The following is a 141,546-nucleotide window of genomic DNA, read 5'->3' on the forward strand; positions in this document are numbered from 1 at the left end:
TTGTCACATTCGCGGAATACAACAGGTGTAGGTAGACCTTACCGTGAAACGTTTACTTACAACCGCATAACCAACAATGCAGTGTTAAGAAAAATAAGAGTTAAGAAAACATTTACTAAATAAGTTTTAAAAAGTAACACAATAAAATAACAGTAACGAGGCTATATACAGGGGTACCGGTGTTGTGCCGAAAATCACACCCCTGCCAGAACCTCCTCCCCTCCAGAATCCCCCCCTTCGCGTGAAGAACGCGCACGCACTCAATTCTCCATTGCTCGGATTTGCTTGCTAGTTGGGATTTCTGATCACGTTAGGCTGCGTATCATTTTATTTATTCATGTCGGTTTGATCGCGGGGGTGGCACTAGTAATGTCTGCAGTTGTCGGTTTGACCATATGTTTCAAGTGTATTAGTCTATAAATAAATCTATTTGCCAAAATTCATCATCTCTCCCATGTCTTATTTGACTAGTAGTTGTTCTGAAATGTTTATTGCTTGCCTACATTTTTCTCCCTCATCTATGTTTAATGTAACACACATACATTACTTATTCATTTCGGTTGCTTATCCTGACGTGAAGTTTGTTCTATAGAAAGTATTTGACTCTGATGTGTGCCACAGAAAGTATTTGACTCTAGCCTCTAGCCACCCCCTTCTAATTTCCTTAATTTTGTGGCTAGAGTCAAATACTTTCTGTGGCACACACTACAGGTCACATGAGTTACCAAAATTATTCTGAAGTGTGGCAGGTCTTGCCACACTTGTATTTATAGACTAATACACTTGAAAAAAATAGCCAAACCAAAAACTGCACACATTATTAGTGCCTCCCCGCGATCAAACCGACATGAATAAATCAAATGAAACGCAGCCTAACATGATCAGAAAAATCCAGACTAGCAAGCAAGTCACAGCAATGAAGAATTGAGTGTGTGCGCGTTCACGCGAAGGGGGGGGTCTGGCAGGGGTGATCTTTTCGGCACAACATCAGTACCAAGTCAATGTGCGGGTGTCATTTGAGGTAATATGTACATGTAAGTAGGGGAAAAGTGACTATGCATAGATAATAAACAGCGAGTAGCAGCAGCGTAAAAAAAGAAGGGGGGTTAAATGCAAATAGTCTGGATAGCCATTTAATTAACTCTTCAGTAGTTTTATGGCTTGAGGGTAGAAGCTGTTAAGGAGCGTTTTGGACCTAGACGTGGCACTCTTCTCGACTGTCTGGGTGTGTTTGGGCCATGGTAGTTTGTTGGTGATATGGAACTTGAAGCTCTCGACCTGCACCACTACAGCCCCGTCGATTTGAATGGGGGGGGGGGGGGGGGGGTTCTGCACTCCTTTTCCTGTAGTCCACAATCAGCTCCTTTGTCTTGATCACATTGAGGGAGAGATTGTTGTCGGCTCTGACCTCCCTATAGGCTGTCTCATCGTTGTCGGTGATCAGGCTATTAGGCTATTATTAGCAGCTCGTCGTGTCTGTTTTAATATTGAGGAATATTTCACTTTCTCTGGTCATAGCATGAATTTGTGCATGAGGCAGATGCAATGCGACTCGAGTTTCGCCATCAGGTGGAACACATTGTCCCCTCTCTCTGGTCAATCTCACAACTGAGACTAAACTCGAGAATTGATAACAAAATACATATCTGACTTCAGTGCGTTCAAGACAACTGGGAACTTGTGGGGGGAAACGAGATCCAACTGGGAAAAATCGTTTTGAACGGACATCCAAATCAAAATTCCAAGACGGAAACTCAGCATATTTCCAGAGCTCCGACTTTCCGATCTGAAGATCACTTGCAAATGCTACACCTGATCTATTTTGTTATCAAAGCTCCAATTTTGAAATAACCTACAATATGTTCTGAGAATAACAATATTGGCAGGACGGGCATAGGACAATAGCCACTATGCTGTGATAATGTTTTAGTCCACATTCCTACAGAACTGTCTTTATTTAGTAAAAACAAATTTGCTGTAGATCTCGGCTTGTTTTTTGATTGCGAAAGTGATCTTGACTCAGAAAAGGTAGGTGACCACTGATCTAAACCATCTTTGCCCAGAGAGCCCTCATATAAAATCTAAGCGTCAAATGTTACTACGGCAACGTTATTTGTTCATTCATTCTTTTTGACAAACCCAGAGTGCACTGCAAGCACGCTGCGTTGGACTCTCCTGATTGGCCAAAATTTCAGACATCAGTTGCGTTCCAGGTCGTCCATATTGTAGTAGCGCTGCGCCGGTTATCAGATCACAAAATGCCTGAGAGGGGGTTTTATCTTATCGAGAGCCCCGTTGTTTCGTATCATATTAATGTTCTTCCTGAGAAGTTAGACACTTCTCCTGACATTGTGAGATCGGATCATCTGTACAGCACAACTACAATAAATACGACCTGGAATAGGGCCATTGCATTACAGTCGTTTAAACCCTTTTTTTTTAGGAAATTGATATCACTTTCGTCCTTCAAGTTTGCACAAAATACATCGCATACATGTGGACTGCAAATGTCGTTTTTATGAAATTCGTATATACATTCTATTCTAAATGTTTTCTTTTCGAAGATGAATACAATTACGAATAACTCCCATTTGGTGTAATTGTGTGTACCTTTCACCTTCTGCATTTTTCCAACTAAACAGCTTTGCATCAAACAGACCCTTAGCTCGTTGATATACAGTGGTGGTATGGAATTGAATCCGATGCATTTCTATGAATATGCTAAACTCTCTCACTCTATATATATATATATATAGCGTCAAATATTTATATATATATATATAGAGAGAGAGATTGAGATACATTTTTCAACTAATGCCATGTGATTGGTTGTCACTTCAGTCATTCACTCCCTCTCTACAGTGAACCAGCATGTTCACACCCTCTCTCGACTCAGCCTTCATGCACTGTGTGTGCATCGGAGGAAATCAACGTCAGTCATACCGGTTTGGCAGAGAAGACTAAACGGTCATTGCTGTTAATGAGAGCTGCAGTGTAGATTGTGGACTATTCGATTTACATCTAGAAGCAAACAGGCATAGAAGAAAGTTGCACCAAAGATTTTGCAACGTAAGAACCTCATATTCCGCTAGAGCTTCTGGGAACGTTGATGACCGAGCAATAAGTCAGCTAGCAAGCCACATAGATAGCTTTTAGCTAACAGATAAGACTACTATACTCTAGCTAGTTATAGTGAAGGCCAACGAGGCTGTTCGTTTACGTGAGAGTATTTGAGATTTAGCCATGTTTAGTGTTTGCGAACATTTGCCAGCTGCAACCATTCATCAGTCATACTTGGCTAATGTTAGCCAGATAGCTAGCTACCTAAATATATTTGACTAACGTTACCTTATCTGGGGAGGGGGTGGGAGGGTTTTGTGCTGTCATTTATGCTAGTTGGCTAGCTAGCTACAATTGATGCCTTCTCTCACACAGCTTCCTTGGGCCAACTCGTGTGTGTCTGCTTGTTCCAAGCTGTGTATGGCAATGCGGCGGGTAACGGTGCCATTGGTCGCCGGGCTGGTCATGGTGGTGGTGTTGTCGCTGCTGGCTGAACACTGTTGGGCGGATGGTGGGGGCCTTGCTGAACGAGTTATTTGGGCAGTGAACGCTGGCGGGGAAGCTCACACAGACATGCATGGCATTCATTTCAAGAAGGATCCATTGGAAGGAAAGCTTGGGAAAGGTGAGTATGTAGGCATGGCTGGGTCATCAAAATGGCTCTATTAGATTACTATTCCCTGTTAATAATAGCAAATGTGACTGCTAAATTGAATTGAACGCTATAGGCAGCTAGTCTGTGTGAAATTAGCTACATTTGTAGCCTTTTGGCTGAAAGCAAGTGAAAGATTTGCTTCTGCCAGAGGGTGATCATATGGTTGTAGAGATGTGTATTTCTCGGTAAGAAGATATTTCAAGCTGACTCATGCATTGTTTTGACTTCTGCTATTTAACCGATTTACCCAATGAATAGTCAGTATTAGTAGTGCTGTTTGTTGAGATTCTCCTTCTAAAATGAACCATCTCATGGAAGAATAGTAAACTCAACTGTAATGTTTGTTTATTTTATTTTTATGTAACATTTAACTAGGCAAGTGATAATGACTGATATTCAGAAATGTATTTATTTCAAATCAATTGGAAACTAATAACATGAGCAGTTAAAATAAAACTATATTGAGGTAAAGGATATATTGATGACATTTCTTGTTTGATGTATTATAGCCACTATGCTTAGTTCCTCTGCATGTTCATAGATTTTTTTTTTAAACAAACTTCATTCTGAAGCGACATTTCATATTGTTTCTGACATCCATCCCAGTAAAACTAAAGACCAAATGGGTCTGTCTGCAAATAGAAACCAGACAGTTAAGGAAACATTGACACTTGACACAGGTATATCGCATCTCACTTGCCAGAACAGATAAGTCATGAATATTTTAACAATCCAAGCTATGGTTAGCCAGCAAGTTTGCATTTCACGTTTTTAAAATGACCTTATCAGCCAAAAATATGCATGTGCTATTTTCCTGGTTTTCACCATTTGTGTGCAAGTACAGTAAATAAATGTATGCAGCCATCACTATACTGTTCCAGTACATGGGTAAGCAAATGGGCTTGTATTATGTAAGCTTAGGCAAGGAGTGTGTTGGGTGGATATGTGACAGAATTGCTTATAAATCGACAACATAGTGAACATTCTACTCTGTATTTCCCTCTAGCTTCAGATTATGGAGTGCGTCTGCCCATATTGCGCTCTAGTCCCGAGGACCAGATTCTCTACCAGACAGAACGCTACAATGAGGATACTTTTGGCTATGAGGTGCCGATTCGTGAGGAAGGAGACTATATACTTGTCTTGAAGTATGCAGAGGTCTACTTTGCTCAGTCTCAGCAGAAGGTACCACTCAGCTTTCCAATCAAATCATCAAAATATGTTTTCAGTTTAGATCTCAAAGTTATCACTACTGTAAACAGTAAGTCATAGTAATGTTATTCTAATTTCGCAGCAAATAATGTTGTTCAACTTAGATATTGATAGTCTCCAAAAAAAGACAGTTTCCAAAAGATGTTTTATTGCAAGTTAATTTATTAGTAATATATAAATACCTTTGACATTCTACAGGTATTTGACGTGCGTCTTAATGACCATGTGGTGGTGAAAGATCTGGATATCTTTGAGCGGGTGGGTCACAGTACAGCTCATGACGAGATTGTGCCATTCTCCATACGCCGCGGTAAACTGAGTGTCCAGGGAGAGGTATCCACCTTCAACGGCAAGCTCACTGTGGAGTTTGTCAAGGTGTGTTGACACGACCGAAGTGTGTCACTGCTCAATGTTTTCTCCTCTCCTGACCCATTTAAAAAATATTTTTCAGATGTGTCCTCAAATTAAAGTCGAGCACTAAAGTGATTACCTGCACACAACTCTGAATGTACAGTCGTGGCCAAAAGTTTTGAGAATGACACAAATATTCATAACACTCCAGCCTTGAGTTTTGACAAGGCTGGAGATCACTCTGTCATGCTGATTGAGTTTGAATAACAGACTGGAAGCTTCAAAAGGGGGGTGGTGCTTAGAATCATTGTTCTTCCTCTGTCAATCATGGTTATCTGCAAGGAAACACGTGCCGTCATCATTGCTTTGCACAAAAAGGGCTTCACAGGCAAGGATATTGCTTGCCTGTAAGATTGCACCTATATCAACCATTTATCGGATCATCAAGAACTTCAAGGAGAGCGGTTCAATTGTTGTGAAGAAGGCTTCAGGGCGCCCAAGAAAGTCCAGCAAGCGCCAGGACTGTCTCCTAAAGTTGATTCGGCTGCGGGATTGGGGCAGCACCAGTACAGAGCTTGCTCAGGAATGGCAGCATGCAGGTGTGAGTGCATCTGCATGCACAGTGAGGCGAAGACTTTTGGAGGATGGCCTGGTGTCAAGATGTGCAGCAAAGAAGCCACTTCTCTCCAGGAAAAACATCAAGGACAGACTGATATTCTGCAAAAGGTACAGGGATTGAACTGCTGAGGACTGGGGTAAAGTCACTTTCTCTGATGAATCCCCTTTTCGATTGTTTGGGGCATCCGGAAAAAAAGCTTGTGAGCGCTACCATCAGTCCTGTGTTATGCCAACAGTAAAGCATCCTGAGACCATTCATGTGTGGGGTTGCTTCTCAGTTAAGGGAGTGGGCTCACTCACAATTTTGCCTAAGATCACAGCCATGAATAAAGAATGGTAACAACACATCCTCCGAGAGCAACTTCTCCCAACCATCCAGGAACAGTTTGGTGACGAACACTGCCTTTTCCAGCATGATGGAGCACCTTGCCATAAGGCAAAAGTAATAACTAAGTAGCTCGGGGAACAAAACATCAATATTTTGGGTCCATGGCCAGGAAACTCCTCAGACCTTAATCCCATTGAGAACTTGTGGTCAATCCTCAAGAGGCGGGTGGACAAACAATAACCCACAAATTCTGACAAACTCCAAGCATTGATTATGCAAGAATGGGCTGCCATCAGTCAGGATGTGGCCCAGAAGTTAATTGACAGCATGCCAGGGCAAATTGCAGAGGTCTTGGAAAAAGAAGAGTCAACACTGCAAATATTGACTCTTTGCATCAACTTCATGTAATTGTCAATAAAAGCCTTTGACACTTATGAAATGCTTGTAATTATAGTTCAGTATTCCATAGTAACATCTGACAAAAATATCTAAAGACACTGAAGCAGCAAACTTTGTGGAAATTAATATTTGTGTCATTCTCAACTTTTGGCCATGACTGTATGTTTGTTTAATCCTTTCTCTGTGTCACTAATCTTTTTTTTGTGCAAATAATGGTAGGACAGTGTTTCTCTGTATGTTCAATTGACACATGGCTTTATCTCTGCTGTGAACTGATAACCTGCCCTTTGTTTTCTTAGGGTTATTACGACAACCCCAAGGTCTGTGCTCTGTATGTGATGAAGGGGACATTAGATGGTGAGCCTCATCAGACTATTAACAGGAGAATATTCATTAGTGCCAGTGAAAAATAGCATTTTCTAAGATGTTGTCTAAATAATTCTGAAATTATTTAAAAAAAATTGTTGTATTACAAAATGATTGCTCTCTTTTTTAACTCACATTCCTTTTCAATAACATTATTCATTGGCTGCTCAAACAATTAATTGTATGCACAATCCAGTCTAAAGACATCACACCCTCTCCTCAATGTCTTACCTCTAAGTTCTGCATGAAATTAATTTCACTCAACCCTATCTTTAAACCCATGATCTCTCCCATCTCTATATTTTCTGCATCTCAGATGTACCAAAACTTCAGCCTCACCCTGGACTGGAGAAACGTGAAGAACTTGAGGAGGAGGAGGAAGAGGATTCTGAGGCAGGAGAGGAGGGTGGTAAGAAGAGTACCTCGACAGCTCCCAAGTACAGGGTCCAGTCAGGCCCCAGAACACCAAACCCGTATGCGGCCGACAATAGTAGCCTCATGTTCCCTATCCTGGTGGCATTCGGGGTGTTCATCCCTACACTCTTCTGCCTCTGTCGGCTGTGAGAATGTAAAATAGAGGGGGAAACAGAACATGATGGACAAGAGACTGAAGAGGGAGGGGGGGGGGGGGCAAGGAAGAGACACAAGGAAAGTCAAGGCAAATAGACAGGAGTGAGCACGAGAGCCAATGGTGATAACAGTGGACAAAAAAGAGACAACAAATTTGGAATGCAGGGCAGGTGACAGAATAAAATGCCTTCCTCACTGACTTTAAGGTCACAAAGAGAAAAGGGGATGGAGAAAGTGAGTTTGTGTGTTGTACATCTTATACATTTCCACCATGTTGCACATTACCACATCGCAAAGACATGATCTCGCATGAGACCGGATTGACCACTTTCAAACCAGGTTTGTCTTGTCTTGCAGGAAGAGGCTGGGACTATACTGAGGGGTGCTGAAATGTGATTAGCTGTCCCTCTTTATAGACTAGTATGGCTTTGGATTAGGTGTGGCTTGAAGTGAATGCAGATAGGCTGCTATGCTGATCAACAAAAGTCAGGCCCATTATTTAGTCAGATGATACAGGAGATAATATCCAGAAAATGTATTGATTCTTACAAATTTGGAAATTGAAGATATTTTGTTTTAGAGAATGCGTGTTTGGTGGAGATTGGAGGGGGCAGTGGGAGATGGTTGCCAATTAGGCTTTTGAATGTTTTTGCTTGCTCTTTTTTTACTTTATTTTTGGGCTTGATTATCACCAAACTTGCTAGTGTTGTAAAGCTACAATTTATTTGAGCTTTTGATACAAGCTGTGCCATAATTTGTTGAGAAACAACATACTAATAATTTCAACAAGTCTGTACTGTTACAGCCTCAGCCTATTCCATAGCGGAGAATTGATGTTTCATGTGCTGTTTGAAAAGAAGGCTGATTGTGTTTTCACGTCTAAGGAGGGTTTCACAATTATGTTGCATAATGTGTTTTAAAATGCATGTGTACCTCCATGGGACTATACCATGCTGTGCTGTTTCATATAACAATGCAAGTTTCCTCAAATGTGGTCACAGGTAGGAAGTCCACTTGTTGTGCTGGCATGCATAACTATCTGTACTAGCAGGTACCTTTTGAGACAGCTATACTATAGAGTTATCAGAAATTGCAGGGTAACTTTTTCAGCCACTTGTCTTCCAGTGCTTGAAATTAAGGGCGTCCTGTTGTCCCTGGGACAATAAATGTCTACGGTTCAAAACGGACTTAAAAAAGCAATGAGGCTGATAAAACAGATCAGACCGTTTAGCTTAAAATGTTGATTAAGTATTATTTCTTCATATTATAAGCTCAACAATGTGCACATGGCTGTGCTATGTGGGAAGGTTCCAAAATGCAATTAGCGGTGAAAACAGTTGCCAAAAGTGCACTGCACGCGTGAGTGGTTTCATGTGACGGAGATAAAAAAAAAAATATTTGTTAGAAATGAAGAAAGAGGGGAGATCTAAAGATGCATCAACTAGCATGGGTTACTTATATGACTAGGATTATTCCTTTGGCTGCTCGACAATAAAATTTAAATAATGTGAAAACCAATCGAACATTTGGCATGTTAGGTGTTTATAAAATAATTACTTCAACATTTCTATGGTTGTATTTTGGCTAGGCTACTTTTAACAAGGTAAGCCATGCTTCATAAAATAACATAAAACATCCAGGTTTTAAACAAGTTTATGGTTAAATAGTTAAAATACTGACCACCACTGCTCAGATTCAAGGTGGGTGATGTGTGGTGCGCAACAGGCACTGTCCTTCACTCTCTGGTCTTGTGACCATTTGATCTGAACAAACCGTGCCTCAAGCCTTTAAACGTTAATGTTAATTTTCCTTCATTATATTTCTCAAAAATGACTGGTGTTTGCCTATATTTATGTAATTAACAGTCTCATTAAAGTTTGGCTACATTTTACGGAGCCTCCCTCATGTCAGCATCGGTTTGGACATGAAGCTGCAGCCAATATGCATATCACCTAGACTTTGACATGTAGGCTTTTTTTTATTTATGTACATGGAAAAATAGATTTGAATGTTATTCCATTGTTGGCCCCTCTGATTTAATTCTGATCTGAGTAATTGTTTGATATTGTGCTTTAAAAAAAAAAATTGTCTATTCAGACAACTCCAAATCTATATTATTATTCTCTACCTTTTTTTTTATTTTACAATTTTTTTTGTCCCGGACAAGAGGACAAGCCTTAATGTTCGAGCCCTGGAGTGTTTGAATCCTTTGAGGGTTTACATGGTATTCAATCACATTTATTAAACCCTCTAACTTGTATGTGTTTTCCACTTAACGGTACATTAGCTTGGTTTGCATCTGGTGAAAGGCCACCTCTGAAAGGTTATGTGAAATAGTACAGAGTGATTTAGTTAGTTGCTTTGCCAACACTGAGGGACCTGGTAATTAAACAAATTCTCAAGCGAGTGGGACAGGTCCCGAATCAGGAACATGTCTGAATTGTCACAGAGATGCATGTAGTGTAGTCCTTTGTCATGGTCACTGCCTTTTCCATTCATGACTGTGCATGCCTTCTTTTGATTCACCAAAGTGTTTTGTGTTGTAGAATTTTGTTCTATAAAAGTCCCAGTAATCCTCTGTTCATAGCACTGTGATTGATATAATTTAGTTTAACTCACAATGTTGGTGCTGGAGTAATGATTAAGTACTAGGTCAAGATATAACGTAAACATCAGAAGTTATCCCAATACAGTGTGTCATTAGAATGAATAACCGGAAGGGCTTAAGCATTTTTTTTGTATTTATTTACTATTTATGTAAAGTTCTCATGGAAAAACTGCTGGATTCTTTTAGTATATTGGCATATAAATGTAGGACTTACAAGTGTGTGTGTGTCAGCTATCCATGGCTACACAGCTACCAAGAAGGTTAGAAAGTGAGGAGTTAGAAAGAACTAGTTATGTTACACATCTTTTGCTAAGGCCAACCAAGATTGTTAGTGGTAGCCTAAATTGAAACTGTCTTTGAGTAGAAATCTTAAGAGCAGCCTTCTTAACAATTATTTTATTGCATTCAATTTGGATTATCCCAGAGAAAAGTGTTTCTAAAAGCCAGCTCCCCAAATTAGTTTGAAAAGTGTGCAATCTGTCAAATTAACATGATGTATAAACAGTGGGCTTGCACCAGTCTTAATTATGATCTATATTTACTGTGCACGTGTGATTATCTATAGATGTGTGTACATGTTTCACTATTGGGAATATTTTCCCTCTTTCCCATCTCTCCATGAAATTATATTTTTTTAAGTTTAGGCCAGTTTATTATTATAATTTTTTTGTCTGCTCCCTCTGATTCCTTTCCAAAGCTGTTTTAAAAAACTTGCCTTAAAGTGGACGGCAGCATTTTGTTATTACTAATCTCTAAGGTGTTCCACGGACATCCATATGTCCTTCAATACAGTTAGCCTGGAGGTCACTAGCTGCATGTTTCCATTGTTTTAGTGTGTCTAACTGCCTCTGTATCAGGAACATAGCTCTTTCCATGAGGGACAAATCTTTTACCAAGCCTATTACACTTGCCTCTCCACACTTGTCATTGGTTTTATACTTGCTGAATACTTGACAAATAGATGATCCAGGTGTTTTAAATTCTCTCTCACTCTTGTGGTTTCCCCCTCCATGTTCAATGCTGGTGGGGAAAAAAACAGCAAGGGAGAGGTTACAATACTTGGTCAACTGATAGTTGTTTGGCTTGTTTTGTATAAAAAATACATTTAAAAAAGAAAATCTGTATCTAATAAGAGAGAAGCACCTTTGTTACTTATTTGAAAAAATGAAAAAAAAGTTTATTTAATTCAGTACCAAAGTTATCATCTTTTGTTGGCTAATTGAAATCGCTACACAGTTGCGTGTGTATATACTGTAAGGTACAATATCACACTTATTGTAGTGTGACAGCGGTTATTTTCTCATCTAAATATTGTTATTAATGAGGTGTTTTTAATGGTTCGTTTTAAAGAAGACTGGTATTTCTGCTCGGGATAACTTATAACGGTGGCACTGTAGAAAAGAAAAGGTCTTGACTGACCGTACTGACTGTCAGGAAGAGAGGAGATTAATGAAGCATGGAATTTTTTACATTTATTGTATAGTTTAAGAAAGGGGTTTAATCTGCGATAATTTGCTTAATGACTAAAGGATTTGTAGCTTTTAATTTTTTCTCAGGATCTGTTTTGTTTTACTTTTTACCAGGATGTTTTAGTGGTGTGACTACTTGGTTTATTTTCAAAGCATTTGTCTGTCATTTGTTGTGTGTACATTTTATTTTAATTGAATCCCTGTTGCCTTGAATTTGAATACAGTTGTGCATTATCATTGTCAGCTTTGAGGTTCCTTTTTTTTTGGTGTGCTTTTGATTACTTCATTGGATGTTTTATTTATTTTTTGCACACCAAAGTCCTAGTGTGCAAAAATCCTAACCTTACTTGAGCTCACCTAAGATAAGAACCAAATACTTGCTACACCACTCTCCCATTAGCCCTACTGAGGTGCAGACGGAACAACCATACACTCTTGTGCAGTCCACACACAGTCTTATGAATCACAGAATGAGAGTGTGAATTAATTAGTGTGAATGTGAGAGAAAGCGATCAATGTCCATAAGGAATCCTACTCTACTTATTGATTTCTCCCACCCCATGTGGACTGATGGAGTCCTTTGAGATGCCCCCTCCATACTCCGTTGTGGCTCTACAAATAACATCTAAGTGGGAACTGCTGATAAATGCTGTCTCTTTTTTTAATAAATGTGCTATTTTATCTAACTGGTGTTCTGGCAAATGTTTTCCATATGATTTATCTCATGTTTTACTATCCTTGGGGTTATTGTAGTACCCCTCATGTAACTGAACTGTTCAACATGCTGTATTGAGATACTGTAGTCATAAGTAATGGGGAAACCCTAGAAGTAGAATGAGATTATATTTATATTGGGGAGACATGTAGAGGGAAATGACAGTAATGCAGATGAGAGATGTAAGAAGAGACGTTATATTTTATATAAAGGTAGTGCATGGGCAAATTACATAAGTATGGTCAAATTGCTCAATATACTAATGAAGTTGGACCATACTCAGCTGCGCGTTGAGCAGGACACAACGTTTTTGAACGTTAAGATAGAAATATGATATGTAGAACAAACATGTCTCTGACATGTAGCTCAAGGAATCATGTTGGCTCGATTCGTGGCATTTCTATCTGCAACTGAACGTGACCGCTGGTGTTCTATAACTGGAGTTCAATTTACTCGCTAGGTTTCTAAACAGTCCGCCCTACTGGTAACTATGGTAACCACCTAGCGTTTTAAGCCAATTACAATCGACTATTCTCAGCATATGTTCTCCGTAGAGACGCTTCGCCATCTTGAATTTAGTAAAAGTTGCAGACAGCCATAGACACAGTCTCCTTAACAAACACAAAACAACCAAGATATGAGCGGCTCTAACTCTCGAAACAAGACTGCAGCCACAGTCAAAGGACCGGACACTGATATCGGCCCAACTGCAAATTCAAGGGAGCGAAAGTCCGGTGGAGGTGTACTGAAGAGACTCAAATCGCGACGAAATCAAACCGATAAACAGCGGCCTGTTATTACAGAAGAAGAGCTAAGGGCGCTAGGAAGACACATCACACCGGACGAAGTCCTTGGTCTGCGTGCTGTTACACGGGGTATGTATGCCGGTGTTGATGGGATTTGGATAAGATTCAAGTTCATGTATTTTAGCTAACGTTCCCTTTGTTAGTGAACTAGCAAACTAAATTTGCATCAATGGTTTGAGGTAACCAAACAAAGCATCCGTCAACACACCAGATTCCCTGTCTGTATGTGCTTCTAACTACGAATTTCCTTCCAGATTATCTATGTAAACCTGAGGACAATGTCTACAATATTGACTTCACACGTTTCAAGATTAGAGATCTGGAGACTGGGACAGTGCTCTTTGAGATTGCTAAACCGCACAACTGTGGTAAACTCAAATGTCTTATCAAGCATGAAGTTTCAACTTTTCAACTACACTTTGGCGCAGCATAAATAGCTTGGATAGGCCACATCTTAAAGGTAAACTCAGCAATATGACATCATTATACACATTGGAGTGTATTCCTAATTATAGAAATCAAGTCCAGGTCACTGTCAACTTGAACAGGGCACCAGGCTCAATCTGTAAAACAGCCTAGTTGGAAAAACAACAGCCGAAGGTGCACTCATGTTATTAGGTTTGGGTGCCAAAACTAATGCTCAAATCTGCCACTATATTTTCTCTTTCCAATGAGGACTTGCCTCATTAGAAGGTATAAATGAGAAAGCCCATAGTCTTGGCAGATTTTAGCATTAGTTTAGTAAGCAGGAAGTTGCCCCGCTGTGTATGATGTAGTATCGCTAAGTCTACTTAGAAGGGCCCAGACCAAATTAATCGGTCTATTATTTCAAGTAAGGCCTAACACAAGCTAAGTTATTCCCTCTGTGATAATTGATGTAGTCCTTACACAAATGTTGTAGATACAATTTTAGGTTGAAATCAGAGATGACATGTTGACACTTATTTGGATGTCAATTACATTTTAATTCATGTTCTCTATCAGACCCTGAAGATGAGGAAGAAGAGAATGGAGACACCAGTGCTGGACGCTTTGTGCGGTATCAGTTTACGCCGGCCTTCCTCAGACTGCGGACTGTTGGTGCAACGTAAATCAGTGGATTAAACAGGAAACACCACATGCATTATCATTATTAGAAATCATATAACTCGTAGTTGAAAAACCACATACTGTGGTTATACTTAAATGTTTCATAATATATGTGCTTTCTGCTTTCCAATATGGCAGGCTTACCTCAAGCTCTAGTATGCTGTTAGCACCCTCAAATTCAGTTCAGGTCCATTGCTTATAACTCAGCAGTTACTTATGCAGACGAATCATGATCTCAGTTTCATGCTCAATTTCATTTGCTGGTGGGGCTTTGCAGCTCTGGCAACCAATCCAACTGTGGTTACAGAGAGGATTTGGCAGAGCCCTGACACCACACTTAATGCTTTTCTCCTGAAGTTGTTTTACATGGCTGGCAACAATACAATTGAAATAATCATCCTTATTTTTGACTTTTAGAAATATAGATGGTTAATGAATAAAGCTTCAATTCTAGTAGCTTAAGCCATTTCATGCAGTTATGTTCTGCATGTCCCTACTAGTATCTCAAGTGCCTCTCTTTCTTCCCTGCTTTCAGTGTCGAGTTCACCGTGGGGGACCGGCCTGTTAACAGCTTTCGCATGATAGAGAGGCATTATTTCCAGGATAAAGTTCTCAAGAACTTTGACTTTGACTTCGGATTCTGCATCCCAAACAGCTGCAACACTTGCGAACATATCTATGAGTTTCCCCAGCTCCCTGAGGACCTCAGTAAGTCTACTAGTAGTAGGAGCGCACCAGCAATGCCCCCTCTCACTTTGTCTATCATCTTTGTTTTAGCCTGTGTCCTACAAGCTAAAGTTCAGACTGGCCACAACATAGCTAGCCAAGTCTGTATACTATACACATCCATACAGAGCCAGTCAGGCCACTCAAATTATAAGATAAGTAATGTGGTACTAGATAGTCACATGGATCCCCATCAGGAGTAATTTACTGTAAGCCAGGCTAATGTACATTCTGCTGTTCCTTATGAAGTTATTTCCAAACTGAAATCCCTTGTTTTGTTTTTTTCCCCCTCTCTTTCTTATGAAGTTTGCCTAATGGTGGAGCACCCGTATGAGACCAGGTCAGACAGCTTCTACTTTGTGGACAACAAACTGATCATGCACAATAAGGCAGACTACGCCTACGATGGGGGCGAGTAGGGCCTGAATATTAGCGTCTTGTGTGCAATGCAACGCAGCGGTCACATTGCCCCAGAACACAACCACATTATAGCCCTTTTGGGAACAGGTGTATACTTCCTCCACTTCAGACATTCCAACAAACTTTACCAGCCCCAGGTTTGGGGAAACAGGACCATATCTGCCTTCAAAACAAGTTGATTGTTTATTTGTTACCTCGTACCCCTCTGTTGCTGGGACTCATAGGAGACTTGTCAATCACTCTTTTGTAATGTTGAACATGTTTTTCTTTTTATCTTTTTGAATGTTTTCACGTTTAAATGGTTACTTTTAACTTCTCTGGGATATGTTGGACGCTAACATCCCACTTGGCCAAAAGCCAGTAAAAATGCAGAGCTCCAAATTCAAATAAATTACTATAAAAATCAAACTTTCATGAAATCACACATGAAAGACACCAAATTAAAGCTACACTTGTTGTGAATCCAGCCAACATGTCTGATTTCAAAAAGGATTTATGGCGAAAGCACACCAAACGATTATGTTAGGTCAGTACATAGCCACAGAAAAACACAGCCATTTCCCCAGCCAAAGATAGTCACAAAAAGCAGAAATAGAGATAAAATTATTCACTAACCTTTGATGATCTTCATCAGATGACACTCATAGGACATCATGTTACACAATACATGTATGTTTTGTTTGATAATGTGCATATTTATATCCAAGTATCTCAGTTTACATTGGCGCCATGTTCAGAAATGCCTCCAAAATATCGGGAAAAATTGCAGAGAGCCACATCAAATAACAGAAATACTCATCACAAACTTTGATGAAAGATACATGTTTTACATAGAATTAAAGATACACTTGTTCTTAATGCAACCACTGTGTCAGATTTCAAAAAAACTTTACGGAAAAAGCAAACCGTGCAATAATCTGAGACGGCGCTCAGATAGAAACAACATTTCTCCGCCATGTTGGAGTCAACAGAAATACGAAATTACATAATACATATTCCCTTACCTTTGATGATCTTCATCAGAATGCACTCCCAGGAATCCTAGTTCTACAATAAATTGTTGTTTTGTTCGATAATGTCCATAATTTATGTCCACGTAGCTACTTTTGTTAGCGCGTATAGTACACATATCCAAACGTTCGCCTGGATCTGCGCGAGCGTCGGATGAAAATTTCAAAAAGTTATATTACAGGTCGAATAAACTTGTCAAACTAAGTAGAGAATCAATCTTTAGGACGTTATCATAAATATTCAATAACTTTCCAACCGGAGAATTCCTTTGTGTCTATAGAAGTAATGGAACCCAAGTTGATATCATGTGGATTGCGCGTGACCAGGAACTGGCTCTCTGCCAGACCACTGACTCAAACAACTCCCATCCGGCCCTAAATCACAGTAGAAGCTTCATTCAACGTTCTACAGACTGTTGCCATCTAGTGGAAGGCGTAGGAAGTGCAAACAGATCCATATCCCACTGGGATTTCAATAGGCGATGAGTTGAAAATCGTCCAGCCTCAGAATTCACACTTCCTGTTTGGATATTTTCTCAGGTTTTTGCCTGCCATATGAGTTCTGTTATACTCACAGACATCATTCAAACAGTTTTAGAAACTTCAGAGTGCAATAATATGCATATATTAGCATTTGGGACAGAGTAGGAGGCAGTTCACTCTGGGCATGCTATTCATCCAAAGTGAAAATGCTGCCCCCTATCCTAGAGAAGTTAATAAGTATTATTTTAATCTGTCTTGAGTTAGTTCAGTATTTGTTGCAATATCCTTGTTTTTGTTGGAATACATTTAGGCATATCTTGTGGGTTTGTGTAACTCTTATCAGCCTAATGATCTAATACACTCGTTCAAATTGAATAATATTAGTTTCAATTTCTCAAGTTGTCAATTTTTTCAGGGTTGCCATCTCCCTGGTGAAAGGCCACTCTGTTACCAAACGGCTCTACAGAGGGAATCTGGAACTTTACATGATCCCAAAGTGAATGTTGAATACTAGATATTTTTAGCCCGTAAGATGAACACTGGTTGAAGTTGAGCATGTTTTGTGTTATTTTGTCTATACAACAATAGTTGACAGATGGCAAGCCAATTACAACTGTTTGATACCACCTAATTTGATTGAACAAGTAAATACATTTTCGCTACTCATTGTGCTCTAGTAACAATCATTTTCCTTTGCTGTGTCTTCCCCCCTCAGATAGTGGGCTAAATATTCAGCTGTGAGACTAACAAATGCTCCATGACTTAGAACTCTTGCCTTGATGGAAGCTGTATTATTCATATTGGGTGTCCCATGTCACCTCTAGCTGTATATACAACCAATAATCCTTGTTGACTATGAGACATTTTTGTATTAACTGCCATTGGTAGTAAGTCAGACAGCACCCCTGGCCTTTTTAAGTTGTTAGCGTTTGTGACAGTGCTGTAAATTTACTTGTAGTGTGTTTGTGCCTGCTGGAGTGATACTGAGCCTCCCAACACTAAATTAAACCTCCCCGTGGGCCTTTGTATTCAGACTGTTAAATTCGAGGCTTTGTGTGTGTGAGAGAAATCCTAGTCAAGTCCAGCTGTGCTCCGCTACACATCTCTCCAACAACACTCATCAACAGTAGTCAAAAGCAGGCAGGAAGAGATTTTGTGAATTAAATATTTTTCAGCTATGAAATTATAACTACAGGTCAATGCTCAGTGGAAGGTATGATGTGATGATCACTTTCTAGACTTGTGATGTGTATTTTTTTATTTTTTATTTTACATTTACTGATGGAAATTGTGATGGCATCCACCATTTTAAATTCTGTATTTCTAATAGCTCCCTCAAATTGTTAAGATGTCACCGAAGAGAATAGCTGACGTTTTACATGCATGTAACCAATTGTGCTGTTTTTTTGGGGGGGGGTGTGTTTGTAACTCCAGTAAAAAAAATATTTTGTACATAATGTTGCTGCTACAGTCTCTTATGGCCGAAAATAACTTCAGGACATTAGAACTGGGATTACTCACCATGAACTGGAAGAAGCTTTTTCCTTTAACAAGTCCGACGAGAACGATATATACTGCTCTCCCGGGAACAGGCCCAGATCCCCGTCATTTGCCTGAAGAAAAGACAAGAGGAAGCAGATTGGTCTGCCTTTTGAGAATCCGTAGGCGAGCGAGTAAACTCCCACTGCCATCAATTAATTCTACTTGCTAACATGCAATCACTGGAAAATAAAATTGAAGACTTACAATTATCCTACCAACGGGAAATTAAGAACTGTAATATCTTACGTTTCACCGAGTCGTGGCTGAACGACGAAACGGATAATATCAAGCTGGGGGATTTTCAATACACCGGCAGAACAGAGAAGTTACGTCTGGTAAGACAAGGGGTGGGGTGTGTGTCTTTCTGTCGAAAACAGCTGGTGCGCAATGTCTAATATTAAAGAAGTCTCAAGGTATTGCTCGCCTGAGGTAGAGTACCTTACGATGAGCTGTGGACCACAATATCTAGCAAGAGAGTTCTCATCTATTATTCGTAGCCGTCTATTTAACACCATAGACCGATGCTGGCACTAAGACCGCACTCAATGTGCTGGATACCGCTATAAGCAAACAAGAAAATGCTCACCCAGAAGTGGTGCTCCTAGTGGCTGGGGACTTTAATGCAGGCAAACTTAAATCAGTTTAACCTAATTTTTACCAGCATGTCACATTTGCACCAGAGGGAAAAAATCTCTAGACCACCTTTACTCCACACACAGAGATGCATACCAAGCTCTCCCCCGCCCTCCATTTGGCAAATCTGACCATAATTATATCCTCCTGATTCCTGCTTAAAAGCAAAAACTAGAGGAAGTACCAGTGACTCGCTCAATACGAAAGTGGTCAGATGATGCGGATACTACGCTACAGGACTGTTTTGCAAGCACAGACTGGAATATGTTCTGGGATTCATCCAATGGCATTGAGGAGTTTACCACCTCAGTCATCGGCTTCATCAAGAAGTGCATCGATGACATCGTCCCCACAGTGACCGTACGTACATATCCCAACCAGAAGCCATGGATTACAGGCAACATCCGTATCGAGCTAAAGGCTAGAGCTGCCGGTTTCAAGGAACGGGACACTAATCCGGACGCCTATAAGAAATCCCGCTATGCCCTCAGACAAACCATCAAACAAGCAAAGCCTCAATACAGGACTAAGATCGAATCATACTACACCGGCTCTGACGCTCATCGGATGTGGCAGGGCTTGAAAACTATTACGGACAACAAAGGGAAACCCAGAGGTGAGCTGCCCAGTGACGCGAGCCTACCAGACGAGCTAAATGCCTTTTTATGCTCGCTTCGAGGCATTCAATACTGAAGCATGCACGAGAGCACCAGCTGTTCTGGGTGACTGTGTAAAAATGCTCTCAGTAGCCGATGTGAGCTAGACCTTTAAACAGGTCAACATTCACAAAGCCGCGGGGCAAGATGGATTACCAGGACATGTACTCAAAGCATGCACGGACCAACGGGCAAATATCTTCACTGACATTTTCAATCTCTCCCTGACTGAGTCTGTAATACCTACATGTTTTAAGCAGACCACCGTAGTCCCTGTGCCCAAGGAAGCGAAGGTAGCCTGTCTAAATGATTACCGCCCCGTGGCACTCACGTCGGTAGCCATGAAGTGCTTTGAAAGGCTGGTCATGGCTCACATCAACAGCATCCTCCCCGGATACCCTAGACCTACTCCAATTCTCATACCGCCCCAACAGATCCACAGATGATGCAATCTCTATTGCACTCCACACTGCCCTTTCCGATCTGGACAAAAGGAACACCTATGTGAGAGTGCTGGTCATTGACTACAGTTCGTACTTGTGTGTACTTAGTCCCCTCCTGTACTCCCTGTTCACCCACGACTGCGTGGCCAAGCACAACTCCGACACCAGCATTAAGTTTGCTTATGACACAACAGTGGTAGGCCTGATAACTGACAACGATGAGACAGCCTATAGGGAGGAGGTCAGAGAACTGGCAGTGTGGTGCCAGGACAACAACCTCTCCCTTAATGTGAGCAAGACAAAGGAGTTGACTGTGGACTACAGGAAAAAGCGGGGAGAACAGGCCCCCATTAACATCAATGGGATTGTAGTGGAGCGGGTCGAGAGTTTCAAGTTCCCTGGTGTCCACATCATTAACACACTATCGTGGTCCAAACACACCAAGACAGTCGTGAAGAGGGCATGGCAAAACATTTTCCCTCTCAGGAGAATGAAAAGATTTGGCATGGGTCCCCAGATCCTCAAAGTTCTACAGCTGCACCATTGAGAGCATCCTGACCGGTACATCACCGCCTGGTATGGCAACTGCTCGGCATCTGACCGTAAGGCGCTACAGAGGGTAGTGCATACGGCCTAGTACATCATTGGGGCCAAGCTTCCTGTGCAAAGTCACTTCACCCCCACCTACATGTACAAATTACCTCTAACCTGTACCCCCGCACACTGACTCGGTACTTGTACCACCTGTATATAGCATCGTTATTGTGTTACTTTTATTTTTTACTTAATTTAATTTGGTCAATATTTTCTTAACTCTTCTTGAACTGCATTGTTGGTTAAGAGCTTGTAAGTAAGCACTTCACTGTAAGGTCTACAATTGTTGTATTCGGCACATGTGGCAAAGTTTGATTTGAAATTAACACTAATTATGGCTTTTACAACATGGTCGCTACTGATATAATTTTTCACTCTTATTTAGTTGGACCCACATACTGAATAAATTGAAACCCCATTGATTTTTATTGAACAAATAGTACTTTTGCCTATAGATGAATGTGTTTTATGACAGACATCTCAGTGACTACAAAGTGTGGTGTCTTGAATGTTACATGTTACTCTATGTCAAATACTATTGTCTACATCTTTGGATGTGTACTTGGTGAGGATCTGGTAAGAACTAGAAGCCCACCTAACATTGCCTTTTATATTCTGCAGAACGAGGGAGAAATAAACAAAAGCCATTGAAGAAAAATGTTGGCTTCAATCGTCAAACTCAAACCATTGTAGCCTGCTGGTTTGCCCTTGTCGCCGCTAGCTACCACAGTCACAAAGTCAAAATTATGGCTATACCACGCCAATTTCTACAATTTATCATCTTAAAATAAGATTTAAACCAAACCTTAACCACGCTGCAAACATTATGTCTAACCTTAAATTAAGACCAAAAAGCTAATTTGTGTTTTCATAAATGTTTACGATACATAGCCAATTTGTACTTTGTGGCTGGGGTAACTAGTGACAACCGTTTGCCTTGAAATAATGAATTACCCATAGTGCATTGCTTTGTAGCCACACGTGCTCGATCCAACATGTAAGCGCCTGTTGGGACGATGGCCGAAGACTCAAGCAGTGAAGATGAAGATCTAGAACATTTTAAGGAAGCAGCTTGGAGTCTTGGCACATATGGAACTAATGGTACACACAATGCCAACCCGGCAGGTAAATTCAGCCAAACTTTAGTGCACCTTTGCTTTAGCTAAGACCCAGGGTGTAGTTAGCTAGCTAACGCTAACAGTCATAACAACAGAAGTGGGGTGGGAGATGGCTAGCTAAATGTGTGAAATCTTGAGCCAACGAGCAAATCTATCTTTCTCCCAACGACAGTAACTGCTGTTGTTTTAGATGGGGTAAGCAATGTCAAGCAATCCCGTCGGTAAGTTTTAACTTAACGTGAAATCCTGCTATTCCCTCTATTTTTTACTCATCATTAATAGAGGTTTTGTACCTAGCTTGGCTTTACCAGCTACACCTATACTGTTTTATTGTATACCATGGTCAACAGTGTGGCTGTATCTAAACATGAACATGATGGGGACGAGTTGCAGACGACCCCAGAGTTCCGTGCGCACGTTGCAAAGAAATTAGGGGCTATGCTTGACAGGTATTTATTTTATATTTATTTATAAAAAAAAATATATATATATATATATATATATATATATATATATATACAAAATTTAGGGGTTGATCAGCTTTAATATTGTGGATAGATTTTTGCTTCCATCAATGTAATTGCGTCATTTCGAATCCCCCATATATTTTTGGGGTAAATATACACTGCTCAAAAAAATAAATTGAACACTTAAACAACACAATGTAACTCCAAGTCAATCACACTTCTGTGAAATAAAACTGTCCACTTAGGAAGCAACACTGATTGACAATAAATTTCACATGCTGTTGTGCAAATGGAATAGACAACAAGTGGAAATTATAGGCAATTATCAAGACACCCCCTATAAAGGAGTGGTTCTGCAGGTGGTGACCACAGACCACTTCTCGGTTCCTATGCTTCCTGGCTGATGTTTTGGTCACTTTTGAATGCTGGCGGTGCTTTCACTCTAGTGGTAGCATGAGACAGAGTCTACAACCCACACAAGTGGCTCAGGTAGTGCAGCTCATCCAGGATGGCACATCAATGCGAGCTGTGGCAAGAAGGTTTGCTGTGTCTGTCAGCGTAGTGTCCAGAGCATGGAGGCGCTACCAGGAGACAGGCCAGTACATCAGGAGACGTGGAGGAGGCCGTAGGAGGGCAACAACCCAGCAGCAGGACCGCTACCTCCGCCTTTGTGCAAGGAGGAGCACTGCCAGAGCCCTGCAAAATGACCTCCAGCAAGCCACAAATGTGCATGTGTCTGCTCAAACGGTCAGAAACAGACTCCATGAGGGTGGTATGAGGGCCCGACGTCCACAGGTGGGGGTTGTGCTTTACAGCCCAACACCGTGCAGGACGTTTGGCATTTGCCAGAGAACACCAAGATTGGCAAATTCGCCACTGGCGCCCTGTGCTCTTAACAGATGAAAGCAGGTTCACACGCACATGTGACAGACGTGACAGAGTCTGGAGACGCCGTGGAGAACGTTCTGCTGCCTGCAACATCCTCCTGTATGACCGGTTTGGCGGTGGGTCAGTCATGGTGTGGGGTGGCATTTCTTTGGGGGGCCGCACAGCCCTCCATGTGCTCGTCAGAGGTAGCCTGACTGCCATTAGGTACCGAGATGAGATCCTCAGACCCCTTGTGAGACCATATGCTGGTGCGGTTGGCCCTGGGTTCCTCCTAATGCAAGACAATGCTAGACCTCATGTGGCTGGAGTGTGTCAGCAGTTCCTGCAAGAGGAAGGCATTGATGCAATGGACTGGCCCGCCCGTTCCCCAGACCTGAATCCAATTGAGCACATCTGGGACATCATGTTTCGCTCCATCCACCAACGCCACGTTGTACCACAGGCTGTCCAGGAGTTGGCTGATGCTTTAGTCCAGGTCTGTGAGGAGATCCCTCAAGAGACCATCCGCCACCTCATCAGGAGCATGCCCAGGCGTTGTAGGAAGGTCATACAGGCACTTGGAGGCCACACACACTACTGAGCCTCATTTTGACTTGTTCTAAGGACATTACATCAAAGTTGGATCAGCCTGTAGTGTGGTTTTCCACTTTAATTTTGAGTGTGACTCTAAATCCAGACCTCCATGGATTGATAAATTTGATTTCCATTGACAATTTTTGTGTGATTTTGTTGTCAGCACATTCAACTATGTATAGAAAAAAGTATTTAATAAGAATATTTCATTCATTCAGATCTAGGATGTGTTATTTTAGTGTTCCCTTTATTTTTTTGAGCAGTATATATATATATATATATATATATATATATATATATATATATATATATATATATATATATATACTTTTTAAATTTAGAATATACATTTATTTTCTGCAAACCCTACCACCCCTCCCTCAATTGGAGTAAACTATTAAACAATAACACTTAGGCTTACCTTCAGTTTATACATACTATACACATTTTACAGACACAATCTATTTTACAATAGTTATATTTAGTTTGTTTTTAGTCCTGGCCTTCCTCTATTTCTGATGTCCATCCATTTTGATTTCTATTGTAACTGCTATTTCACAAAAGTTCTGAACCTATATACTTTTTACAGACCCCATATGTTTTACATTTGTTATCTTGTTGTTATTAGTCCCACCCTTCAGCTCCATTCAACCCCTCCTATCTATCCCTTAACACCATCCATTTTGGATTTCTATTTGCCATATATTTTTCAACTGTGCTGTGATGCTTCACAAAAGTACTGAACCTTTCTATTCTCATCGTTTCTACAGATTGTAAATTAAAGAAAAAAAATCTAAAATAATTATTATATTATTGATTGATTGACTATGACCTTTCAAATCACCCAGTATTGCTATCTGCAGCGTTAGTTCTAGGTAAATGTTGCAATTCTTCAGCCATTCCTGGACCTGACAGGTATTTCTTACTTGTCATGGGAAAATGTTAATAAACATCAGTTTTACTATTTTAGCTAGCTACATCAAACTGTTATAGCCTTTGCCTCATGTTACCATCACCTGTCTACTTTTCAGTCGCATACTTTAATCCAACTATGAAATTTGAGGTTCAGTTGTATTTCAGTGATATCTGCAGAAACATCAAGACCCTGCACAGAGTCAACCAAATGTGAAGATGGTGAGGGTTTATCCATAAATTGGTTTGCATTGAAACTGATACAGTAATTACAAAATGTGTGATGTGATGTAGATGCTGCATGTGGTCTTGATCTTATTTCTTGGTTTTGAAGGTTTCCGGCTGTTCACCACATCTGTCCCAGGAGAGTTTACCATTGATCCCCCTCCTCCTCCTGTAAGGCGCAGGCCCATCCCCAGCTCAAGGTGATGCTTGTTCTGTTTAGGCCTGGCCTTTTAACCATTGGGTTGTGTGAGGTGGTTTGATGTCACCTTAATTTCTACGTTGGGAGGAATCCTTATACAGTAGCATTGCATACTGTAATAAATGTTTGTTTCTGCAATGTTATTCTAGTGACAGTGACAGTGAAATGGAGATGAGACTCAGAGAGGCAGCAGTGTCAGTCACAGACCTCCTATCATCAGCTCTCCCCTGCGGGATTACACATTCCCTGCCGGAGTCCCCCAGCTCAGAGAAAATGAAGAAGAAGAAGAAGAAGAAGAACAACAACAACAACAACAAAGGAGAGGAGGCAGAAAGAGAGGACCATAATAGCAGCCCTGTCCCAAAGAAAAATAAGAAAAGGAAAGCTCTCCAGGGGGAGTGTGGAGATGTAGAGCACTGTGGAGAATCCTCACCTAATGCTAAAACCGATGAGGAGCAGAAGAGGCCAGAAGAGGACATTCTACCCCTGAAGAAGAAGAAGAAGAAGAAGAAGAAGAAGAAGAAAGGCGCCAATGAAGTATAAAAGCACTGAGAGACTTGTGTGCTGTGATTTGGGATGTTGGCTGTTTGTTCCGTACTTGTGAGACCTGTTGTACTTGGGAATCTTATCACTGATTATAACGTGGTCAGGTCATACACTCATATCACAGCAATTTTGTACTCTGTAGATTGCATTCCAGAAAATAACAATGTGATCTTTCAGAAATGTGAAATAAGTCTTTCACAAGATATTTGATGACCGTTTTCTCTACCCAAAACACAATTTGTTCTATGCCTTGTTTTGTAAAGGAAGTAGTTTACACTGAATTCGACTTACATGTAAATTTATGAGCAGAATGCTATACAATAATTTTTTATTAACACTTCTCTGTTGATAACGTACACACTCTGGCCCGTTTATTTGGTACAATAACCTGTTCACAAAAATGGATCGCTTGTACAGACAGTGAGTCACTTGTGGTGACTGTGGCTTGGTATATAAGACGGGCATCGAGGCATTCAGTGACTTTGAGCGTTGTATGATCATCTGTGCCAGGTGCACCGGATCCAGTATCTCAGAAACAGCCACCCTCCTGGGCTTTTGACGGACAACAGTGTCTAGGGCACAGGTGTCAAACTCATTCCACGGGGGGCCGAGTGTCTGCGGGTTTTCGCTCCTCCCTTGTACTTGATTGATGAATTAACATCACTAATTAGTCAGGAACTCCCCACACCTGGTTGTCTAGGGCTTTATTGAAAGGAAAAACCAAAAACCTGCAGACACTAGGCCCTCCGTGGAATGAGTTTGACACCCCTGGTCTAGGGTTTACAGAGACTGGTGCAACAAACAAAAACATGCAGTCCTGTGGGAAAAAAACAGCTTGTTGATGAGAGAGGTTGAAGGAAAATGGCAAGAATCGTGCAAGCTAACAGGTGGGCCACAAACAGACATTTAACGGCGCAGAAGGGCATCTCGGAACGCACAACTTGTCGATCCTTGCCACGAATGAGCTATTGCAGCAGACGACCACACTGGGTTCCTTTCCTTATCAGCTAAAAACAAGAAGAAGCGGCTCCAGTGGGGATGCGATCCCCGACAAATGCTGTTGTATTATGCTGATGGCAGAGTCAGGATTTGGTGTAAGCAGCATGAATCCATGGACCCATCATGCCTGGTGTCAACGGTACAGGCTGGTGGCGGTAGTGTACTGGTGTGGGGAATGTTTTCCTGGCACACGTTAGGTCTCTTGATACCAATTGAGCAACCAAATATTCTGACACCTAATAGGATTCATGCCCCGAAAAATTCAGGCTGCCCTGGAGGCAAAGGGGGTCTGAACGGGCACTAGATGGGTGCAGTGCTTAATTTGAGTCAGATCTTGCCAGAACAGGATCCGGCACCTCTCCGTTTTGGACTATTTCGCTACGCAGCCTATTTGGCCGGATCCGGTACCTCTCATGGTCTCACCTCAACAATTATTTATCTGATTTATTGAAATACATTTGCCAAAGTTATAGAATTACTGCTATCTGTTCAGAAAGAAATTAAATAATTCAGAATACTCTGCTACACAATGAAAAGGACTACACTGCGTGCACAATTAATAGTCTGATCTTATCATTATTTCTATGCATATTTTCCAATTCCAAACCACATAAACTTGAATGCTTATTGGATTTAATCATTTTCAGGTGATATGTGTTTGTGTAATGAGGGAGGGTGTGGCGAAAGTGAATAACATCTTATATCAAGGTGTGAATAATTATTAGGCAGCTTCATTACCTCAGGTAAAATGGACCAAAAAAGAGATTTAACTGACACTGAAAAGTCAAAAATTGTAAAATACCTTTCAGGCGGAAGCAACACTTGAAATAGCTAAACTATTGAGGCGTGACCACCGGACAATCAAACGTTTTGTTTGCGAATAGTCAACTGGGGTGAAAAAAAACGCATGGAGAAGAAAAGGCGCAAAAGACTTGATAGGAATTAAACATAAAGCTACCAGGAACCCATTATCCTACAGTGCCACCATATTCCAGAACTGCAACCTACCTGGAGTGTCCAGAAGCACAAGGTGTCAATTGCTCAGAGACATGGCCACGGTCAAGAAGGCTGAAACATGACCACCACTGAATAATATTCACAAGTTGAAGTGTCAAGATTGGGCAAAGAAATACCTGAAGACAGATTTGTCAAAGGTTTTATGGACAGATTAAATGAGAGGGACTTGATGGATGGGAGTCAGGCGCCAGCAAGGTGGAGGAGGGGTACTGGTATAGGCTGCTTTCATTAAGGATGAGGTAGTTAGACCTTTTCGGGTTGAAGATGGTCTGAAACTCCCGAACCTACTAATGGTTTCTGGAAGATACTTTCTTCAAGCAGTGTTACAGGAAGAAGTCCTCAGCATTCAAGAAGGCCATGGTCTTTATGCAGGATAGTGCTCGAACACATGCATCCAAGTACTCAACTGCATGGCTAGTCAGCAAGGGCCTCAAAAATGCCCGAATAATGACCTGACTTAAATCCTATTGAGAACTTGTGGGCCCTTCTCAAATGTGACATTTACAGTGAGGGAAAACAATACACCTCTTTGAACAGCATTTGGGAGGCTGTGGTTGCTGCTTCAGCGAAAGTTGACCGTGAACAGATCAAGAAACTGACAGACTTCATGGATGGAAGGCTCATGGAAGTTATTGAAAAGAAGGGTGGTTATATTGGTCACTGAATATTTTTGAAAGGCCAACATTTTTATTTAATTGTCATTTTGTTTTATTTGTTACACTTACTCTAAAATTTGAGAATTAACAAGTGAGTTGGGAGAAATTATTTTTGTAATTTAGTTGCCTATTAATTCTGCACACTTACATTCCCTGAGAAAGACAAAACTCACTTTCCTTTGTTAAACATTCAGGTTTGAGGTTCAATAACATTTTGGATTGACTGTTTGTTAAACAATAAAATTGATCCTTATTTATCCTAATTGTGCACGCAGTATATAATTTAGCCACAGAGGATCAATAGCTTCTTTAAAAAAATAACCAAGCTGTGGCTTGTGTGTTGCCCAATAACAAGGCAATACAGTCGGGAATGCGTGGCAAATCTTTCATTGAACAGTATGCAGATAAAACAGGCCTTTCGCAATATTTCAAATACAATCGCAGGAAAACACAGGTTGCAAAGCAAATGGCTCCTGCTGAAAATAGAAGACTAATCTATCTGCTGTAGGCTACCAAAATATTTGATCAACTTCCAAATATTGTTTTACAAAGTAAAATAGCCTAGGCCTAGGTTTGTGTGTGTGTGTGTTATTTCATAGTTTTGATGTATTCACTATTATTCAACAATGTAGAAAATAGTAAAAATAAAGAAAAACCCTGGAATGAGTAGGTGTGTCCAAACTTTTGAATGGTACTGTACATCAGGGAGACTCACTGCCAATTACTAGTCTAGTCACTTGAAGAAGCTGCCTTACTATTAGACAGAACATTTGATTTGAACAGTGTACTTAGTACACAGGGTGTCAGTCTTATACTGCTGATCTGAGGTCAGAGATAAACCATTATAAACAGCCTCACCTAAATCAATGCAAAGACCGCTGAGCCATTGATCCCCGTTTTACAATGAACACATACACTCACCGAACAGTTTATTAGGTACACACATCCAGCGCTTAATTTGTAAATCGGCACCTGGGGGGGCTCTGCAACCTAGCTCTTAGGGATCGGAATGCATAAAAAAAAGAATAACACTTTTTGGTTACTACATGAATCCGTATGTGTTATTTCATAGTTTTGATCCATTCACTATTATTCTACAATGTAGAAAATAAAGAAAAACCCATGAATGAGTAGGTGTGTCCACATTTTTGACTTGTACTGCCTGTATCTAGCAGAATGGGAAATATGGCTTCTCTGGAAAATGTTACTGCAGAGGTAGTTTTTCTGCAAATTTTGTGAATTTGTGTTGCATCTTTATTACAGTTCTCTACCTACTGTAAAACTTTTAGTTTCACCTCCTCTACCCCCACCCCTTCACATTACATAGTAGTTACATTCTGTTGCTACTGTGCAGTAGAGACCATATGTTCAGTAATGTAGGAGTTGATGTCTGCCGGCGAAGATGAGAGGAGGTGAGGTGGATGAGTTTCATGGAGGATACAACTCTAAGTTCCCAGAGGAAACTAGAAGAAAGCGATAGTAAGTTATTAGTTTCCAGTTTCTGTACTAACATTCCAATTACAGACCTGCATTTAAAATTCCCTATTTTCACTACCAACTAGAGAATACCATGGGTTATATTTACCCCTAAGTGATGTTAAATGACTTTGAAATATGTGTTACGCTAACTTTTTAAATGTTTTATTTCTTGAATCTCCCCTGTAGTGTCAAACTGCATCTTCACGGAAATATTCCATACCAGAGTGATGTTTCTTACCTGGTACAGGTGAAGGGGATTGCAGGTGTAGGGAGTCATCCTGGATGGGTTCTGTCTCCTCCTCAGGGTCTGTTGTCAGAATCTAACCAATGCAAAAGTAATTATCAGATTCAATCCACATTAATACTATTTCTGATCATTAGCCGGTGAGTCTAGACTTTTCTGTACCTATATCCTATAACAGCCTATATGTAAACGATTATTAATGGCATCACTTTCATATTGGTAAATATTTGGCTTCACAGTACCTGTCTGACTGCGCTTAGACTGGTCAGTGTTCCAAGGCTGCTGCTGTCAGTGACAATCATGGCTTGGGACAGTAGGCTGGACGGAGGGTAGGGAAACATATCGGACTTGCTGTACACTGCAATGGAGAAATTGAGAGCAGGTGCAGAGATACTTTATGAAACCCTTGTTAGTTCTAGCTGTTCTATTATGTCACTTATTACTTGTTTCATACATGTATTTATGTCAACAGGGAAAATGAATGAATAACATGCTCCCACTGTGGCCTTACTGTGACATGGATGCCCTGTCATGGTTGCCATGAAAGGACTGTGGCCCATATGATTCTGAAACTGCTGTGTGAGTTGCTGCTGGAAAGAGATTGGCTGAAGGGTGGTGAACCCGCCTCCCATGTTGTTGATGACAGGTACTGTTTGACCTGTTGACCAACATAGGCCAGGAAAACATGGATTAGGCTCCTTTGTAAATGTCAATTAAAGTTGATATCTGACAGTTTTCTGATCATCACTAGAAAAGGAAACGATACACTACAGTGGATGTATTTTGAAATTATCATTTGATAATATGCACAGACTTAGAGCCATTTGAGAGGTGGGTACAATGTGTAGGATGTGTATTTACAGATGAAGTTGGAAGTTTACATACACCTTAGCCAAATACATTTAAACTCAGTTTTCACAATTCCTGACATTTAATCCTAGTAAAAAATTCCCTGTTTTTGGTCAGTTAGGATCACCACTTTATTTTAAGAATGTGAAATGTCAGAATAATAGAATGATTATTCTGAATGATTTATTTCAGCTTTTATTTCTTTCATCACATCCCCAGTGGGTCAGAAGTTTACATACACTCAATTAGTATTTGGTAGCATTGCCTTTAAATTGTTTAACTTGGGTCAAACGTTTCGGGTAGCCTTCCTCAAGCTTCCCACAATAAGTTGGGTGAAGTTTGGCCCATTCCTCCTGACAGAGCTGGTGTAACTGAGTCAGGTTTGTAGGCCTCCTTGCGCGCACACGCTTTTCAGTTCTGCCCACAAATTTTCTATGGGATTGAGGTCAGGGCTTTGTGATGTCCACTCCAATACCTTGACTTTGTTGTCCTTAAGCCATTTTGCCAAAACTTTGGAAGTATGCTTGGGGTCATGGAAGATTTGGAAGACCCATTTGCGACCAAGCTTTAACTTCCTGACTGATGTCTTGAGATGTTGCTTCAATATATCCACATAATTTTCTTTCCTCATGATGCCATCTATTTTGTGAAGTGCACCAGTTCCTCCTGCATCAAAGCACCCCCACAACATGATGCTGCCACCCCCGTTCTTCACAGTTGGGATGGTATTCTTCGGCTTGCAAGCCTCCCCCTTTGTCCTCTAAACATAACGATGGTCATTATGGCCAAAACAGTCCTATTTTTGTTTCATCAGACCAGAGAACATTTCTCCAAAAAGTACGATCTTTGTCCCCATGTGCAGTTGCAAACCGTAGTCTGTTTTTTTTATGGCGGTTATGGAGCAGTGGCTTCTTCCTTGCTGAGCAGCCTTTCAGGTTATGTCGATATAGGACTAGTTTTACTGTGGATATAGATACTTTTGTACCTGTTTCCTCCAGTTGTTCTGGGATTGATTTGCACTTTTCGCACCAAAGTACGTTCATCTCTAGGACACAGAACGCGTCTTCTTCCTGAGCGGTATGACGGCTGCATGGTCCCATGGTGTTTATGCTTGTGTACTATTGTTTGTACAGATGAACGTGATACCTTCATGCGTTTGGAAATTACTCCCAAGGATGAACCAGATTTGTCCCAAATACAATGCTTTCAGTTTTTGAAATCTTTAGAACCAACTTATTCGTTGCAATCCATTCTGAAACTAACTGCCGCTCTTTGTTAAGTGTTGCAGGGATTTCACTCGCTGTAGTAGCGTACGTGTATAGTGTTGTGTCATCCGCATACATAGGCACACTGGCTTTACTCAAAGCCAGTGGCATGTCAATAGTAAAGATTGAAAAAAGTAAAGGGCCTAGACAACTGCCCTGGGGAATTCCTGATTCTACATGGATTATGTTGAAGAGGCTTCCATTAAAGAAAACCCTCTGTGTTCTGTTAGACAGGTAACTTTTTATCCACAATATAGCAGGGGGTGTAAAGCCATTGCACATATGTTTTTCCAGCAGGAGACTATGATTGATAATGTCATAAGTTACCTATGAGGAGAGAGGACTCTCCCAGACTCATGGTGCTGGGCAAGGAGGCCATGACGAGTCCCTGGGGGGGAGAAGGTGAGGCAGACAGACTGTGGAGTGAGGTCAGGGTGCTTACTGGGGGCAATGGACCACCTCCTGATACCTGAGATGGGAAAGAGGGTGGTTGGCAGATAGTGACAACCACAGCCATAGACTACTGTAAGGATTGAGATGCTTTGTAAACTCAAAGGTTTATGATGGATGGAAGTATTGTACGATCTTACTAGTTTTATGCGATATGGCTTTGTAATTTCACTGGCTTACATGATGATCTATCACTTGTGATGATATGGTTTGCGATCTCATTGGCTTATATTATGATGTAATAAATATGGTTTGCTATCTCATTGGCTTATTATGATGTAATATGAGTTGTGATCGCATTTGCTTATTATGATATATTGTGGTTTGTGATTGGCTTATTATGATATAATATTATTTGTGATCACACTGGTTTGCATGATGTTGTGGTGCAGTTAATAATCTCTGTATTGTGATGCCGTGTATTGTGATTATGTGTATTGTGATGAAGTGTATTGTGGTTGTGTGTATTGTGATTATGTGAACATATTTGCTGATCTCTCTGGTTTGTGAAAATGGGAGGTTGTTTGTGATCTCACTGGTTGGTGACAATGTGTGTCGGTATGAGAAATGGTTAATGATTATACAGTGCATTCGGAAAGTATTCAGACCCCTTAATATTTTTTTCACATTTTGTTACGTATACTTTTTCTAAAATTGATTAAATCTTTTTTTCCCCTCATCAATTTACACAAAATACCCCATATTGACAAAGCAAAAACATGTTTTTAGACATTTTAGCAAATTTGAAGATCACATTTATATAAGTATTCAGACCCTTTACTCAGTACTTTGTTGAAGCACCTTTGGCAGCGATTACAGCCACGATTCTTCTTGGGTGTGACGCTTCAAGCTTGGCATACCTGTATTTGGGGAGTTTCTCCCATTCTTCTCTGCAGATCCTCTCAAGCTCTGTCAGGTTGGATGGGGAGTGTTGCTGCACAGCTATTTTCAGGTCTCACCAGAGATGTTTGATCGGTTTCAAGTCCGGGTTCTGGCTGGGCCACTCAAGGACATTCAGAGACTTATCCCGAAGCCACTCCTGCGTTGTCTTGGCTGTGTGCTTAGGGTCAATGTCCTGTTGGAAGGTCAACCTTCGCCCCAGTCTGCGATCCTGAGTGCTCTGGAGCAGGTTTTCATCAATGATCTCTCTGTACTTTACTCCGTTCATCTTTCCCTCGATTCTGACTAGTCTCCCAGTCCCTACCAATGAAAAACATCCCCACAGCATGATGCTGCCATCACCATGCTTCACCGTAGGGATGGTGCCAGGTTTCCTCCAGACTCCAGACTCCAGACGCTTGGTTGAATCTTGGTTTCAACAGACCAATTTTGTTTCTCATGGTTTGTGAGTCCTTTAGGTACCTTTTGGCAAACTCCAAGCGGGCTTTCATATGCCTTTTACTGAGGAGTGGTTTCTGTCTGGCCACTCTACAATAAAGGCCTGATTGGTTGAGTGCTGCAGAGATGGTTGTACTTCTGGAACATTCTCCCATCTCCACAGAGGAACTCTAGAGCTCTGTCAGAGTGACCATTGGGTTCTTGGTCACCTCCCTGACCAAGGCCCTTCTCCCCCGATTGCTCAGTTTGTCCAGTCGGCCAGAGTCTTGCTGGTTCCAAACTTCTTCCATTTAAGAATGATGGAGGCCAATGTGTTCTTGGGGACCTTCAATGCTGTAGACATTTTTTGGTACCCTTTTTCAGAGCTTTGCCTTGACACAATCCTGTCTCGGAGCTCTACAATTCCTTCGACCTCATGGCTTGGTTTTTGCTCTGACATGCACGGTCAACTGTGGGACCTTATATAGACAGGTGTGTTCCTTTCCAAATCATGTCCAATCAATTGAATTTACCACAGGTGGACTTAAAAACATCTCAAGGATGATCAATGGAAACAGGATGCACCTGAGTTCAATTTCGAGTCTCATAGCAAACTGTCTGAATACTTATGTAAATAAGGTATATCCGTTTTTATTTTTAATACATTTTGTAAAAATTTAAAAATAACTGTTTTTGCTTTCTCATTGTGGGATATTGTGTGTTGATTGAGGATTTTTGGTATTTTATCCATTTTAGAATAAGGCTGTAACGTAACAAAATGTGGAAAAAGGGAAGGGGTCTGAATACTTTCCGAATGCACTGTATAATGGTAGGTGATCTCACTAGTTTGTGATAGTGTGTTTCCAGGAGTGTGTGGCTGGGCTCAAGTTGGATGGTGCTGGCCAGGCGGCCTCCCAAGCCTCGGTCTCCACTGCGACCCCTCGCTGATCCCAGACTGTCACATGGGATTTGCTGGCTGTACTTCATGCCTGGAACAGAGGAAGAGTGTTAGGATGAGTTAGGATCAGGTGTTTCCTGGTATAAGGACATTTTGCACCCTGGCAGTCTTGGTTCTGTTCCTTTGTATCGCGGTACTAATAATAGTACATAACAGAACATCTGAGGACAACATGAATGATTAATTATGCTGTTTGTGGATTAAATTAATTCATATTTTTATTTACTTTGGTCTTAGTGAGTGATACCTGGCACAGGGCTGTGTGAGAGAGTGTGGTTGGTGGTGCTTGCTGATTGGCTGGTGTAAGGCGTATCGAGAGCCAGTTTATGGCGGAATGCCTCCTCCTTGCGGCGGTTAGCAAACCAGTTGTACACTCGTACCTCTGTCACCAGGTTAGAGCCCAGGCCAGCCAGCTGGGATGTAGACACACCCCTCTGGAGACACTCAACCCTGAGGGAGAGCCAGAAAGACCCCAGAGCAAGAAAAACGTGTTTAAAAGGGGCACGCTAAAATGACAATGACAGCTCCTCCATTGCACTGGAACTGGGAAAATTTCTTACCATTTCCATTACTTTTCATCTGACTCCATCTGACCCCTATCTCACCTGTTACACTCCTCGACTAATCCCTCTCTCTCCTCTTTACTTGGGTTCTTCTGTCGTTCATAGGCGTGGAATAGGATTTGCTGGGAGGCGGGTCCCCATTTGAACCTGTTCCTCCGTCCTTTCCTTATGTCCTCTCCCTGCTCTTCTCCGGTCCCAAGGCCATGACTGGCATTGGTAAACTCTGCATGGAAAACATGCATATTTTTGTATTGTTCATCTGCTATCGTCATATTAATATCAGTATTTACATTAGTATCTGTATTATTCAGACAGGATTGTGTTATATTTTTAAACATAGGGATAATTCACAGGAACTTATTATGTTACATATTGGGTAGTAACGGAATACATGTAACAGGGGTTACGTAATGGGCAATTGGGGTGGCAGGTAGCCTAGTGGTTAGAGCATTGGGCCAGTAACCGAAAGATTGTTAGATCGAATCCCTGGTAAAGATCGAATACAAGGTTTTTACCTTATCTGTCGTTCTGCCCCTGAACAAGGCAGTTAACCCAGTGTTCCTAGGCCGTCATTTTAAATAAGAATTTATTCTTAACTGACTTGCCTAGTTAAATAAAGGTTAAAAAAATACATTTAAAAAAATAACATTCCACGGTAACGGAATTACCCTTTCACATTAAAATGTATGCCAAACAAAAAACATTGATTTGAAAGTTTAACAAACCATTCAACTCTATACACAAGGAGTACTTTGAACAATGTACACAGACAATTGAACAAAAACACATTTACTAGAAGAAGTGTGCAGATGCAAAGTTTGTTTGGTAACAGAATTACGGTAAAATCTCCCTCAGTTTTTATGCGTTCACGTTTACCAAAAACGGTTAAATATCTGCTCCGAATTAAGATTCAAAGATGGCTTCAAAAAGAACTGAGTGTCAGCTATGACATGGCACCTTGAGTTTGAAAAACAAATATTTTGGTTATTGAACTACAGTAAGTGAAGTGGTTTTACATCTGGCAATGGAATTATGGTAACGGAATTACTAAATGAAATTGCGTGCCCGGTTGGTAATTCGACCATGATTACTACAAGTTTAGATAGCTGAGTATACAAATTTACCAATCTAAAATGTTGTTGCTGACATGCCAGTGTTCATTTTGTAACCAATAAATGACGAAAAATACTCGTCAACGACCTATTCCTGAAGCCCTGAAGCCCTGGAAAAACCTTTATTTAACTAGGCAAGTCAGTTAAACAAATTCTCTTTTACAATGACGGCCTAAAAAAAATACATAACTATTACAATTACTTATAATTTTATGTTGAACAAAAATATAAACGCAGCTTGGAACAATTTCATAGATTTTACTGAGTTCCAGTTCATATGAGGAAATCAGTCAATTGAAATAAATTCATTAGGCCCTAATCTTTAGATTTCGAATGACTGGGAATACAGGGCCTCAGGATCTCGTCACAGTATTTTTGTGCATTCAAATTGCCATCGATAAAATGCAATTGTGTTCGTTGTCCATAGCTTATAGCTGCCCATACCATAACCCCACCACCACCATGGGGCACTCTGTTCACAACATCAGCAAACTGCTTGCCCACACGACGCTATGCACGTGGTCTGTTGGACGTACTGACAAATTATCTAAAATTACGTTGGATGTGGCTTATGGTAGAGAAATTAACATAAAGTTCTCTGGCAACAGCTCTGGTGGACATTCCTGCAGTCAGCATGCCAATTGCACACTCCCTCAAAACTTGAGACATCTTTTTTCATTGTGTTGTGTGACAAAACATCACATTTTAGAGTGGCCTTTCATTGTCCCCAGCACAAGGTGCACCTGTGTAATGATCATGCTGTTTAATCATATTCTTGATATGCCACACCTGTCAGGTGGATAGATGATATTGGCAAAGGAGAAATGCTCACTAACTGGGATGTAAACAAATTTGTGCACAACATTTTAGAGAAATACATTTTTTTGTGCATATGGAACATTTCTGGGATCTTTTATTTCAGCTCATGAAACATGGGACCAACACTTTACATGTTGCATTTATTTTTGTTCAGTGTAGTTGATGAAAATGGGATGAGACAATAATTCCATGTGAGACTAATTGACATTAAATTTGACATGAAGCGCCTTTTCATCTGTTTTGTCCAATCCTAAGAATGCATGCAGAATATTTCATGCAATTCTTGGCAGAATTGACATCTTTCAGTTGCACGGTCTGATTGAGCTAATCTGCCCAGCTCTCCCGCACAGCTCCCAAGCCGTCACTTCAGTCACTCATCAATCTTTTGAACTGCTGCGAAGCCAGGACACTTGACTTGTAACTAGAAACAAGAGTAAACATCTAGAAACAATGTTTACTCTCTCTCTACCTTCATGTAGGCTACTTTTACATTGATCACATTAGAAGCTCTATTTTCCCGTGTGCACTGCTATTCACTCATCTGTGGTCCTGCAGTCCGCAAATGCAAGTTGCGGATGTTGTTTTTTTGTGCAATTTGTTGAATAAAGTAATATTTCTGGCATTTTTGTAAAGCTCAAATGATCCCCCTTTCAAGGAAAACACTGTTATTTACACCCTTGGCGGTTATGATGGGGAGAAAATCAGAGCTGTAAATTGTTGAACCTATAGCCAAGGCTTTATAGCAGGGATCATCAACTAGATCAGGTATTCCCAAACTGGGGTACGCGCAATACCATCAGGGGTACGCCAAATAAAAATGTGATTCACTTTTTTTTTTTAAGTTTTAAGTCTTTTTCACATTTTCATACAGTCCATTTATATTTTCCAACATGGTTATACATTTGGGTGAGGTTTTTTTCTTGCCTGAGTAGCATCGTTTCACTGCCAAAAATAAAATTAAACCATCTAGTGTTCAGCGAAATAACAACACAATGTCAAATACAGGTAGCCTAGTCAAATAATTAACATCCAATCACATTAACCGTTACTCTCTCGCAGGAATTCTACTAACGGTCCATATGTAGCCAAACGTAGCTGTTGCTCATTCAGTTTGAAAATGGATAAATGGTTAAAAAAAAAAGTACGGCCCGCGTCCATAGAGACACATACCAGCTCTACACAAGAGACACAAGTTGTTCTGTTAGCATCAGTAATTCTACATTTGTTGTTAGCCCAGCTAGCATGGACACTGACAGTTGTGAATCTGATGCAGCCGAAGAGCTACTGCCCCCTTACCCGGAAAAGCACCGAACAACAGACAGGGATGTATGATGAGAACTACATTGACTTAGGGTTCACTTATATTGGGAGTACTCAGCCACAGTGTGTTATATGTGCAAAAGTACTATCTCACAACTCGATGAAACCTTCACTCTTGCGCATTTAGAAACAAAACAGGCCAATTTGGAAAATAAGCCACAGGAGTTTTTTGAGTGAGAATTAAGACTACTTTCGACTAGTAAGACGTGAATAAAAGCAACAGATACCATTAATAAGAAAGGGCTAGAAGCGTCTTATATGGTGAGCTCCCGAGTGGCTAAGACAGGCAAGCCCCATACTATTGTGAGGACTTAATTCTTCCTGCTGCTGTGGATATGGCAGTGACACTGCTGGGGGAAAAGGCCCAAAAAACTATACAGACAATGCCTTCATCAAACAATAATGTTTCAGGATGCATCAGTGACATGGCAGGAGATATTTTGAAACAATTACTGCTTCGCATACAAGCCAGTGAATTCTGTGCGTTACAGCTGGATGAGTCAACAGACGTGGCGGGCCTGGCACAGCTCCTGATATATGTCCGTTACATTTATGGGATTTCAATTAAGGAAGACATCCTCTTCTGGAAACCAGGACAACAGGAGAGGATATTTTTAAAGTACTGGACAGCTTTGTGACATCAAATGGACTTTGGTGTTCAAGATGTGTTGGTATCTGTACTGATGGCGCAAAAGCCATGACAGGGAGACTAAGTGGAGTGGTAATGCGCATGCAAGCAGTTGCTCCAGACGCCACTTGGGTACACTGCAGCATCCACCGAGAGGCTCTCGCCGCCAAGGGAATGCCTGACAGCTTGAAAGACGTTTTGGACACTACAGTGAAAAGGGTTAACTTTGTTAAAGCAAAGTCCCTGAACTCTTGTGTATTTTCTGCACTATGCAATGATATGGGCAGCGACCATTTAACGCTTTTTACAACATACAGAAGTGTGCTGGTTATCAAGGAGCAAAGTATTGACACGTTTTTTGAGAGACGAGCTTAAAGTTTTCTTTAATGACCATGATTTTCACTTGTCTGACCGCTTGCATGATGACAAGTTTCTCACACGACTGGCCTATCTGGGTGATGTTTTGTCTCCCGTGAATGATCTGAATTTAGGATTATAGGGACTTTCCGCAACTGTATTCAATGTGAGGGACAAAATTGAGGCTATGATTAAGAAGTTGGAGCTCTTCTCTGTCTGCATTAACAAGGACAACACACAGGTCTTTCCATCATTTTATGATTCTTTATGTGCAAATTAACTCAAGCTTACGGACAATGTCAAATGTGATATAGCGAAGCACCTGATTGAGTTGGGTGCGCAATTACGCAGGTACTTTCCCAAAATGGATGACACAAACAACTGGATTCGTTATCCCTTTCATGCCCTGCCTCCAGTCCACTTACCTCCAGTCCTCTCATTGGACATCCAGTCCACTCATTGTAAATAAGAATTTGTTCTTAACTGACTTGCCTAGTTAAATAAAGGTTAAATAAATAAATAAGTAAAAAATAGCGGTCGCTTATGTAGCTTATACCTGGAACCAGCCCTGACATCATGGCTCTCTGATCTGTAAGCTACTATACAGAAATGCATAATTATGGATATGAATATCATTCTCTTCATGGTGATGTATCCTGAATAGGTACACATTTGGGTATTATTCTACACACTGGCTATTATTGTAATGAGCTCCGGCCCCAAACAAGACCACATTTGGTTCGTCCGGACCAGACTAAATCTTAAACAATCATAGACGTCTATGTTTCACAAGTTTGGACATCACAGTACAGCACAGTAGAGTACAGTACAGCACGGTAGAGAAAAGTAGATATGTTCAGTACAGTATACTGTACCCTACTCTAGTGTGCTCTACTGTACTGTGCTCGCCAAACTTGAGAAACATAGTCTATGATTTGTTCAGATTTGGTCAGGCAAGGGCGGGCTGACCAAATTTCAACTACTTTTCAACGCCCATGGACGTCCGATGTCGGTCAGTGCTCAGTGGGTGAGGATGCTTATTACAGTAAATGGAAAGAGGGTAGGTGGTAGGTGTCATGGTAGGTGCCAGTAAGAGCCGGGAGAGGTGGCATTAACTGGAGAGAGAGAGTAGAGCGAGAGAGCGGCAGAGTGAGAGGAAGGGGTTGTCCAGACTTTTTTCACAGTCTTGTTTTGACCACGAAATGACAGAAAGAGAGAAAAAGTTATGAGCTGAACATAACAGTATGCCAGTGGAAGGGAGGACAGTGGCAGCTGTCGTCCTACTGTGGTTTGTGACTACTGTGATTTCCCATTGTAGCCTATTCAATTTGTAACGAGTGCACTGGGAGTCGGGAAGCAAGTTCAGGGAGTGCATCATTTAATGAACAAAACAAGAAACATGATCAACCCACAGACAGGAAACTGAAACGGAAACAATAACACCTAGGGAAGGAACCAAAGGGAGTGACATATATAGGGAAGGTAATCAGGAAAGTGATGGAGTCCAGGTGAGTCTGATGAGGCGCAGGTGCATGTAATGATGGTGACAGGTGTGCGCCATAACGACCGGTCGAAACCTGACAAACCGGCTGAGGCTTGAGAGCCTGATGAGCTGGCCTCGGTTGAGGCACGGGAACCTGTTCACCCGCTGAGGCACGGGAACCTGTTCACCCGCTGGGGCACGGGAACCTGTTCACCCGCTGAGGCACGGGAGCCTATCGAGCCCGCTGAGGCACGGGAGCCTATCGAGCCCGCTGAGGCACGGGAGCCTATCGAGCCCGCTGAGGCACGGGAGCCTATCGAGCCCGCTGAGGCACGGGAGCCTATCGAGCCCGCTGAGGCACGGGAGCCTATCGAGCCCGCTGAGGCACGGGAGCCTATCGAGCCCGCTGAGGCACGGGAGCCTATCGAGCCCGCTGAGGCACGGGAGCCTATCGAGCCCGCTGAGGCACGGGAGCCTATCGAGCCCGCTGAGGCACGGGAGCCTATCGAGCCCGCTGAGGCACGGGAGCCTATCGAGCCCGCTGAGGTATGGAAACCCCTCCAGCCAGCTGAGGCAGGGGAGCCCGATAAACCGGCTGAGACCTCCCAGGTAGCTCCGGTTCAGACCGACATCACCTCCCACACAAAAAAATGTAAATAAAAAACACCCCATGATGCTTCCCTTTGGTGAGGCATTATTCTGTAACGAGTGCACTGGGAGTCTGGAAGCAAGTTTAGGGAGTGCATCATTTAATGAAAGAAACATGAACAACACACAGACAGAAAACTGAAACAATAACGCCTGGGGAAGGAGCCAAAGGGAGTGACATGTATAGGGAAGGTAATCAGGGAAGTGATGGAGTCCAGGTGAGTCTGATGACGCGCAGGTGCGCGTAACATGGTAACAGGCGTGCGCCATAACGAGCAGCCTGGTGACCTAGAGGCCGGAGGGGGAGCACACATGACACAATTGCAGTAATTCCGTTAAAGATTTGGTAACAGAATTGAGTTTTAATGACTTAATAATTCATAAACAAACTATATATCAGCAAAAAATACCAACTAATCGGTACCATTACCTACCTTTACTTGCTACTTCTGTGAACTTTCATCATCTAGAAAATATCTTGGAGATATGTAGGTTTTTGGTAATGGAATCACAAGTCAATGTTTCTTAAACTTACAGAAGGCATGTAATTTCGCCAAAACAAAATATAAGTGTTGATATTAGTTGGCAGGGGGCTTTACTTCAACATTATGTTTTGATTGACTAATTTCTAATACTTTTAAATACTTTTTCTGGTAGATGTTGTCTAAGACCCCCTTTACATCTGTTTGACCAGAAATCAAAGCCTTTGCTTATTCTTACATTTTAGGATGGAAAATTGTTGAAAATGTATATAGGTTTCATGTGACACCCAATTTGACATGCTCCAATGAACTTCACATTGGTGTTCATGGCAGTGGTCCATGGGTCAGCTGTTTGTTCACCCGCACACCTGCCTGCAATTGCTAATAACCTAAATGCAACTAACAGACTATATGTGATAAAGTGAAAATCTGAGGCCCGCACCGTAGGCAGTCAGAGACAGCAGAACACTTTTTTGACAGGGGGTGCCTGATTTAGATATGTTTCTGCTTATAATTTCCTTAATTTTGGTAGGATATTTGTTAGTCAACTTGTCTATTATTAGATACAAGCAGTTTTTCTTCTGTCATTAGGCTATATGTTGCCCTAGAAGACTAAATAAAACCTTGCTTTCCAAAATAATGTCATAGATCGATAGAATGAATGCTTCAATCTAGTTGACATCGGTGAAGTTCTCAGTCATCTCCGCTTCTTTCGTTGAGCAAAGACTTATAGGGACCAGGAAGAAAATGGAATAAATAACAACAAAAAAGCCTTTCTATGCAAAATGTCCAAATGACATCAGTTTGATCGGTTGTAAGGAAATAGAGAGCTGTGAAAATGAACCAACATGTTTCTGATAAGATTTCAGTTTGGCTTGAATGCATATTTTATGTGGCTGAGTTGTCAGCATTTATGATGCTGATAAAGATGGCACAACCAACAGATGGTAACTAACTGCACATTCGAATCCCCTGAAGATGCTGAAAGAAAGAAAAATTTAGCCTACATTTGGTGTCATTTTACCGCAGGAAATAATGTATTCTGCAGGAGTTAATATTAAGGCTATATTAGAGGTTATAGACCTACAGTCTGTGTCCAGATTTCAGTTTCCATTTAACCCATCTGAACAGTATAGGCTACCGTTCCCTTGACGTGCCATAGGCCTATTTGAAGTCCCTATTTTGTGACTTTAGAATGCCTCACATAACATCGCCGGCACTGCTATCATCCTCTTTTACCACTTCACCAAATCTTTCCCAAACAGTCTATTTTTCTGGCCCTCCCTTCTCTTTTTCAACTCTCAATTTCACAGCTTTTATCTCATTGAGTCAAACTCAGATTGTTATTTTGCCTCAGTGGATTAACTTTTTCTACCTGTAGTTTAATTAGGCTTATAGGCTTCACACTAACGCCATATAGCCTCAATATAGCCTATAAATTGCACAACAATTATACATTTATGTTCTGAGGTCAAAAAGGTGGGGGAGTATTCAATGAGTATTCAATGTTTTGTATACTCAGTGTAGATTTATGGTAATTAATTGTGAATATTAATGAATGAGGTAGTCATGATTTAACAGACATACCATTCAAAAGTTTGGGGTCAGTTAGAAATGTCCTTGTTTTCCATGAAAACATACATGAAATTAGTTGCAAAATGAATAGGAAATATATTCAAGAAGTTGACAAGGTTGTAAATAATTATTTTTTATTTAAATAATAATTGTGTCATTGAAACTTTGCTTTCGTCAAAGATTCCTCCATTTGCAGCAATTACAGCCTTGCAGACTTTCGGCATTCTAGAGATTTCACCCCATGCTTCCTGAAGCACCTCCCACAAGTTGGATTGGCTTGATGGGCACTTCTTATGTACCATACGGTCAAGCTGCTCCCACAACAGCTCAATAGGGTGGATATCCGGTGACTGTGCTGGCCACTCCATTTTAGACAGAATACCAGTTGACTGCTTCTTCCCTAAATTGTTCTTGCATAGTTTGGAGCTGTGCTTTGGGTCATTGTACTGTTGTAGGAGGAAATTTGCTCCAATTAAGTGCCGTCCACAGGGTATGGCATGGCATTGCAAAATGGAATGATAGCCTTCCTTCTTAAAGATCCCTTTTACCCTGTACAAATCTCCCACTTTATCACCACCAAAGCACCCCCAGACCATCACATTGCCTCCACCATGCTTGACAGATGGCGTCAAGCACTCCTCCAGCATCTTTTCATTTTTTCTGCGTCTCACGAATGTTCTTCTTTTGATCCCGAACACCTCAAACTTAGATGCGTCTGTCCTTAACACTTTTTTCCAATCTTCCTCTGTCCAGTGTCTGTGTTCTTTTGCCCATCTTAATCTTTTATTTTTATTGGCCAATCTGAGATATTGCTTTTTCTTTGCAACTCTGCCTAGAAGGCCAGCATCCCGGAGTCGCCTCTTCACTGTTGACATTGAGACTGGTGTTTTGCGGGTACTATTTAATGAAGCTGCCAGTTGAGGACTTTCTCATACTAGACAATCTAATGTACTTGTCCTCTTGCTCAGTTGTGCATCGGGGCCTCCCACTACTCTTTCTATTCTGGTTAGAGCCAATTTGCTCTGTTCTGTGAAGGGAGTAGTACGAGATATTCAGTTTCTTGGCAATTTCTTGCATGGAACAGCCTTCATTTCTCAGAACAAGAATAGACTGACGAGTTTTAGAAGAACGTTCTTTGTTTCTGGCCATTTTGAGCCTGTAATCGAACCCACAAATGTTGATGCTCCAGATACTCAACTAGTCTAAAGGACAGTTTTATTGCTATTTTAATCAGAACAACCGTTTTCAGCTGTGCTAACATAATTGCAAAAGGGTTTTCTAATGATCAATTAGCCTTTTAAAATGAGAAACTTGGATTAGCTAACACAACGTGCCATTGGAACACAGAAGTGGGAACACAGAAGTGATGGTTGCTGATAATGGGCCTCTGTATACCTATGTAGATATTCCCTAAAGAATCTGCCGTTTCCAGCTACAATAGTCATTTACAACATTAACAAAGTTTACACTGTATTTCTGATCAATTTGATGTTATTTTAATGAATGAATTTTTTTTCTTTTCTTTCAAAAACAAGGACATTTCTAAGTGACCCCAAACTTTTGAACGGTAGTGTAAATGTTACACTTAGAGAGTCCATACTGTAATGTCATATTTAAAAAATTAAATATTTAAAAAAAAAAAAATCTTCTAAGGGGTGGATCAGCTGAATATTGCGTAAAGAATGTTGCTTCCATCAATGTAATTGTCGGCCTCATTTCCAATCCTCCATATATTTGTTTGGGTAAATATATCCAAACACGCATGCATACATATACACATACATACATACATATATAGACATACTTTTTTAAAGAATATACCTTTATTATTATTCCCCGCAAACCCTACCACCGATCCCCCAATTGGAATAAACTAATAAACACTTCAGCTTTTACTTTCAATTTATACCTTTTATACACATTTTACAGACACAGTCTACTTTACAATAGTTCTCTCTTGTTTGTTCTTAGTTCTTCCTCTGTTTCTGATGTCCATTGTCAGGATTTGGCCAGGATTGTTCCGGTTTTGGCCACTAGATGCCCCCATTGTGTTTTTTTACCCTTTTGTTTTCCCTTGTTTCCAGTTATTATTTGCGCCTGTGCCTCGTTTCCCTTGAATGTATTTAAACCCTTAGTTTTCCTCAGTTCTTTGCTCTGTGTTTGAATGTTAGCACCCAGCCCTAGCGATGCTGTGAACATTTGTTGCTCCAGTTGGACTCTCTTGTGGTACTCTGTTTTTGTTCTCGTTTATTTATTTTGGATTGTTTTTTGAGGCTTTTTCCTGCTGTACCTACCACCTTGTGGATTTACCTTTTGACTTGGAGGATTACCTTTTTCTCTTGGAATTACTTTTGACGTTGTGGATTTATATTTTTGCCTGAAGAACTTTCCTTTTTACTTTATTAAAACACTGTCTCAATTACTGCTGTGTCTGCCTCATCTTCTGGGTTCTGCCGACTATTAGTGGCTCAGTTTGCTAAGTGACTGTTTCTCACACTGGAGACCCGAGTTTGTAACCGGGTCCTGACATCCATCCAGTTTGATTTCTATTTGTAACTGTGCTATTTCACAAAAGTTCCGAACCTATATACATTTTACAGATCCCGTATGTTTTACATTGTTTATCTTGTTATTAGTCCCACCCTTCAGCTCCATTCAACACTTCCCATCTATCTCTCAACATCATCCATTTCGGATTTCTATTTGCCATATATCTTTCAACTGTGCTCTGATGCTTCACAAAATAATTGAACCTTTCTATTCTCATAGCTTTTACAGATTGTAAATTAAAAATAAACATTTTTGCTAAAATAATTATTATTTTATTGATTGATTGACTATGGCTTTTCAAATCGCCCAGTATTGCTATCTGTAGCGTTAGTTGTAGGCAAATGTTGAAATTCTTCAGCCATTCCTGGACCTGTGACCAAAAACGAGCTACATATGGACAATACCAAAATAAATGTTCTAATGACTCTGCCTCCTCACGGCAGAATCTGCAGAGCTGGGAAGATTGTATCCCCCATATATATAACATTCTACTAGTTGCAAGAATTTTGTATAGTAATTTAAATTGAAAAATTCCAAGTTTTGAATCCGGCGTTGTTTTGCGTATCAATTCATAAACCATGTGCCATGGAATGGGTACAACAAAAATCTCTTCCCAACTATTTTGCAATTTATAATGCACAGCTGTCAGTTTTTTGGTCCTTAAATGAAATTGGTATATGTTTTTATTTATCACACTTTTCTTTAACCATTTATGTTCTTTAATACAGGGCCGACATACAAGTTCCTTACTTTTTCCCCTTCTACTTGTCTCTTCCATTTTTGTGGTAATGCTGCAATTAATTGGTTGTAATTTTGGGTAGAGCAGACATTTCCATATGTCTGTGTTAGCTGCATGTGTGACATAACTCCACCAGTCCTATTTATGATATCATTCACAAAAATTATACCTTTTTTTTTCTTTTCTTTTTCTTCGATTAATACAGTTTTTTTTATCAATTAGTATATTTGAATTTAACCACAATATTTGTTGTATTATTTGTTCTGTCTTTTCAGGTGGATTAAACTGAAATTCCAACCAACTTTTTAAGGCTTGTTTAAAAATTAAAGATATTTTGGAGATGATTTCCTTTTCAAACAACCGAAAGCGAGCAGGTGTAATCTGAATAAAGGGAAAAAGGCCCTTTTTGAACATAGGATGAGACATTCGTACCAATTTACTAGAGAACCAGTTTGGATTTAAATATAACTTTTGTATGACTGATGCCTTTAGTGAGGGGTCTAATGCTTTAATATTCAATCATTTTTGCCCTCCGAATTCATATTCGTTATATAAATAGGCCCTTTTAATTTTATCTGGCTTGCTGTTCCAAATAAAATGTAATATTTTTTGTTCATATAATTTAAAAAGCAGGTCACTAGGTGTAGGAAAAACCATAAGCAAATAGGTCAACTGTGATATGACTAAAGAGTTAATCAGGGTGATTTTTCCACAAATAGACAGGTATTTTTCTTTCCATGGTAGCAAGATCTTATCTATTTTTTGCTAACTTTCTATAAAAATGTATTGGAGTGAGATAATTTCTTTCTTTTGGGATTTGTGTACCAAGCATGTCCACATCTCCGTCAGACCATTTAATTGGTAAACTACATGGTAATGTAAAATTTGCATTATTTAGTGATCCAATACGTAATACACTTATCATAATTTGGTTTTAATCCAGAGAGGATAACAAAAGTATCTAGATCCTCTATGGGGCCGTGGAGAGACTCTAATTGTGGTTTTAAAAGAAAACATGAATCATCAGCGTACAATGACACCTTAGTTTTTAAGCCACGGATTTCTAATCCCTTAATATTATTGTTTGATCTAATCTTAACAGCTAACATTTCGATGGCAATAATAAATAGATATGCCGATAGTGGACAACCTTGTTTAACTCCTCTAGATAGTTTAAAACTTTCTGAGATGTAGCCATTATTTACTATTTTACACCTAGGGTTACTATACATAACTTTAACCCATTTTATAAGAGATTCCCCAAAATTGAAATATTCTAGGCATTTATATATAAACTCCAGTCGTACTTTATCAAAAGCCTTTTCAAAATTCGCTATGAAAACCAGGCCTGGTGTCCCCGATATTTCATAATATTCTATTGTTTCCAGTACTTGTCTTATATTATCTCCAGTGTATCGTCCATGTAAAAAACCTGTCTGATTAGGATGAATAATATCTGACAATAGTTTTTTCATTCTATGCGCCAAGCATTTTGCTAGGAATTTTGCATCACAACACTGAAGTTTAAGAGGTCTCCAATTTTTTTAAATGGACTGGATCTTTTATATATACTACTTGGGTCCTGTTTCAGTAATAATGATATCAGACCTTCTTGTTGCGTGTCTGATAATCTACCATTTATATAGGAGTGGTTAAAACATGCTAAACATTGTCCTTTGAGTATATAAAAAAAAGTTTTGTAAACTTCCACTGGTATGCCATCCATCCCTGGAGTTTTTCCAGCCTTAAAGGCCCCAATTGCATCAAACAGTTCCTTCTCTGTAATTTGGCCTTCACATGAGGCTTTCTGTACAGATGTTTATTTTACATTATTATTAGGAAACAAATCCATACAATTAGTTGCAGTTAGTGGAGATGGAGGAGCCTGAAACGAAAACATATTTTTAAAGTACTTTACTTCCTCTTTCAAAATATCATTTGGTGAATCATGCGTGACTCCATCATTTGTAACAAGTTTTAATAAAACAATTTTGGTAGCATTTCTATACTGAAGATTGAAAAAGAATTTGGTGCATTTTTCCCCATATTCCATCCAGTTCGCTTTATTTTTATAATATATTACACTGGATCTTTCTTGAATAAGTTCCTCCATTTCTTTTAGTTTTTCCTATAACTTATTCTGTGCCTCTGTGGTACCATTTTTATTGCTATCTAACTGTACTGTTAGTCCTTCAATTTCCTTTGTTAATATGGACCCTTTTGATCTAAATTGCTTTTGTTTTATAGATGAGTACTGAATTGCATGGCCTCTAAAGGCACACTTAAAAGTGTCCCATACTATACGGAGATCTGCTGTACCTATGTTATGTCTGAAAAAGTCAGTTATAAATTCTTCTGTCCTAGTTCTAAACAATTTATCATCTAGTAGGCTTTGATTAAATTTCCAATATCCTAGCCCACGTGGAAATTCTGTAAGAGTAATATATATGCCAATTATGTGATGATCCGACTGCATTCTGTCCCCTATCAACACTTTTTAAACTTTTGGTGCCAGAGAGAATGGCATAAGAAAGTAGTCAAGACGACTAGCTTGATTAAGCCTCCGCCATGTATATCTCACTAGGTCAGGGTATTTAAGTCTCCATATATCCACTAATTCCAATATATCCATGACATTCATGATTTCCTTAAGTGCCTGAGGGTGATAGTTTGTAGTGTGATTTCCTTTCCAGTCCATAAGGTATTTAAGACCGTGTTAAAATCTCCCACCATAATAATAGAGTTTGGTGTTTCTTGCAGAGTTGATCAATTCTTATTTATATTTTCAAAGAAGCTTGGATCATCATTATTCGGACCGTATAGGTTAATAAGCCATATATGTTTATTGTCCAATAACATATTTAAAATAATCCATCTACCTTGAGGATCTGTTTGGACAATTTGCACATTTAGATCAAAATGATTGTTAATTAAAACCATCACCCCTTTTGAATTTCTTTGCCCATGGGAGAAATATATTTCGCCCCCCCAGTTCTTTTTCCACAAAACTTCATCTAAAACTGTTGAATGGGTTTCCTGTAAACAATAGATATTATATTCCTTCTCTTTTAGCCAGGTAAATACTGATCGTCTTTTCTTATTATCTGCTAGGCCATTACAATTGTAACTGGCTATGCTTATTTCACCACTTACCATAATAAGACACAACTTTCAATTATTTTTATCAAAATGTATGTTTGTAAAGGTACCATTAAAAAGTAACATGATGATTGAGTGTCTATATAGCTGTACCATGATATTTGCATTGCTACTAAGTAAGCCTCCAATTGGTCCCTACCATTCCACCCGCTAAAAGCCCCCCTCATCCCGAGTTGGGTTGTCATCCCAATGCCCGGCAGACCACCCTCGACCCCCTGTATCCCATAGCCCTGAACCGACTGGGATCCATCCTTTGAAAAGAGCACACAGTGCCATTTACCGAATTGAAGTAGATCAACTGCCAAATGCATTTCCATTGCCCTCACCTCGATTTGTATTATATATAGCTGTGGATCATCCTCTATTGTCCCTAACAACTTTTACTCCTTCGCAACAGTTGTGGGATACACACATACACCCACACACACTCAACCCTTGCCCCCCACACAACCATAAGCTCACACTCTCAACAATTGCACCATCCCAGAGCCCAACTCAAGATAGGTCTTGATTTACAAATGCACTTACAGTTGCAGCTGCATGAGAAGGCCTGCAAGACAGCGCAAAAAATGGGCAGAAATTGAGAGATTTTATTAACCATTGTCACATCCTAGATGATGGAGGTCAAATGTAGACCTTTTCCCTGAAACACCCACAATACGGTCACCCGTATTGACCATATTCCCTAGCATCTCCATGCAGTCAGACTTTGATTTTGTGCCACCAGGGTCACAAAAATATACCCCCTCTCTGAATGTCCGCGTGTGACCCCCTCCCCATGGGTTACTGCAGCTAGTGGTTGCCAGCACTGTTGCCAGCACTGCCACTGCCTGGGTGGGGGCACCCCACCGGAATCCCCACCGGCTAGGTACAAGGTCGTCAAGGTTCTCATTAGCAGCTTTGAGAATTTCCTATAATTTCCTGTAATGTCATATTGCAGTACAGGCAGGGTCAGCTTATCAGCTGGCTAAATACTCACGCTGGCTAATCTTGCCCTGCTTCCTGACATACCAGCTGTATAGAGCAGCCCGTTTCTGGTTCTTCATGGGCGTGCATTTGTTGAGGTGTTGGGAGAGATGGGACTGGTTGAGGCCTGTGGACTCGACCACCTCTCTCTGGGGGAGGTTATGCTGCTGCATGTAGCTCTTCACCAGTTTTGCCACATGCCATGGATCGTCCCTATCACACACAGACACATACACACACAGACAAAACACATGCGCATAAGGTGTTGGCAAGAGATAAGGGGACGCACAGTAGGGCAAAGTCCAGCTCTCTCCGGTCACTTGAAATAATACCCAGAAACATAGCCTACTTGCTGTGACACAATAGTGAGCAATAGTACATAACATAGCTATTATGTATATTAAATGTTAAAATATACAAAAGCTTTATCTATGATTGATACATTTTGATACTAAGGCATGATTGGTCAAGTTTTGTGTTTTCATGCTAATTGTTGTACAATTGCCAACTTTAAGTTACATACAATGAGCAGTTCTGTCACGTTCCTGACCTGTTTTCCCTTGTTTTTGTATTTATTTAGTTGGTCAGGGCGTGAGTTGGGTGGGTTGTCGATGTGTGATTTTTATGTTGGGATTTTGTGTGTTCGGCCTGGTATGATTCTCAATCAGAGGCAGCTGTCAATCGTTGTCCCTGATTGAGAATCATACTTCGGCAGCCGGGGGTTTCACATGTGTTTTGTGGGTGTTTGTTCTTGTGTCAGTGTTTCGCCATACGGGACTGTCACGGTAGTTATTTTGTTATTTTGTATCGCATATTGTTTTGTTATATTAAATCACTATGGAAACTAACCACTCTGCGTATTGGTCCGATCCTTCTTGCCTCTCCTCGTCCGAGGAGGAAGAAGAAAATGACTATCGTTACAAGTTATACCATAATCTGAGGTAATTGTTGTAGTTTGAAATGTGATGAAAATGAAATGGCCTTCCAAGTTGTAGTAAATATTGACTAACATCTGTTCTCCCTCACACACACACACACACAGTCTTGTACAGCTAACCTTGTTGGGACATACAATTCAGTCCCATTCAAAATCCTATTTTCCCTAACCCCTAACCCTAACCCTAAACCTAACCCTAATCCTAACCGGTACTCTTACCCTAACCCTAACCCTAACCTTAACCCTGACCCTAACCCTAACCCAAAAACCTAAACTTTATCCTAACCCTAAACCTAACCCTAGCTCCTAACCCTACAACTAACCCTAGCTCCTAACCTTAATATTTAACTTAATTCTAACCCTAACACTAATTCTAACCTTAACCCTAAACCCCCTAGAAATAGCATTTGACCTTGTGGGGACTAACAAAATGTCCCCAGCTGGTCAACTTTTTGTTCGTTTACTATTCCTGTCGGGACTTCTGGTCCCCACAAGAATAGTTAAACACGTCCACACACACACACACACACACGCACGCGCGCCCACACACACAGTAAGTACACACACACACAGCACATTTCTGTTCATCTTAACCCATGCATGTAGTTCATTCAGCGATAGAAATGGCCAGAGAATAATGCTGGGTAATTAGTAATCAGGAAAGGAGGAACCCTCCTTTAAATGCACCTCAGAGGCCGAGAGAGATCTCACAAAGAGGAAGAGGGGGCAGGAGAATGAGGGAGGAAGAGGGGAGTGGGGGCAGGAGAATGAGGGAGGGAGGGGAGAGTGGGGGCAGGAGAATGAGGGAGGGAGGGGAGAGTGGGGCAGGAAAATGAGGGAGGGAGTGGGGGCAGGAGAATGAGGGAGGAAGTGGGGAGTGGGGGCAGGAGAATGAGGGAGGAAGTGAGAAGTGGAGCAGGAGAATGAGGGAGGAAGTGAGGAGTGGAGCAGGAGAATGAGGGAGGGAGTGGAGTAGGAGAATGAGGGAGGAAGGGGGGAGTGGAGCAGGAGAATGAGGGAGGAAGGGGGGAGTGGAGCAGGAGAATGAGGGAGGAAGGGGGGAGTGGGGGGCAGGAGAATGAGAGAGGAAGGGGGGAGTGGGGCAAGAGAATGAGGAAGGAAGGGGGAGTGGAGCAGGCAAATGAGGGAGGAAGTGGGGAGTGGGCGCAGGAGAATGAGGGAGGAACTGCGGAGTGGGCGCAGGAGAATGAGGGAGGAAGTGGGGAGTGGGGGCAGGAGAATGACGGAGGAAGTGGGGAGTGGAGTAGGCAAATGAGGGAGGAAGTAGAGAGTGGGGGCAGGAGAATGACGGAGGAAGTGGGGAGTGGAGTAGGCAAATGAGGGAGGAAGTGGGGAGTGGGGGCAGGAGAATGAGGGAGTGGGGAGTGGGGGCAGGAGAATGAGGGAGAAAGTGGGGAGTGGGGGCTGGAGAATGAGGGAGGAAGTTGGGAGTAGAGCAGGAGAATGAGGGAGGGTGTGGAGTAGGAGAATGAGGGAGGAAGGGGGGAGTGGAGCAGGAGAATGAGGGAGGAAGGGGCAGTGGAGCAGGAGAATGAGGGAGGAAGGGGGGAGTGGGGTGCAGGAGAATGAGAGAGGAAGGGGGAGTGGGGCAAGTGAATGAGGGAGGAAGGGGGAGTGGAGCAGGCAAATGAGGGAGGAAGTGGGGAGTGGGCGCAGGAGAATGAGGGAGGAAGTAGGGAGTGGGGGCAGGAGAATGACGGAGGAAGTGGGGAGGGGAGTAGGCAAATGAGGGAGGAAGTGGAGAGTGGGGGCAGGAGAAGGACGGAGGAAGTGGGGAGTGGAGTAGGCAAATGAGGGAGGAAGTGGGGAGTGGGGGCAGGAGAATGAGGGAGGAAGTGGGGAGTAGAGCAGGAGAATGAGGGAGGGTGTGGAGTAGGAGAATGAGGGAGGGAGTGGAGCAGGAGAATGAGGTAGGAAGTGGGGAGTGAAACAGGAGAATGAGGGAGGAAGGGGGCAGTGGAGCAGGAGAAGGAGGGAGGAAGGGCGAGTGGGGCAGGAGAATGAGGGAGGAAGGGTGGAGTGAAGCAGGAGCATGAGGGAGTAAGGGGGGATTGGGGGACCAAATTTGATAAAGAACAACTCACATATTTGTACTCTTTTCTTGGTGAGAAAACATCAGGAAAAGATAGCAGAAAAGAAAGAGAATGGAAAACGGAATCAAGTAACCACCCTAAAATGTATTTGTTTTAAAATAATTATTAACAAATGAGTTGGACATTGTTTTGAGAAATGAAAGCTTGTGTGAGAGAATAAAACCACAGGAAAGGGATGTGGCAATTGTGTTGTTGTATTAATAGTTGAGGTTTGATGAAATGAAGAGATTGATGTGTATGTTGTTAAGGAGAGGATAGGGTGGAGGGCAGAGATTTGGGAGCTACTTACTGCAGCAGTTGGTCGACCAGAGCCCTCTGTCTGGCTGCCTCCTCTGAGGGTAGTGCCTCCAGCTCCTGGAATATTGGTGGTGGAAAATCCATTTCTCTCTCCTTCGAACTCTCTCCATCTCCCCTGTCCCCCTTCTCTGCTCCAGGGGTGACCCTCTCTTGCTCCAGTTCTTCCAGTGCTTGGACCAGGACCTCCCGGGACAGTCCAGAGCCCAGCAGTGCCCAGATAAACTCATTCTGGAGATTAGTCAGACGCCCAGGGCCCCATTTCCTCTCCTCTCCCTCCATTACACTGTTGTCTAAACCTTACCTCACTAGCACAACACACAGACTACGCAGGCAACAGGTCACAAACATACACATATTCACACACTAAGACACACTGCAGTCAAGCGCTTACACAAAAGATGAAGAATTGTGGCTTCTGGAGTCATTACCTTTCTGTCTTTCTTTAGTTCAGGAAAATACAAAGTTTGCTTTCATTTCATTTTCCCCAGTTCGATTTTCTTCTCGTCTCGTTCTGAGCTGTCTAGTTTAAGCCCTCCACCTGCTGTTAAGCTTTCAAATGCATTTTTAAAAATCTTCCTCCCCCTTACTCCCCCATGTGCTCTCTTTGAACTTTGTCCCCATCTCCCTCCATTCCTAAAAGTGAGCAAAGTGCAGTCAAAAACTCTAAATGAAAATAAACTTTTCCTGTCACATGCACATTCTTTCAGGTTCCTTCCTGTATAACACACATAGATGAAAGGTTTAAAAAATAATACAACCATTACAAATTATAATGTTAATTTTTTCAATATATTCAAAATTAACACAATTCTTTATTACACTTATAGATATTCATTTTAGGATCCAAAAAGGATGACAGCAAAATGAATATTTGGCCTGCCTTGATGTAATTTATGGCTGGTTACACTATACTATACTATTTCAAATAAATTGTAATGTAAACGCCCAATGGAATGGATGTTGTAGCTTAACGTTTATCATGAACACCTAATAGGTGTCTTTTGAGACATGTTAGGAATGAATTGGACAGAGGAATGAAAGTAGGTGTTGTACTGGACAGCACTAGAGAGCACTACTGTGTCATCTTAGACAGATGAGGTCTGATTGACGCAGCTTTTAGATGACATACATCTACTGTATTATCCTTCATGATTTTGTCTAACTTTATGCTTACTTCTGAATCAGTAATACTTAAGAACCCCTGCAGGTGGCATTGTAGCTATGCTGTATTGGTAGTGTTGCTTTCAGTGTGGATTCAACTCCAATAACTCTCTCCTCTCTCCTTCTCTCTCCCTCCCCCTCTCTTATCTTATGCCTTCCTCCGGTTCAGCCTATCACCTGCCTTTTTTGTGTTGAGCTCTCTCTCCTCACCCGCCCTACCCTAGGGAAGATGGCATTGTACAGTATTTGAAAGGGGGGAAACTCTGAGAAACAGGGCTCCCTCTATCTTTCTGACCAGTAATTAAGTCCCATTGTGCCTTAGTTTGCACTGTTCAGAGGACAGCCTAGCGAGGGAAACAGGGGGCATGGTAGTGTGGCTTGTACTGCATTTAAACCCCATACAGTGTATTATATGACACATTCTAGCATACATTTGGTGTGAGAAAGTAAATATGCAGTTATGTAATTTTTGTATTATATAAAACAAGTGTGCTGTCTTAATATGTAACCTACTGTAATTTCTGTTTCTAGAAATAAAGAACCACAGAACCAGTTTAAACGTTCTTTACTTGACTAAGGAACAGGGCTACTGTTTTCCTGTTGTCCTCCTCACAGTCTCATTAGTCAGCCAACCTCTCTCCCTATTTCTGCCCCCTCCTCTCTCAATATTGTGTCCATACCGCCCCGCCACCCCCCTCTACCCCACACGCTATTCAACCCCATTGATCATGCATGCAGAAATTGAACACACCCCTTAATTCCTGCCCGAATAGGCCCTGTCCCACTTTTGGAGATTCCTCTGCTGAGGACAGAGGCTGTGTAGCCTACGCTGGGTGTCTCCAACAACGTCCAACAACTCACCCAGTATAAACCTCATGGACACTTCACACACAGGGTTTATCATCCAGAGCACAAACAAATAAACTGTTTCAAAACCAGTCAACAGACATGGCAATAGGAATGTAAGAAGGTTTGCTGTTTCACATATTGAGCGATATTCTCGTTCTTAATGTCATCTGGAATTAGTTTAACAGCTTGTCATGAGTGTACCCCCTAATGGAACAAGTTGCATGTGTAAAGGGAAGTTGAAGAACCAGAGGCTCGTTTGATAATACAGTAGTTATTGTTAGTCAATTTGAAGTTTTAATGCAGATTAGACTTCCCAGAGTTCCCTCAACAGTCTTTCAGAGGTATGTGAATCAACAACATTGTTTACCTTTATCACTCTAGGCATTGGTGCTAATGTATTACCATTGCTTGAATTATTAGAGTGGCTGTTCTGAGAAGCGACATTGTGATCGGCCTCCAAACGGTTAACGAGTCACATGTTGAGTCGGTGTTGGAGAGGAGATTAGGTGGAGCTGGCTTTGGGACTAATTAAATACTTAAGACCCAGCAGTGAATGAGCAAGCACACTGCCCAAAACCACTTCCTATATGAAACACAACCCTCATCAGGGGGTTTTGGTGGGGGGAGGGGGGGGGGGTGGTTGGATCCTACCAAAGTGAGGGACTGTCTTACTGATGCTAGTGTTAGGACTAGGCGAACCAAGGCCTGGAGACACTGACACAGAATTTAAAACTATGTGGACACTGATATGATGGTCTGTCTTTCAAAGAACAAAGAACATCAATTAGGCCTAAAAGTTTCATTTTCTCAATCCATTATGTATTTATTTGGACAAAAAAGGGCACATTTTCATGATAGCCTATACTGTAGTTATACAATGGTATGTTTTGTGGGATTGATTAAAAGTCAAGAGCCGATTTATAAAGGCAAGCTACTGTATATTTAGTAATGCAGTGGTCAGAAAGCTAACAAACAACTACTATACCTGACCTACTGTGAAACTAAATAGAATTTTAAGCTTGTAAGCTGTACAGGGTTGGAAACAATATAGATTAGTGTGAGCGCCATTTGGTGTTAATGTTCATCAAACCTAGTAATTAATTTTGTTGACTATGTCTTGCAAAGTTTTGCAGCAACTTATGTCACCTTAGTGAGTTGGGTGAACGAAAAGCACATGTATTAGGCCTGTTCATTCAATCCTGTTATCCAACTGAATGAAGACATGCTAGCACATTCAATTTAGGATTGTTTCATTGCAAACCATTTGTCAAACTAATAAAAAATGACTCTCTCTTCAAGACACCAGTTGAAAGAGAATCCCAGTTAAACCTAGTGAGGGGGAGCACGCACAGTGGGGTTTGAACCAGAAACCCTGAGGTTATAGGGAGAGTGCACTACCTCCTGTGCCTTAGAGACAAATCTCTTGGAAGAGGCCAGTATATTTTCATCTATCAAGGAGTGGGCACACAAGTTTAATAAATCCAATGCTTACAGATTGAAGCCCACTTACAAAAGGACATTTGAAACTCTTGAAATATCCCATCACTGACACCATTGTAGAGATTGAGGGGAAACAGCCATCATGGTCCAGTGGTCATGCAGTAACTGGGCAAGCTCCATCTCTCCTGTGGCATAAAGGCCCAGACCTCTTGGCAGAAGTCATAGTAGCAACACGTTACACGTCTACTTCTATTTTCAAATAACACCTTAAACAGGCATGATATTTGGAGGCCAGACCACAACAAAAATTATAATTCCAATTATTTCATACAATATTATCATTCATACAAATTAGAATACCTTTATTGATATCTCTATTTGTATCTTTTACACATTTTAAGAAATTGTTGTATTTATAAGCGTGCGTAAAATAAGCGTGCGTAAAATAAGCGTGCATAATTTCGAAATAGTGTATGGGATAGAGCCGTGCACCGCTGACGCTGATGAGGGGAACTAGCCGGCACAGGGAGAGGAGGAGTCTACCAGCTCCTTGAGCCCGATATACTCCTCCCTTCTCTCTGCAACAGCCCGTTCCCCCCTTAAAACCCTTGGCCAAACCCCCGCCCCATCACTCCACTCTGCCTGTTTTTCCATACGGTACAGTCTGAACACACGGGCACGGAATGGAGATGGAAAGGAGCCAGAGCAGCCTGTCATCCACGGACTCCCCTCACGATCCCTGGTAAACTTACCTTCCCCGTCGGCTCTACCTAGTCCTGAGATCGGATACACCTTCAAGACAAGCCCATGAGTTGAAAGAAACTTCCTATTGGAGTATTGAGATGAAGGAGAGCATGCTCGCACTTTTTGTGTTGTTGGTAGCAGTGCTCATCTTCTGAGAGACCGCTCATTCATAGTATTTTTGTGGACAGAGAAAGTATATTTTGGTTTTAATAACGGTGTTATAACTTATAATAACTTATATAACGGGTCGACATTTCTAAATAATTGAACTGTCCTCGTTACCTAACATCAACGCTTTCATGTTACATTTACACTTGCATGTGTTCTTTTTTTTAGCAAAATGTTCATAGGCGGTCTCAGCTGGCAGACGACACAAGGTAAGCTTATTATCGACTCAAAACTTGATCAAACTTTAATCCGTTTATTCTCTTATACAATTCTCAGTCATGAAGCTGTTAAAAATACAAAGTGAGAATCGGAAATAAGAATCTGTAAAAATCATTGTTTTGATTCAAGATTTCTAAAAGTGATGAATGAGTTGTGCTACTTGTAGGCTACTACTCTCGCTTGTCGTCTATATAAATCAAATCTGTGGTCCAATGCTGAAATCAAAGCGCTCATTCAACACAGATCAGAAGCCTACAGGGGGACATAATAAAGAATGCCAAGTTGAAAATAAACCAATCCTAAAGTAATTAGAAAAAACTACAACTGGCCTTAGCCTATAAATCCGTGAAAAATGTGTGGCATTTTGGAAAAGGAGTTTACAAAAGTTCTGATCAATAAACCTTGGCAACAGGCTATTGTTCAAGACAATAATTGCACACTTATAACATAGAGCTTTTCTAGCATCTCTTGAGGGATGAGTTTTGTCCAGATTCTGTAATTGGATCATAATTGACTCTTTATGCGGTATGTAGGTTGATGTAACTGTATAGGCTGGCTTGTCGACCTTATTTTACGTTCTCATTTCTGGACACTGGACAGTAGCATTGTTGATGTCTGAAGACAGTCACAGACTGCGACCATCAGAAAGTTTAACAATGGTGGCTACAATTTCGCCGTAGTAGGCTATATGTCACACACCACCTGCTGTAGGCTTATGCTACGTACATACTTTTTTTTGTTGCGCACAATTTCTTACTATTCTTTCTTTCAGAGGGATTGAAAGAGTACTTTTGCAAGTATGGCGAGGTGAAAGAGTGCATGGTGATGCGGGATCCAGTTACTAAGCGCTCGAGGTGAGGGAGGCGTCCGCGGTGTAGCGCCCTATCAGAAAAGCCCGCTCGGTCACAACACAACAGTTCAACTGCTAGTCACGACATAGGTCTAGTTCATTCATATTCAGATTATTATCTGTGTCGATACTTTGTGTTTAATGATTGTATATTCTGATATTTTTTTGAAGGGGTTTTGGATTTGTCACTTTTGTTGACCAGGCCGGTGTGGATTCAGTTTCGGCAGTAACCAGGCATGAGTTGGATTCAAAAACAGTGAGTTATTAAACCACTAAAAGTATTCATGTAGACGAGCATACTCTTCTAATCTTATCACTTCCATTTCACCCAATACTACAAGACATGTTTCCACTCTCAAGAACTAACTGAAACATTATTGCAAATGGCTGTAGCAGTTTGATCACTTTGAATATTCTTTTAGACATACACTACTTGTTCTACTTTTTTAAAGTTCTTACATTATCTCTAGGAAATAAGTTGAATATACATTTTAAAAATTAAGTAAATATAGATAGGCCTACATTATTGCCTTTATATGGCACTATTAAAGAAGTTGCCATTACTAACTTTAATTTAAATTGGACTTATAAACGAGGCTACTAGTAAAATACTTTGGAATGCTGTTCCCATTATGATTTGCAAGTGTTCTTCACACTTGAAGTGTAATGGGATCTAAAATGTACATGTTGAACCATGGAGGAAAGCTCAGGAATAGACTGGGCTGCAGAATGTGCTCTCTCTCCCCTCACCCTCCCACAGTGAAACGGTCAAGAAAGTGTTACTCGGTGTCAATTTCCATGGTAACTGGGGGACCCAGACAGGGTTGTGCTCAATAGCACAGTCTCTGCTTCATAGCAAACTCATCAAACATTCCGCATGCTGTTTTGTGTTTCAGTTTGCAAATATGTCTTATGTGAACAAATCTATTAATTCATTTGTGCCTCTGCACCCTGAGACCAGTAAGCTACAGATGTTGATCTAGTTGGTGCAAGATAGTGATTTTCCTAACATCATATAGGTGCTATTCCATAGGGAGTGTCAGAACAACCACTACCATATGGAATGGCATTATGATCACTTGTGCGAAAACCAAAAGACATTTCAGAACTTCATTAGCCAAATCAAAGATCGCCCCATTGTTTCAGACATAACCTGTTTCTATGTGTACATGTGCGTGAGGGAGTGCGTGTAACTTGTGTTTGTAAACTCTGTTGTGTGAGTGTGTGTGTCTTTGTCAGTAATGAATGTGGGCTGGTCTGGGAACAATGCTGCCCGTTGGTCGCCATAGGGACGGCTGAGTTCCCCCTTACTGGGTGGGAGTGGTGACGGCTGTGGGTAGATCAGTGATGGCTGGGGGTAGATCAGTGTATTGAAATGTGTTGAGGTTCGTTCTCCCATTTTGTGTTTGGAGCGGGACACCATCTCAACATATCTACAGATACACACAAGGAAGATTTGTAGACACTTAAGAGGACACCACTCAGGAAGGAATGAAGGATTAAAAGGGGTGATAGTTAGGGTGGAGCACTTTATGGGATGGGAACGGGACAGTTTCAGATGTACAGTAGTTTTGTACAAGCATTCTGTACAGAAGTATGGAAAGTGGTTTGTAGATAAACAATAGACCAAAGTCTGACCAAATCTAAAGTTACTGCAGCAGTCTGATTTGGCATGATGATAACTTAGAATGAGGGCTTTAATGGTTAGTCGCCATGGCTTTTTTGTCTCTATGATACTTCCCTCCAAAGAAAATGGACACAAAACCAACATCTTTGAAAATGATAATTTCTTCAATACCAAACGAGCCAACAGTTTAAGCTCATAGCAAAACCCTAGAGCAGTAATAGGTTAGATCAATGTGATGTCAGCTGGAGGGAGCTTGGCTGAGTGTGGTTGGTAACAGGGTGGGACTGTGCTCTGCATGGATGGTGCTCTGTGGCATCTTTAGAGTGTGTGTTTCTGGCAAGGAGAAGGCTCAGTGACCAGCGGCAGGGGTGGGATGGTGAGTAGAGTAGGCTTTAGTTTAGAGAGAATACCCTGCCCCCTCTCCTCTCTCGCAGCCACAGGCAGGTTATCCTGTTAGAGAGTTCTCCAGTGGCAACAGAAAGAATGTGCCATGCTCTGACAGACTGAACTGCTCCAGGACAAGAATGGAGAGAGGTTTACTCAGACAGGAGAGTAGAGGGCAACTATTCTCAGAGTTGGAGAGGAATTAATGGACTTTTATTTGTAGCTGCTAGCACACTGTCTGCTAGTGACTTGAGTAGCCCATCTACCCATCTATGCAGAATTATTATATTATATTGTTGTAAGATTATACTAGCTCCCCATGGTGTCTACAACAAAATGTTCTTGGGTCCTAGTTGACACAAGTTGACGGAGGGGGATAGACTGGTTGGCTGCTATGGGATTTTGATAGAGAGGGCCCTATCTGAGTGACGTTGGACGTTAAAGGTTTAGAATAGTGTTTGTGGGAAAATGAGTTTTACAAGATATTATGTCATCCTACATTTCTCCAGCATAGCTTTAGCACAAGGATACTTCAATAGGCAGATATACAGTATATTGATGATAACAACAGTAGTTCATTTTCAAGTGCTTCAAGTTACAGAGTGTTAAAGACCCCTGCAGCTTGTAGAAATATTCTGTCTAAACATGGAGAACTGTGTCAGTCGGACTCAGTCCTGAATATGGACATTGGTGCAGTCCCACACCTGCTATGCACCCTCAAGGCAGGTGCTCAGTCCTAAGAAAAGGAAAATATTAACCTGTCCTAAACATCGTCCAGGTCAGATCAAAGCAGTTTGAGACATCCTAAAATCAATAATTCTATTGATTATAGAATACGATGTTTCAGTTCACCCTAATGTGAAGAGACTAACAAGCTGACCCAGAAGGCAGAAGATGAGGAGGAGGAAGGGAGGGAGGGAAGGTGGCAGGAGGGATCACCCCATCTGTGATTAGTATGGATCTACAAAGCAGCTAATAGGATTGAAGGAAAAATGCTTGGGTTGTACTTCTGAGTCACAGATATTTTACTTGACAGTGTGTTTGACCCCTGAGTTTGTGTGTGTTGCTAACTAAGGCCCGGGTCGTGCACCTCACCAACTGTTGCCTATGGTTGGACAGTAATTGATCAAAGGGATTGTTCTGATTTGATGAACCCCCTTGCCTTGTTCTTAGACTCAGCTCTGTGGACGGTGGGGGTGAGCCTGGGTTACGGCCTGGCCTGTCTCTCCAACACCAACACCTCTGCCACATTTAGCATCCTGGAACTGTTACCATCTAATCAATATGTGATCATTAGATTTTTTATTCATTTTGCATGATTATGTCTGTTATTTTGTCATAAATATAGAAGAAAGGGACATTTCATTTTTTCAAAAATCAATTGTTTATTCGGGACATTCATTTTGTTTTTAAAAATACTTTTATTAAAAAGTTACCTCACCTGTCTAATGTCCATATTTCCCCCCATGGATGTGTGCTGGTTGCTCTATGTTGATTTTGTCTGTTTGTTTGTTTTTGAATGTGCACAGGAGTGTTGGACATCAGGAGGGTTGGTGACCGGAGGTGACTATCAGAGTAGTCTAGAGACCATAGAACTAAACAGTAGACTCTGCATCCGATACTCCGTCCAGTCTAGCCTAGCCTTCTCACACTGCTCTATAGAACCTGCCGTGATGTCTACACTACACATGTAGACTAAACACTGTACTTTACTCTGGTAAACACATGTGGTTTACCATAGAGGCTCTAGCTGTTTACTGTAGTTCTGCTCTACCCCGTCATGGTTACGGACTAATATAGTGCTCTTAGCACTGTACTGTCTTACTGTCTCGTAGCATAACAACAGTACAGCGTGGAGTAGTCTAGTCATTCTTTAGTTCTGTTAGATCAGTATAGACTAATACTATAGCTAGAGGTCTCCAATTGCTGTACTATAGTCTCTATAGTTGCATCTTTTTGGCATGGTGTAGTTACTCTTTATCCAATCTGAGTAAATTACTATATTGTAAATGTATGAATTCAAATGGGTTTGGCTTTTGTGTGACACATATCCTGGTGAATCTACAATTGACCTGACAGTTTATGTAGTTGCATTGTTATTATATTTATTTATTATTATTATTATCATCATCATCATAAAATGTCCAATATTTCAGTCTGCACTGTGAGTGATAGCTTAGCTCTCACGTTTACTGATGCTTTTAGAGCAGAGGTCAACACAGTGGAAGAACTGTGTGATGAAAACACTATGAAATGTTGATTTTTAAATAGCGCACAAGATCATCATATTGTCTTAGCGGGAGAGGGAGGCAAAAACAAACAAACACAAACAAAATGAGGCTGATGTGCTGTCAGTGTGTGAGGTTGATGTATCTCTCCTCTGTTTGCGTCCGACCATTCTCCCTCCTTGTCTTCCTCTTGTTCTGTGCTGTTTCTCCCTTTCTTTAGCTCACTGTGACTCTTTCTCTGTCCTTTTTTGCGGAGGTGAGATGTGTTTGTGATTGTAGTGCCTGTGTGAGATTCCAGGAGATCACATGTCACATGTTGGTGACGAGAGGAGGAGAGGGCTTTGGAAGGCAGGCGGGCCAGAGAGGAGAGGCACCTCTGTGCCTCTGTCACTCCAACATTCCCACACATTCTACCTGCACAAGCACACCAATAGACCAGCACTTCTGAGGTTGGAGCAATATTCAGTACATCTGAGACCAGCTCTGGCCAGTGCACGATGTAGGCCAATTGGGTTATTGTTAGAATGAAGTTAAATGAGAATTACTTAGTTCCAAATCTACCAGCAGATTCTTTCAATTCAAAACATTTTATTTGTCACATGCTTTGTAAACAACAGGTGTAGACTAACAGTGAAATGGTTACTCGTGGGTCCTTTTCCAACAATGCTGAAAAGAGAACATTTCTTCAAAGAGAAAGCACATTTTATACTCAACATTTTTTTCACCTTCTATGCCCCACCTTGTGGGAACAATTACCCCTCCATCTATCCTCTACTTGTCTTATTCCTCTAGGTCTCATAATGACCTATGTACTGGTGTAGCATTATAACCCAAACACCCATGCTAAGGAACCCTTACAGGATGAGGCAAGGAGCAGCATCAAAGAGACCATAACCATGGACTTGGTTCACACAGATTCACCTGATTGCATGGGCTAGTTTATCTATATTGAACTGTGTGTGTAAACAGGCCTTTCTCCTCTTAACTCCCTCCTCTAGATTGATCCGAAAGTTGCGTTCCCGCGTAGAGCCCAGCCCAAGGTGAGTGAGCCAGTCTAGTCATTATTTGTCAGGGCTTAATCAGTCCAGTGTGAATGACATTGCTGGGAGGGAGCAGGTTAGCCTGTGCTTGCTGTGTTTAGCTTTTCCCATTCTATCTGGGCTAATGCCTTGTAATGAGATGAACATGACTGCTGCTGTGACATCACTGTGCTCCGTACACTCTTATGTGAGCAAGTGGCTTTTGTTAACACCTTATACAGCACAATAATGTACATGGTATATTCTCAAGAGCCTAAAGTGTATATGGCAAGTTCACCGGCATTAATGCTGATTGTGGTATCAGAAGTAATTTTCTACATAAGCAGTGCAATAGTATCTTAATAATGTACCGTACTGTTGGTCGTGATGGCATAAAGATCAACATAAAGTCTATGACCATTTTGTGGTTATACATGGGCAGAGCTATTTCATCTGATTCCTTTATTTGCCATGCTAAGTGGTCTTTTAGGAGCTTTAGGGGGAATTGGAAACATGCCTGCTGGTGGTTTTTCCATTGGCACCTGAATAATTTTATAATTTAGACGAAACACATGAGAGATGATAACACAAACATATGATGGACAATACCAGGCTACCCAACGACAGCCACCATTAATGGTTGATCTTAAACCTTGGTTTTATCAGTTACTCATTCATGAATTCATTCTCCATCCATAAATAAACGGACCCCTTTCTCCTTGCAGCTAGTGACTCGGACCAAGAAGATCTTTGTTGGAGGTCTGTCCGTGAACACGACCATCGAGGATGTTAAGGCGTATTTCGACCAGTTCGGAAAGGTAAGCAGCATGTGAGCTAGTATTGCTATTGAATGTGTCTTTTTAAAATGTTTTATTTAGCTAGCTAGGTAGTTAACGTTAGCTAGCGCTAGTCAGTTGTACCGGCACCAACACTTCGGTATTTCTCCTCCTATAGCTTGGCCTCAAGCTTCTTTTTAAATGGTGTGCCAACATGTAATTCATTTGTATTTTTTATCGTTATAAGCCGTGATACATCTACAGTGCATTCGGAAAGTATTCAGATCCCTTGACTTTTTCCACATTTTGTTACGTTACAGTTTTATTCTAAAATTGATTACATTGTTTTTCCCCTCATCAATCTACACACAATACCCCAAAATGACAAAGCATTTAAATAATTACAAAAATACAAAAAATATGAAATATTACATTTACATAAGTATTCAGACCCTTTACTCAGTACTTTGTTGAAGCACGTTTAGCAACAATTACAGCCTTGAGTCTTCTTGGGTATGACGCTACAAGCTTGGCACACCGGTATTAGGGGAGTTTCTCCCATTCTTCTCTGCAGATCCTCTCAAGCTCTGTCAGGTTGGATTGGGAGTCAGGTTGGATTGGGAGCTGCACAGCTATTTTCAGGTCTTTCCAGAGATGTCCAACCAGGTTCAAGTTGGTATTCAGGCCAAAGAGTTCAATCTTGGGTTCATCAGACCAGAGAATCTTGTTTCTCATGGTCAGAGTCCTTTAGGTGCCTTTTGGCAAACTCCAAGCGGGCTGTCATGTGCCTTTTACTGAGGAGTGGCTTCATTCTGCCACTCTACCATAAAGGCCTGATTGGTAGAATGCTGCAGAAATGGTTGTCCTTCTGGAAGGTTCTCCCATTGCCACCGAGGAACTCTGGAGTTCTGTCAGAGTGACCATCAGGTTTTTCGTCACCTCCCCGACCAAGGCCCTTCTCCCCAGCCTGCTCAGTTTGGCCGGGGGGACAGCTCTAGGAAGAGTCTTGATGGTTCAAAACTTCTTCCATTTAAGAATGATGGAGGCCACTGTGTTCTTGGGGACCTTCAATGCTGCAGAAATGTTTGGGTACCCTTCCCCAGATCTGTGCCTTGATACAATCCTGTCTCGGAGCTCTACGGACAATTCCTTCGAACTCATGGCTTGGGTTTTGCTCTGACATGCACTGTCAACTGTGGGACCTTATATAGACAGGTGTGTGCCTTTCCAAATCATGTCCAATTAATTGAATTTACCACAGGTGGACTCGAAGTTTAGAATAAGGCTGTAACATAACAAAATATGGAAAAAGTGGTCTGAATACTTTCCAAATGCCCTGTAGAATCGCAATACATATTGTATCTGCACCTGAGTATTGTGACAATTTTATAGCGTGATGTCCCTGGCAATTCCCAGCCCTAGTACAGTGGTTCCCAAATTGTGGGGCACACACCCCTAGGGTCGACAGGGGTAGTGTGGGGGTCCAGCTTTCAACTTACTCTTGAAAGTTGTAATAGTAGAATGCACAAGGTGCAATTTCGAAATTGGGTAGTGCATCATCAGTTCCTCGTGTCATGTCAGTCATTGTATACCTTAGAGAGCTATTTATAACTTGTCAGAAATGTCCAGATCAACAAGCCCATGTCAGCTAATGTTTTCTAGCTAGGTTTTTTTAGCCTAAAGATTTTGTTGTAATGTTTGAGTCACTTATATATCACATGAATACACATTAGACACGGCAAAATGTATGGAATTGCAAGAAAATGTACTTTAAAACTGCACAATTTCTCTTCAACCATGACAAAATGTGTAGAATTGCAGGAAAAAAGCTTTAAACCAGTAAAATGTTCTCTCTGCCAACAACAGTTTGTGTAATGAACAGTGCCTATAGAAATAGACGTGGCGGGTGCACGTGCAGGGGTGGTGTGGGATGTTCCCCAATGCTGGAAGGGGGGCCTGAGTGAAATAGTTTGGGAACCCCTGTCCTAGTAAACGTGTCTGGATCTCATAGCCAAAACCAGTAGATAGTAATAGCGCTGACGTCATTCGCGTATTCCTATGGAAAACTCCTGATGGCACCAAAAAATCTTTACATGTCATTGTGAAAGTGACCGTAGCTAGCAAAGGATCATGGTTGATGTAGTCATTTTCATCCTGCCTGAGAGAGTCAACCGGCAGCCTTCTCGTAGATTGGTCTGTGTCAGCAAGTGTGTCTGTGTGACGACAAATGTAGTAGTCGGAATGGATCACTATTTGATTAAATATATTGATTTGTAGCGAACTTTTAAAGAATTCACCTTGGGGATTTATGCCGATCGTAATTTACATAGGCTTTCGGCACGGCTAGGTCGCAACACAGTAGCACGACCAACAGAGCTCCAGACGGACACTGGGCGGCTGGTGGATCTGTTTCTTGGACTGTGTTGTTGAGGGGAGGAGATGAGTGTGATGTTGCATCCTCCTCCATGGCAGTGTTTTCCTCAACACGTCTCACATCTTTGTTGTTTCCATGAAACTGATTGCTGAGGTAAGGGTAAAAATTAAGTGGAATAGAAGAGTTGCTTTGGAAGGAAGGAGAGTTACTTGTGGGAGGGGTGGAGGAGAAGAGGGATAGAGAGAGTAGAACCAGAGTGGACAGGCTTAGGGAGGTATGGAGCACTAGGCTAAGTTAGGGAAAATAGGGAGAAAAAAGTTTTGGAGTGAGTGTGTGTGGCAATGGTGGGGAGGGATTATCAGAATCTGAATTAATCTGATGTAACAGCTGCTTCTACCCCAACCCCCTCCTGGCCCATTACCGTGGTGACCCGGCTTGCCCATTGTCCCCAAGTAATTCAGCGGGCAAGGGGTTTTGTATTGAGGGTGGGGGGTGTGTCAACCCAGGAGTTGTGTAACAATAACACTCGTCGACCAACGGTCAAAACAGACCCAAACCAACATACTTTTCACTTCCAGTCTGTCATCAGTTCATAGATATTTATTTGAATATCCGTAATGTACTGTTTTTACTCTTCCCACCATAAATTCCAAGGGTCATGAAATGAGAGAGAGAGAGAGAGAGAGAGAGAGAGAGAGAGAGAGAGAGAGAGAGAGAGAGAGAGAGAGAGAGAGAGAGAGAGAGAGAGAGAGAGAGGAACTAGGCCAGAGAGATGGGGTTGCAGGGATTTAATGGGGACTATTAGATATTTGAACAAAGCTAGGCAAATATTTTGGAATCTTCAAAATATTCTTACTTTTTGATGACACTGTACTTATTTTAAGCAGGCAAAACTTAAAATAGTGGCCGCAGGTAACCTACAGAAGTAGGTAAGGTGCAATTCAATAGGAAATCAGATAAACCAATGAGCCTGGATGCTAACTAGATTAGCTTTCAACCCCAGTAATAGGCTGAGGCAAAGCTCATTTATGTAGTTTAGTCAGCCATTAGTCAGTCTAGTCTAGTCAGTCAGGGCAGAGTTTGATTATGTAATATTACATTCGAAGTCTTGATAGTTGAAATGGTACTTCCTGTATCTATTATATACAATACTATATGTGACACATGAAATGCTTCACTCCCAATCATAAAACAGCATGAACGGAATGAGAGAGATGGATGGATTGAGAAATGTAGGCTCCAGCCATCCATGGAAGTTCCTGATTATCCTGCCTCACTGGACCTTTTGTATTCTGTCCTGCTCTGGACAAGGGGGTGGAGAGAGAGATGGGGAGAGAATGACAGGGAGGATGAGCGGTGGAAGAGGGAAATATTGTCCAGTGCGCCATTAAAATGTCCCGTGTTTGAAATATCTAGGTTTAAAAGACAGTTATTGATTTAGAAACATTTTGTTAAATGAGGACATTATTGCCGTTTTAACTTTTAATTGCACTGGGTGCTTGTGGTTAATCTCTGTTGATGACTCTATAGCACATGTGAATAACATATCTTAAGTGTCAGTTCTGTCTTTTTGCGAGTTGTAGATTTCAGCATATAATTCAGCTTCTAATTCAGTACAAGTTGGTGGTGTAAACCGTGGAGTGACGTTGTCTGTGGTGTTTCATTGCTGTGTCATGGGGCTTGGCCTAGAAAGAGGCAGGCCTGGTTAGGGAGACAGGAGGGGTGATAGGGAAATGTCAGAGTGGAAAGAGTCAGTGATTTGAGAGGGCTAAGACCAACAGGTCTTCTTTCACACTGGCTGGAGGCACTCCTCCCTCACCCTTGACCTTTCTGCGTGCAAGCTGCCCAATGATATCCCCAAGCACACACACACACTCACTCTGACACACTCACTGACACTAACACAATGTACCAGTTCTGGGTGGAACCGTATAGGCCTGTCAATGGTTCTGGCAAAAAGTTAGGTGGAACCATGTGCACCTGTCAATGGCTTTATTACAACCGAAACACATTTTATGTGGAAAACTCAGATTAATTTAGGAGTTTATTTGAATTGAGGAGTTTATTTGAATTATAATAGGTGTGTGATATTTCATGCTTTTTTAATTAGATTTTGTATTGAAAGGTATTAGTCTGTGTTCAGTTGAAGGATATACCTGAGTCTCTTCACTTTGAAGGGGGGGACAGAGAGGGAGAGAGAAAGGGCACAAGGAGAGGAGGAGTTATGGCGGGCTGTGCCAACAGACAAAGCCTCCACACCTCTTTGTTCTCTTGCTCCCATTCTTTGTCTCTCTCTGTTCTCCTCCCTCCCTATTTTGTCCCATACTTTCTGTCTCCACCTTTATCTCACGACACTGTATCTTCTATCTCACTCTCTCTTGCTCTCACTCTCTCACACACACTCATCTCTACCTCACTATGGTCTATACCCGTATTCTCTCCCCAGTCTCTCTTCTTGTCATCAATTCTATACTTGCCCACATTTTTACTTTACTTATTGTACCCCCTACCACTCTCTCTCTTTCTCTCTCTCACCCTCTGTCTCTCTCTCACACACATTCTCTCTCTCCCTCTTCACAAATAGTGCTTGTTGCCCGATAAAGCTCTTTAGGAGAACTTCTTGCACATTTGCTATGTGAAGGGCAAACTTTCGAAAGTAGGGGGAACGAGGATGGATTATGTCTTCTTTTTTTAAGAGATTACGATAATGCAGTTCAGAGGCAGGAAATCTAACAGTGAAGGGTTTCTAATTTTGGCATGAATCAAACATTTCCTAGCGACCATCTTGTGCCCATGCACCACAAATGTCCCCTCAAGATTTTTTCAGTTTTTTTTCTTATTATCCTTCCCTCTCCTCCTTTGTAACCCCCCCTCCTCCTCATTCTGCCCTTTCCATCCATCTGTTGCTGAGCCTCCCTGCAGAACTTGAGAAGGGATGAGGTCAGACAATATGGTGCGAGCGTGCGTTATTTGAGGTGATGTGTGTACAACTCTGTGTTTGTCTCGTCTAGGTTGACGATGCCATGCTCATGTTTGACAAGACCACCAACAGACACAGAGGTGAGACTCCATCTCTGTATCCTCAACAACACATTCTTTTAAACATTTTGGTCATTTAGCAGACACTTTTATAGTTAGTGCGTTCATCTTAAGGTAGCTAGGTTAGACAACCACGTATCACAATCGGAGTAAGTAAAACTTTTCTCCAGAAAGCAACTATCAGCAAAGTCAATGCTAGTAGGAAAAAAAAACACTACCCCCCCATAGGCTGAGCAGGAAGAACTGAGCATCAGGAGAGGAACGAGGCTAGGCTAATTAGTCCGTTAATCGGGATCAGGATAAAGCCTCCTTAAGCTCCTCCTCCCCACCCTGGGCCTGATCGATTATGACAGCCTACCAGCTTTACTGGGCTGAGGGAGGAGGGGAGGCTCGCTGGCCTAGCCAGGAGGGATGGGAAGGAGGAGGGGATGAGCCAGGAACAGCACCCCAGAGGGGGGAGGGTGCCAACATTCTAAGCAGTTATTACAGGACCTAATACAGGAGGGGGTTAGCAGCAGTGCATTAGCCCCACACTCTAACCCCCTAGAGACAGTTGAAGGGATTTACCCAAACTTGGGTCTGAGATGTCCAGTAATGGGAACAAGAGCTTTAATCCATTGTGTCAAGCACAATGCTTCACGAGTTGAACCTCATCACATACATTATTTGTATTTTGTCTACTCCAGGATTTGGCTTTGTCACGTTTGAGAATGAGGACGTGGTAGATAAAGTGTGTGAGATCCACTTCCATGAGATAAATAACAAAATGGTGAGCTAAGAAGGCCGTAAATCAATCCTTCGTAATTCAATACACAATGTAATTGTGAGAGGTGTAGTTGTTGACTGTTTTTCCCCCCTCGTGTGTTTCTGACAGGTGGAGTGTAAGAAGGCTCAGCCCAAGGAAGTGATGTCACCCATGGGCTCGGCCAGGGGGCGCTCTCGGGTGATGCCCTATGGCATGGACGCTTTCATGCTGGGTATCGGCATGCTGGGTAAGCTCATAGTGACGATGAGGACGACAGTAATGCCAACGATGATGATGTGGCCCCTTATATCTTGTTACTCCATATCGTCAAATGACTGTGAAACACTGTAAAGAATCTTCTCATAATATCATATTTTACATCATGTGGAGATAATTTACCACAGAAAGTACAACCTCTAGGGGACAGATGTCATACTCCTTATAGGATCATCTCCCCATAATAAGATAATTCCATACTTGAGTCTGCCAACTGAAAAGTCTATTTAAACATGTACTACCAAATTAGTTTAAGTGGTACCCTGGAATTTATGCAATCTTAGGGTAAAGTAGTGCTTGTATGTGTGTAATATTGCAATTTATGAAATCCCAAATGACACATTGGTTTCCTTACCCTGTAAGCAGTCAATGGACAAGGTATGACAGCAATCCATGCTTTGGCTTAGTTTCCCTGGCACTGTTTCCAAATGCTAACGTTTTAGCATTTGTGGCAAAAATCCCATTGAAGTTATGGTACCGATATTAGCATTTCACCAATGCATGGATTGCTGTTATACCTTATCCTTAGACTGCTTACAGGGTAAGGAAATCAGCATGTAATTTTGTCATTTGGGGTTATTTGACACCACCATCATCTACTGTTCAGTCTGAGAACTGCAATATTCACAATGACATTGGCAGGACAAGAGGAATTATAGTCAAGGGTACAGTTGTTAAGTTAGATCAACTGTGGGCTGAGCATACATACACTAAATATCCTATTGGCTGATCTAGACTAGATAATGTCATTGACTGCATTGTTTCTATGAACTTGTTGTTACATTGACAGTATCCTCTTTCACAGGCAGGGGGCAGCACTGTTTCACTCAAACACAGACCCATGACTGTCCTTTCACCATAGGTTACCCAGGGTTCCAGGCAGCTACGTATGCTAGTCGAAGTTACACTGGCATCACCCCTGGATATACCTATCAATTCCCTGGTAAGAAGCTACTCCTCCACCCATTCATACTCCCTTGAGTCAATCATGGCCATTTTGCCCGTTCCCTGGACCATCACTGAGCAGTAGAGGAGTCCAATCATTTGACGATGGTTGTGTAATTCTTAGGGTTTATTCATTTCCAGTTGGTGTGTGTTTAGACTCGTCATACTGTATATAGCTCAAACAAAATACAGACAAACTCTTTAACCAATACACATGCCTCCATGGAAGCTCATGAAGCACTCTGTGTGTGTCATTGGCTGCTTGTAAATATCAGGGAGTGGAATGACATATGCTTTGCATGCTTTGTGTGTGATTGTATGTGTTAGTAAGAGAAAGAGAGAGAGTGGGTGTGTTTGTGAGGGCCAGTATATTCTTAATCCATCCTAATGTATTAGGCTTGTACGACCAGTTAAGCAATTAATTCTTCGGCTATGTCAATCTGCCACTTCCCATTCCCTCTCTTCTTTCATTTCTACCTCTTACTCCATTGCTCCAGCTCAGTGTTGTGTTCCCCTGTTGTCACCCTAGTTGTGTGTTCTCTGCAGGTGTGTGTGTGTGTGTGTGTGTGTGTGTGTGTGTGTGTGTGTGCGCGCGTGCGCGTGCGTGTGTGTGTGTGCCCCTTGCCTCACTGGTGGTGTGTTTCAACAGCACTCTGATGTTTTTGTTCTAGAATTCCATTTAGAGAGGACCCCCCTTCTGACATCATCCCACCCCCCTGAGCTCACAGGTCAGTCCCTCCTCTGGCCTTTACAAGCAGCTTGCTGTCAGTCTGCTACACACCCCTTTACTGTGCTACAAACTAGTTATTACAAAGTGACACCAGTAATTACGCAGTAATTACACACTACAGAGTCGTGGGCTCATCAGTGTTTTTGTTAATATACACTACCATTCAAACGTTTGGGGTCACTTAGAAATGTCCTTGTTTTGAAAGAAAAGCAAATTTTTTGTCCATTAAATTAACATCAAATTGATCAGAAATACAGTGTAAACTTTGTTAATGTTGTAAATGACTATTGTAGCTGGAAACGGCAGATTTTTTATGGAATATCTACATAGGTATAGAGATATGGCTTTTTCTTTACAACTCTGCCTAGAAGGCCAGCATCCCGGAGTCGCCTCTTCAATATTGACATTGAGACTGGTGTTTTGCGGGTACTATTTAATGAAGCTGCCAGTTGAGGACTTGTGAGGCATCTGTTTCTCAAACTAGACACTCTAATGTACTTGTCCTCTTGCTCAGTTGTGCACCGGGGCCTCCCACTCCTCTTTCTATTCTGGTTAGGGACAGTTTGCGCTGTTCTGTGAAGGGAGTAGTACACAGCGTTTGTCACGGATCCCTCTGGAACTTTCATTGCGCACACCTGGCCCCTATTCCCACTGATTGTATTTGTATATATGTGCCCTTTGTTCACCATGGTGCTGTCCATTATTGTTACAATGTCCGTTGGTGCGTGTGAGTACCTGTGCTGTGAGTTTTGGGCTTTTGTGCCCTTGTGGATTGCGCAGTAGATTACGGGTCTGGTCCCGTGGGTTAATCATTGTGCTAGTGTGTTATTTATTCAAGGTATTCCTCACTCTTTTGTTTGGGTTTCAATCCTGTGTTTTATGTACGTGTTTGTTTGGTCTTCGTCCCCGTGCCTTTACATGGCACGCCGTAATTTGGGCTGAATAAAAAACCCTATTACACATTCCTGCGCCTGTCTCCCGAATCTCTTCATGCCGACGTGACAGAATAATCGACCAATGAGGGAGACAGCGGGAATGGCCCGTCCGACGACGCTGCGACTGGTCCGTCCAGCGACGCCGCAACTTCGGCAGCTGCAACTGGGTCGTCTGAGTCGCCACAACGGGTCTGTCCGACGATGCAACTTCAGCAGCTACAACTGGCCTGTCCGACGCCGCCACAACCGGACCGTCCAACGCCACTGCAACTGGTCCGGCTGACGCCACCGCAACTTTGGCAGCGGCAACTGGCCCGTCCGACGACGACGCTACTTCGGCAGCTGCATCGGGTCCAGTTCGACCCGCACTGCGTTCCTGTGATCGTCCTCGAGGCCGGTGTCGTTGCGCTTCCGGATCCCTCTGGAACTTTCATCACGCACATGTCCCCTATTCCCACTGATTAGCAGTTGTATATACAGTTGAAGACAGAAGTTTACATACACTTAGGTTGGAGTCATTAAAACTTGTTTTTCAACCACTCCACAAATTTCTTGTTTACAAACTATAGTTTTGGCAAGTCGGTTAGGACATCTACTTTGTGCACGACACAAGTCATTTTTACAACAATTGTTTACAGACAGATTATTTAACTTATAATTCACCGTATCACAATTCCAGTGGGTCAGAAGTTTACATACACTAAGTTGACTGTGCTTTTAAACAGCTTGGAAAATTCCAGAAAATTATGTCATGGCTTTAGAAGCTTCTGATAGGCTAATTGACATAATTTAAGTCAATTGGAGGTGGACCTGTGGATGTATTTCAAGGCCTACCTTCAAACTCAGTGCCTCTTTGCTTGACATCACGGGAAAGTCATGGGACAATCATTGGGTTTCAACCCTGTGTTTTTGTTACGTGTTTGTTTGGTCTTTGTCCCCGTGCCCTTAATCGGCACGCCATAATTTGGGCTGAATAAAAAAAACTATTACGCATTCCTGCGTCTGTCTCCCGGATCATTCATGCCAACGTGACAGCGTTGTACGAGATCTTCAGTTTCTTGGCAATTTCTCGCATGGAATTGCCTTCATTTCTCAGAACAAGAATAGACTGACGAGTTTCAGAAGAAAGTTATTTGTTTCTGGCCATTTTGAGCCTGTAATCGAAACCCACAAATGCTGATGCAGATTTGGCATGGGTCCTCAGATCCTCAAAAAGTTCTACAGCTGCACCATCGAGAGCATCCTGACTGGTTGCATCACTGCCTGGTATGGCAACTGCTGACCTCCGACCGAAAGGCACTACAGAGGCTAGTGCAAACGGACCAGTACATTACTGGGGCCAAGCTTCCTGCCATCCAGGACCTCTATACCAGGCGGTGTCAGAGGAAAGCCCTAAAAATTGTCAAAGACTCCAGCCACCCTAGTCATAGATTGTTCTCTCTGCTACCACACTGCAAGTGGTACCGGAGCGCCAAGTCTAGGCCCAAGAGGCTTCTAAACAGCTTCTACCCCCAAGCCATAAGACTCTTGAACATCTAGTCAAATGGCCACCCAGACTATTCGCATTGCCCCTCCCCTCTCCACACCAATGCCACTCTGTTGTCACCTATGCATAGTCACTTTAATTAACTCTACCTACATGTACATAGTACCTCAACTAATCGGTGCCCCCGCACATTGACTCTGTACCGTCACCCCCTGTATATATTGTTATTTTTACTGCTGCTTTTTAATTACTTGTTACTTTTATCTCTTATTCTTATCTGTATTTTTTGAAACTGCACTGTCAGTTAGGGGCTCGAAAGTAAGCATTTCACTGTAAGGTCTACACCTGTTGTATTCGGCGCATGTGTCTAATAAAATTTGATTTTGATTTGATTTGATGCTCCAGATACTCAACTAGTCTAAAGAAGGCCAGTTTTATTGCATTTAATCAGAACAACAGTTTTCAGCTGTGCTAACATAATTGCAAAAGGGTTTTCTAATGATCAATTAGCCTTTTAAAATGATAAACTTGGATTAGCTAACACAACTTGCCATTGGAACACAGGAGTGATGGTTGCTGATAATGGGCCTCTGTACACCTATGTAGATATTCCATAAAAAATCTGCCGTTTCCAGCTACAATAGTCATTTACAACATTAACAAAGTCTACACTGTATTTCTGATCAATTTGATGTTATTTTAATGGACAAAAAATGTGCTTTTCTTTCAAAACAAGGACATTTCTAAGTGACCCCAAACGTTTGAACGGTAGTGTACCTTGCATCACTATGTAGCTCCATATGTTAGAGTTTTGACATGATGTCGATGATAATGGTAAAACTCATTTTCTGACTGACTTGTCTAGAGAGGTCATGTATGTTTTTGTAGCCTGAGCTGGATGTGTAACCTGTTGTACCTCCTCTTCCCTGTCAGCCATTCCTCTGTCGGCATACGGACCAATGGCAGCAGCGGCAGCAGCAGTAGCTAGAGGTATGTCGGTGCTGTTTAAGATGAGGGAGGACAATTTTTCTTCTATTACAGCATATTGGATGACTGTCATTCATATTCCTTTCACCCAGTTCAATGTAACAGTGATAGGTTTAGGCTACTACATGATACTCAGATTCTCCCTATACCCATCATGAGGTTGCTACAACATAGCCTACGAATAAACATTTACAATGTAGGTGCACAGGTCAAGAGACAAATTTGAGTAATCAAGGTGACAGACAGTGACACGTTCAATACTGTCTTGCACATCAAGCTCAGGGATGGGCAACTGGCGGCATGCGGACCAATTAAAAACTATAACTTACTGTTGAGAGTTAGAATAATAGAATACACAAAGTGCAATTTTTTCACTCAATTAGATCATGTCAACTAAAATGTTTTTTGATTGGTAAGTTAGTCTAGCAGCCAGCTATCTAAACTTTTAGTAAGCATTGTCAAATTACTGACCGGTATGGGGCCCTTTGATCATCAGTTATCATATTAAAAAGGGTAAACATTTGCCTCTACCCCATGGCAAAATGTGTAGAATTGCAGCAAACTTGCTTTAAAATGGCAACATTTTCTCTACGCCCCATGCCAAAATGTGCAGAATTTAAGGAAATTAACTTTAAAACTTTTTTTTCTTCTCTTCGCTGTCACGAGGGGGGCCGCTAAAATGTTCTAGATTCATTCTCTGATCATTTGATTGGGTGGATTACACGTCAGTTCATGCTGCAAGAGCTCTGATAGGTTGGAGGACGTCCTCCGGAAGTTGTCGTAATTACTGTGTAAGTCTATGGAAGGGGGTGAGAACCATGAGATTTGGTATTGTAGTCAATGTACCCAGAGGAGGACGGAAACTAGCTGTCTTCCGGTTACACCATGGTGCTACCCTACAGAGGGCTGTTGATTCTACTGTAGACCTTCATTGTAAAACAGTGTGTTTTAATTAATTATTTGGTGACGTGAATATATTTAGTACAGTTTTATCAAAAAAGGAACACTTTTAATGTTTCACAATTTTTCTGAAATTCACTGAGGAGGATGGTTCTCCCTTTCCTCCTCTGAGGAGCCTCCACTGGTATGAGGGGTTGAAAGACTGAAAACCTCTGTCATCTGTATCTCTGCCAGGGTATGACTGAATGGAGAAATTGTCTGTTTGTTGTACAGTATTTCTTGTGTGTACTTAATTCTGTGACTGTCCACTTATTTGCATCTGTATTTGATATATTAGGCTCCACCCCCTCTCGTTCAGGAGGGTTCCTGGGAACCAGCAGCCCTGGGCCAATGGCAGACTTGTATGCAGCAGCCAATCAGGAGTCTGCTGTCAGCAGCTACCTCAGCGCTGCAAGCCCCTCCCCAAGCACTGGGTTTGGCCATAGTCTGGGGGTAAGACACAGCCCTTATCACGTAGGTATTTTAGACCCTATTCATTTTTGGTAATACAAACTATCTGTTCAGTTTGTCATAGGAAGAATATCTATGCCTCATAGCAGTGCTTCTAAGATGTTGATCTTGGCATGTGTTTATAGATTGAGTGGAATATCAAATAAAATCAAAGTTTATTGGTCATGTACACAGATTTGCAGATGTTATCACAGGTGCAGCGAAATTATTGTTTTTCTAGCTCTAACAGTGCAGTAATACAAAACAATACACACATAATCCAAAAAGTTAAAAGAAAAATGTTGAGATCAATCCAATTAACAACCCAAATAGCACTAACAGTAATCCAAACGCAATCTATGCGTTTGTACACTGGATTAATTTATACAAGATATACTAGGAATGATATGAACAGCAGTAGATATATTAGAATGAACTATGTCAAGAATCCACTATATACAGTGCATTCAGAAAGTATTCAGACCCGTTGACTTTTTCCATATTTTGTTTTACGTTACAGCCTTATTCTAAAATTGATTAAATAAAAATATTTCCTCATCAATCTACACACAATTCCCCATAATGACAAAGGGAAACAGGTTTTTAGAAATGTTTGATAATTTATAACAAATAAAAAACAAGTATTCAGACCCTTTGCTATGAGACTCGATATTGAGCTCAGGTGCATCCTGTTTCCATTGATCATCCTTGAGATGTTTCTACAACTTGATTGGAGTCCACCTGTGGTAAATTCAATTGACTGGACATGATTTGGAAAGGCACACACCTGTCTATATAAGGTCCCACAGTTGACAGTGCATGTCAGAGCAAAACCCAAGCCATTAGGGCGAAGGAATTGTCTGTAGAGCTTCGAAACAGGATTGTGTTGAGGCACAGATCTGGGAAAGGGTACCAAAAAATATCTGCAGCATTGATGGTCCCCGAAAACACAGTGGCCTCCATAATTCTCAAATCGAAGAAGTTTGGAACCACCAAGACTCGTCCTAGAGCCAAATTGAGCAATCAGGGAGGTGACTAAGAACCTGATGGTCACTCTGACAGTTCCTCTGTGGAGATAGGAGAACCTTCCAGAAGGACAACCATCTCTGCAGCATCCCACCAATCTGGCCTTTATGGTAGAGTCGCCAGACGGAAGCCACTCCTCAGTAAAAGGCACATGACAGCCCGTGTGGAGTTTGCCAAAAGGCACCTAAAGGACTCTGACCATGAGAAACAAGATTCTCTGGTCTGATAAAACCAAGATTGAACTGTTTGGCCTGAATACCTTGTGTCACATCTAGAGGAAACCTGGCACCATCCCTATGGTGAAGCATGGTGGTGGCAGCATCATGCCCTGGGGATGTTTTTCAGCGGCAGACACTGGGAGACTAGTCAGGATCGAGGGAAAGATGAACGAAGCAAAGTACAGAGAGATCCTTGATGAAAAGCTGCTTCAGAGCGCTCAGAACCTCGGAAGGTGAACCTTCGCACCAGTCTAACAGGAAAACGACCCTAAGCACACAGCCAAGACAATGCAGTAGTTGCTTCAGGACAAGTCTCTGAATGTCCTTGAGTGGCCCAGCCAGAGCCCGGACTTGAACCTGATCGAACATCTCTGAAGAGACCTGAAAATAGCTGTGCCGCGACGCTCCCCATCCAACCTGACAGAGCTTAAGAGGATCTGCAGAGAAGAATGGGAGAAACTCCCCAAAATACAGGTGTGCCAAGCTTGAAGCGTCATACCCAAGAAGACTCGAGGCTGTGGTGCTTGAACAAAGTACTTAGTAAAGGTACCGAATACTTATGTAAATGTGATATTTCAGTTTGGTATTTTTTATAAATTTGCTCAAATTTCTAAAAACATATTTTTGCTTTGTCATTATGGGGAATTGTGTGTAAGTCAAGGGTTCTGAATATTTTCTGACTGCACTGTAAATACATATCCGGTGTATAAACAGTGTAACTAAAATGCAATGTACAGTAGTAGAAATATTAAAATGAGCTATGTCAAGAATACACTTTATAAACACAGTACAAAACCCCATAGCAAAATGGATAGAATTGCATGAAATTAGCTTCCGGACCTGAGTTCGGAATATAAATAATATATATGTGAATGGTGTGTATAGACAGAATGGTCAGTATGTGAATACAAAAGGTGTGTATAGTAAATAGGGTGAGCCTTGAGTTGAATACATTATATACGTATAAAGTGCGGAAAACAGTATGTAAACATGATTAAAGTGACCGGTGTTCTGTTTACATAGGGCAGCGGTCTCTAAGGTGCATACTGGGTGGTAGCTGGCTAGTGTCCATTCCTTTGTTATGACTGTATGAGCATCTGTCTGTCATTGTGTGACTGATAAAATAAAGGTCAAATGAACAAGTAATGTTGCTCTCGTGTAATGAGAGCCTATCTATACTGTCTATTTTGACAGACTTGTCTGGCAGATTTGGTGAGGGTTGTGTTATTGTATTGTTGAGTGTGATATTGGTGTTGTTGGTGGTTGTGTTGTGATGACTGGGTGCGCCTTTTAATCACTCCTGTGTGTCTGACTGCTCCCTACAGGGCCCTCTGATTGCTACGGCTTTCACTAACGGCTATCACTGAGAGAGTGAGTCTGCTACTACACCCACCCACAGCATCACATACTCAGAAGTGTCATGTTCCATTCAAATGAATCACTCTAATTTACTGTATATTTATTGTAACAAATGTATAGATATGTTGTCTAATAGAAACATGAAAATAAAATAAACATTGTCTCTATTTCTCTGCAGGTCTGTGGTCTGAGAGATGGAAGGAGTTGAAGCTGCTTTGAGCTGATCCGACTCTTTATGGTTACTCCTCTCTGGCTGTGTGACCCTGCAGTTTGGACCCTGATCCTTGACCCCTGATGTCCCCGCCCCTCCTCCCGCTGGGGATCTCTCTTCTTCAGACTTCCTGTGTTCTGTCTTAACATCACCTCCTGTCTAACATGTTTCTGTAGTTAGCAGAAAGGAACAACAACCTTTCAAATGTTTCTGCTTGTATTAGAAAGACATGCAGATCATTCTAGCTACTTTTTTCTTTTGTTTTATTTCACTTAAATGTTTTGTGAAAATTGTAATGTAATCTCATATGTCTTGATTCTTTGTTTCGTTTTTGGGAAATGTTTTGTCAGAAGGTGTTTTATTGAGAGGCGGAGAGGGAGAAAGAGTGATCTCCATGTATGAAATGTGTGAAGGACTGGAACAATCATTTCTACTGAATAAGTTTATATTTTGTCTTTTAGTTCATACTGAATTTTAACAGAAAATGTCTGATTAATGAATTAAATTTTAAAAACGTATTACAATGTTGAAAATGTATATCTTGGTAGGTTTTGAACAAGGATTTGTTATACTAATAATGATCAAAGTAACAAAATTGATAGTCATGAGTCTCTTTCCAGTCAGATTGAACTGTGTGATGTCTGTTTTTGTAAAATATTGTAAATATAACTGTATTTTGGATTCTGCAAAAAAATGAAGGGTGTTGGGAGGGCAGGGGAAATGGTACGATGGTATTTGTTTTCAGCAGATATTTTTATAGTTTCATTGGAAACCCAGACTGGAAATCCAGACTGTTCCATATCATAGTATAATAGAGACGGGAGGTCAGTCATCATCACAGGTATTGTCAGACACAAACTGTGTTTTTGTCAGTCAGTTTTATCATTCTCTTTCCACTGGACAACATTCATGACACTAACATGAAGTTATGATATAGTTTTATGGGAGGGTTTATTAGTGATGTATTTGTTTGATTCATAATATTTAGTTGTCTTAGTTGTGAGCCTGGCCCAGGTCTGTCAGAGTGAAAGGGTTTTCTCCTATACTGTGAATTCACCCAGGAATCCCTTTTACTGGGAGAGAGAAAGCTTGAGATGTTACATTAACGTGGGAGACGCGGGTGTTGGGATACTCCTTTAATATGAGAAAAACTAGCTGTTTCTATCCTCATTACTTGGTACTGTGTTATTTTGTTGTTGTTTTAGAATTATAATTTTTAATATGTAATGGTTGTAAAGGAAAATGAAGGACAAGCATGCAGAAACAGTCGTAAAACAGTTTCACAATGGTACGATTTTACGACTCAATTCTCCTGCAGATTGTGTTGATGTGTGTGAGTGCGCGTTTGTGTGTGTGTGTGTGCATTGTATGGCTATATGTGGTCACACTTATTGGCATCATGTGTGAAATGTATTGTCAGGGAATGGATACATTGGTGGTAAATGTGAATGTATTACTGCTATTTTGGTTTGTTACTGAACTTCCTTGTCTCTTTCGGTGTGTGGAAGGGATTTGTTCATTTCTAAATGAACACTATCTCAGAGGTGGTCCTGAGGCTCTTCCATGATGAGATTGTATGTATTTCTCAACCCCTCCTCCACACCGACAGAGACACTACATATCTACTGGGTGACACAGACTGTAGCCATGAAACTCATAAGAAGCAATATACTTTTTTAAGAGAACTCAATAATTTTGTTCAGAAATTTTACGTTGTTGCACTGGGAGGTCAAAATAAAGTGTTTTAATGTTATGGTTAGTTTAAGAAAAAGAGGCACTGTCAATTTCTATCACCAAGTTGTAGATTTTGATATTTTTCTAAGCCTGCTGGTTGCCACGGTGTTGCAGCCTTTGGATTCTGTGTTTACTCTGAAAGGTAATGTTCTTGTCAACACTGTAACCCTCTTTCAGTTATTTTTCTTCCTGTTTTCTCTTTTTTTCTTTGGAAAAAAACTTTTTAAAATTCCTAATAAATTATTTTAAAACATTCCATTCATTCTTTGAGTTGTAACTGTCTTTCCGAACATTGTTTTCATGAAAAGGTGTAGAAACAGTATAAGAGGAGGAAGGGAGGGGGTAGTAATGGATTGATTGAAGCTCCAAAAGGTGTAGCTACATAAAAAGTAAAAACGGTGACATAACATGACTAGTATACTGTATGTCAGATATAAAGGGATTGCAGTCTCTCCATAGACTACTTTCAAGGTTAGGAAACATTCAAGCAATTTAGTCATTTAGATTAACTAGCCCCAATGTGTTATGCATCCATATTGGAAATGTAAGCATAACGGAAAAGTATATTTAAAGTAATCAAAGTAGTGATTCTTAGGTGAATTGCCATTAAGTTACTCTTCTGAGCCATTTACAATGGGCAGAAGCACACAAACATCATGGTCCATGACTTGTCCATAATCTCCCAACCTCCATCACCATGGGGCTTGTTTGAGTAGTAAGGTTGAAGCATAAGACTGCTGTTGAAAGTCGAAGAGTGAAGTCGGAGGAGGTGCATCTGTATACAGCCATGTTGTAATGTCGAAATAAACATGTCTCCAACCCCATATCACACACTAAATATGTGCGTAGCCTACATTATATTATCAATTGGGGAGAGAGAGGCTCAAACATCAATTGAATTTGTCATCAATTGAATTTGTACATATCCACTGTGTACAAGTGAATTGCAGCAAAGTTAATTCCTGTTTCAGTCATGTTTTTGGTCCCGTTCGCATGGGTCAAACAAAAATAGTGCCTCCCACAATGCAGGCAATGGCTGAACTCTGCCTGACCCTAAACCCGCCTGCTGTTCCGGTGCCTTACACTCTCTCAGGATTATTGACCCCTGCCTGCTTGACCTGTCTTTTGCCTGCCCCTGTTTGAAGAAAAAATGTTTTTTTTCTTCAACCCTTTCTGCAACTGGGACATACCTTTAAAACGTGATAATGTAGGCACAAGTTTTATCCCCAGAATGCAACACACTGAAGTTGGTCACCGATTTAACATAAGTAATCCGATCGAACGCACCCCATGTCTCACTCCTATCGAATGTTGTACGTAGGCCGTCATTGTAAAATAAGAATTTGTTCTTAACTGACTTGCCTAGTTAAATAAAGGTTCAATAATAAATATGGTCATATGAAGTAAATTACAGTGCATAGAAAATGGTGTTATATCTATCAGAAAAAAATGCTAATATTTTGATGGCTTTCTTACATTATCCCTAATATTCTGAACCCATTCTCTTCATATATTCTACTGAGTCTGTGGACAATATTCAAACTAAAAGGTACACTGTATTTAAAGGGATGGTTTCAGATAAATGTACTGAAAACCCTATTGAATAAACTCCATGAGAAAATCTGTTGCCTGCAAGTGGGAGGGTTTTCATCAGTTGAATTACATGTATTCAATGCGTGCAAGGGAACCACGCCTGAAAAGCCCATTAAGCACCTGCACAAGGTAAGTCTGAATATCAATTACTGAGAAGTGTGTAGGAAAGACGTGAGTAAGAAAGGCATAATTAACTAAATTGGAATCGGGCCCTATGTGCATGCCTTAATCTACTTTCTTCACTTTTTCTCTCTTGAACTCTGTTCATCTCACTTTCTTCCCTGTCCCTCCCTCTCTCCGTCCTCTAGTGCCCCTCCTCTCTCAGAAGAAGGATAGTATTCACCCCTGAAAGTAATTAGGTCATCTCTCGTCTCTGGCTGGAGCCCCTAGTCTGCTTCAGTCTTCTCACACCTAAGACAGTCTTAAGACAGTCTTAAGTCCCCAGATAGGGTTTTTCCTCCCATACATTGGCTTACTTTTTTACCTGGCTCCTCTACTTCCTTTCTGTCCATCTTTGACTGACCAGTGTGACCTGTTTAGCCGGTTCAATGTCTCCAGGGATGCCCCAGCCAACGGAGGTGAAAAATAAGCAGCTACTGGATGTGAGTGCTGACCACTTAGGGGGCAGGGAGGCCCAGGAGATCCCCCCTCTGAAGAACTATGTCTACCTTACCATCCTCACTTGCTTCTGCCCAGCCTGGCCTGTCAACATCGTGGCTCTGGTCTTCTCTGTACTGGTGAGTCTGATCAAGAGTTGGGTCAACATGTCAATGTTGTCTGCCTCTACCTCAATGTCGGTCAAGACTAGAGTATACGTCTCATCTTTAGACAGGCATGAAGTAAAGAGGATGGATCAAAGATATGTGACCTCTTATCTCTGGATACTGTTAAGGTATTGAGGACTGGTTATTTTGACTGTGTTTAAAAATGTTTGAGAAACACTGATCATTTTATTAGCAATATATCATGAGTGAAATCTCAGCCATGACAATTCGTCATGGTAATTTTGTGGCACAACAGTTTATTTGCAATGATACATACTGTTCTGTGTGATACACCTGTCTCAGTGCAAGTGTGTCAGTGGTGTATGATCACTGAATGGCTAATGAGTCAGTGTGCCTGTGAAGTTCAGTCTCATGAGTTACAAAAATAGCCTGTCCACCTCTTTGAACCCCTGTCAGCATCACACACACGTACACATAATGCTGACGATGTGTGCTCGGTCATGACTGGAGCTGAAGTCAAGTTCAACTACAGGATAGGATATATGTCCACGACTGTGTCAAATCCCAGATCCGAGATGTGTTGGAGGGTTAACATTCCGGGAGAGTTTAGACAACCAAAATAAATGGACACAGCTTTGCACAGTACAATGACTGTATTGTGAGTATAGTTTCCCCTCATCAACAGCAGTACTGTAGGGCAGGAAGAGCATACAGTGGCTTGCAAAAGTATTCACCCCCCTTGGAATTTTTCCTATTTTGTTGCCTTATAACCTGGAATTAAAATATATTTTGGGGGGGTTGTATCACTTGATTTTAACAACATATTTTGAAAATGCAAAATATTTTTTATTGTGAAACAAACAAGAAATAAGAACTTGAGTGTGCATAACTATTCACCCCCCCCCCCCCCCCCCAAAGTCAATACTTTGTAGAGCCACCTTTTGCAGCAATTACCGCTGCAAGTCTCTTGGGGTATGTCTCTATAAGCTTGGCACATAGAGCCACTGGGATTTTTTCCAGTTGAGGTGTTGGGTTTGCGTTTTCCTTGATGGCCAAAAGGCTAAATTTTAGTCTCATCTGACCAGAGTACCTTCTGCATATGTTTGGGGAGTCTCCCATATGCCTTTTGGCGAACACCAAACGTGTTTGCTTATTTTTCTCTTTTAAGCAATGGCTTTTTTTCTGGCCACTCTTCTGTAAAACCCAGCTCTTCAGGGTTATCTTTGGTCTCTTTATTGCCTCTCTGATTAATGCCCTCCTTGCCTGGTCCATGAGTTTTGGTGGGCAGCCCTCTCTTGGCAGGTTTGTCGTGGTGTCATATTCTTTACATTTTTTAATAATAGATTTAATAGTGCTCCGTGGGATGTTCAAAGTTTCTGATATTTTTTTATAACCCAACCCTGATCTGTACTTCTCCACAACTTTGGCCTTGACATATTTGGAATGCTCTTTAGTCTTCATGGTGCCGCTTGCTTGGTGGTGCCCCTTGCTTAGTGGTGTTGCAAACTCTGGGGCCTTTCAGAACAGGTGGGAACAGGTGTGATCTCATACACTGAGATCAGCTCATGTGACACTTAGATTGCACACAGGTGGACTTTGTTTAACTAATTATGTGACTTATGAAGGTAATTGGTTGCACCAGATCTTATTTGGGGGATTCTTAGCAAAGGGGGTGAATACATATGCACGCACCCCTTTTCCGTTTTGTATTTCTTTGAATATTTTGAAACAATTTTTTTTTTTCTTTTCACTTCACCAACTCAGACTATTTTGTGTATGTTCATTGCATGAAGTCCAAATAAAAATCAATTTAAATTACAGGTTGTAATGATACAAAATAGTAAAAACGCCAAGGGGGGTCAATACTTTTGCAAGGCACTGTACGGACTGATTAAGAGTATGTGACATCAATGTATGATTTGTGTGACAGTCTGAGTTAACACACCAGTGTTCAGCCCTGAGTGTCCAAATTTGGAGTAAAGCCATATTGTTTTTGAAGTAACAGCAAGGGGGGTTAGGGTGGAGAAACATACTTCTGGATGGCCTCCGTCCGTATCTGATAGGGTTTTGTAGTTTCAGTAGAGCAAACACCACTGTTGACTCTCTCCTTTCCTTTTCATTAACCCCTAAAAGCCTAAGCCGTTGGTGAGGGGGGGAGATTAATATGGTCGTAGCATAGAATTTTATGTCCCCTGTAGGTATGAAATTACACTACATGACCAAAAGTATGTAGACGCCTACTCGTCAAACATCTTATTCCAAAATTATGGACATTAATATGGAGTTGGTCCCCCGTTTGTTGCTATAACAGACTCCACTCTTCTGGGAAGGCTTTCCACTAGATGTTGGAACATTGCTGCGGGGACTTGTTTCCATTCAGCCACAATGGCGTTAGTGAGGTCGTAAACTGTTGTTGGATGATTAGGCCCGGCTCCAATTAATCTCAAAGATGTTAGATGGAGTTGAGGTCAGGGCTCTGTGCAGATCAGTCAAGTTCTTCCACACCGATCTCAACAAATCATTTCTGTAGACTTCCAGCAATGGCGAAGCTCTAACAAGACGTGTCTGCGTAGCGCCCTTGAACTTTCATAAAATGTTAAGGCATTTTGACATGGTTTACCTGTTCATTAATAGTGAGTTGGAAGTCAAAACATCTCTTTTATCGCCACAACAAAAGTTGCCCAATCTAGCAAAGCCTCAGACGAAACATGGAAAGGTAACCCCCTCTGACAGCCCTTCTTCGGCCTCGACGGATGCTAGCTTGGAATAAGCACCAGCATGGTTCAGAATGGAGATGGACAAGGGTATAACAAAAATCCAAGAGACTTTCTGAACGCCTCAGCAAAATGTTTACCCAACTGAATCGAGCCTCTTTGAGATATGTTTAATTATGCCATAGAGACAGAAAAGCTCCCAGACACACTTGAATAAGCACTGACCACAGTTTTGTTCAAACCTGGGAAAGATCCTCTGCTTTGTTGGTCGTATAGACCAATAACTTAATTGAACACTTCATATAAGATTCTTGCAAAACTCATAGCTCTTAGACTAGATAAGGTTCTTCCTGACTTGGTTGATATGGACAAAACAAGCTTTGTAAGAAACCGCTCATCTCCTGATAATATCAGAAGATTATTTAATATTATGCATTATGTAGAGAATGACCAAGAACCTGTATTGGCAGCTTCATTAGGTGCGGAACAAGCTTTTGACCACATAAAATGGACCTACCCGTTTGAAGTTTTACAGAGGATGAATATTGGACCTAACTATGTAGGTATGATTAGATTACTGTGTAAATATCCGGTACCTCAGATCCTGACTAATGGAAACATTTCCTCACAGTTCTCCCTATCACGTGGCACAAGACAGGGTTGTCCCGCTAGTCCTCTCCTTTTTTCTTTGGCTATAGAGCCACTGGCAGAAGCTTTTAGATCTCATCCATCCATCCATGGTGTTCGTATCGGTGTGCGTGAACTTCTGGTCTCGCTATATGCTGATACATTTTGCTTTACCTCACTAAACTAGAAATTTCACTCTGAGCATTAGTTGACATCCTGAAAGAATATGGGACCTTTTCAGGGTATAAAATTAACCTATCGAAGAGTATAATTATGTATTTTAACAGGGCAGCTATGCAGAACCCAATCTTAGACCAGCTGTTTTCTTGGAGACCTCAGAAAATGACATACCTTGGATTGCAAATCTTTTCTGAAATTATTAAGACATATCAACTGAACTATGCTGCACTTCTCAAAAAATGTTGGGGAAGAATTGGATTGATGGCGGGATTTACCAATTTCTCTTACTGGGCGGGTCAATTGTGTAAAGATTCATATATTACCAAAATTATTTGGTACCTTTTTCAAACCTTGCCCTTTCCTATTCCCAAAGTTTTTTCAAACAACTTAATTGGAAGGTCTCTTCATTTCTGTGGAAAGGGAAACCCCCAAGAGTGAAACTCACAACTTTATGCAAACCATACTCAGGAGGAGGACTTACCCTACCTGACTTCCAGTTGTATTACTGGGCATCTCAGTTAAAGGCTGTGTGGGTATGGCAAAATACAACAAGTTCACCCTCTTGGAGACAGATAGAGGAAGAGGGTCTGTCCCTTGTAATATTGGCAAATATACCTTACATTAGCCCACCTAAAGCTTTGCTAGGTATCATAAACTACTCTTTCATTAAAAACACTTATTGATTGAAGTCTATAAACAAACAGAAGGGTATAAATCTATATATGAACAAACACCTTTCTATAATAACCCCATCTTACCCAAACCCCTGAGAGATGCTTTTACATGTTCTTGTTTCAACAAAGGAATTAAAACATTTGGTCATCTCTATAGAGAAGGTGAACTACTATCCTTTCAACAACTGGCATCTCATTTTCAATTACCTGAAACAAATTTCTTCAAATTTCTTCAAGTACCTACAGGTTAGGCATTACCTACAGGTTAGGCACTCAGCAGGGAGGTAGGATTCAGTCCATGTGTAAACCTATAACTGATAAACTGTGGCTGGAGAGAAAAGGGGTCAAAGGTTTCATTTCTTACGTGTACTCTGGTCTTCAAGGTCTGTTGGGGAACGATGGCGCTCTGAAGGCTTGCATGAAGTGGCATGATGACCTTGGTCTCATTGTTGAGGATGAGAAAAGCTCTTTTTAGATGCTCAGCATCTTTAATTTAAGACACGGCACAAATTGATGCAATTCAATATTTTACATAGGGTCTACTTAACACCAGAGAGACTGTATAAGAAAAAAAAATTACATCTGCATTTTTCCCAAGGTGTAAAACAGGGGTGGGCACAATTATGCATATGTTTTTGTCCTGCCCTGAACTAGGCAATTATTGGAAAAACATTATTCAGATCTTATCACAGGTCACTAAAATGACTGTACCACTAGATCCTTCCCTTATTCTTCTTGAAGATGACTCTGCAAAACCAGATTCATTAAATTGGCAGTCATTGCAGCCAATAAATGCACAGATATTTAATGGAAGAATGACACTCCGCCAAGCAAGCAGATGTGGCTAAAACTAACATCCTATATTCCATCTGAAAAAATTACTACAATTCACATAATAAACCCTTTGAATTTAATGAGGTCTGGGGGGGGACTTTCAACAGTTTCTAGAGTTGTCACCTTAGCTGCCTCATTATTATTTTATTTATTAATGTATTATTTGTTTTTGCGTTGATAATTTATTTTCTACATTGAATGTGAAGGTCATTCTGTTTCATTTTTGCTAATCATCGACGCTAATACCCGTAGATGGGAGGCATGAGTTGTTAATGGGTTGGGGACGGAAGGGTTTTGTACGATGTGCTCCCATGTAGCATGCTGTTTTGTGCTCCCATGTAGCATGCTGTTTTGTGCTCCCATGTAGCATGCTGTTTTGTGCTCCCATGTAGCATGCTTTTTTGTGCTCCCATGTAGCATGCTGTTTTGTGCTCCCATGTAGCATGCTGTTTTGTGTAGGTGGAAGGAATAACGAGGCATTATCTGTGTCACATTTTGCTGATGATTGTTAAATTGTAAAAAATGACAATTAATACATTGTTAATAAAAAAATATATATTGTGTGGACCTCGCTTTGTGCACGGGGGCACTGTCAAGCTGAAACAGGAAAGGGCCTTCCCCAAACTGTTGCCACAAAGTTGGAAGCACAGAATTGTCTACAATGTCAGTGTACGCTGTAGCATTAAGATTTCTCTTCACTGGAAATAAGGGGCCTAACCCGAACAATGAAAAACAGCTCCAGACCATTATTCCTCCTCCGCCAACCTTTACAGTTGGCACTATGCATTGGGACAGGTAGCGTTCTCCTGGCATCCGCCAAACCCAGATTAGTTTGTCGGACTGCCAGATGGTGAAGCGTTATTCATCACTCCAGAGAGCCCGTTTCCATTGCTCCATTGCTCCAGCTTTACACCACTCCAGTCAACGCTTGGCATTGTACATGGGGATCTTAGGCTTGTGTGCTGCTGCCCGGCCATGGCAACTCATTTCATGAAGCTCACGATGAACAGTTCTTGTGCTGACGTTGTTTCTGGAGACAGGACATACAGTTGACCGGGCAGCTCTAGCAAGGCAGAAATTTGATGAACTGACTTGTTGGAAAGGTGGCATCCTATGACGGTGCCATGTTGGAAGTCACTGAGCTCTTCAGTACGGGCCATTCTATTGCCAATGTTTGTTTATGGAGATTGCATGGCTGTGTGCTCGATTTTATACACCTGTCAGCAATGGGTGTGGCTGAAATAGCCGAATCCACTTATTTGAAGGGGTGTCCACCTACTTTTGGCCATGTAGTGTATACTGTATATATTTTTGATTCAATACTGAATTTGGCCTTTACTACTACAGCCATTAGAAATGCATTGAATAACACGTTCATGAATTACAAAACAGTCACAAATGAATCATAAGGAATAAGGTTTTGAAGTGTCTGTCCTATATCTAGGAGATATAAGAAAGCTCAGGAGATATATATATATATATATATATATATATATATATATATATATATATATATATATATATATATATATATATAGACACCCTTTTCTTGTTGTCACAAAACTACTTTCATAATTCCATAATTAAAAAAAAATGATACCGGGTTACCTTCAGACGTGGGTGACCACATTTAAAATACCCAAATGTGGGACAACAAGATGATTTTGCGGGAGATTCGCGGGATAGTGTAACCTAGACATTAATATTTTTTCACACACGAAAATCTTCCTCCTACTGCACCGAGCTGCTACAAGGCAAATGCAGCGTTCCATTGGAAATTAATGTTCTTATGGTCAGTGGCGATTTTAGCATGTAAATCTTGGTGGAGCAAACAAACAAAAAATGTGGGATACATGCCAGCAAAGCCACAACACAGCACTAAATAATACATTCATTTCACTATAACTGTGACAAACGGAACCACAAACTGTTACGGCCTACACAAAGCTATCCCAACAGCAGTCCCAACACCTTACCACTGCTACACCTGGCTTTCAGCGGAGCCTTGTCTGGCAGCAAAACAGTTCATTCAGCCTCATTTACTGCCTGTAAAAAAAACATAGCCGATATGGCTGACTTGCTTTAAAAAATGTGGTTTCTACTGACAGTTGAGATGTGCAAACTATGGCACAAGGGGACGACAAGCGGATAAGAGGCAATCCGTAATTTTGATTTAGACATTAATGAGCAAACGACGACAGATGTAGTCAATATAACTATTTCTTCAGCACTTTTGTACAGCAACAAAATTCAGAACATGGGCCATTTTTACAGTATTCTCTCTGTACACCAAGTCAGAACAGTAGGATAAATACAGGGGGCATATAAACAGACATTGAAAGCTCTTACAATATTCAATGATTACATTTCTCTAAAACAGGTTATAGGCTACATGTGCACCACCAAGTCAGAAGAGTAGGCAAAATTAAGAGGTGAAAATAGACCAAATTAGGGTGAGGCACATTGCACGTCGTTTGGGTCTTTGAGTGTCAAAAAAGATACACGTCATATAACACTATTTGACACGTTAAATACGCTTTTCAATTGACACATTAATAAATAACACAATTCTATTGTAGAATGTTGTGTGTGCTGAATTTGCATGTGCAAGCCAAGCGCCACCACTCCTATCAGTAGCACTGTCTAAGCTGTACAAAAAGAAGCACACATCGGCCACAAATGATGTGTTTACAATACCGCATTGGTGAAAATAGACCAAATTATTAGGGTGAGGCACATGGGCTATTAACAGCTTACTACACAACATACACTTAGTATTACTTTCTTAGCTACAGTATACATATCTCCCTTGCATATTACATCATTTATGCAGCAGCATACAAGACATTTTTGGACTCACCTTCGGAAGGTGGAGCGGCGGTCCTTTCTTTGCAAATTTTGTCATAAAAGTCTGGCATTCTCTGGATTTATGGTGGGAACTCTGGGGGGAAAAACACATAGCCACTCCATTGAATAGCAGGCTAACGTTAGTGGTTGCTTTGCAATGCCTGCAGTTAGCCACTGATTATTTACAGATGACTTATTTGTTGAATTTGCGATTTTCAACTTGTGTAATCTCTATGTCCAATGGCCGATGAGCACCGATACGTTTTATCTATAATTTCTCTTCATTATTTCTCTACATATGAAAAGGTTTAAAAAGCATGTGCTAGTAGATTGTCAACTTAATTCATGATGATGACGGCTAGCTAAGACTTTGAAAGTAAGATCTTGACATCGTCAGTCCAATCAAAGCTACTGTAGATATAATGTGATTTGATGTAATTTTATCTGTGGCCAATGACCTTGAGCCTTCTTGGAAGGGCACTTGTAATATAACTCTATGGCAGGACCCAAAGGGCTAAAAATGTGGATGTCTACCCTTACTAAGGACTTAAACTGAGTGACAGAACACTGAGCCAATCACCGCGCAGTGCTCTTATTTTCTGTTGGCTCGGCCCACCACCACAGAAAGCACTGAGCTAGGCTGAAACACCTGCATTTTGGAGCTGACTTACTCAAGAAAACAAAAAAGAGACCATATGTGTATGCAGCTTTATTAACTGTCCCACCTGCCCTGAATGATGGGTCGTCACTGCTTCTGGTGTACCAAAATGCAATGATGCTGTCGGTGTGATCGAGGTGTAACGCCTCAATCAAACCCACCCCAACAGCGTCATTGCATTTTGGTACACCAGAAGTACATTAATTTCCAATGGAAAGCTGCGTTTGCCCTGCAGCATTTCGTTGCAGAGGAAGTTGTAGTGCATATATTAGATTTATCCTTAGAGTTGATCAGGCTGTTGATTGTGGCCTGTGGAATGTTGTCACACTCCTCTTCAATAGCTGTGCGAAGTTGCTGGATATTGGCGGGAACTGAAACACGCTGTCGTACACGATAATCCAGAGCATCCCAAACATGACATGTCTGGTGAGTATGCAGGGCATGGAAGAACTGGGACATTTTCAGCTTCCAGGAATTGTGACATGGGGCCATGCATTATCATGCTGAAACATGAGGTGATGGCGTCGGATGAATGGCACGACAATGGGCCTCAGAATCTCGTCACGGTATCTCTGTGCATTCAAATAGCCATCGATAAAATGCAATTGTGTTCATTGTCCATAGCTTATGCCTGCCCATACCATAACCCCACCGCCACCATGGGACACTCTGTTCACAACGTTGACATCAGCAAACTGAGCACCATACACATTGTCTGCCATCTGCCCGATACAGTTGGAACCGGAATTCTTCAGTGAAGAGCACACTTCTCCAGCGTGCCAGTGGCAATGGTAGGTGAGCTTTTGCTCACTGAAGTTGGTTATGACTCCGAACTGCAGTCAGGTCAAGACCCTGGTGAGGATGACGAGCACGCAAGTGAGCTTCCCTGAGACGGTTTCTGACAGTTTGTGCATAAATTCTTTGGTTGTGCAAACCCAGTTTCATCAGCTGTCCGGGTGGCTGGTCTCAGACGATCCTGCAGGTGAAGAAGACGGATGTGGAGGTCCTGGGCTGGCGTGGTTACACGTGGTCTGCGTTTGTGAGGCCGGTTGGAAGTAGTGCCAAATTCTCTAAAACAACATTTAAAACAACACAGACGTCTGGCAACAGCTTTGGTGAACATTCCTGCAATCGGCATGCCAATTGCACACTCCCTCATAACTTGAGACGTCTGTGGCATTGTGTTGTGTGACCAAACTGCACATTTTACAGTGGCCTTTTATTGTCCCCAGCACAAGGTGCATCTGTATAATGATCATGATGTTTAATCAGCTTCTTGATATTCCACAACGGTCAGGTGGATGGATTATCTTGGCAACAGAGAAAGCTCACTAACAGGAATGTCAACAAATTTGTGCACAACATTTGAGAGAAATAAGCTTTTTGTGCATATAGAACATTTCTGGGATCTTTTATTTTATTTTGGGACCAACACTTTACATGTTACATTTATATTTTGGTTCAGTGTAGATAAGCTACTTATATTTTGGTTCAGTGTAGATAAGCTATTTTAACTATTTAGCTCTGTGATCCGAACTGAAGCTCAGTTTAACGTGGAACAGATGGTTCACCTTTTCTATTGACGTTTGTAGGCTACGTCTGAATAATGTAATGTTAAATTTCTGGAGTAGACAATATTTAATTGATAAATATAATACAAAATACATATCATAAATATATTTTGCAATGGTTTTGACCTTTTTCTGGACATGAGTTCATATTCTCAAAGTAGCCATACAACAAATTGCCATGCGCATGTCTAATTTAATTGGGCCTACAGGTATTAAATAGGCTATTCATTTCACGTTTTTGCTCTATGTATACAGTATAATTTAACAGGTGAACAGACAGTTGATAGACAATTGATGCTTTGCATTGAAATGTGTAGGCTACCACTGTAAGTAGGCCTACTGTAGTTTTCATATTTTTCAGAGTAGGCAATGTTTCACAATTCACAGGCAGTGCAACATATTTAGGTTCAGAAAAAGTCAATGCAAAACGTTATTGAAATCAAACAGTGTGCTTACAGGTAGACAACAATTTGCAATTGTTTTGTCTTTCAGAAACGGTCAGTTAGACTACACCAAAAATCACTGCAAAAGAAAACATTCTCCAAAAACATTTGATTTACTTTGCCATTGCTATTTCCTTTAGATAGTGTCTTAGCCTAGTTCTAATACTTCCAAAGTATACAGCAAATAAGGACATTTTTGTCACCATAAAAGGTGAATGATGGGCAATTTTTAGGCAGAGTTATAATGCTCGTTCACGCGCACAGTTTTACAACAGGTCTGATTTATAACGGGAAAATGCATAGGCTATGTATGGGGTGCGCCAAGTTTATTAATTTCAATATTGTGTGCATGGGCAGTCTTTTCAGAAAGGGTGCAAGCAGATATCTAGTATAAAATGTACGCAACGGTTTTAAATGAGGCCCCTAGTCTGACAAACAATGCTGTAGCTCTGCCACTTTCCACAGCAGATGAGGAAGGCAAACAGGCAGATGTGGTGGATTGAAATGCAGCCCATACAAATAAACAGATATCTCTAGCTTAAACAGAATGATTTTGATGGATTTATTTTATTATATAATTAGATCGACTTAAGGATCCATTAAACATAATGTGTGCCAATGGCAGCTGTTGCAGCTTTGTGGCTGTGAGAAACAAGATGAGGAGCACATGACACTGAGTAATCCACAGCACTCTGACAAACCTTAATATAAACATGAATTTAAGATGCCATCCAAGGCAGGGACGGGGTGAGAAACAGAAGTTCAGCAAGAGCATTTTCTCTTCAACCGAGTGCCGAGAAGTGTACTGATCAGTGCCCATAAGGGTTTCCCATAAAAATGATTTAGTGTTTACAGGTCCAGTCCAACCATTTCATCTGACTCACCAATGATACAGCGTCACTCTTCCCTCCATTCGTAGTATTATGATCTCTTTAACTGGTGTGTCCCCCTTTGAATCACTGGCTAAATATTAGATGGTTTATTGGCTGGGATGAAACCTACCTGTATCTCCCCAGTGTCCACTAATGGTGTACAGTAATGGTTATTGATGAATAATTATAGAAAACTTTACACCATTTATTGATGAATGGTTCTAATTGTTTAAAAGTGATATTTTCTGTTGCTCTGCCTCAACTGTAACCATTGTTCTTGTCCTCCCTCCCTCTCTCTCTGTTTCTCCCTCTCCTGTCTTCTGAAGTCTCAGAACAGTTATGATGAGGAGGACTATGCGGGTTCCGAGAGGCTCGGTAGGAAAGCCTTTCACATGGCGATAGCCTCCATGATCATTGGCCTCCTGATCATCCTGATCTTATCCATAGTGCACTTTACCACGGTACGATTACAACCATCAGTGTACCTGAATCCATTCTCATGATAATGTTTTTCTTGCTTCATTTAGAATTATCGGGAGATTTTAATTATGAACTATTTTGTGCTTTTCTATCTCTGTTCAATTCCATAGCATGCTGTATGAATGCTGGAGGATGAAAGATGGCAACATTCACCAGGAGTGATCATCTCCTGGGGAAGGATCCTCTCTGGGCACTTTCATGATCAGACCAGACATTCTTCAGAGAATCATCTGCTGATCGGGCTTGAACCTTTGAATCCTGGGTTGGATCGTCTTGTCTGTATTCCTATTATGATAACCCTCACATCAGTTTACTTTGTAGTGAAAACAGAAACTAACATTCAGCGGTCTTATTGTAATGTACAGTATGCTGTTGGCCGCATCTGATGGAACATGCAGTCTGTGGAACCAGCCCACAGATCGTTTTCTGACATGAAACTTAAAAAAAGCATTATATTGTCAGTATTGTACAGTAACATTTTAATAACATTTTTATGAATGCTTATTGTTTATACATACCAAAAACACAAAAGTATTGTACACTAGCCTAAAGGGCATAGGCAAATGAATTGTGCTCAGATGGTTAAAGGTGCGTAATTCCTGTCATTCTTTTCTATGTGTGTATGTTTAGCATTTTATAGATCTCGACATAGTATAATCTATGTAGGGTTGTTTAAAGGACAAACAGTTGTTGATGTCTGAGAGCTTGCATGATCCTGATGAAATTTGAATACAGATAGGGTTCAGTACATACATGTCATACCCCGTGGTGTTCTCCTGTATCATAGCCTGATGTTGTCTTACAGCTGCTCTGTCTTTATTTTATCATCTGATGGAAAAAGATATAAAAATGAAATAGAACTGATGAATGTAGAATTTATTGTGTATTCATATTTTCCCACTTTTACTATGGAACTGAAATGGATGTTCAGCCACTTGTGGTAAAGAACGTGTGTGTTGTATTCCAATAAATGTTGTGCAATTTTAAAGTTATCGTTTGATTTTGACATTCTACCTGCATGACCTCTTTCTTTCTCTCTCTCTCACAAAGACACAGACACACAAGCATACATGCACTTATTCATACACCAAAGGTGATTTTTTTCACAGGTTAAGCCACTGATGGGTGAGATGTTTGTTTGGCTGATTGCCTTCCTTACTCCCCCCTCATGCCCCATGCCCCACATTCCCAAGTATCCTTCACAGCCTTTGCAATCTGCAGAGTCTGGAGGATCCTGTATTCTGATATGTAATAATATCATCATTAAAGGCTATAAATAGAGGCCTGGCACTTAGCTGGTACCTTAACGATGGCTTCAACAACCCAACATCCCTTAGTCATTATTTGGATGATGCAATGGTGGTGGTGATGACAATGTTGACGATGGTGAAGATGAGAAGAATGATCATTAATCTTTTATTTAATTTCAGTCAGGAATTTAAGGATTCAACATTGAGCAGTGCACAGCAAACTGAATCCATGCACAAAACAAGAACTTTTTTTACACCTCAGGGTCAAAACTGTAAATTGTCAATTTTGTTAATTTGTATGATTGTGTGCAGTCATACTTGTTAAAGAAGTATTGGTCTCAATAAGATTTCCTGTTTAAATAAGGTTAAAAAAATACAAATACAAACTTGCTAAGACTGCTTTTCACACCCCAGTCTGTGTTTATCTAAGTGGGTACACTTTTTGGAGCCTCTGAGGAAAGCTTTGAGACTGGTTTCCCAGTGAATATTTTGCTGTGGCCCAGTTGTGAGACGGTGAAACTGGATAGCCGTGTGAAAGCATTAGAAGAATAAGTCAACCTGCAATGGTTGAGCAGGAATACCGTAGGATATCGAAATCAGGAGTCATATGTGTAGACAGACCATATAGGACTCTAGTTCCCAAAAGTCAGTTTTAACTGACATCTATGCACATTTGTGGCCTGCTGGAGGTCATTTTGCAGGGCTCTGGCAGTGCTCCTCCTGCTCAAAGGTGGAGGTAGCGGTCCTGCTGCTGGGTTGTTGCCCTCCTACTGCCTCCTCCACGTCTCCTGATGTACTGGCCTGTCTCCTGGTAGCGCCTCCATGCTCTGGACACTATGCTGACAGACACAGCAAACCTTCTTGCCACAGCTCGCATTGATGTGCCATCCTGGATGAGCTGCACTACCTGAGCCACTTGTGTGGGTTGTAGACTCCGTCTCATGCTACCACTAGAGTGAGAGCACCGCCAGCATTCAAAAGTTACCAAAACATCAGCCAGGAAGCATAGGAACTGAGAAGTGGTCTGTGGTCACCACCTGCAGAATCACTCCTTTATTGGGGGTGTCTTGCTAATTGCCTATAATTTCCACCTTTTGTCTATTCCATTTGCACAACAGCATGTGAAATTTATTGTCAATCAGTGTTGCTTCCTAAGTGGACAGTTTGATCTCACAGAAGTGTGATTGACTTGGAGTTACATTGTGTTGTTTAAGTTTTCCCTTTATTTTTTTGAGCAGTGTATATGCTGTAGTCTTTCAAATTTGTGATTGACTTAGTGTTGTTGTTTGTCTATTGCTATGTTTGTATAGTTGTACTTTCAAATCACTGAAACCCCACCTGATGTGGTGGAAGTTGTCGAACCAGATCAGAACACTTTCGAGTACTACCTTCAGGCACGGACTGAGAAGGATGTGGCGGTTTTTGACCAGGCAAAAATGATTGTCTGCCGTTAATTTATTTTCTGGCCCTCCAAGAGATATGTAAAAAATGTATTTGTAATATGAAATATAATTGCATGTATTTCTGTCATCAATCAAGGTGAGACTGAACATGGACAAGACGCAGGAGAAACAGAAGGAGAGCTACCGGAGCAGAATCAAGAAGGGGATCAAGTGCTACGACATCCGGGCGAATTACTTGGTTTGGAAGAAGGACGAAAGGAAGGTGTGACCTGGGAAACCTCGCTGCTCTTTTGCTCCTAGCTGGGGTCACCGTCTGATAAAGTGAAGCATAAAAAATATCATCACTATTTGCATTTGCACACAAAATAACCTGGAGCTAGTTTTAGTTTCCCTAACACTGATACAATCTTCTGCAGTTGGAGCAGTTGGACGGTCGAACACTGGAAGCACTGACGCCCTACACTTCAGTGAAGCCCAATAGACGAAGTATGTTAAGCTTTGGTTGACATTTGAGAAAGCAAGAAATGGTAGTTATGCTAAGATTATAAAAATGTACCTCTTCAATTTACCTCTCCTAATGACTTTAGGACCATTGACTGTCCGAGCCACCCAGGAGGTATCCCATCCACCAGAACCAGCAAGTTCAGATCAGTCTGATTCTCTGTGCTCTGAGTCGAAGGGGGACCAGCTTGAGATAGGCTATACCTTCCACAAGTGTTGAAAAGTACATATCTCCCATTTATAACACTGCACTAATCCATCAAATTTTCTCACAGTAAAGTGTAACCTGTGTGTTTGCTTGTTTAAGTCTCTGTCTCCTACCCTTTTCCCTTTAACTCTGCTCCTGTTCTCCAGGACCTAGGGGTTCTGCCCAACACCCAGACACTAATAGTTTATCGAATCCTATTGTGACGTAGAGGGGGACACTATTTGACCGGGGGACATTATTTGGCATGACAGTTCCTGTCGCCACTTTGGCATGACAGGCCCCCAAAGTGGCGGCAGGTACTTTCTGGATCGAATCCCCAAGCTGACAAGGTAAAAATCTGTCGTTCTGCCCCTGAACAAGGCAGTTAACCCAATGTTCCCCAGTAGGCTGTCATTGTAAATAAGAATTTGTTCTTAACTGACTTGCCTAGTTAAATAAAAGTTAAAAAAAATAAAAGTTTTAATTAAAACAAATAATAATAATAATTTAAAAAAGACTCACATAGAATCACCAGAATCACCAGGAATTCATCCAAAAATAAAATCATTCAGGAAATCTGTTCCCAAGTATTCACACAAATAAAGAAAGAGAATATGATCGTTTATCAATGTAATCCAGGAATGAAATTATTGTTATTTTCCAATTCAATCTCTTTTTCGGTTTAGTTGTCGTCAATTTGCAGTGTACAAATTATTATAAATATTTCACAACCACTCGCTCCAATAAAAATTATCCCAAGGCTGAATCAAGGTTCCTATCCATGGGCTGCGTTCAGTACATACAAATGTAATAGAACGTTCAATTGAACGGAAATGGTGCTGTACTGAACGACTAGTTGAAAAACGGGGAGGGGTTGGGTTGTGGGCTCATATTGCACATCTCCTTTTAAATACGTCACTCATTGCTTCAAGCCATACCCCGACACACCCACCAAACAGAGCAAACTTTTCTCAAAGTCTGTTCAAGAACCTACATAACGTTTTGGAAAAACGTGTAGTTCAGCACAAACCGCAACGTAGCAAAAGTTCAAGCGACATAACCCAGGTCTGTTCTTGGACCTGGGTCCGGTTTCCCAAAATCATCTTAAAGTGGAAATCTGCCGTTTCCTACATAAATTTTTTTACTTAATGATTAAAAAAAATGTTGTACCCTACCCATTGATTCTTGAAGAATGCCTCATGAGCTTTGTATAACTGTCATACCACATCAGAACCCAACATATAAGCTTGTTTTACTCCAATATTGGTAAACAAAGTACATGTAAACTAACACTATATAGCCTCAAAACATGGTTAAAACTATAATTGTGATATCATGGATGGTCAGTCCTTGCATCCATAGCTCTGTCTATGAATTTGAGTTGTTACAGTTCTCCAGTCTCATTCCTTGGCTTTTTCCCGAAACAGGAGCGGATTCACGTGTTGTTGTTTTTTCAAATGCTGATTGCCACTTTAAGGCTAAATTCATAATTAGAACCACAGGATAAATTCTATGGTTCTAAAATTAATTGAAGCTTAAGATGCTTTTGCGAAACCGGGCCCTGAACGTTTCCTTTTTTAAACCTAGGAAGCCATTATGGCCAATCCTAAAATGTGCTACAGCTTCACCTTTTGTTTGTTAAATCAGAGTAGTGTTTTATGTTGTGACCTAGAAAAGGTTACACTAGTTTGTGAAATTGAACTGTCCTCAATGGTCTGAAAAATCATTCCGAGACAGGCGTGACTTCGAATGCGAAAAAACAGGAAGAGGTGTGTGCTCGTGCAGCCTACTGTTTGTCTTTGGGTTAGGTTACAATTTACCCTTTCAGGGGAAAATGGCGATAGGAAATACAATAGCGTAGATTCCCAGTATTAGAATTTCCAGAAATTAAACGAAGGTAAGAAAAGTGAAAACAATTAGGCCTACTTCAATGTTACTTTGGCATGGATCTTCCGGATGTGATGTGTTTTAAAGTTTGAGTAACGAGGCAGTTTTTGCCATAGGTGGTATATATAGTAGGTCATATGGTTTTTGCTTATGCACGGAAACGCAAACCTAATGTCAGTGTGTGTCTGCGCCGGTGTTTGTTTTTGCGAGCACGTTTGTGTTGGGGTTAGGGGTATTGGTCATGTCAGGAGACGGGGATCTTTTATCAAATGCTTACATTTTGGTCTTGGCCATTTCTCAATCAATTACAATAGGCTTTGGTGGAGGATTCGCCAACAGATTCGGTCCTGCTTATTTCCAGCTGCACTGCGATCAGACAGCATCCCTGTGTATATTAAGGCACGGTGTAGCCTGCGCGAGATATGGCTTGGAAACATAGGCCCCTACCTCAACCAGGGATGAGAAATGGGCTGTACTCCGAATTGTCCCATTATCCCAACTGTTACACCGAGTAGATTTAATGACGGATAGTTTTTAAGTAAACTGCCGTTTTTGTCCTAGTTATCAATTCTGAGCACAACCCATTGCACGTCTTAATATACACAGGAACGCTGCTGTCCCACCCGAGTGCAAGCTGTCTGTTCAACAAGGAAGGAAATGCTCAGAATGGCTAAATGTTCAACCAGGCCAGCTTCTGAAAATATTTTCTGTCATGTAAATGTCAGATATTAGAAGATATATTCATATTACATTATGTCAATGTGCCTTGTATATAACAGGGCTGGTGTGTACTATATTGACAGTATTATTGTTGTTGATAATTTTTTCACACTTGTGTGTTGATGATCAGTGCAGTGGTTGTTGCTGAGTCAGAATGGGAAACAACAGCAGCAGTGGTGAGCGGGCCAGTGCAGGTCAGGGTGAGAGACCCTATCAGCGTGATGATGGACAAGGTGCCAAGGATGGCGCACGGCCCAAGATTCTCATGGACAGCACAGATGATGCTGACCTGTTTAACACCCGAGAGGCTAAAAATGTATAGAAATATAGATAGTGAAGTCTAAAGGGATTAATTCATTCAGATTTACATTAAAGTATTTACAAGGTTGCCTGTAGGGCAGGCTATACCCAACTTTTTTTCTGTGGGCCTCAATGTGTAGTGATGTTGTTAATGTGAGTCCAATTGTGCCAGGCTCCTCAGGAGATCCAGGAGTTTCTAGCCTGGCAGAGGGACCTTGAGAGTGACAGTAAATGTCCCAGTCAGGCCAAGCCCACTGTGTTCCGTTGGACAGGCGCTGGCAAAGAGATCTTTGTGTCTGGATCATTCAACAACTGGGCCACCAAGATTCCCCTCAACAAAAGGTGAGCAGGTTTGGGGAAAACCTGAACAAAGCACTTTAATTTGGCAAAATGTGAATAGTTCATACTGATTGAAATTGAATGATATTTCCTGCTCAATTTTGTTTGTATTGTGTTATTTTTCTGACCCAGCCAGAACAACTTTGCAGCGGTTGTGGACTTGCCTGAGGGAGAGCACCAGTATAAGTTCTGTGTAGATGGACAGTGGACCCTCGACCCGACAGGGGTGAGTACAAACCCTCTGTCGGAATGATATAATAACATTCCCTCTGTTCTGTCTTTCAACTGTATTTCATCCTTCACAGGCTGTGTTGACGACCAAAACTGGCACTGTCAATAATGTCATTCAGGTGAAGAGGACTGACTTTGAGGTGTTTGAAGCCCTCATGATTGATTCTCAGGAATGTGCAGATATGTCAGGTACTGATGCTTGATTACCATCATAATTTATGTGTTTTACCAATAACAACTCCATTTAGTGTTGAAGGCCATTTAAATTCTGATGATAAATTAATTAAGGGGCCTAATTTCACCTGGTGGTTTACTGCACATTGAATCATTGTGTGTGTCCCTGTGATTTCAGACCTCTCGAGTTCCCCTCCGGGACCCTACCAGCAGGACCCATACATAACCAAGACAAGCGACAAGCTCAAGAACCCCCCCATCCTGCCACCACACTTGCTGCAAGTCCTACTCAATAAGGACACTGGCGTGTCTGTGAGTGATGGTTTAGAGGCTGGAGAACACCTTCATTGGGAGTCATGATGGTGGAAATATGTTTTTATTTTCTCTGATTGGTGTCAATTTCTTAGTGCTAATTGTTTGTTTTCTATATCCTGAACAGTGTGACCCAGCCCTTCTTCCAGAGCCCAACCATGTGATGCTCAACCACCTCTATGCCCTCTCCATCAAGGTAAATCATTGCTGTTCTCAACTCATTTGTTTCCTCACTAGACCAGACACCTCAGCAGAGATGGGGTCAATTACATTCCCTGTTGTCAGTTGAATTTGACATAGAATAGAGCAATTCAAATTCTGTGTTAAATAGACCTCAACTCTGCATCTCAAGACATTCCTGCCTGATCCGTGTCTATTTTATTTTCTTTCAGGATGGGGTGATGGTTCTTAGCGCAACCCACCGCTACAAAAAGAAGTATGTGACCACACTTCTGTACAAGCCGATCTAATCATGCCATCATGTGCTTCCTGCCTAGAAACGTTTCAAATCTATTCTTGTATAATTCTGTTTTTTATATCGATGATTAAACTTCTCTCTATCTCAGATGATTTGTAAATAATATGACCCCTTGACCTTTAAGAGTTCAAATGTTCTGTTCAGATATCGTCATATTAGCTCAAGGAAAAAGACCTGCATTTGCCAAACAGACACTTATCATGCTAGTTAATGGAAATGTATCCTTATGTAATGGTGAGACAAAACCAGCTGCTCCAAAACTACACCAGAAAGTGGAAGATAGCCATATAAATACACAAACCAAGGTGGACAAAAAAGTTATTGGATTCAGTCCAGAAATGACCTTGTTAGACTGCTTTTGCATATTGATTCTTGGTCTAACACCTTTTGATCTCACTTCCACTCGTACACTCCAATAACTATATTACAGTGCATTCGGAAAGGATTCAGACCCCTTGACTTTTTCAACATTTTGTTATTTGAAAATGGATTAGATCGTTTTTTCAACCTCGTCAGTCTACAGACTACTCCGTAATGACAAAGCAAAAACAGGTTTTTAGAAATGTTAACAATGTATAAAAAAAGAATAACGGTTATCACATTTACATAAGTATTCAGAAACGCCTTCCACTGTTGTCATCCACAAACTTGATGGTGTTGGAGTCGTGCTTGGCCACGCAGTCATGGGTGAACAGGGAGTACAGGAGAAGACTAAGCACAAACCCCTGAGGGGAACCAGTGTTGAGAATCAGTGTGGCAGATGTGTTGTTGCCTACCCTTACCACCTGGGGGTGCCCGTCAGGAAGTCCAGGATCCAGTTGCAGAGGGAGGTGTTTAGTCCCAGGGTCCTTAGTTTAGTGATGAGCTTCGTGGACATAATGGTGTTGAACGCTGAGCTGTAGTCAATGAACAGCATTCTCATATAGGTGTTCCTTTTGTCCAGGTGGGAAAGGGCAGAATGGAGTGTGATTGAGATTGCGCCATCTGTGGATCTGTTGGGGCGGTATGCGAATTGGAGTGGGTCTAGGGTTTCTGGGATGTTGGTGTTGGTGTGAGCCATGACCAGCCTTTCAAAGCACTTCATGGCTACAGATGTGAGTGCTACAGGGCGGTAGTCGTTTAGGCAGGTTACCTTCGCATTCCTAGGCACAGGGATTATGGTGGTCTGCTTGAAAAGTGGGTATTACAGACTAGTTCAGGGAGAGGTTGAAAATGTCAGTGAAAACACTTGCCAGTTCAAGGGTTTTCCTTTATTTTTTACTATTTTCTACATCAACCCTATGAAATAAAGCATATGAAATCATGTGGTAACCAAAAAAGTGTTAAATAAATCAAAATAGATTTGATGTTTGAGATTCTTTAAAGTAGCCACCCTTTGCCTTGACAGTTGGCGTTCTCTCAACCAGCTTCTTAAGGTAGTCACCTGGAATGCATTTCAATTAACAGGTGTGCCTTAAGTTAATTTTTTGAATTTCTTTCCTTAATGTGTTTAATGCTACCTTGTGTTTTGACATGGTAGGGGTGGTATACAGAAGATAGCCCTATTTGGTAAAATACCAAGTCCATATTGAGGCAAGAACAACTCAAATAGGCAAAGAGAAAAGACAGTCCATCATTACTTTAAGACATGAAGGTCAGTCAATATGGAAAATTTCAAGAACTTTGAAAGTTTCTTCAAGTGCAGTCGCAAAAACCATCAGGCGCTATGATGAAACTGGCTCTCATGAGGACCGCCATAGGGAAGGAAGACACAGAGTTACCTCTGCTGTAGAGGATATGTTCATTAGAGTTAACTGCACCTCAGATTGCAGCCCAAATAAATGTTTCACAGATGTTCAAGTAACAGACACATCTCAACATCAACTGTTCAGAGGAGACTGAATCAGGCCTTCATGGTCAAATTGCTGCAACAGAACCACAACTAAAAGACACCAATAAGAAGAGACTTTCTTGGGCCAAGAAACACGAGCAATGGACATTAGACTGGTGGAAATCTGTCAGTTGGTCTGATGAGTCCAAATTTGAGATTTTTAGTTCCAACCGCGTTGTCTTTGTGAGACGCAGAGTAGGTGAACGAATGATCTCCGCATGTGTAGTTCTCACCGTGAAGCATGGAGGAGGAGGTGTGATGGTGTTGGGGTGCTTTGCTGGTGACACTGTGATTTATTTAGAATTCAAGGCACACTTAACCAGCGTGGCTACTACAGCAATCTGCAGCGATACACCATCCCATCTGGTTTGCACTTAGTGGGACTATCATTTGTTTTTCAACAGGACAATGACTCAACACACCTCCAGGCTGTGTAATTGCTATTTGACCAAGAAGAAGAGTGATGGAGTGCTGCATCAGATGACCTGGCCTCCACAATCACCTGACCTCAACCCAATTGAGATGGTTTGGGATGACTTGGACTGCAGAGTGAAGGAAAGCAGCCAACAAGTGCTCAGCACTCCTTCAAGACTGTTGGAAAAGCATTCCAGATGAAGCTGGTTGAGAGAATGCGAAGAGTAAGCAATGCTGTCATTAAGGCAAAGGGTGGCTACTTTGAAGAGTCTAACATATCAAATATATTTTGATTTAACACTTTTTTGGTTATATGATTCCATATGTGTTGTTTCATAGTTGTGATGTCTTCACTATTATTCCACAATGTAGAAAATAGTAAAAATAAAGAAAAACCCTTGAGTAGGTGTGTCCAAACGAGTAGATGTGTCCAATGTTTTGACTGGTACTGTATGTAAATAAGGTATTTCTGTTTTTTATTTTGTATACATTTGCAAACATTTCTAAAAACCTGTTTTTGCTTTGTCATGAGGTATTGTGTGTGTAGATTGAGGAAAATTGTGTAGATTGCGTAGATTGTTTTATTTAATCTGTTTTAAAATAAGACTGTAAAGTAACAAAATGTGGAAAAAGTCAAGGAGTCTGAATTCTTCCTGAATGCACTGTATAAAGGTATTCTCCAGTTATTACTTACACAGAATTCTATGTGTTCAATACAAATACAGAACTAACAAACACATACTCAAAAGAATGCCATTCAATCATTTAATAGGTCAACAGTTTAATTGGCACAGTAAATTCCATTCCAGCAAACATGACACACATCCATGAAACAGGATTCATAAACATTCAGTGAATCTACAGTAGTTTCAGATGTTTGTACTGCTTCCAGAGGATTTGTCTTGGCTCAGGTGATACAGTGGGTTTTGGGGTCCAGGTTATTGTTCTCAGGGTTGTAGGTGGACTGGGCGAAGCAGTTGGCGGCGACTCGGTCACACTCGCACACTGAGGCCTGGCACACATCGTTGGAAGCTGAGGCGTGAGGAAACAGGTTTAGGCTCATGATAAACATTAGTTGCAGTTATAATCAGAAAGATGAAACCTCACCTTTACTTCAAAACATCATTGCATCTGACAATATAGAGCTTGGGCAGATTGTATAGTTTATTGAAAATGTATGTCCACAAATTATTTTATTGTTTCTACCATTCAGTTGTTACCTGAACAGGAGACCTGCCCATTCGTGCAAGAGAATATGTACACCTTGATGTAAGGGACGTCAATGATGGGACGGCACTCTGGAAGATGCCTGCTCGCTCGGTAGCAGAGGTCATGGACCTCACAACACCTGAGAGAAGAAAGTTACGCGTTTTCTGAGATATACAGGAAAAACCTGGTCATGATGTCTAACACAAGTGGAATGAAATCCAGTTACCTATCCAGGTCATCCCTGGGAGTCCCAGTCCCCCCCAAGCCACACCAACAGCCATAGTTATTGTACATGAAGGGGTTGACATCAGGCTGGGTGCACGTGATCATTCTGCCAAATTGCCACAGAGCCTGGGGCTGCAGTGAACCATGGGCTACGTATGCTGGCAGAGGAGGGAGGTGAAGCTATCAGTCACACTACTGCACATATTCCTGACATTGAGGTTCCAAATAAGAGTTACAGAGGGCACACATGATTATTATTCTATCTGAAATCATCTCAGACTTTATGTATATTCTTAGGCAAGTGAAAAAGTGGACAACAAGCTTCGAATCAATATTGAAATGTAACAGGCTTACCGGTCAGCAGCAACAGGAGGGATTTTGGATGCATGACAGGAAACATTGAGGGTATATACCAACCTTACCTCCTCTTATATTAGATGAAGGGAGGTCAAGGAGAACAAGTGCTAAAATGGGAGGTAAACTGGGAGGGGTTGTGTCATACAGCCAGGAATATGAATGATATCTCAGCTAAAATGCTTTCCTCAGGTTCTAAACTTGTTTACCCAAGATTGCTACTGCTATTACATATACAAATTCAAAACAGAAACATGATATGACATGTAAAGGGAAACATGGGTTGAATGTGATTTCTACATGACACTAAAATGACAGGAGCTGTTATGCTATTGGGGACTGCTGAGTAATATCAGCCTCGGGTCTATAAAGTAGAGTTTAAGTAAGTCAAATCCTAACTGAAATATTGGCTGGTGGATGTTTTATGGCTGGATAAAATAAATATTTTAATTCTCTATGGTATATCCAATCAAATTAGACTGATTTATGTCATTTTTCCTCTTTTATATTGCTTTCTTAAAGCAGTCATTGTTGGGGTTGAAATACCAGCCTTGTCCTCTATCATATCAATTGCTAATACTCTGAAAGGTACATTTTGCATTTCCCCTGATGTTCTTCCAAAGTACATTCCAGCAGATAGCTGTGTAAATGACAAAACACATGCTTAAATTCCCACACATTTCCATTACACAACTCCAGTCAAGCCTTGTACAATGACCTAATGAGTCTCCTGTATTTCTGCATATTATCCTATCGCTATTGAAAAAGATTTTTAATCAGTGAGATTAACCTGGTTAAATAAATAAAACATGTAACCGGTATTGAAATGTGATTCAATGCACCTTTATCACTATACACAAGTGTTTATTATAATATGTCTGTGCAGTCCACTGTGTATCGCACCCTATCTAATCATCCAAAGCCTGCCCCTAAAGGCCATGATTCTATATATATCAGTTGCGTTCCAGATCAGTGATACTCTTCATCGCCAAAATGAGGTCTTCTCACACGCTGCTGCTGTTAGCCTTCTGTCTGCCAGTCTGTAAGTATTATTAATTACACTGTATTTTAAGACAGAGCTTTGATGCTGTCTATGCTTTTTAATAACAGAGCAGTGTACAGTCATCCTGTCATAGCTTTCTTTGCAGAAAATATTCCTTTAGTCAAGTCAGTGTGTACTGCAAAATATTTTACTCACAGCTGGTTATGCAAAATACATTTACATTAAGCAATAAGGGCTCACCAGGCACGTTGCCCAGTTGTGAATGTGACGTTGCCCAGTTCAACCATGATGCTGTATGGTTCCATTTGAGTGATTCACTAGTTTTTATTTGTTTCTGATATAAAAATGGTAATGTCCGGTGTAGATATTTAAATGTGCTCTGTCTGTCTGAGACGTGGCCTCTCGTGTGTTTCAGTGCTGGCGGTGCATGAACCCAACCCATGGGCACTATGGCAGTTCAGAGCGATGATCGTCTGTGTTAACCCTAGCAGCTGGCCTGTGCTGGACTATGCTGACTACGGCTGCTACTGTGGGAAGGGTGGCTCAGGCACACCTGTGGATGATCTGGACAGGTACGCAGTCATGGAGGGGAAGATGGGGTCAGGGGTAGTGAACACGGCAAGAATCTGAGAGGATGAATTTGAACCTGGAGGTTGTGTACACTGTGTAGGTGGACGGCGGGAGTTATACATTGTGTGTGTGTGGGGGGGGCTATATACATTAGCTTTAACGGGAAGTCAGTCATTGTACTTGTATTGAAACAGATGCCCTCTGTGTGTTCCAGATGCTGTCAGGTTCATGACTATTGCTACTCTGATTCCATGCAGCACGAGGAGTGCTGGGGCATATTTGACAACCCTTACACTGAAATATATAGCTACCAGTGTGACAGAGCCTCTAAGACTGTCACCTGCAAAGGCGAGTGTGATCAGCATAACTATATGATTCAAAAACAGTCCCTTTGTCAAAATATAACTTTTATTCTGCAACAGCACCCTCTTTAGGATGGTCTAGTCCTCTGCATCTTTTAAATTGGAGAAGCTCTATTTTCCTTCCCCCTTGAAAACTATTTACCATTACCCATCTTTCTCTTTCTCAATTTTTCCTCTTCTTCCCCTCCCGCCTCCTTACTTTTTCTTCTTTCTCTCTCTCATACAGAAAACAACAATCCATGTGAGATGTTTATCTGTGAGTGTGACAGAAAAGCAGCCATGTGCTTTGACAAGGCGGAGTACAACCCAGATCATGCGCACCTTCCTGGTGAGAACTGCTAGTATGGAAATGCACGGGAAACCAGGACATAACCTGCAGTGGCCCACCTTCTCTTGAAATCAATAACAGCTGTTATGATCCAATATGTGCCTCTGTATTGGTTATTGCTTTTCATATACACCCACAGATAGAGTAGATGCTGAACTGGAAAAATATCTGATGAAAAGACCTCCAAGAAAGCTATTAAATTCTGACATACCAAGGTTTAATTAAACATTATTCTGTGAATAAGCTCACGTTGTACACTGTGTGCTTCTTATCCTCAATACCATAATTTGTGATTGTTGTACAGTCACTGAAAGAAATCCATCCTTTCTCCTGTATCCTGAGACTGTCATGTTATATCAGTCAGGCAGCACTGGCATAGCTTACAGCTCATGTGTCAATGGCAAGCATGTGTTTCTGTTTCTCATTTCCCCTTTGCCTCACAGATGTAGTTGTGCGTTAGGTTGCAGTCTGCATCATTCCAAAGCTTGCGTCGTCTGTGTGGACCGTCATGAAGCTGTCCACAGTCCTCTCCACTCACACCAACCTGCCAGTTGTCTGGCTGCCCTTTATCCCAGAAGCTGAGCAAAGACAGTAGATGGAAGTATATTACCTATTATAAACTGGGTGGTTCGAGCCCTGAATGCTGATTGGCTGACAGCCGTGGTATACCACGGGTATGCCAAAACATATATTTTTACTGCTCTGGTTAGGTTGGTAATCAGTTTATAATAGCAATAAGGCATCTCGGGGGTTTGTGGTATATGGCCAAAATACCACAGCTAAGGGCTGTACCCAGTCACTCTGCGTTGCGTCGTGCATAAGAACAGCCCTTAGCCGTGGTATATTGGCCATATATCACACCCCCTTAGGCCTTATTGCTTAATTATAATGTCTGGTGACTGTGTTTTTAGGATGTAATACACAATATCCCTACTCCAGAGGAAGCTGGTGGTGGGAGCTATAGGAGGATAGGCTCATTGTAATGGCTGGAATGGAATCAATGGAATGGAGTCAAAAAAGTGTTTTTTTCATGTGTTTGATGTGTGTGGTGCGTTTGGTACCATTCCATTGATTCCATTCCAGTCATTACACTGAGCCTGTCCTCCCACCAGCCGCTGCTGCCCTACTCTCTTCATCCCAGTACTCCCTTACTGTGGAGTTGATTTGTAGTCAGTTCCATCCACCCAGGTCCAGTGGCCCTCTTGTGTTCTCTCCACAAGCCCAACCCAGTATCTCTCTCCTGCATCAATCACTTGGGAGATGTAGTCCTAAACAGCACAAATAGAGAACATTTAACGGAGCCCACAGCTCTTGATATGATACCGCTTCACCTCCTTGGCCTTACCAGCTCATCCTCACTGTTAAGAACAAGCAGCTGTGCTCCCAGCTCAATACATTTTTCCTCTGCACTGTTCCAGTTGAGCTTCCTTTTTGATGCCAGGTAGCAGCTATCCTGGAAGGACCACCATTCTTCACTACAAGTTCCTGAGGAGGACACAATGTTTTGCACAATGGATAGGGATGGACTTTATCTACCAATAAGTCACTAACCTCTCACTGGAAGCTGAAATTCATCATAATAGTGTTGGTTGATAGTAGCTGGGTCTGAAAGGAACAAGAGTAAGATAATGAAGGAAGGAAGAGTGAGAGATTATGAACAAAGCATCTACAATGTCATCCATTGATATACAGTGCCTTCGGAAACTATTCAGACCCCCTGACTTTTCCACATTTTGTTACGTTACAGCCTTATTATAAAATTGCTAAAATAGTTTATTCCCCCTCATCAATCTGACAAAGCAAAAATAGGTTTTTAGACATTTTTGCAAGTGTATTACAAATAAAAACAGATATCACATTTACATACGTATTCAGACCCTTTACTTGTTGAAGCACCTTTGGCAGCGATTACAGTCTTGAGTCTTCTTGGGTATAACGCTAAAAGCTTGGCACACCTGTGCCAGCAGCATACCACCCTGCATACCACTACTGGCTTGCTTCTGAAGCTAAGCAGGGTTGGTCCTGGTCAGGCCCTGGATGGGAGACCAGATGCTGCTGGAAGTGGTGTTGGAGGGCCAGTAGGAGGCACTCTTTCCTCTGGTCTAAAAAATATCCCAATGCCCCAGGGCAGTGATTGGGGACACTGCCCTGTGTAGGGTGCCGTCTTTCGGATGGGACGTTAAACGGGTGTCCTGACTCTCTGAGGTCATTAAAGATCCCATGGCACTTATCGTAAGAGTAGGGGTGTTAACCCCGGTGTCCTGGCTAAATTCCCAATCTGGCCCTCACACCAACATGTTCACCTAATAATCCCCAGTTTACAATTGGCTCAATCATCCCCCTCCTCTCCCCTGTAACTATTCCCCAGGTCGTTGCTGCAAATGAGAACGTGTTCTCAGTCAACTTACCTGGTAAAATAACGGTAAAATAAAAATAAAAATAAACCTGTTTCTCCCATTCTTCTCTGCAGATCCTCTCAAGCTCTATCAGATTGGATGGCGAGCGTTGCTGCACAGCTATTTTCAGGTTTCTCCAGAGATGTTTGATCGGGTTCAAGTCCGGGCTGTGGCTGGCCCACTCAAGGACATTCAGAGACTTGTCCCGAAGCCACTCCTGCGATGTTTTGGCTGTGTCCTTAGGGTCATTGTCCTGTTGGAAGGTGAACCTTCACCCCAGTCTGAGGTCTTGAGCAGGTTTTCATCAAGGATCTATCGGTACTTTGCGCCATTTTTTTTAAACCTTTATTTAACTAGGCAAGTCAGTTAAGAACAAATTCTTATTTACAATGAAAGCCTACCGGAAAACAGTGGGTTAACTGCCTTGTTCAGGGGCAGAACGACAGATTTTTACCTTGTCAGCTCTGGGATTCGATCCAGCAACCTTCCGGTTACTGACCCAACGCTCTAACCACTAAGCTACCCGCCACCACTCCGTTCATCTTTGCCTAGATCCTGACTAGTCAAACAAAAAACATCCAGTCCACGGCAGTCCTGTGGGCGAAAACAGCTAGTTGATGAGAGGTCGAAGGAGAATGGCAAGAATCGTGCAAGCTAACAGGCGGGCCACAAATAGGCAAATAACGGCACAGTACTACAGCGGTGTGCAGAATGGCATCTCAGAATTCACACCTCCTCGATCCTTATACACTGCTCAAAAAAATAAAGGGAACACTAAAATAACACATCCTAGATCTGAATGAATGAAATATTCTTATTAAATACTTTTTTCTTTACATAGTTGAATGTGCTGACAACAAAATCACACAAAAATGATCAATGGAAATCAAATTTATCAACCCATGGAGGTCTGGATTTGGAGTCACACTCAAAATTAAAGTGGAAAACCACACTACAGGCTGATCCAACTTTGATGTAATGTCCTTAAAACAAGTCAAAATGAGGCTCAGTAGTGTGTGTGGCCTCCACGTGCCTGTATGACCTCCCTACAACGCCTGGGCATGCTCCTGATGAGGTGGCGGATGGTCTCCTGAGGGATCTCCTCCCAGACCTGGACTAAAGCATCCGCCAACTCCTGGACAGTCTGTGGTGCAACGTGGCATTGGTGGATGGAGCGAGACATGATGTCCCAGATGTGTTCAATTGGATTCAGGTCTGGGGAACGGGCGGGCCAGTCCATAGCATCAATGCCTTCCTCTTGCGGGAACTGCTGACACACTCCAGCCACATGAGGTCTAGCATTGTCTTGCATTACCCAGGGCCAACCGCACCAGCATATGGTCTCACAAGGGGTCTGAGGATCTCATCTCGGTACCTAATGGCAGTCAGGCTACCTCCGGCGAGCCCATGGAGGGCTGTGCGGCCCCACAAAGAAATGCCACCCCACACCATGACTGACCCACCGCCAAACCGGTCATGCTGGAGGATGTTGCAGGCAGCAGAACGTTCTCCACGGCGTCTCCAGACTGTCAAGTCTGTCACATGTGCTCAGTGTGAACCTGCTTTCATCTGTGAAGAGCACAGGGCGCCAGTGGCGAATTTGCCAATCTTGGTGTTCTCTGGCAAATGCCAAACGTCCTGCACGGTGTTGGGCTGTAAGCACAACCCCCACCTGTGGACGTCGGGCCCTCATACCACCCTCATTTAGTCTGTTTCTGACCGTTTGAGCAGACACATGCACATTTGTGGCCTGCTGGAGGTCATTTTGCAGGGCTCTGGCAGTGCTCCTCCTTGCACAAAGGCGGAGGTAGCGGTCCTGCTGCTGGGTTGTTGCCCTCCTACGGCCTCCTCCACGTCTCCTGATGTACTGGCTTGTCTCCTGGTAGCGCCTCCATGCTCTGGACACTACGCTGACAGACACAGCAAACCTTCTTGCCACAGCTCGCATTGATGTGCCATCCTGGATGAGCTGCACTACCTGAGCCACTTGTGTGGGTTGTAGACTCCGTCTCATGCTACCACTAGAGTGAAAGTACCGCCAGCATTCAAAAGTGACCAAAACATCAGCCAGGAAGCATAGGAACTGAGAAGTGGCCTGTGGTCACCACCTGCAGAACCACTCCTTTATTGGGGGTGTCTTGCTAATTGCCTATCATTTCCACCTGTTGTCTATTCCATTTGCACAACAGCATGTGACATTTATTGTCAATCAGTGTTGCTTCCTAAGTGGACAGTTTGATTTCACAGAAGTGTGATTGACTTGGAGTTACATTGTGTTGTTTAAGTGTTCCCTTCATATTTTTGAGCAGTGTATTAAGTCCCACCGTTGACAGTGCATGTCAAAGCAAAAACCAAGCCATGAGGTTGAAGGAATTGTCCGTAGAGCCCCGAGACAGGATTGTGTCAAGGCACAGATCTGGTGAGCGGTACCAAAAAATGTCGGCAGCTTTGAAGGTCAACTAAGAACACAATGGCCTCCATCATTCTTAAATGGAAGAAGTTTGGAACCACCATGACTCTTCCTAGAGCTGTCCGCCTGGCCAAACTGAGCAATAGGAGGAGAAGGGCCTTGGTCAGAGAGGTGATAAAGAACCCGATGGTCACTCTGACAGAGCTCCAGAGTTCCTCTGTGGAGATCCAGAAGGATTATCATCTCTGCAGCAATCCACCTGTAGAAAGGCTCATGGAGTTGGTGGAATCGTTCCTTTAATTCATGGCCACTTGCTCAGCTGGGCCAGGGGCGCTTTAATTAGGTCAGGTGGAAATGTCCGAAAGATCTCAACTCATTAAAAGGAGGAAATCGCCATCGCCAGACCTCACTGCTGTCTCTTCCTTAACTCCGTCTAATCCAGACATTCTGTGCGTCCATAAATCAACGTAAATCCACCGAATCTGTTACCTTTCATCTGAACTATCTGTTGCGTTCGGGAGAGCGGGCCATCAGTTATTGTTTATAGTTATTACCGTGGAGCGTGGCTTGGAGCACATGCTTCAAACCTATTGTGTTATGTCAATGGATAATGATCACGGCCTTACAGATCATCACAGGCCAATTATGCCATTGACATATGGTTGAAATGTAACGGAATTACATGTACATATGAATACAAACCTGAAAGGATGAAAAATAAAACGTCAATTATTTTTTGCTGAATTGATCAATTCTGATATCAAACTGATGGAGATTATAGATTAAATAACCGATTACTGATTGAATTATTTGTATTATTATTCTCATGATTATGATGAATAGTTATGAGCCGAAATGACTCAATGACGATTCCTATTGACTTCTTATTAAATTGAATTGCTGAATTACCTAATTATGTTAATAATGAGAATGATTGTTATGATTTGACCTTTGTGATTATGAATTTGATTGGATACATGTTATTCTGTTTCCTTTGTTATGCAGCACAGACAAACTACCCAGTAAATATACCACTTTATGGTTAAAGGAATTCCTGCCTCAGTCTCATCCATTCCTCTGTCACCTGATCCATGACCACCTGTTTACCTTCACTGTCAGTCATTCTACCTGTCCAGCTACCCACACAGATTCCAATAATCTTTCACCACCAATCATGCCTTTATGGTAGTTGCCAGACGGAAGACACTCCTCAGTAAAAGGCACATGAAGGCCTGCTTGGAATTCGCCAAAAGGCACCTAAAGACTCTCAAGCAATGAGAAACAAGATTCTCTGGTCTGATGAAACCAAGATTGAACTCTTTGGCCTGAATGCCAAGTGTCACGTCTGGAAGAAACCAGGCACTGCTAATCACCTGGCCAATACCATCCCTACGGTGAAGCATGGTGGTGGCAGCATCATATTGTGCGGATGTTTTTCTGCGGAAGGGACTGGGAGACTAATCAGGATAGAGGGAAAGATGAACAGAGCAAAGTACAGAGAGAACCTGCTCCAGAGCGCTCAGGACTTATGTAAATGTCATATTTCAATTTTTCTAAAAACCTGTTTTTGCTTTGTCATTATAGGGTATTGTGTGTAGTTTGATGGGGTAAACAACAATTTTAATCAATTTTAGAATAAGGCTGTAAAGTAACAAAATGTGAAAAAAAGTCATGGGGTCTGAATACTTTCCGAATGCACTGTATGTGTCCAAAAAACTAAAATAATTCCTGAGCTTTCTTATATATTCTAGATACAGGACAGACAATTCAAAACCTAATTTCTTATTATTTATTTTTGGACTGTCTGTTTTGCTATTTATGAATGTATTATTCAATGTGTTTCCATGGTCTACAGTAGTAAAGGCCAAATTCAATATTTTATCAAATAATCTAAATTAAGTATATACAGCTGAAGTCGGAAGTACATACACTTAGGTTGGAGTTATTAAAACTCATTTTTCAACCACTTCACAAATGTAATGTTAACAAACTATGGCTTTGGCAAGTCGGTTAAGACGTCTACTTTGTGCATGACACAAGCCATTTTTTCCAACGATTGTTCACAGACAGATTATTTCATTTATAATTCACTGTATTACAATTCCAGTGGATCAGAAGTTTACATACACTAAGTTGACTGTGCCTTTAAACAGCTTGGAAAATTCCAGAAAATGATGTCATGGCAAGCTTCTGATAGGCTAATTGACATAATTTGAGTCAATTGGAGGTGTACCTGTGGATGTATTTCAAGGCCTACCTTCAAACTCAGTGCCTCTTTTCTTGACATCATGGGGAAATCAAAAGAAATCAGCCAAGACCTCAGAAAAAAAAATTGTAGACCTCCACAAGTCTGGTTCATCCTTGGGAGCAATTTCCAAACACCTGAAGGTACCACGTTCATCTGTACAAACAATAGTATGCAAGTATTAACATCATGGGACCACGCAGCCGTCATACCGCTCAGGAAGGAGACACGTTCTGTCTCCTAGAGATGAACGTACTTTGGTGCGAAAAGTGCAAATCAATTCCAGAACAACAGCAAAGGACCGTGTGAAGATTCTGGAGGAAACAGGTTCAAAAGTATCTATATCCACAGTAAAACAAGTCCTATATCGACATAACCTGAAAGGCCGCTCAGCAAGGAAGAAGCCACTGCTCCGAAACTGCCATAAAAAAGCCAGACTACGGTTTGCAACTGCACATGGGGACAAAGATTGTACTTTTTTGAGAAATGTCCTCTGATGAAACAAAAATAGAACTATTTGGCCATAATGACCATTGTTATGTTTGGAGGAAGAAGGGGGATGCTTGCAAGCCGAAGAACACCATCCCAACCGTGAAGCATGGGGGTGGCAGCATCATGTTGTGGGGGTGCTTTGCTGCAGGAGGGACTGGTGCACTTCACAAAATAGATGGCATCATGAGGAAAGAAAATTATGTGGATATATTGAAGCAACATCTCAAGACATCAGTCAGGAAGTTAAAGTTTGGTCGCAAATGGGTCTTCCAAATGAACAATGACCCCAAGCATGCTTCCAAAGTTGTGGCAAAATGGCTTAAGGACAACAAAGTCAAGGTATAAGAGTGGCCATCACAAAGCCCTGACCTCAATCCTATAGAAAATTTGTGGGCAGAACTGAAAAAGTGTGTGTGAGCAAGGAGGCCTACAAACCTGATTCAGTTACACCAGCTCTGTCAGGAGGAATGGGCCAAAATTCCCCCAACTTATTGTGGGAAGCTTGTGGAAGGTTACCCGAAACCGTTGGTCCAAGTTAAACAATTTAAAGGCAAATACTAATTGACTGTATGTAAACTTCTGACCCACTGGGAATGTGATGAAAGAAATAAAACCTGACATAAATAATTCGCTCTACTATTATTCTGACATTTCACATTCTTAAAATAAAGTGGTGATTCTAACTGACCTAAAACAGAGAATTTTTACTAGGATTAAATGTCACAAATTGTGAAAAACTGAGATTAAATGTATTTTGGCTAAGGTGTATGTAAACTTACGACTTGAACTGTATATACCTACAGGGCTCCTAAAATTCGCAATCTAAATTATCCATGGTATGACCATTTTAAACAATTCCATATGTTAGCTTAGTACACACATTCCCCATGTACACATACAAATCAGGTCATGTCTGAAACAATGGGCCAATCTTTGATCTGGCTAATGGAGTTCTGAAATGTCTTTTTTTTCTTCCCACAGGTGATCATAATGCCATACCATATGATAGTGGTTGTTCTGGCACTCCCTATGTAATTTTAGGGTATTTATAGCAGTTTTTGTACATAGTCCCCCCATTTTAGGGGAGCAATTTTGGACAAATTCACTTATATGTGTATTAAAGTAGTCAAAAGTGTACTATTTGGTCCCATATTCCTAGCAGGCAATTATTACATCAGCTTGTGACTCTACAAACGTGTTGAATCCATATGCTGTTTGTTTTGGTTGTGTTTTAAGATTATTCGGTGCCCAATAAAGTAAATAAAAATAATAAATATTGTGTCATTTTGGAGTCACTTTTATTGTAAATAATAATATAATATGTTTCTAAACACATAATGTGGATACTACCATGATTAAGGATTGTCCTGAATGAATCATGAATAATGATAAGTGAGAAAGTTTCACAAATATCATCCCCCGTATACATGCTAACCTCTTACCATTACAATAACAGGGGTTATTGATCTTTGTGCCTCTGTAACTTTCTTACTCACCATTATTCACGATTATTCATAATCATGGTAGCATCCACATCAATAAAGAACTGTTCCAAAACATATTTTAGTCTTACTTATAATAAAAGTGACTCCAAAATGACACAATACATTATTCTCCATTCATTTCTTATTGGGCAAAACATATTCCGAAACAGAAACACAACCAAAACAAACTGCAAACGCATCCAACAAGTTTGTAGTCAAAAGCGTGCCAGGAATATGGGACCAAATACTACACTTTTGAGTACTTTAATGCACTAAAAGTGAATTTGTCCAAATACTTATGAATACTTCAAATGAGGAGACTAGATACATAAAGTGCTTTTATTTGTAAATGGTCAAACAAATATGTAGGAAAATACCCTCTGATACATTATAAGAGGAAATTCTGTACTGTCGCCTCATATGAAACATTTGATCTCAAATCCAAAATACTGGAGTATTTTTTTTTTATAGCTTCACTGTCCAAATAAATACAGGAGGGGAGTGTACATGTCTAATATAATATATAATCCTTCAACAAGACTCTGAGGTTAATTAGCCCTTTAGTAATAAAAGCCTTTAAACATCACTGTACCTGAACTGGAAGATGTGGCACAAGCACTCATCACAGTCTTGTTCAGGGACTCAAGGTAAATATGGACATCAACTATCGCTTGGTTTAACTGAGAGACTTAGGAAAATGGAGGAAGGATTGATTGAAGAAAAAAAAAAAAAAATTATTAATTGGTAATCGAGAGTTTAACAATACAATTTGATTTGTATTTTGGTCCCCTTGAATTATAAATTAACTGTACAATTAAGCAAGCCTTACATTTAAGTCCAGTTATCAGCAGTATTATCAACAGGAGAAGCACCAAGACACCATACAGGAGATGAACCACCCTGCTCTGCATACCTGAAATAATATATAGTGGGAAGAAAATTACTACGATTTCTGCATATATTGGTCATAACATTTTATCTGATCTTCATCTAAGCTACAATAATAGACAAACACAGTCTGTTTAAACTAATAACACACAATTATAATTGTTCATGTCTTTAATGAACACACTGTGTAAACATTCACAGTGCAGGTTGGAAAAAGTACATGAACCCTTGGATTTAATAACAGGTTGACCCTCCTTTGGCAGCAATAACCTCAACCAAACGTTTTCTGTAGTTGCGGATCAGACCTGCACAACTGTCAGGAGGAATTTTGGACCATTCCTCTTTACAAAACTGTATCAGTTCCACAATATTCTTGGGATGTCTGGTGTGAACTGCTCTCAAGGTCCTGCCACAGCATCTCAATCGGGTTGAGGTCAGGACTGACTGGGCCTCTCCAGAAGGCGTATTTTCTTCTGTTCAAGCCATTCTGTTGTTGATTTACTTCTGTCTTTTGGGTTGTTGTCCTGTTGCATCACCTAACTTCTGTTGAGCTTCAATTGGCTAACAGATAGCCTTACATTCTCCTGCAAAATGTCTTGATAAACTTGGGAATTCATTTTTCCATCGATGATAGCAAGCTGTCCAGGCCCTGAGGCAGCAAAGCAGCCCCACTATAGTTTACAGTTGGGATGAGGTGTTGATTTTGGTGTGCTGTGCCTTTTTTCTCCACACATAGTGTTGTGTGTTCCTTCCAAACAACACAACTTTAGTTTAATATGTCCAAATAATATTTTGCCAGTGGTGCTGTGGAACATCCAGGAGCTCTTTTGCGAACTTCTGACGTGCAGCAATGTTTTTTTTGGACAGCAGTGACTTCTTTCATGGTGTCCGCCAATGAACACCATTCTTGTTTAGTGTTTTACGTATCTAGACTCGTCAACAGAGATGTTAGCATCTTCCAGAGATTTCTGTAAGTCTTTAGCTGACACTTTAGGATTCTTCTTAACCTCATTGAGCATTCTGCGCTGTGCTCTTGCAGTCATCTTTGCAGGACAGCCACTCCTAGGGAGAGTAGCAACAGTGCGGAAATTTCTCAATTTATAGACAATTTGTCTTACCGTGGATTGTCTTTTAGAGATACTTTAGTAACCCTTTCCAGCTTTATGCAAGGCAACAATTCTTCTGAGATCTCTTTTGTTCGAGGCATGGTTCACATCAGGCAATGTTTTTTGTGAATAGCAAACTGAAATTTTGTGAGTGTTTTTTAATGGGGCTCTAACCAAAATCTCCAATTTTGTCTCATTGATTCGACTCCAGGTTAGTTGACTCCAATTAGCTTTTGGAGAAGTCATTAACCTAGGGGTTCACATACTTTTTCCAACCTACACTGTGAATGTTTAAATGATGTATTCAACATAGAAAAGAAAAATACAATAATATGTGTGGTATTAGTTTAAGTACACTGTGTTTGTCTATTATTGTGACTTAGATGAAGATCAGATCAAATTTTATGCCAAATTTATGCAGAAATCCAAGTAATTCCAAAGGGTTCACATACTTTTTCTTGCCACTGTACATGGAGAAAATTACATGGAATATGAAGGCACATTAACAGATATTGATTAAAATAGATTAGTTTACCTCTTTGTGGGATGATTTTCCTCCGACTGTGGTTACTTTCAATGTCAGACGTACCAAATTCATCATACTGAATGGAATCCATTTCCGGAGGAGAGATTTCCATTTTGAAAATGAATTGAGGTCTTCAGTGCTTTTGTCAGCAATATGCCCTGACTCAAAATGAAACATGTCACTCATCGCATCCAGACATTTGCAATTTAGAGATAGAAAAGCTGGTAATCCGTAATGTATCTGAAGTTCAAATGTCCCAAATTAACCTGTGCTGTGGAAGTGAATTTATTCGTGCCAGGACAGTAAAGCAAATTAAAAGACAGTTAGATGATAGGAGCTCTTGTGTTTTAGGGTCATAGACTAAATAGTTGAATATTAACCTCTCAATCAATAGTCTCTATGCTAACCTGCATCTCACAATCACATGAAATACAGACACCATGATGATTGATTTCCCAATTTGAATTATTATGTGTCAAAATCTCATCACACAGACTAGAGGAAAGTAGAGAATTATGTATTTAGAAAAAATCTAATTAAGTTCAGATGAAGTTATGATTATTAAGTTATGATATGATTATTCAATAAAAGTCCAGGTTCAAAATGTAGTAGGCTACATACATATCATATTGTAAATGTTTAGGCTAAATCTGATGATGGTGAGAATGATTTTGCTGCCTACTACCAAACACAAACCCCCCCAAAATCTTGGAACTCTGACACCCACTCTGCATTTATCCCTTACCTCACTCCTGTTATGTTCATGGAAATGTGAACAGCTCTCAGCTGATCTATCAGTCTGTCCAGTCTTCTTCTGGTATTTGACCAAAGGTTCAAAGTTGTGTTTGTGTCTAGTCCTCCCACTGAGTTTGTTATATGTGATATTGAACAAAGAACACAAACAATTCTGAGAAGTAACCAATCCAAGCTTGATATAAAGAACAATATAGAAGATTTGATAGCATAGGCCTAGGCTATATAAGAAGTCAAGATTATTATGAACTCATTCAGACAGAGTAGAATTTGCCATACGGTACAGTTGGGTCCATATTTGGTGATTTAGTATACTGTAGATGCAAAACTGAAGAATCTGGTACAATGTTGGTTAGGGTCATTTTGTCACATAGTCTCTGCATAGGGCTATAGCTAGTAGGCTACTGTAAAAAAGTATGGTTAAAATCTCACTTTTAGGCCTCCCGAGTGGCGCAGCGGTCTAAGGCACTGCATCACTACAGATCCTGGTTCGATCCCAGACTGTGTCGCAGCCGGCCGTGACCTTAAGACCCATGAGGCGGTACACAATTGGCCCATTGTTGTCCGGGTTAGGGGAGGGTTTAGTGTACTGTGTTTCCACCGACCCATTGGTGCCTATGTAACAGTATAACTTTACACCGTCCCCTCGCCCCGACACGGGCGCGAACCAGGGACCCTCTGCACACATCAACAACGGTTGCCCACGAAGCACGGTCGTTACCCATCGCTCCACAAAAGCCGCGGCCCTTGCAGAGCAAGGGGCAACCCTACTTAAAGTCTCAGAGCAAGTGACGTAACTGATTGAAATGCTACTAGCGCGTACCCGCTAACTAGCTAGCCATTTCACATCCGTTACACCTCTGGCTTCCGGGTTAAGTGTTGTGTCAAGAAGCAGTGAGGCTTGGCGGGGTCATGTTTGGGAGGAGGAACTGCTTTCGACCTTCGCCTCTTCCGAGTCCGTATGGGAGTTGCAGTGATGGGACAAGACTGTAACTACCAATTGGATATCACGAAAAAGGGGTAAAAATGTAATGATTTAAAAAAAATCTCACTTTTAAAAGTTAATATTCTGTTAACTCATACCCAAATAATGTTGTTGACTTATCCTATACTCCAGTCTAGGCTGCTGAGCAGAGGACGGCTCATAATAATGGCCAGAACAAAGCGAATGGAATAGCATCAATACCATTCCATTAATTCCTGAGTGCTCCCGAATGGCACAGCTGTCTAAGCCACTGCATCTCAGTGCAAGAGGCATCACTACAGTTCCTGGTTTGAATCCAGACCGTATCACATCTGGTCGTGATTGGGAGTCCCATAGGGCGGCGAACAATTGGCCCAGCGCCGCCTGGGTTTGGCCGGGTAGGCCGTCATTGTAAATAAGAATTTGTTCTTAACTGACTTGCCTAGTTAAATAAAGGTTACATTTTAAAATAATATTTAAAAAAATTCTGCTCCAACCATTACCACAAACCTGTCCTCCACATCCACTTAAGGTGCCACCAACCTCCTGTGCTATACTCGTATTGTTGGCCAAAGCATAAATTAGAGGGGGGGGGGGGGACACTTCAGAAACCCCACCTCAAACTTGTATCTCAAACATAACGTTTTAAAAATGCTTACTATTTCCTCATATAGGATGATGTCATCACCCTAAGGAGGATGAGCGGGCCAATCAGCGGTCTACTTGCGTTCATATGTTTAATGACCGGTATAAGCCCACACCACCATGTTGTTGTTTTTTTGCATACTTCATTGACATTTTTTGGAAAGAAAAGTATTCCACTCGTATTGTATTGCGTCATTGACATTTTTTGGAAAGAAAAGTATTTCACTCGTATTGTATTGTGTTTTACCTCTCTTTTCAGATGACCGTTCTAAGTGGTTTGGTTGTTGTTTTCAGCAGAGCACGTTTCCCCTACATCACTTCCGTTCATCTGCTGATCGAGTCAGAAAGACAGTGGAAATGGCGGCCTTCGGACGAATTTCTCAAACTCTCCTGCGGTCCTCATTGATCCAGACTCGTCAACTCTCTGCCACAGCGGCTCATGGTCATGGGGAGCAAACAGGTAATGCCACACAAACATTGCTCAAAGGACACGATTTACGAACGACAAAACCATAAACATATTCTTGGAGGACGTGGTACCTTCGTGACCTTGCTAGCTAACGTTAGCGCGAGGCAGCATACAGCTGCTGTATTCGATAACGTTAACTAGCTAGGTTAGAGAAATCAACCACATACCTAGCTACACAGGACTCGTTGGCAATTGCTAAATCCCCATTCTATACGACCCAGGTGGCTGGATTAACACAATGTTAGACTAGTTAGCTAACTAGAGCTCATTTGCAGAAGAGACCTTGGTCTCAACATGACTCCCTGATTAATTAAATGTTAACTACGATAGGTAATGTTTTTATTTAACTTTTAGATGACTAGATATTTAACGCTAGTTAGCTAGATAACTGTACACCCTATTGCTAGTTTTCAAACATACCAAACATCTGTCTAGGTTGTGTTTTGAATGTCCCATCTCAGATTTAGTTAGCCAACGTTAGTGCGGTATGGGAAGGCAATGAAGAAAACAATTATTAAATCAGTTTCACAATTGTGATTTAACAATGTCATGGAGATCAGTTAACAAGCTCATAGCCGTAGTGAGTTAAAGGTGTTCACTAATTTCGACCATAACTTAGGCCTTCTCCTGTTTTCTCTCCATGACCATGGGGAGTAGGGAACCTTGTACCTGGAGTGCTGCCAGTACTGCAGGACTTTGTCAACCTAGCATGACACCTTATTCATCCAATAACCTCTTTACCAACAGTAACTTGCTAAATTCTTCACATCTGTTCTCCCAGGTCAGCAAAATGTTAAATCTAAAAGATTAAGTGCTGTGGCACTCAACTGTGTGCAGTAGTTCAATTGTGGTTAAATACTCTACTGAACCTTTTATTTTATTTAACATTTATTTAACTAGGCAAGTCAGTTAAGAACACATGCTTATTTGCAATGACGGCCTAGGAACAGGGGCAGAACGTCTGTAAACGGTACTTCAGCGAGCACACAATTTCAAATGCCTCATGCAGTGATCATGGTTTATATTTGTAAAAAAGTATGTGATTGGATTAGCTAAATTAGAGGCTCTTTGGAAATGGAAACTCAACAGTACACACCCTGTACCTGTTGCACTTTGGTGGTTGCATTGACAATGACATGTGCAGAGATTGAGATACTTAGGAGCACACATTCAAAGGAAAGGGAAGTTACGGATTTAACATTCCAGTGACCTCAAAGTAGCTGTTAGTTTTCAACATGTCTGTCACATCACAATGTATTTAAACAGAACATAAAGGTTAAATGTATTAACTATAACTGGCTTAAGTGTAAATGAAGCCTTTGTTACTCGTCAAACAACAATGTATTTTTTTGTTTCCTTTGTTTCTTCTCCAGCCAGAACATGGAAGATCCTCTCCTTTGTGGTTGCCCTTCCAGGAGTTGCAGTGTGCATGTTGAACATGTACCTAAAAATGCAGCACCATGCTGCACACCATGTGGAGCCAGAGTTTGTCCCTTACAGCCATCTTCGCATTCGCAGCAAGGTCTGATAAATTATGTCAAGATCCTAAATATTTATTGTTGCAAAAAGACATTTCTTTGATTATATACTTTTTAGCGTTGTCTAATTTTGCATTGAGTAGTTACATTTGAATCTGCCCCCTGTTAATTTACTTTGTCGCTGTTAACTTGATTCTTCTCTCACCAGCGTTTCCCTTGGGGTGATGGCAACAAGAGCCTGTTCCACAACCCTGAAGTGAATGCCCTCCCTGATGGCTATGAGGGACGTGATGAGTGATCTCTCCCTCAGACCACCTCACACACTGGGACCAGTCTCTTTCCTCAATTCATTACTGTTACTGGACCACACTCCCCAAACTGTTTACTCTTCTCTATTCTATTATGTTTACCTCTGTGCACCTGCCACAAGGGACCCAAAATGTTAGTTACATTTTTCTGGACCATTTAACACCATTTCTGCTTAACTTAAATAAAATAAATAATTATTACCAAAATACATTGTGGTCTTAACTCTCAATTTGACACAATATGGTTTCTGTCTGTTTCTCCAAATGTGTTTTAGAATAACGAAAGGAGTTTAGAACTTCATGTTTCAGAACGACACTGTTTGACTCCAATTACCACCGTACTTTCACATGACTAACTTGTGACTTGCATTACTCTTGCAAACCAGTAGGGTTGTCACTAGTTACCACAGCCACAAAGTCAATTATCCTGAAAATGTAAAACAAATTATGTTTGTATTAAAGGTGAGGTATAAGGTTAGCAGTGTGGTTGGGCTTGAAATGAGATTAAGTGATGGTAGAAATAGGTTGGGTTTAGCCATAATTATGCCTGTGGTAACGACCTGCGAGTAAATCTGTTTTCAATTCAGTTGTAAAATTGAAACAGTCTTGCAAAGGAAGTTTATGAAATGTGAAAGTATTCTGCTGAGTTGACTTTAAATGTGTTACCTTGAAAAACAGAGGAAGAGTGCGTGAACTTCTTTTGGAACAAGATTGTTGGGTAAGCTAAACGTCAGCCAGCTGGTAGCTTGCTTGACATGGCACAATCTGCAAAGTGAAATGATTTCCTGTAATTCTTTTGGGCTATTCTGATCAGTTTTTATTTTTATCAAGCAGTCTCCAATTGCCGGCAACAGTTGGTTGAATAGTGAATGCATGGCATATCAACATAAACAGTATACCTACCTATGCATTTTACCTGGGATCTAACTCCAATTCGAATGAATCCACTCGTATTATTAATCTATCCTTATAAATGGAGGGATGAATGTGGAGGACAGCCTTTGAGGCAACCAGTACAACCCACTGACAGCTATGGCTGAGATCACTGCCTGACTCAAGGAGGGACTGTCACCTGATCTGAGATTCTATTCTCCTGTATTTAATTGGGCTTCTATCCTTAGTCGGCCATTCTATAGTACCTACTTTTCTATTAGTAGTGTTGATATGGTGTTATGTAATGTTACACTGATTTCTTGGTGATTTGCAAATGCATTAACTTATTCCGGTATGATGGGTCAAAGGTGAGGGTGACCTTACAAGAGCTGGAATCTGCTACTAAAGAGGTAAGGACATCAGAGAAGATGTGTTCCCTAGGCGAGATTATTGATACTAACTGCGTACCAAGAATGATCCCTGTTTTTATTGATGATCCCATACCATATGACGGCCCATAAGACATCTTCAAATGTTTGAGGAAACGCTTACAGATTATTTTATTTTATTTCACCTTTATTTAACCAGGTAGGCTAGTTGAGAACAAGTTCTCATTTGCAACTGCGACCTGGCCAAGATAAAGCATAGCAGTGTGAACAGACAACAACACAGAGTTACACATGGAGTAAACAATAAACAAGTCAATAACATGGTAGAAAAAAGAGAATCTATATACAATGTGTGCAAAAGGCATGAGGAGGTAGGCAATAAATTGAATAATTAGAATTTAGCAGATTAACACTGGAGTGATAAATCATCAGATGATCATGTGCAAGTAGAGATACTGGTGTGCAAAAGAGCAGAAAAGTAAATAAATAAAAGCAGTATGGGGGTGAGGTAGGTAAATTGGGTGGACTATGTACAGCTGCAGCGATCAGTTAGCTGCTCAGATAGCAGATGTTTAAAGTTGTTGAGGGAGATAAAAGTCTCCAACTTCAGAGACTTTTGCAATTCGTTCCAGTCGCAGGCAGCAGAGAACTGGAAGGAAAGGTGGCCAAATGAGGTTTTAGCTTTAGGGATGATCAGTGAGATACACCTGCTGGAGCGCGTGCTACGGGTGGGTGTAGCCATCGTGATCAGTGAACTGAGATAAGGCGGCACTTTACCTAGCATAGCCTTGTAGATGACCTGGAGCCAGTGGGTCTGACGACGAACATGTAGCGAGGGCCAGCCGACTAGGGCATACAGGTCGCAGTGGTGGGTCGTATAAGGTGCTTTAGTAACAAAACGGGTGGCACTGTGATAAACTGCATCCAGTTTGCTGAGTAGAGTATTGGAAGCTATTTTGTAGATGACATCGCCAAAGTCGAGGATCGGTAGAATAGTCAGTTTTACTAGGGTAAGTTTGGCAGCGTGAGTGAAGGAGGCTTTGTTGCGAAATAGAAAGCCGACTCTAGATTTGATTTTGGATTGGAGATGTTTGATATGAGTCTGGAAGGAGAGTTTGCAGTCTAGCCAGACACCTAGGTACTTATAGATGTCCACATATTCTAGGTCGGAACCGTCCAGGGTGGTGATGCTACTCGGGCGTTTGGGTGCAGGCAGCGAACGGTTGAAAAGCATGCATTTGGTTTTACTAGCGTTTAAGAGCAGTTGGAGGCCACGGAAGGAGTGTTGTATGGCATTGAAGCTCGTTTGGAGGTTAGATAGCACAGTGTCCAAGGAAGGGCCAGAAGTATACAGAATGGTGTCGTCTGCGTAGAGGTGGATCAGGGAATCGCCCGCAGCAAGAGCAACATCATTGATATATACCGAGAAAAGAGTCGGCCCAAGAATTGAACCCTGTGGTACCCCCATAGAGACTGCCAGAGGACCGGACAACATGCCCTCCGATTTGACACACTGAACTCTGTCTGCAAAGTAGTTGGTGAACCAGGCAAGGCAGTCATTAGAAAAACCGAGGCTACTGAGTCTGCCGATAAGAATATGGTGATTGACAGAGTCAAAAGTCTTGGCCAGGTCGATGAAGACGGCTGCACAGTACTGTCTTTTATCGATGGCGATTATGATATCGTTTAGTACCTTGAGCGTGGCTGAGGTGCACCCGTGACCGGCTCGGAAACCGGATTGCACAGCGGAGAAGGTACGGTGGGATTCAAGATGGTCAGTGATCTGTTTGTTGACTTGGCTTTCGAAGACCTTAGATAGGCAGGGCAGGATGGATATAGGTCTGTAACAGTTTGGGTCCAGGGTGTCTCCCCCTTTGAAGAGGGGGATGACCGCGGCAGCTTTCCAATTCTTGGGGATCTCAGATGATACGAAGGAGAGGTTGAACAGGCTGGTAATAGGGGGTGCGACAATGGCGGCGGACAGTTTCAGAAATAGGGGGTCCAGATTGTCAAGCCCAGCTGATTTGTATGGGTCCAGGTTTTGCAGCTCTTTCAGAACATCTGCTATCTGGATTTGGGTAAAGGAGAAGCTGGGGAGGCTTGGGCGAGTAGCAGCGGGGGGGGGGGGCGGAGCTGTTGGCCAAGGTTGGAGTCGCCAGGAGGAAGGCATGGCCAGCCGTTGAGAAATGCTTGTTGAAGTTTTCGATTATCACGGATATATCGGTGGTGACCGTGTTACCTAGCCTCAGTGCAGTGGGCAGCTGGGAGGAGGTGCTCTTGTTCTCCATGGACTTTACAGTATCCCAGAACTTTTTGGAGTTAGAGGTACAGGATGCAAATTTCTGCTTGAAAAAGCTGGCCTTTGCTTTCCTGTCTGACTGCGTGTATTGGTTCCTGACTTCCCTGAACAGTTGCATATCGCGGGGACTCTTCGATGCTATTGCAGTTCGCCACAGAATGTTTTTGTGCTGGTCGAGGGCAGTCAGGTCTGGAGTGAACCAAGGGCTATATCTGTTCTTAGTTCTGCATTTTTTGAACGGAGCATGCTTGTCTAATATGGTGAGGAAGTAACTTTTAAAGAATGACCAGGCATCCTCAACTGACGGGATGAGGTCAATATCCTTCCAGGGTTCCTGGGCCAGGTCGATTAGAAAGGCCTGCTCGCAGAAGTGTTTTAGGGAGCGTTTGACAGTGATGAGGGGTGGTCGTGTGACCGCGGACCCGTAGCGGATACAGGCAATGAGGCAGTGATCGCTGAGATCTTGATTGAAGACAGCAGAGGTGTATTTGGACGGCAAGTTGGTCAGGATAATGTCTATTAGGGTGCCCATGTTTACGGATTTAGGGTTGTACCTGGTGGGTTCCTTGATGATTTGTGTGAGATTGAAGGCATCTAGCTTAGATTGTAGGACTGCCGGGGTGTTAAGCATATCCCAGTTTAGGTCACCTAACAGAACAAACTCTGAAGCTAGATGGGGGGCGATCAATTCACAGATGGTGTCCAGGGCACAGCTGGGAGCTGAGGGGGGGTCGGTAGCAGGCGGCAACAGTGAGAGACTTATTTCTGGAGAGATTAATTTTTAAAATTAGAAGTTCGAACTGTTTGGGCATAGACCTGGAAAGTATGACAGAACTTTGCAGGCTATCTCTGCAGTAGATTGCAACTCCTCCCCCTTTGGCGGTTCTATCTTGACGGAAAGTGTTATAGTTGGGTATGGAAATCTCAGAATTTTTGGTGGCCTTCCTAAGCCAGGATTCAGACACGGCAAGGACATCAGCGTTGGCAGTGTGTGCTAAAGCAGTGAGTAAGACAAACTTAGGGAGGAGGCTTCTGATGTTGACATGCATGAGACCAAGGCTTTTTCGATCACAGAAGTCAACAAATGAGGGTGCCTGGGGACATGCAGGGCCTGAAATTGTTTTTTGCTAATGCTAAATATGTCTCCCTCTGATTTGCCTTGCATTTAGATCTACAGTCGGGAAGATTTTGCAGTTCGATGGGCACTGTACCTCTACCACTTACAAGGAGTCTCCACTGAACTCCACCACATCTTCAGTTGCTTGAGCACCATTGACTCTACACATGTAAGTAATTTTTTTAAATATATTTTTTTAAATTTCACCTTTATTTAACCAGGTAGGCAAGTTGGAAACAAGTTCTCATTTACAATTGCGACCTGGCCAAGATAAAGCAAAGCAGTTCGACACATACAACAACACAGTTACACATGGAGTAAAACAAACATACAGTCAATAATACAGTAGAAAAATAAGTCTATATACAATGTGAGCAAATGAGGTGAGATAAGGGAGGTAAAGGCAAAGAAAAGGCCATGGTGGCGAAGTAAATACAATATAGTAAGTAAAACACTGGAATGGTAGATTTGCAGTGGAAGAATGTGCAAAGTAGAGATAGAAATAATGGGGTGCAAAGGAGCAAAATAAATAAATAAATACATTAGAGGGAGAGGTAGTTGTTTGGGCTAAATTATAGATGGGCTATGTACAGGTGCAGTAATCTGTGAGCTGCTCTGACAGCTGGTTCTTAAAGCTAGTGAGGGAGATAAGTGTTTCCAGTTTCAGTGATTTTTGTAGTTCGTTCCAGTCATTGGCAGCAGAGAACTGGAAGGAGAGGCGGCCAAAGGAAGAATTGGTTTTGGGGGTGACCAGAGAGAAAAACCTGCTGGAGCGCGTGCTACAGGTGGGTACTGCTATGGTGACCAGTGAGCTGAGATAAGGCAGGGCTTTACCTAGCAGGGTCTTGTAGATGACCTGGAGCCAGTGGGTTTTGCGACGAGTATGAAGCGAGGGCCAGCCAACGAGAGCGTACAGGTCGCAGTGGTGGGTAGTATATGGGGCTTTGGTGACAAAACGGATGGCACTGTCATAGACTGCATCCAATTTATTGAGTAGGGCATTGGAGGCTATTTTATAAATGACATCGCCGAAGTCGAGGATTGGTAGGATGGTCAGTTTTACAAGGGTATGTTTGGCAGCATGAGTGAAGGATGCTTTGTTGCGAAATAGGAAGCCAATTCTAGATTTAACTTTGGATTGGATATGTTTTATGTGAGTCTGGAAGGAGAGTTTACAGTCTAACCAGACCCCTAGGTATTTGTAGTTGTCCACATATTCTAAGTCAGAACCGTCCAGAATAGTGATGTTGGACGGGCGGGCAGGTGCAGGCAGCGATCGGTTGAAGAGCATGCATTTAGTTTTACTTGTATTTAAGAGCAATTGGAGGCCACGGAAGGAGAGTTGTATGGCATTGAAGCTCGTCTGGAGGGTAATAATAAGGAGTTTGTTGATATATCGATACATATTTCATTCATCTTTTATGTTTATTAACTTCTGGCCTAGCCTGGCAATGATTTCCTTGTTTCATGTATGGCATTTTGATTCTCAGATTGACCCACTTCTCCTACTCAAGGCTGTCCTAATTCTGCAGGCCTAACAGCGCTGCTCTCTAGTGTTAGCTGGTTGTTTACTCTATCGTGGGAGAGTACTGTCTGACCTTTGCAGCACCAAAGGACTGGAATAGTTAACCACAGATTAGAATCAGACACTAACTGTATATACATGTCTCAAAAAACAAGTCTTTGCTCCACAGGGTTGACAGTACACAGATGCCCCCTAATCTGACAGTGAAAGTCATGGTTCATGAAACTGAAACGTACAACCAGATAACAGTGGCTGATAATTTAGGTGCTTCTCTCCTTTGAGATTTTAGAAATCATCTTGTGATCATCTTAATTTGTTGAGGTTCCTTCTAAGTTGGGTTGTTGTATTATGCATCACTATCTGAATACAAAAGCTATGCTTTAGATTGTTTTACAAAGTCAGCAGTTTAAGTAACAGGCCTTGTCATGCATTTTTGCTTATACTTTGCCTTAGGACCAGAGACCCGATGGACTGAGTTCCTCCAGCTCTTCTGGCAGCACTCCTCTATTTAGCGCAGTGACCTCCACCACTGTGTTCCTGACCGCCACTGAACTACAGTATCTGCGCTCCTCTCCTGTGTACAGAGCATCCAGGTACTTCACCCCCCTCAGGAAGAAACCCACCTCCATCCTCCACTGTAGAAACACTTTCCTTCGTAACACTTTATTTGGATAGTCCATCTGTAGATGCTTTACAGACTATCAGTAACATTTCAACTATCTATCTACTAACCCTAGCTCTAACCCTAACCGTAACCTTACCAAGCAGTTGCTTATCAACGGATAGTTTGTTGATAGTATGATCATCTGTAGAGCATCTATGCTCTACAGATGGAAAATCCAGTCTATCCAGATGAAGTGTGACCCTTTTCTGTTAAACACTCTTACTCGAGTGAGTTATAATGTGTTCCGTCCTGATACAGTAATCTCAAAGCCAAGTGAAAGTTGGGGTTAGACACGTTTAGAATGGTTGCAACTCTGATGTGAGTGTAAATTGTTGAGACTCTTTGTCCTACAGATCCCAATCTACTCCAAGGGAGGTAAAGTGACCCAGGAAGTCCCGCCTCCTGTCAAGGACCCTATCTGACACACTGACCACTGATTCATCTGACCCGGACCCCACCCACTATCTCTCCACTATCCCTCCACTCCCGGGTCATCCATATCTGATGAGTTGCTATTTAGCCCAAGTCCTTCATTTCACACTCCTGGCCCTCTCAGCCCCTCACCTATCAATGTCGCTCCAGAGACCTCTCATCATACGTTGTCCAATGGAAAGCTGTCCCATGAGGTGGAAGAGGGTGTCACAGGAGGTTCGTACGACCACAGTTTTAACAACATAAAGGGTGGGAGCAATGAGTCAGGTCTTGCGGGAGAAGGCAAGTCAATGCAAAACAACAACAGACGTCACGTCAATGGACAGAATGGAGGTAGTATTACACTGGGTGGAGAAAAGTCTGCAGCCCACAGGTTCAGCGGTGAGGAGTCTCGAGCGCCTGGCAGTCAGAGGATGGGGAATGTGGGAGATAAGGCGTTTAGGGTGAAGGGACGAAAGGGGAGTAAAGTCCAGCAGGTGGCTTGCCCCCCGCCTCCCCCTTGCCCTGTGAGAACTCTACAGATGTCCCTTTGCTCCCCACGGCACTGTACCAGGACAGGGTGAGAGGGCTGGTACTGGCCCTACTGGTAGAGAGACAATTCCACAGCGACACTGAAGCCACATAGGAAGTGTTGAGGAACTGTTGTGGAATATGGGAGGGATATGAATGTTTGTTCATGTATGAGTGTTCCACAAGAGATTCCCCTGTCTGGACAACCACATGTTCAACTGTTAGAAAATTAAATAGAATATCTCCACTATTGCCTTACATGTTATTGCAGCAGTTTGATATTTTGTCAAACCATTTAATCAGCCATCACCCTGTGGTTTATCCCCAGTATCTCAGAAGCCTGGCATCTCTGAATGGACTGGAGGCACATCTGAGGACTACTGCTCCGGGAGCCTCTGGCCCTCAGGGACACTACAGACTGACTGTATACAGAACACGCTCACAAGTGAGGCTCTAATATTCTCAGAGCTCTCAGAAATGTTGTCAAACCACGGTATATTCCATAGCTGTATTTTTTTTCTAGCTGTCCTATCTATCTGACTTTTACCTTTTTTCCTCTCTCTATTTGTCTGTTGCTTATGATATTTGTGGAACTCTTGTCTCACAGCGTTGACCTTACTGCTGGAGTGAGTAGTAAACTCAGTGCTTTGCTGTAGCTGATTGGAATGTTTTGGGACATTTTGTGGGGCTGTGGTGCCTTGTGAAAATGAGTTTTAGCTGATTGTGGAATCTTGGGGCATTTGTAGTACTTAGTGGTGATTTGAGTTAGTAAGATGCTGTATAGTGTATATACCACCTCTGTCTTTTACTTTCATGGTCATCCATGTTTGTGTGGTATTTGTAATGAGTGCCTATACTGTGTCCCTGCAGGCAACCTGTCTGGTAGGCCAGGGGGAGCCCAGGACCGTTCTTTTGTGAGAGCCACATCGCTGCTCCACTCGCATTTCTCTCACACTGAAGCTCTGCAGGAGGCTATTGTCAGGTCAGTATGACTGGCAGGGGGCTCTCTCAACATGCATTACTCCTCCTCAAGTCAGATGATGGGGGAGGGGGAACAGGCCATCATTATGCAGTTTGTATTATCTTAAGATAAATCCCTGAGTGTTTCCATTGAGTTGTAATGTGTCTTACGTTTATAATACAGGAGTGCGGGTGCAGCTGTGTACGGGATCCGCAGTGTGGCCCAGGAGACGTACTTCCTGCAGCAAGGCGGAGCGGTGAGAAACTCTGGCATCCCCGACCACCAGGACAATGCTTTCTCTCTGCCTACCAAGGCCCGACACAGAAGACATTTTGCACAATATATAATGAAATTCCAAACCAACACACCACATGAAATATGATCTTATAGAGATGTTGTGTAACAAATATTCAATGTACAAACATCATGAAGGCATCATGGCTGCCGGGTTTCCTAATCACTGTAATCCTTTTCATTTGGATAAAGATAATCAGCTACCACTGAATCCTTCACCACCAACCACAATGTATTTAAAAAAAAATATTATGTTGTACCTAATGACATACCATATGTAGGAAAAACGTATTATATATAATTACAGATATCATGTAATATTTTTAGTGTGTTTTTAGTGTAATATTCTGTCCTGAGAGTGCACTCTTGGGTTTTCATTGTAGAGTTGATTTTGACCACCTCTGAAATCAAGCCAAAAGCCATTGAATACACTAAATGTGATACTCTCTGATGAATGGGGCACATGAATCATTTGCCAATAATATTCCGTAAGGTTGTCGGCCATCGTGCTCCCTATAGTGCCATAACGATAGTATTACTGTAGCACCAGGCACACAGCTCAGGCTAAGCATAAATACGGCGCCCACAGTACTTTACAAACACTAAAGTACGAACACTGACCCCAATTGTTATCATGGTAATTATATTGCTTTGGGTGAAGGGGACGAACAATGCCTAAATGTAAGTTTTCATGAAATTTAAGATAGCTGGACTGTCTACGTGCGTAAATATATCCAAATAGAAAGTAACATCGGTTTCTGTGCCTGGTGTCCTGGAAATAAGTAGTCTCGAAAAACCAACCCTAAGCCATAACCTTTCTTGATGGTCCAAATATAGTGTAATTAGGGTCATTAGATACGCTGTAGCTGAATTTGAATGACTGGAGTCGGTGTTTTCGGAGTGCCTTATTATGCAAACTAATTTTATGGGTCAGTGGGGTGCAAATCGGTAGTTAGGGGCACGAACAAAACAGGGGGGTGGAGAAACAGAATTAAAATTCTAAGTGGCAGAATGCCCCATTGTCAGTGGAGGGGCATACCCTATAAACCACGCAGATAAGCGGTCTTTTTCAGATACACCGCACCACTGGACGGAGCTGGTACAACTAGTGGAGCTCTCCAATTACGGACCCATCACCATGGCTTCTACCACATGCTCTTGGATTGCCTTCATTTTCTTATCTGTGTCTACTCATTTCATTGGAGTACAGTGTCGCGCGGTGCAGGAGATACTGTCAAAGTCCTCCGCTTTTCAGGATGGTCCCAATACTTTACCTACAGATATCTTGAGACGATGGCGACGGGAGAGCGATGAGACGCAGCGGCAACATTGCGCAGTGTTGTCAGCGCCTTGGATGGAAACCAGCGCGTACCCGATGGAATTGGCACTGCTACATCGTCTCCGGGTGCGTTCAATGGCCCAAGGAGGTTTACGGCGCACAGTCTTTCCTGAGCAACCACTATTCCATTTTGTCAGACGCGTCTATCATTGCTGTCAGTTAGGTTTTCATTGCAGAGGCGTCAAAGGGATTCAGGGTAGTATCAGTGGAGGTAAGAATCTAAATCCAGTCATTTGAAGTAGATTCTTAGCAATGTATTAAGCCTACTCTTGGACTAAATTAGTATGTAGGCCTACTGTAGAGAATCTCCATTTTAAAGTGCCTTTAGACTTGGTTTTATAGAATATATAAATTATTCTACTAAGGAATGGGGCCACGGTCACATTCTCAGTAGTGCTTATTTCATTTAGGCCTTACAGTATTTTGTTGATCTTTTCCCACCCTAGATACAGATGTGGAGTTCCTTCTCAGTCAGGATGTTCTGTCAGTGACAGTCATGAGAGCTGAGATTCATCTCTATGTGTTGAATCCTCAACACCTGAACATAGAGCCTGTTCTTCCATACATGGCAAAACGCAAGCTTCCCACACGGTAAGAGTCCTGGTTGACATGATGGCACACTCACTTAGCTGTCATACCTCAACTTTTTATATAAATTTATTCCATATCTATGGAAACTGAAAGTTGTAATTATTAGGCTAAAGTACTGTGGGTCCTGTCTTAACCTTTTATTCCACAGATACAGTTTTGGGTCAAAGGAGAATGTCCTGGAGCTTCGAGTGGATCTGCTGTTCCTATTCCAAGGTCTTCAGGAGGCAGCTGGTGGTGTCAGAGGGGAGCCAAGTCTGGTTGACATGCGGAAAGTGGGGGAGCTTTCAAGCGGGGGTCCACGAGAAAGGCCAAGAGATCCATGGTCTCTGCAGGACACCAATGCTGATCTGTTGGGGGAGGGGGTGGGCCCCCTGCTGACAGCCATGGAGCTGGGCCTGGCCCTGAATTGTGACAGGGGGGGAGTGGAGGTGTCTTGTGAGCACAATGGAGTCCACCTATTACACTCTCCATTCATTGCTCTCTCCTACAGATAAAGATGACGCAAACCAGTATTGTACACACTATCACATTTTACCTTGAGTTGCACCATAACCCCATCTCCATGTCGTCTCTAATGTCCTCAAGTCTATGAAGCTGCATTTATCTCTCGGTGGGCAACATGTCAACTTTTATTATTGATATGTGAAGGAAGTGGATCTGATGTCTTAACTACATAACTTTTGCAATAACCCTTTGCAAAATAAAACATTGTCTTTAATGTTGTGATGCAAAATATATTTTTTTATATACATAATACCCCAACGTGTATGTGGTTCTGTGCACTTCAGAAAATGCTTGAATATATTAACTTATCAGTGTTGTGTTTTGTCAGAAAGAAATGCATTTGTAAAGATGTAAATAGTGTATATTATCACATATGTTTATTGGAAAATTGTTTTTGATTTTCCTTTATTGAAACTCAATTTATTAAATTTGTGAAACTATGGGTGACGTGTCGATGTCCTTTTGTTGTTGCATTGACCAAAAGCGGTTCATAAAGGAGTAAAGTCCTTTACAATGTGACCACCGTAGCTATATCTTGTTTCTTATGTATCTGTTTCTCTTGTTTTCCTTGTTTTACTCTGCAGTTTTCAAGTTACAGGTGGGGGTTTCCTCTCAGCCGAAAGTCTACCAGATCAAAATAATGACCTTGTCTTGCTAGGCTTTACAACTTTTGACAGTTGGTGTGAAAAACGTGGTGCAGAAAAACCTCCACCTGGACCACTATCATCAGAAACCAACAACTAGCAAATACTGTGCATCTATGTTGAGTTAACTGACACTTTCTTGTCCATGGTCTGGCTAATAAACGGTTATGACGAAAAAGAAAAAAACACTTGTCAATTTAAACTACATTTCAGTCAATGGGCAAAACAATGCAAATCGAGTTAAACATGTAAATGATATTACAGTAGTAACTTATTCTCTTGGGAGAAGCCAAGCAAAAGGTTGTCTGTACTGGTGCGCCTCAATCCATGCATCTGCACAGTACAATTATTTTGGTAAATGTAAGCGATGGGTTTATCATGATGTCAATTAATCTTAAAACCCATTCGTTAAATTACACAACACGGAAGAATACATCTATTTTCATTGACATTTGTGGAACGAGAAGGTGCGACTGAAATCCAGGTACAATGTCTCATATTCACAAGTCTGAAGTTCTCTCTTCTGTCGCCTACAGATCACACTTTCATCACAGATATTTGCTGTGTGAAGTTTGCATACTAGAACGAAGTAATCTGTGACTGGTAGATGACCGAGCCACTCTACACTGCAGCCAAAATAGCAGTGTCTCGAGTGCACGGTGACCATGGCGCTGCACGGTCCAGCCTTGGTTTCTCAGGTATTGATTAAGGGAATTAGTCCAGATTGTGTTAGACAATGTGATTGAAATATGCAATAGCATACACTTGAAAGGGGGTTGTAACCCACCATGCTGGACTTGTGGAACTACCTAGGTTTACGATCGCATTTTAGATTAATGGCAGAGATTAATGTTATAGCCTGACATTAGATGTGTGATATTGTGGTACAAATTTCTACTGTTCTGTCTTTAAACAAGCCAAATAACCCCAAAAAACTACATTCATAAAAGTAATTTTAGAAAAAAAAATCTGTGAAATATCTGAATGCCCACACTGGAATTGTGTTCCTGTACTGTCAGAAAAGCCACTAAAGACTCGTCTGGTCTGCTTTGCCCTTCATCACCAGTCTAGAGAATCGATGGAAAAGAGCAGTGGTGTAAAGTACTTAAGGGAAACTACTTAAAGTACTTAAATTACTAGTTTTTTGGGGTATCTGTACTTTACTATTTATATTTTTTGACAACTTTTACTTTTACTCCACTACATTCCTGAAGAAAATAATGTACTTTTTATTCCTTACATTTTCCCTGACACCCAAAAGTACTCGTTACATTTTGAATGCTTAGCAGGACAGGAACATTGTCTAATTCACACACTTAGCA

At 41.5% G+C, this 141,546-nt stretch overlaps 11 protein-coding genes and 2 pseudogenes across 31 annotated transcripts; 10 read left to right on the forward strand and 3 right to left on the reverse strand.

The window, feature by feature from the left end:
* The first annotated feature begins 2,858 nt into the window (after positions 1 to 2,858).
* Positions 2,859 to 12,322, forward strand: LOC129853361 (malectin-like). Its single transcript, XM_055919313.1, has 6 exons — positions 2,859 to 3,069; positions 3,436 to 3,685; positions 4,722 to 4,900; positions 5,126 to 5,302; positions 6,923 to 6,980; positions 7,306 to 12,322. Exons 2-6 carry the CDS (start codon positions 3,481 to 3,483, stop codon positions 7,551 to 7,553), a joined length of 867 nt encoding a protein of 288 aa, XP_055775288.1. The 5' UTR covers positions 2,859 to 3,069; positions 3,436 to 3,480; the 3' UTR covers positions 7,554 to 12,322.
* A 567-nt stretch (positions 12,323 to 12,889) lies between these two features.
* On the forward strand, positions 12,890 to 17,911 carry LOC129853362 (protein unc-119 homolog B-like). Its single transcript, XM_055919314.1, has 5 exons — positions 12,890 to 13,226; positions 13,412 to 13,525; positions 14,142 to 14,244; positions 14,782 to 14,954; positions 15,279 to 17,911. Exons 1-5 carry the CDS (start codon positions 12,989 to 12,991, stop codon positions 15,389 to 15,391), a joined length of 741 nt encoding a protein of 246 aa, XP_055775289.1. The 5' UTR covers positions 12,890 to 12,988; the 3' UTR covers positions 15,392 to 17,911.
* A 3,815-nt stretch (positions 17,912 to 21,726) lies between these two features.
* Positions 21,727 to 26,037, forward strand: LOC129853364 (protein CUSTOS-like). Of its 4 annotated transcripts, XM_055919316.1 has the most exons (6): positions 21,727 to 21,878; positions 22,044 to 22,092; positions 22,222 to 22,320; positions 24,863 to 24,933; positions 25,046 to 25,136; positions 25,285 to 26,037. In XM_055919316.1, exons 1-6 carry the CDS (start codon positions 21,770 to 21,772, stop codon positions 25,676 to 25,678), a joined length of 813 nt encoding a protein of 270 aa, XP_055775291.1. In that variant the 5' UTR covers positions 21,727 to 21,769; the 3' UTR covers positions 25,679 to 26,037. The 4 variants fall into 4 exon arrangements, with proteins under 4 accessions (XP_055775291.1, XP_055775293.1, XP_055775292.1 ...); XM_055919318.1 differs by lacking the exon at positions 22,222 to 22,320 and having other exon boundaries at positions 21,789 to 21,878; positions 24,880 to 24,933; XM_055919317.1 differs by lacking the exon at positions 22,044 to 22,092 and having other exon boundaries at positions 21,795 to 21,878.
* Positions 26,038 to 29,265: 3,228 nt separating this feature from the next.
* Positions 29,266 to 55,227, reverse strand: LOC129853363 (hepatocyte nuclear factor 1-alpha-like; annotated as a pseudogene).
* Positions 55,228 to 58,724: 3,497 nt separating this feature from the next.
* Positions 58,725 to 83,836, forward strand: LOC129853365 (RNA-binding protein Musashi homolog 1). 13 transcript variants are annotated; one of them, XM_055919321.1, is made up of 15 exons: positions 58,725 to 58,856; positions 59,195 to 59,235; positions 60,018 to 60,099; positions 60,267 to 60,351; positions 65,333 to 65,374; positions 66,079 to 66,171; positions 71,515 to 71,563; positions 72,229 to 72,311; positions 72,417 to 72,534; positions 73,369 to 73,506; positions 74,180 to 74,236; positions 77,593 to 77,649; positions 78,884 to 79,063; positions 81,605 to 81,650; positions 81,817 to 83,836. In XM_055919321.1, the coding sequence occupies exons 1-14, from the start codon at positions 58,798 to 58,800 to the stop codon at positions 81,631 to 81,633; spliced, it is 1,113 nt and encodes a 370-aa protein (XP_055775296.1). In that variant the 5' UTR covers positions 58,725 to 58,797; the 3' UTR covers positions 81,634 to 81,650; positions 81,817 to 83,836. The 13 variants fall into 13 exon arrangements, with proteins under 13 accessions (XP_055775296.1, XP_055775295.1, XP_055775298.1 ...); XM_055919320.1 differs by having other exon boundaries at positions 78,884 to 79,059; XM_055919323.1 differs by having other exon boundaries at positions 78,884 to 79,038.
* Positions 83,837 to 85,718: 1,882 nt separating this feature from the next.
* Positions 85,719 to 97,824, forward strand: LOC129852832 (transmembrane protein 233). The gene is made up of 2 exons (XM_055918475.1): positions 85,719 to 85,913; positions 97,648 to 97,824. Exons 1-2 carry the CDS (start codon positions 85,725 to 85,727, stop codon positions 97,822 to 97,824), a joined length of 366 nt encoding a protein of 121 aa, XP_055774450.1. The 5' UTR covers positions 85,719 to 85,724.
* A 5,021-nt stretch (positions 97,825 to 102,845) lies between these two features.
* Positions 102,846 to 108,288, forward strand: LOC129853367 (5'-AMP-activated protein kinase subunit beta-1-like). Of its 4 annotated transcripts, none has more exons than XM_055919334.1 (9): positions 102,846 to 103,039; positions 103,885 to 104,065; positions 104,222 to 104,391; positions 104,521 to 104,614; positions 104,694 to 104,808; positions 104,972 to 105,105; positions 105,233 to 105,301; positions 105,498 to 105,541; positions 107,858 to 108,288. In XM_055919334.1, exons 2-9 carry the CDS (start codon positions 103,904 to 103,906, stop codon positions 108,066 to 108,068), a joined length of 999 nt encoding a protein of 332 aa, XP_055775309.1. In that variant the 5' UTR covers positions 102,846 to 103,039; positions 103,885 to 103,903; the 3' UTR covers positions 108,069 to 108,288. The 4 variants fall into 4 exon arrangements, with proteins under 4 accessions (XP_055775309.1, XP_055775310.1, XP_055775311.1 ...); XM_055919335.1 differs by having other exon boundaries at positions 102,847 to 103,039; positions 103,880 to 104,065; XM_055919336.1 differs by lacking the exon at positions 107,858 to 108,288 and having other exon boundaries at positions 102,865 to 103,039; positions 103,880 to 104,065; positions 105,498 to 105,670.
* Positions 108,289 to 108,628: 340 nt separating this feature from the next.
* On the reverse strand, positions 108,629 to 111,076 carry LOC129853371 (phospholipase A2, minor isoenzyme-like). Its single transcript, XM_055919344.1, has 3 exons — positions 109,303 to 111,076; positions 109,088 to 109,215; positions 108,629 to 108,899 (listed from the first exon to the last, which is right to left on the reverse strand). Exons 1-3 carry the CDS (start codon positions 109,404 to 109,406, stop codon positions 108,775 to 108,777), a joined length of 357 nt encoding a protein of 118 aa, XP_055775319.1. The 5' UTR covers positions 109,407 to 111,076; the 3' UTR covers positions 108,629 to 108,774.
* LOC129853370 (phospholipase A2-like) lies at positions 110,540 to 112,023 on the forward strand. Its single transcript, XM_055919343.1, has 4 exons — positions 110,540 to 110,697; positions 111,074 to 111,230; positions 111,443 to 111,576; positions 111,817 to 112,023. The coding sequence occupies exons 1-4, from the start codon at positions 110,649 to 110,651 to the stop codon at positions 111,930 to 111,932; spliced, it is 456 nt and encodes a 151-aa protein (XP_055775318.1). The 5' UTR covers positions 110,540 to 110,648; the 3' UTR covers positions 111,933 to 112,023.
* Positions 112,024 to 112,113: 90 nt separating this feature from the next.
* Positions 112,114 to 124,305, reverse strand: asgrl1 (asialoglycoprotein receptor-like 1). 3 transcript variants are annotated; one of them, XM_055919338.1, is made up of 8 exons: positions 124,211 to 124,305; positions 123,475 to 123,627; positions 121,775 to 121,858; positions 121,538 to 121,633; positions 113,470 to 113,523; positions 113,264 to 113,403; positions 113,071 to 113,186; positions 112,114 to 112,496 (listed from the first exon to the last, which is right to left on the reverse strand). In XM_055919338.1, exons 2-8 carry the CDS (start codon positions 123,575 to 123,577, stop codon positions 112,340 to 112,342), a joined length of 750 nt encoding a protein of 249 aa, XP_055775313.1. In that variant the 5' UTR covers positions 123,578 to 123,627; positions 124,211 to 124,305; the 3' UTR covers positions 112,114 to 112,339. The 3 variants fall into 3 exon arrangements, with proteins under 3 accessions (XP_055775313.1, XP_055775315.1, XP_055775316.1); XM_055919340.1 differs by having other exon boundaries at positions 123,475 to 123,623; positions 124,211 to 124,303; XM_055919341.1 differs by lacking the exons at positions 121,538 to 121,633; positions 124,211 to 124,305 and having other exon boundaries at positions 123,475 to 124,193.
* A 1,602-nt stretch (positions 124,306 to 125,907) lies between these two features.
* Positions 125,908 to 128,291, forward strand: LOC129853369 (cytochrome c oxidase subunit 6A, mitochondrial-like). Its single transcript, XM_055919342.1, has 4 exons — positions 125,908 to 125,929; positions 126,087 to 126,287; positions 127,670 to 127,818; positions 127,983 to 128,291. The coding sequence occupies exons 1-4, from the start codon at positions 125,923 to 125,925 to the stop codon at positions 128,070 to 128,072; spliced, it is 447 nt and encodes a 148-aa protein (XP_055775317.1). The 5' UTR covers positions 125,908 to 125,922; the 3' UTR covers positions 128,073 to 128,291.
* Positions 128,292 to 129,312: 1,021 nt separating this feature from the next.
* Positions 129,313 to 136,089, forward strand: LOC129852833 (uncharacterized; annotated as a pseudogene).
* Positions 136,090 to 136,626: 537 nt separating this feature from the next.
* Positions 136,627 to 140,022, forward strand: LOC129853372 (uncharacterized). Its single transcript, XM_055919345.1, has 3 exons — positions 136,627 to 138,696; positions 138,932 to 139,076; positions 139,225 to 140,022. Exons 1-3 carry the CDS (start codon positions 138,285 to 138,287, stop codon positions 139,568 to 139,570), a joined length of 903 nt encoding a protein of 300 aa, XP_055775320.1. The 5' UTR covers positions 136,627 to 138,284; the 3' UTR covers positions 139,571 to 140,022.
* The last annotated feature ends 1,524 nt before the right edge of the window (positions 140,023 to 141,546 follow it).

This window comes from Salvelinus fontinalis, chromosome 4 (genome assembly GCF_029448725.1).
Source record: "Salvelinus fontinalis isolate EN_2023a chromosome 4, ASM2944872v1, whole genome shotgun sequence".
Taxonomy (NCBI): domain Eukaryota; kingdom Metazoa; phylum Chordata; class Actinopteri; order Salmoniformes; family Salmonidae; genus Salvelinus; species Salvelinus fontinalis.

Bases quoted from the DNA above. Each gene is read 5' to 3' on its own strand.
- LOC129853361 (XM_055919313.1), top strand. From the start codon at position 3,481: ATGGCAATGCGGCGGGTAACGGTGCCATTGGTCGCCGGGCTGGTCATG. The intron at 4,901-5,125 runs GTACCACTCAGC...GACATTCTACAG, and splicing joins TTGCTCAGTCTCAGCAGAAG to GTATTTGACGTGCGTCTTAA. The intron at 5,303-6,922 runs GTGTGTTGACAC...TTGTTTTCTTAG, and splicing joins TCACTGTGGAGTTTGTCAAG to GGTTATTACGACAACCCCAA.
- LOC129853362 (XM_055919314.1), top strand. From the start codon at position 12,989: ATGAGCGGCTCTAACTCTCGAAACAAGACTGCAGCCACAGTCAAAGGA. The intron at 14,245-14,781 runs GTAAATCAGTGG...CCCTGCTTTCAG, and splicing joins CTGCGGACTGTTGGTGCAAC to TGTCGAGTTCACCGTGGGGG. The intron at 14,955-15,278 runs GTAAGTCTACTA...TTTCTTATGAAG, and splicing joins CCAGCTCCCTGAGGACCTCA to TTTGCCTAATGGTGGAGCAC.
- LOC129853364 (XM_055919316.1), top strand. From the start codon at position 21,770: ATGGCCGAAGACTCAAGCAGTGAAGATGAAGATCTAGAACATTTTAAG. The intron at 21,879-22,043 runs GTAAATTCAGCC...TCCCAACGACAG, and splicing joins ACACAATGCCAACCCGGCAG to TAACTGCTGTTGTTTTAGAT. The intron at 22,093-22,221 runs GTAAGTTTTAAC...CATGGTCAACAG, and splicing joins AATGTCAAGCAATCCCGTCG to TGTGGCTGTATCTAAACATG.
- LOC129853365 (XM_055919320.1), top strand. From the start codon at position 58,798: ATGGAGATGGAAAGGAGCCAGAGCAGCCTGTCATCCACGGACTCCCCT. The intron at 60,352-65,332 runs GTGAGTTATTAA...TCCCTCCTCTAG, and splicing joins ATGAGTTGGATTCAAAAACA to ATTGATCCGAAAGTTGCGTT. The intron at 72,312-72,416 runs GTGAGCTAAGAA...TGTTTCTGACAG, and splicing joins ATGAGATAAATAACAAAATG to GTGGAGTGTAAGAAGGCTCA.
- LOC129852832 (XM_055918475.1), top strand. From the start codon at position 85,725: ATGTCTCCAGGGATGCCCCAGCCAACGGAGGTGAAAAATAAGCAGCTA. The intron at 85,914-97,647 runs GTGAGTCTGATC...TGTCTTCTGAAG, and splicing joins CTCTGGTCTTCTCTGTACTG to TCTCAGAACAGTTATGATGA.
- LOC129853367 (XM_055919334.1), top strand. From the start codon at position 103,904: ATGGGAAACAACAGCAGCAGTGGTGAGCGGGCCAGTGCAGGTCAGGGT. The intron at 104,066-104,221 runs GTATAGAAATAT...CAATTGTGCCAG, and splicing joins ACACCCGAGAGGCTAAAAAT to GCTCCTCAGGAGATCCAGGA. The intron at 104,615-104,693 runs GTGAGTACAAAC...CATCCTTCACAG, and splicing joins GGACCCTCGACCCGACAGGG to GCTGTGTTGACGACCAAAAC.
- LOC129853371 (XM_055919344.1), bottom strand. From the start codon at position 109,406: ATGATCACGTGCACCCAGCCTGATGTCAACCCCTTCATGTACAATAAC. The intron at 109,216-109,302 runs GTAACTGGATTT...TTCTTCTCTCAG, and splicing joins CCCAGGGATGACCTGGATAG to GTGTTGTGAGGTCCATGACC. The intron at 108,900-109,087 runs GTAACAACTGAA...CTCACGCCTCAG, and splicing joins TGGGCAGGTCTCCTGTTCAG to CTTCCAACGATGTGTGCCAG.
- LOC129853370 (XM_055919343.1), top strand. From the start codon at position 110,649: ATGAGGTCTTCTCACACGCTGCTGCTGTTAGCCTTCTGTCTGCCAGTC. The intron at 110,698-111,073 runs GTAAGTATTATT...CGTGTGTTTCAG, and splicing joins AGCCTTCTGTCTGCCAGTCT to TGCTGGCGGTGCATGAACCC. The intron at 111,577-111,816 runs GCGAGTGTGATC...TCTCTCATACAG, and splicing joins TAAGACTGTCACCTGCAAAG to AAAACAACAATCCATGTGAG.
- asgrl1 (XM_055919338.1), bottom strand. From the start codon at position 123,577: ATGGAAATCTCTCCTCCGGAAATGGATTCCATTCAGTATGATGAATTT. The intron at 113,524-121,537 runs GTACAGTGATGT...TGTTCCTTTCAG, and splicing joins TGCCACATCTTCCAGTTCAG to ACCCAGCTACTATCAACCAA. The intron at 112,497-113,070 runs GTAAGGGAGTAC...GTCTTTGCTCAG, and splicing joins GACTACAAATCAACTCCACA to CTTCTGGGATAAAGGGCAGC.
- LOC129853369 (XM_055919342.1), top strand. The intron at 126,288-127,669 runs GTAATGCCACAC...TTTCTTCTCCAG, and splicing joins TGGTCATGGGGAGCAAACAG to CCAGAACATGGAAGATCCTC. The intron at 127,819-127,982 runs GTCTGATAAATT...TTCTCTCACCAG, and splicing joins ATCTTCGCATTCGCAGCAAG to CGTTTCCCTTGGGGTGATGG.
- LOC129853372 (XM_055919345.1), top strand. From the start codon at position 138,285: ATGGCTTCTACCACATGCTCTTGGATTGCCTTCATTTTCTTATCTGTG. The intron at 138,697-138,931 runs GTAAGAATCTAA...TTCCCACCCTAG, and splicing joins TCAGGGTAGTATCAGTGGAG to ATACAGATGTGGAGTTCCTT. The intron at 139,077-139,224 runs GTAAGAGTCCTG...TTTATTCCACAG, and splicing joins AAACGCAAGCTTCCCACACG to ATACAGTTTTGGGTCAAAGG.